Below are 144,179 nucleotides of genomic sequence, written 5' to 3'. Positions count from 1 at the left end.
GTTTTTGCTTGAGATATGAATTATACCCCAGTATAACAGGAAGTAACACTCGTGTACACTGTACATGTATGTACCGGTTAAAGTGTGCTAAGCCGCGATAACGACACGTGAACCCCATCAACTCATTATTTTTCTTTTATTTTGATGGTTTGCGTGGGTAGAGTTGCAGCTCTGCTCCATCGTTTCGAGATGTGAGAGAAGGATCTTTTTGTTGGAGGTTATCTGAACTCGGAACTTCTGGTTCTTTGTGGTCGCAGGTGTGTTCTGTATTTTTAGCCCTCCCGAAGCTTCAGGTCTTTAGCTGAGGCCTGTCAGATCAGATAAGAGGAAACAGGCTCATTGTCAGCCAGTATTTGATCCACATATGTGACTAATTAAGCGTATCGTTAAGTTCATCGCCGGGCTCCGCTTTTGACAAAGATAGAAAGTGAGCGAGGACAGGGTCGAGTATCAGGAGTTGTTTAATTCAAACCCGAGCGAAGCGCACGCTGTCATGTGATGGATGGTCACATTAAATATTAAACAGCTCGGATGATGAAACCACAGGCTACTGTAGAGCGGCTGCACATTACCTGATGAATGTTCTCCGTCCGCTGACATCAGGCATCAGTCACAGCTCAAGTCAGAGATGGTATCTCAAGTTTGATTTTGAGAAACGGAGGATGTGGCTTGCAAATTAAAAAAAAAATAAAATAAAAAAATCCCGGTCTTGTACGGGGGCGCTTTCAAAAAACTTAAAATGATCTGACAGATACCAAAGTTTTCAACTGGCCATTCCAGACATTGAGTTTTGTTTGAATGAACAGTGAATCAAGAGACCAAAATGACCAGAATAGTTGTATAGAGCCAACTCTCAAAACTTCCAAACATCACATTGATATCCACACGAGAAATCCTGAAACTAAACTATGAAGTTTAGTTGGTTTTTACTCCCACATCACACCAGTGAATTGGTTTGTACCTCGCTGGTCAAAGACCTGGCCGCTTATGCACAAGAATCTTATATTTCTTTTTCCTTTGTGTTTATACAGTTCTATATGTGGTGTTTTGTGTATATTAACTCTTCACTTTTATAGGATCAAGACAGTATCTGTGCTTGTAGAATTTCCCAGAACTCCTGGCTCTCGCTTCAACTTCCTGCAAAAGCTCTGATTGGTCGGCAGCGTCATGTGACACAGTGTGGCGGCGTCGGCGATGCGGTAAAGTGGTTATTTTCAGCGCGAAACATGGATTACAGCTCACTAGAGACGCTCAGCGTCGTTATGGATGTGGGAAAGACCCTGAAAGTCAAAGACACCGAGGTTCCGGACTGGATCATGAGGGTTCCGAGGGCTTTATTCACTCCGGACCGGACTCAGAACGTCGCAGCGGTCAGCTTCCGCCAACTTCCGCCAGCTTTTTACCGTAAGTAAATCGGGTCCATTGCAAAAATAAAGCTGTAGTGAATGGCTGCATCCGAATAGCCAAGTGGCAAACTACGTCCTACTGTTACGACCTACCGCGACAGCCTACTTCTACAACCTAAACATGGCGGCACCATTCGGACACCCTAGAAGATCGGTGGTGAAGCACGACCTCTGCTGGCAGAGCACAGATACCGCAAATAGGTAGACAGCGCCAACGAAAGCCCCACCTGCTGGCCTGACTGTCGCACTGCACGTCACACTGAGCGCACTCTTCATTCATTCTCTATTATGAAGCACATTAACGCACCTGTAAAGGTGTGTTCACACACGTCGCGTTTGGTGTGAACACACCTTTAGTCATCAACAACGACTATAAATGTTGGTGTTCATAAGAATGGGAGACTGTTGGTGGCGCAAACTTGGCTTGCGGGTCCACAGGTTTTTAGGGGACGAAGAAGAGGTCCGCGGTGCATTGTGGGCCATAGGTTGCTCCGTAGGATGCACCTGAACCAACCTAGAATGTGGGCGTGTTTAGGCTAGAATTTAGGTTGCAAGTAGGTCGCTACTCGTGCCAGTTGTGGTTTCGGACAGCTTACGACCTGCGCTGAGACCTACGATCAGACCTACTTGGCAGTTTGGACGCAGCGAATGACAAGGGGGTTAATGACGGGTGGTAACCCGTTACTGGATTCAGTAACTGTGTATAAGTTACATTTTATTAGGTACTCGTGTTACTCCATGGCTGCCAAAGTGAATTATATCACTGGAAGGCCTCCAACGCTGGTCCTGACAGGGAATTGTTGGGTTTTTAATTCTAACTTGTTTTTATTTTTATTATCATTATTATTATTTTTAATTTTATGCCACATGGAGTCCAACAAGTTTGCCATTTTAAACTGACATCCAGTGGCAAGTTTCAATCGGGCAAAGGAACGAACACCTGCCTCCTCTGTGTTTTAGTAAGCAGAGTCTTTGTTGCATTGTGGTTCCACCGCCCGAGTTTACACGTTACGATAAGTTTGATGTGGATTTATGTGCACGAAATGAAGTCTGTGTTTCTCGGAGACCAACCCTCTGCCTCCCGCCGTCATCAGCAGCAATTACTCACACTAATGAAATCACTTAGTGCTGCCACTCCCAAAGCCACAAGGCAGGAGCGGAATTAAGAGAAGGTGGAGGAGAGGAGGTTCAGTGACTGAGATGAAGAGAGAGTGAACTTGTCTGTGATTGAGAGGAGAGACGTGAGAAAGGGAAAGAAAAGAAATTGCTAGATAGAGGGATTAGTTTAAGAAGGTATGGAGGTAGACTAGAGATTAAGTGAGATAGACTGAGGGAGAGCCGCTTAATCAATGCAGTAGTCAATAGCGAGTCGGAGAAAAGGGATGAGTGAGAAAAATGGCATGGAGGATGAGGAGGAGGAAGAAAACGCCACCTGTTGTGTTGGAGCCCTGCTGTGAAAAATAGGGGGGGGGGGGATGGGGGGCGGTGGAGGGGGTACAAAAGGATTAAAGGCAAAGGATTAAAAAAGCCGGTTTGATTTGGGCTTATCATCTGGAACAGGTATGGATTCAAGATAATTTGCTTCCTCTTCCTCTTCCCTGGTAAGAGACCATTCAGTTTGTATTTGCAGAAGTTACTAATGGGAATGGAAAACGTGATCCCAGTAGAAGTTTAGTTATCAAGTCGGACAAGCAACTAAACCGGCGGGTGGATGATGATTCACCAAAGGCGACAACTGGTTATTGTACAGAAACGCCTCCACTTATGGAGTGAGCGAAGGCGGTCCATCCTGCTGGTCCTTCAGTCAGCCCGCGTGGCCCAGTGTTCCCTCGGCTTTGGGCTCGCGGACCATCCGGTCCATCGTCCCTGCCACTGAACGGATCTCCTCTTCAGTTCTGGTTGTAGCTTGACGCTTGTCAGAACTCTACGTCTTTTTCCCAGTTGCTCTTGTGAAGAGCCTCAGAAGGTCACCGGGCTTCACCCGCGCTCGTCTCGGCACCGCCGTCGCGCGGCCGCTAAGCATCCAGGCGCACGGTGTGGCAGCATCCGTATAAGTCCTCATCAGTTTCCTCTTAACTGTTGGCAACAAAATATTTGGTGAAGGTACATCCGGAATATGAACCGGTTTCCTCTGCAGTCATTACGATACTTTGTGGTCTGTCTGACAAAAACCAACTCAAGGGTGGCAATTTTACAAAGTAATTTAGGATTAGAGCAGGAACAGCTTCCGTATTTGGTGGAATTAATTTGGATCTTTTGAAGGCGAAACAAAAAAGTGTAATTTCAAGTCAATGGAAACAAATCAAGCCACTTTGTTTTCTGGTGCGTCTTCTTCTGCGTCATATTTTCCTCTTGGCACAAACGGCAGATGGAGAGCAACGAATCACGACAGGTCCAGTGGAGGGATGGAAAACAGCCTGTCATTTTTCCCAGCGAGCCCGCTCTCCGGTTCACGCTGCGAATCGATAAAGCTTTTTTTTTTTTTTTTTAATTCTGAATGCTACCTAGAGTTCATGTAATTACAGCATTCATAAAGCCAAAATGGAGATTTGCTGTGTCGAGAGGAGAAAGAATTTGTTGTGGCTACATTCAAATTTAATTCATGAGCTTGTGTATCGGACTTGGAACACGGAGCTTTCAGACACTTTCCACCTTTTGAAGTCATGAATACAAGAAGAAGAGGAGGCGGGCATTTGGTATCTTTTATTCGAGAACACGGTAAACAGCAGTGTGAATCCTCCGTGTGTGGACGGCAAACTTTGATAAGTACCTGACAGGATTTTGACATCAAGACAACAATGACCACGTTAAAACGGCTTAAAATTCAGCCCATGGCTCATAATAATAATAATAATAACAACAACAACAATGATAATAATAATATTTTTCATTTCATGGGTTTAACTGCTGGACACAAGCTGGGTGTCCGACCCCTCCAGAGACCTTCAGCGTCCTCGTCTTGTTTTTGAAGAAAAATCCCAAATATTACGGCGTTTGATTAAATGCTGTGCTGTTTATAGGTGTTTTACTTTAAAGCGTCAAAAAAAAAAAAAGTACTAAAAATTCACAACATACATGGAAGAAAGAACGTTTTACTTTTGCTTTGATTTCGTAATGGCTTTGATTGAAGTATTGGATCCAGATAACACCGAAGTGGCATCATCATCGTGACGCTGATTTGTAGGAGGCGGGAATGTTTCAGCGACCACACTCTGACCTCTCACGCTAGTTTTCAAGTAAGACTCTCAAGTCTATTAATGCTAAGGGTGTGTACCACCTGCACGAGCATCCTACATGCTAGTATGGAGGCTAACCAGGTGTGGTACTAACCGGGAACTAGGCTTAACTAATGCGAGGGATTAGGCTGCAGTTAGCGGACGGCGTCACTCTCCACCTCCGTACTCGGAGCAGCAGGAGCTTTCTCCAGCAGCCTGTCAGACGTCTCGGGTTTTGCACATCATTGTTGCTGTATGTCCTTTTCCTGTTTCGTTTTGGCGATAATGAGTCTGCACTGGTGTCTTATTTTGAAAATCGTCCCGCTCTACGATGGCTTACGCGTGGGAGCTTCCTGTCTGATCTGATCTGCCCTGTGAGAAATGGCACGCTGTCCTTCAAAAATAGACTCGGAGTGTGTGTGTGTGTGTGTGTGTGTGTGTGTGTGTGTGTGTGTGCGTGCGTGCGTGCGTGCGTGCGTGCGTGCGTGTGTGTGTTTGCACGCACTCTCTGGCTCACATCAACATCATCAACAATTGACATACAACGTTTCAGATGTTTCAGATTAATGTTGCATGTTGTAAAAAATGTTTTACAACAAAGAGCTCATAAAGGTCCGTACAACCATGATAACGTTGTTCCTCCAAGGTTATCAGTCCTTCGGGGGGTCATTCCAGCACCGCCCTAATCACAGCCCAAATCATTTCAGCCCCATCTGAGAAGCCATTAATTAATAATCAATAATCAATATAATCAATATCATCAATCCGTCACCAGACTCTGCGCTGAATCACATTTTTTTTCTGCAGCCGGATTTTCCTTTCCCCTCGTCTCTTGGAGGAGTGATCCTGAAACTGTGTTGTGGCGCGCAGAGGAAATCCAGAAATGTTTTGGAGAATGAAACAAGTCAGAAACTAAAACAAAACAAAGAAGAATACTTAAAAAGACGATACATAAATTCAATGTAAATTCATAAACTGAGTTGTAATTCCACTGCATGCTGCGTGGAAGTGTCACCGAGCGAGACGCGGAACCTCTTACAGCTCCTGTGGAGTCGCCTGGAGCCTCGCGCAGATGGCGGAGGCGATCTCGTCGAGCGCTTGGAGCATCGCTAATCTAGGCAAGCTCTGAAAATACCGTCCGGTAACAGCTGAAGCGAGTCGATTTCCGTAAATGATTCTGTAGTTGAAGCGGTCAGTGTAGTTCGTGCAGAGCAGCTGATGGTGTGTGTGAACCGGTGATGTAAACAGCGGGAGAACTCTGAGTAACCTCCTTTAGATCTCCTCCGAAAACCGCAGAGATCACAAGGTTGGCCCGCAGCGCAAATGTGAAGATCCAACTTTTCTCCCTTGACATCGTAGGTGATTTGGGGTGGAAAAGTTTGCTGACCGCCGCTGTGGCTTCAGTCCAGCAACCCTCCACAGAAATTTAGTTGGCTTTTATCTGCAATTTCAGTCACAGACAGTGAGTGAGCGTGGGAATGTAATGGAGCGGTCAATTCAGAACGTTTTCCTTCTGACTCAGAAGAGACACAGGAAGCTCCTGACAAACTCAAACTTATTCACTCCATCGCTTAAGAGGGCAGCCAATTGTATGACATTACTGATAGTTTTAATATATTTGCTAAACTTGCATTTCCTTTTCTTGTTTTGTTTTTTTTTTTTCCTGCAGTAAATGTCATCCTCAAACCTGGGAATGATTCAGCAGGGTTGATCTTTCATGACCCTGTCAAAGTCTGTGGGCTTTTGAGTTCAAATACCTGAGATAAGGTCTGTGGTTCTGGGCGTCACGGTGGTGCAGGGGTCAGCACTGTGGCCCCCCAGCAAGAAGGTTCCGGGTTGGAGCCCCGGCTGGAGCACGGGGTCTTTCTGGGTGAGTCTCCATGTTCTCCCTGTTCCTGCTGGGTTCTCTCTGGTACTCCAGCTTCCTCCACAGTCCAAAGACATCAAGAGGGACCAGGTTAATCCAGACTCTAAATTGACCGTAGGCGTGGCTGGGAGAGCCAATGGTTGTCTGTCTCTATGTGTTGGCCCTGCCATGGACTGGTGACCCGTCCAGGGTGAACCCCGCCTCTCACCTGAAGGCTGCTGGGATAGGCTCCACCCCCTGTCCCCCGCAACCCTTAACAGGATAAGCGGTAGAAGATGGATGGATGGAAGGAAGGTCTGTGGTTCATGCAGCCGTAGTTTCGCACTGCGGCGTTAAATACGTCTTTATAATAATCCAAAAGCCAAAAATGTAGCGATCCCTTTGGTTTTTAGATGAGGGGACTGATGGCAATACATGAACGGTAGAGTGGAACAAGCTACTTCCTTCCATTAAGATTAATATGGTAAGATCATAGGTTATAGAACAGCAGCTCATGGTGGAGGTCGGGTACAGGCCTCATAACCTATTAGAAATGTATCATCTGTAAGGTTCTCAGTTGCTGGCAGACAGTTTCTTCCTCAATCTCAAGAATACGAGTGAGAGGAAGAAAGAAAACCCTGTCCCCGTGACAACGGCTGCTCCTCTGCTTCAGTATCAGAGAAGTCCCCAGATAGACGAGGACACGGTCTTTATCTAAAAGTTTAATCCTCCTTTGGTCTGTTCCTGCCTTTACATCTTCTTTTAAAAGGTAAAATCGATGATGGTTTTCAGACATGATTTCTAGCTTTGGTCTCTCCTGAGGGGGAGAAAATAAAAAAAATAATCAAATAAAAGCTGTCAACCTCAGTCTGCAGTGACTCTCTGTTTCAAAACGGCAGCAAACATCGCATCTCACACGCACCTCGACCTCACTCAGGTGTGTGTCTGAGTCGAAAGCAGGAGTCTAAGGTTAGGCCGTGTCTACCAAGGTAGCATATGATGACCTAGGGTGAAACGCCTCCGATGGATAATGACATCATTATTTTTGGGTGGGAGAATTTGGGTTTAGCTGCTTCCTGATGAAGGCACGATCAGGCCAACCCCCACCCGTGTCACACTGCGGTCTTACGCGCATGACTTTAGGCTTGACTCAGCCTCTGGCACAGGGACGAATGTGAATAATGTGTATTTGGTTCGTTATTATGAAGGAACTCTCTGAATTTATGAATGTCGTTCCCTCCCATCATGGTTATCCAAAATAAAGGATTCTGGATCGGCTGCACGGCCTGATGGAGCACAACCAAATAGGTCAGTCACTTGCAGTGGTGCAGTCCCTGTGATACAGCCGGGGCTGCGCGCTGCAGCCACAGGAGCGCCAGGATTTAAGTACACCTACTTAAAACTGGGCAAGGACATGCATCAATATAGTTGTAGGACTAAATAGGGACTTGTAAAAATTGGAGACCAGAAGATTTTTGAGCTCAAAACGGAATTTAGAGCAGAAACAACAGTCACTGATTACTGATATGCGCAACAGATACTGTATATTGGATTGAAAATAAACCCTCGCTTTTTCTTAAACAACTTATTTAATGAAAAAGGATATATTACATTGTCATACATGACTATATATATCAAAGTATCTACTCACGACTGCAAAGTACAATACACCACTGGTCACTTGCCAGTGTGAAAGTTAAAGTTGAGGTTAGCGTAGCACACATGTTTAACTTTAGCTTAGCTGCAGCAGCTATACGTTAGCTCGCTAAGAGTGATGCAGCATGTCGCCTTGGTTCCATTGGTGTTTGCTCACATTTTTTAAAAAGATGTTTCCAGTTCTGGCTCTGGTGCAACGGCTGTAACTCACAAACATTCTCCTGCCACCACCTGCTTGCTAACTTTCAACAGAGCGAGATGCAATTGGGCGAATTTAACAGAACAACTAAATTGGGTGGGAGTGGGCGGGAGAACTAGACTTGACTTGCAGGATTAGACTTGACTTGCAGGATTAGACTTGTCAGCGTCCCCGGTGGGTCCATGTCTGACAGTGTCTGCATATTGAATATCAGGAAGCTGTTCAATTAAAATTGAATTTAAGCAACTCAAACAACAAGAGAAATGTCTTTAAAACATTTTAATCCTGGTGTATAATATAATTTAATAGCTGCTGAGCATTCAGAGTGTGTGTGTGTGTGTGTGTGTGTGTGTGTGTGTGTGTGTGTGTGTGTGTGTGTGCGCGTGTATACGTATGTGGTAATCACAGACTAGGAGGCTCTTACAAATCCAGTAGATTAGTTCTGTCTGCCTCAGCAGGAAAATTGTGAGAATTTGTTAAGTGGAAGACACACACACACACACACACACACACACATTTATATATGCCCACCTATAAATCACTTTGTTCACATTGAGGTATAAACATTAAATCATTCCTCATACCTCCATAAATCCATGTTTTCCTAAACTCACACACAACACAAACACACACTTGTTCCCACACACTCCTGCGCACTCAACAGATTTAACTCACACTCCAGCACAGCACACACTCCAGCAACCCTCATGTGTAGCAGCCATGTGGTCCCAGTAAAGCACACTTATTGACAATGTGGAAACTGTCTCATGCACGCACACACACATACACACACGTCTATTGGTTTTTAGATGTATAATGTTGCCTGTGTGTGTGTTTGTATGTGTGTGCATGTCATTGCATGAGTTCATGTGGCCACACTGCCCCCTAGTGTCCAAGTGAAGGAGGTGCAATTGGGAGCAGCAGCAGCCACCCCGAGGGGCCTCACACCTAATTATGCTGTCGAGTCAAATTAATGTAAAGTTTATATTACACGGTGGTGTCATAATCTTCAGACACTGGGGGCAATAAAGCCAACTAAAGGAGATGAAAGAAAACGTAGTCGAGAGCAAACAGCTGACATAAGAAGCTGCGAACATCAGCAGTCGTGCATCCGTGAGAGTTGTAGATGACCCAAAATAAGCTGGGCATCAATCAGTCAGCGTGAGAAATGGACTATATGTAAATATGTGAAAAGGTGACATTACAAAACAGTAAGAGGTGGAGTCAGGAGTTTGATTTCAGAGCCGATGAAGAGCCTGGATCAGGCCTCGGCAGGGAAGGACCAGACCAAATTAGATTTTCAGAAAGCATGAAATAAGAAGCTGGATCACAAGACCTGATGTCAGCTAAAGGGGCTCCATAGTTTTCTGTACATTGTATGCTGTAATCGTATTGTTATCGTTGATGCTTCCGTCTCTGTGGCGGTGCAGTGAATATCTGATGTAGCGCCAGCGCTTACCCGTATTTTCACACTTGCTCAACAAGTAGAATTTTGTTTTTACGAAAAGAAAGGAAACTTCATCGTTCCATAAATACACCAAAAACAATAAACATCAATAATTCAAGTCTGCCCGAAAGTGAAAGACATTCCGATCATTCTTTGTCTCACAACAAAGATAGTAATACTTTAGTTTTTCATCCTCTTAAACTTGAACATAGTGCTACAACTGTAAGTAGTTTTTATAGATTTTTTCCAGATGTTCTTTGCTGTCTGATGATGAATGGCATGATTAGCCAACCAAAGGTAGCGTGCAGGCCCAGGTGAGGTTTAATTCCAAGCTGCATGCAGGTGAGGTGTGTAATCATGCCCGGGGTTGAGCTTTTATTTTATTGTATTTTAAAAAAAAGGGAGGTAGAAGTAAGATTTTGTCAATTTTAGGAGTAACAGTTCTCCGTCTGACTTTCTTTAAATACATTTCCAGCTTAAATACATGTCAGGTGTACATCATAATCAGTAATAATAGCAAAACTTCCACCCCCGTCACAGAGTTTTCTGATCGCCATCTCTTCTCCGAGGCGTTATTGTTCACGTGTCTGCCACCTAAGAGCCTCTCCCGCCTCCTGGTGCCTCTGTCTGTTCTAATTTCGCTGCGTTAATCGCTGACTTTGCTTTCTCGCGGCTCCAAAGTTCAAGTCATTAACGTGGCGACTGTAATTCACATTCTGCCCGGCTGCGTCAGCTGTACACCAGTCAGCTTTATTCAAATGAGAGAGGAAAATGGCTGTATATTTCATGAATTAGATTTTCTGCCTGAAACAGAAGCTTTAATGACTCTCTGGGGTGAGACGTTGTCAAGGGAATAATTCATGAGGTGACTTTGTATTGCTTTGTCCTGACAAATAACGTCGTGGGAGGAAGTCGTGTAGATTACAGCTGTAATGTATGCATGAGGTGTCTGGGTAATAGAGAGCCATGACACATCCCAGGATTTACTTTCATTTTAGGTTCCGTACTTTCATGACACCTACATGTGAATATTCCAACTGCGGGAAAAATACAAGGCATGCGTCGGCACATGTCGTGTGTCGCCACAGAGAATTAAAATCGATTCAATTCATTGCCGTTGCTGTTGTTGAACAAAATTCAGAGTTTAAAAAAAGTACAGACAAGCAGAAATATTCGAACCTGTAAAGAACAGCACCAGTAAATGGATGTAAGCAGATGTGTGAAGACACATTACAAATGGCTGCTGCACACTCCTGAGACGTGTTTTCCACGCGCTCTGAATCTCGTTGCTCGTACGCTGGATATCCGCTTGAGAGTTTTGGTTCGGAATGTCTTTGGGATGAGGCAGACATCAGGATCTGTAAATGTGAACAGCCTCATGACTGGAGGCTGACCGGGGTCCAGTTCCATAAACACAAATTTTACCATGACACAGCAGAGAGAAATCATCCCAGTTTCCAACCCCGCTGCTATTCTCCTATGTGTTTCAGCTGAAATGAAAATCTGTGATTCATATCACGGTTCTGGGGTCACTGTTTTAGTTTTGGTTCTTTTTTGTTGTCGTTGTTGATTCGTAACCCTGCAAAAACACCAGATATCAGCACTTAAATCTTGATTACGCAACTTTTCCAGTATTTTGAAAATCTCAGTTTCAGTAATCAGATTGGCTCAGTCTGATATAACTTTTTTTGTCCCCTGTGAAAGCGAAGGATTACAGAAGGCATGTGTATTCGACCTCTGGTTGTGAATGAAATGGTTTGTGACAACATCATCACCGGGGACCAGAATGAGTTGAACGGTTCCCTTACTGAGGGAGAACATGCAGCAAATGTTGTTCAGGTGTTTGTGAGGTTTTTTGCATCCAGGTTTGTGTCTCTACAGCTCAGAAGACTGTCACTCGTAGCCAAAAGGATTGAGGTACTATTTATCTATCAGTTTGTACTACAAAGAATAGCATGTCGTATTGGTGTGTTACTGCATGCCTGTAATTTTTTTTTTTTTTTTTTTAAAGAGTCCTCAAGAGGAATGAAAAGATATGAAACTGGAACAAACAAATAGGATCATGGCTGCCCTGTCCAAAAAAAAAAAAAAAAATCGTCAGGAAACTGGGTCATACAGTTTTGATTAAGGCTCTTACTCACACACACTCTCACACACACACACACACACACACACACACACACCTCCATTATTGTTCAGTTGATTGCTCTCCTCCCATAATCTGGAGGTTCCGGGTGTTGTTTCAGCTGTGATCCAGCAGGGGGAGCAGTTCGCTGCAGTGTAGTCAAGGCTGATCAGGAGACAACTGGGAGGAAGACAGCGAGAGAAAGGGAGAGAAGAGGACAGTGAAAGGGAGAGGGGAGAGAGGAGGAGGAGGAAAGAGGTGAAGAAATGTTGGATAGCTCCTTCACACTCCATCAAGCTGAGTGAAACGATGTGGTGGTACACTTGAAGGTTACACTCACAGGAAGGACGAGAGGGATTCTCGTCGTCGTCCCCCTCATGACACCCGTCCTCAGTCGGTCTTAACATAGAAGTGTGGGTGCCTAGATGGAGCGTCGCGGCCCTTTGGCGGCTTCGCTTCACGATGTGAGATATTATACAACGTCACACTGGTGCAGCAAGGACACATTTGATGTCCTGCTCTTGTGCTCACTGATGCTCACCGTGAACCGGTTTTACATCCGAATGATTCCCGTTTCCTTCCTGTGTGTCTGATGTTTTTACTCCTGGTCTTTAAAGAGGCTCCTCTTATCACTGGTGGTGTAACTGCGTGTTAGAGAGCAGGAGTCAGTGCAGTGACAGTGTTCAGTGTTGTTCCTTTTTAATGTTCTCAGTTATCGATTCGCCTCCATCGCTCGGCGACAGATCTGAGTATCGTTCGTGTCGTTATCCTCCGACGCGTGACGGGGACTCCCCTGGCATTCACGCCTCCACATTTACAAAAGTGGTGTTAATAATGTGGAGATTACCTTGCAGAACAACATATAGAAGTCTCATGGAAGGTCTCTTAAAACCACAATGATGCTAACTTCTGTGTTGGCTCTCAAAATAAGTGACTGCTGCAGCACTTTATATGGGCAACCAGGAAGTGAACTACATTTATAGTTTGCGTGTTTATGTGTGCTACATGTCAAGCGCATAAATCAACACGCGGCTTCTCGGTGCTGATTTATGTGCTTGAGGTGTTTTAATGATACTAAATCAGACTTCCCCTGAGACGTCCGTGCTGCTGTTGCCAGTAAATAAACACAGACTCCTCTTCCTCTTCTCTGACACGCCTTCAATCTCTCTCTCTCTCACCTTTGCATATTACATCATCCATCACCTCCGCCTTCCCCCTGCTTGTCCATTTATTCATGTGCCACTCTCCCTCTCCCTCGCTGTCTTTTTCTTTTTTTATTATGAATCAAATTTCCACGGCTCTCCTCATCCGTGCGCTAAACAACGGTGTCAACCCAGTTTCTGGGTCCCTTAGACGGAGCTGCGTCGCAGGGCGGATGAATCACACCAGACTGTGGCCATAAAAGAAAAAAAAAAATCCTCCTGCGGAAGAAATACTGCTTTATGGGGCAAAATATGAAGATGAGGAAACACAGATGATTGTGTTGATGATAAGTCTCCTTAATTTCACGATTTCGAGCATTAACTTCCATAATCTCTCACTTAAAGAGCCTCTCAGGGCCGCGGTTAGAACATTTTTATGTTCAGGTGAATTAATGTTGGGGCTTGGCTCCTCTGTCTCTGATATAAGACGCCTATTAATCTGACGTACATGTGAGGATAACCCTTGGCTGATTTAAGCGTGAGCAGAATATTTGAATAAACACGGTTTTATTAATAGACCAGCTACCATTCATTGTCTGGTCCCCCTTATTAAAGCAGAATACTTCAGATTTCTTGGGCTAATAAACACAAAATGAACACGTGCATGTGTGAAGCTGCCTCTGTTGGACTTTAGCGTCTGGGATTCTGCAAGAACATTAGAATGCAGGATGCAATCCCAGAATTCCTCACTGCATAATCACTCCTTGTCTCCTGCGTTTCCTACACGCTCTTACAGCTTCACTCCATTCTGCCCCTTTTTTTCCCCACACGAACGCCAACCCTCGTGACACCTTTACTCTCTCGTCTTTCTTTCTTTTCATTGTCATCATTTGTTTTTCCCTCTCACCCCCCCCCCCCCCCCATGTGGGTGGGGGTGGGGGGGGTTAACAGTGATAGTGATCTCCATGGAAACAGCCCAGCAACAGGCTGGATTGCAGCAACCAATCAGAGCCGGCTGTGGCCCAGTCTGTCATCCAATGAGAGAGGCGGCCTTGCGGGTGGTGGGGGTTCCGTGGGGTTGTGGTCCCGTCAAGGTGATTGCTCATGGAGGCGTGATCAGGAACACTCACTTCCTGGTTGGAGTGAGAACATCAGAGTCTCAGAGGATGCTAGAGATGCCATTTAGATTTAGATTTAAACAAATGAACGTGAGTGTGAGGCGGAGGACCGAGGGAGTACGAACGCCACCTGTCAGTTACATATGGATGATGAACATTAGAGCTGCTGAGCTTGATGCCCGACTTGTTAAATCCTCTTCAATCTGGCTGGAACACTGATCAACTGCTGCGGAGGCTCTCCACTAAAGATTATAGTGTGTATATCAACCACTGACCCGTCTCTGGCTCCTGATTGACAGTCCCTACAGAGCTCAGCGCGTGTGCTGGTGTGGGAGTGCGGACGCCTTTCCGTCCCTGGCCTGAACCTCCCGAACCCTTCTTATGTCTCCTATTGTTTCAATTTAAAAACTGTGAAAATATGAATCTTCATTTCTATGGAAGCACATTGCATTCCCCCGAGGGGGGAAGAAAAAGAAATCCACCTTTATAAATTAACTGGATAAATGTGAAAAATGAGCATTTCTGCCCTGTTTCTCTGAACTAATGAGATAATTATGTCTCGTGGGCTTTAAAAAAAATCTGGCCCTGTAGTTCCTGAATTGACAAGATAATAGTCCCATTCATTTTGAAATACGGGGCTAATTTTTATTTTTTTTCCTTTCTCTCATGCAAACTTTTCTCATTAATCCAGAATAAGTTGTGTATTTTTTCCCCCTCCAGGTGGATAATCCGCTCCTCCCTACGTGTCGTTGGGGGTCTCATCTCGCGTCCACTCGCAACGAGAAATCGACTCCTTTCTGCTACACTGCTGTCTAGACTTCCCAAACGTTCTAAGACGAAACTGTTAGAGTGGAATGAGTCATTTCACAGGGGTTATTTGGCGCTCAGAACATTTAAGCACCATTTTAAAGAATCATGACGGAGGCGACAGCGGCGTCTGTGAGGTAATGTTCCACATTTCAGCTTTAAATAACATCAGTAGCCAGAAGGAAGCGCTCTTCAACACCCAGCTATTCAATACGACGCTGTTTTTTTTTTTTTCACAAATTCCTTGAACACGTGTCAATACGTGTTTGATTCCTCTGTCCAGTTTTACCAACATCACATTATGTTTACCAGGTGGCGTTCCGTCCTCTTTGGTTCCCCTGTTGGGTTTTGGAACAAGTGGATAATCTGCTTTGGAACAGGACTCCTCTAAATGTTATCTGAAGCAAAGTGATGCGTTAAGAGGCTCAGGTGGCGTTGATGCAGTTCCCTCAGACGTCCATTAAAGGAACGTCACACCCATTATCCCTCCTCCTCCTCCTAAAAGCCTTAAGTCCTCCCCGTTATGTAACACTGCAGTCAAAACCAGGCTCTCGAAGCGTCAGGCTGTCCCACTCACGGAGCGTTTTCTGCATCGGTTATGAGTCACCGTCTCACTGAATTATCAATGAATTAAAAAATGTATGAAGTTGAACGTATTAATGAACATTTATATGCTGAACACTCTCTCATGCGCAGAAGTACATTATGAAGAGACCCGTCCTGCGCGCCTGTGACTGTTTAACTCACTTGTGTGTGCAGACGTATTGGTGTTTGTCATTGTGTGTGTGCAAATTCTGTGCCAGTCAGCTCCCAATCATATGACCTGCCAAGTCAGGATACGGTTGCTAAGCAACGCATTTTCTCTCTCTCGCTCTCTCTCTTTCTCTCATTCTCTCTCCTCCCCCCTCCCCTCTCTCTTATGTCCTCCCTCCCACGCTTGCTCTTTTGGTCAATCGAAACGTGATTGCGTGGGTGGTGGGGGTGGGGATGGGGGGGTTCGGGGGAGAGAGAGAGAGAGAGAGAGAGAGCAAAGTTTATTTATAGAAGCAGTGGGAAAAGAGGGGAATTACGCCCGGAGTCTATATTTAAACCTTTGTCTCTCTCTTTCTCTCCCTCTCTCTCCCCCTCTCTTTTTCTTTACTCACTCGCTTTCTCTGCCAGATCCCCTCATAGATGCATGGCAGGGAAGAGTGAGATAAGACAACAGGGATGCACGAGGAGTGAGAGAGGGAGGCGCAAAACGATCCAGTCGTGATTTATCGTCCCATCAGGATGTTTCATTCATGTGAGTTCTAAACTGTTAGTGAAGAACATTCACAGGTCCACAAAGTGATGGAAAAACATTTAAGCAGGTAAAAACTTCTATGTGTCTTGCAGTTGCAGTGGGGTGGAGTTTCTCTGCCCGTAAACTACAACATCCCACTTTCCCCGTTAAAAGTTCTGTCAAAGCTGCATTCGCCTAAAATGAAATCACCCCGCAGACTCCGTGAGTCCCATGAGTCCTGAGAAGGGGAACCATTTTAGGCGAAGCTCCGCGGGAGCTTTTAAAATGGAGAGTCCATTGTACTGTAACTACAGCCATCTCCGTAATGAAAGGATGAGATGTGCAGGATGACAGGCTGGTTGCTGGCACTGAAGATGTTGGAGAAATGGAGCGGAGTGACAAATATGTAGGGAAACAAATGGAGAGAGAGAAAGATGCGGATACTTCTTCAACTGTCCGTGTCACAGTAAAACGCCATTGCAGCACCAAAAGTTAAGTGAGGAGTCCAGTTTGTGTTTTTGTAACCAGAGATGTGAGTTAGGCTAACTATTTAGCTTACTGATTAGCTTGCTAACCAGCTAGCTTACACAGTCGCAGCCCAGGAGAATGCCCGGGCTCCTTTTCAGAACAAGCAAACATTGCCACACAAAACAAGTCTATTATATAGTTGGAGTAAAATGCATTCGAGAGCAGTAACATGTCTGCCTTCAGTTCCTTCTCTTCTTTTAGTGCTAGCTAAGCTACACCAACCAGCATCCATGCTCATCCTCCCATCAACCACTTCCCTGGTTGTTGGTTTTGTTCTTCTTTTTTTCTTTACTTCAATCCTCCATCTGGATGCTGAGTTCATCATTTATTTGGAACATCCACCCCCCCACACACACACACTTTTTTTTTGGGGGGGGGGGGTGTGGTGTCTTAGGTTTCCCCTCCGTACTCCCAGCTGTGGTCTGTCACTTCACAATCGTGACTACAGGTGCACTAGCAAGGAATTGCAGTCACAGACACACAATGTAACAATGAAACAAGGTACTGTGACATGAAGAGTTACCAGGTGGCGATGAACAAAATATGTGAAAGTTGTGCATTGCCGGAATTGCGCATTTCTCGCTATGGAGTTTAAAACCCAAAAACAAAGGATGGAATAATTTATTAGCCATGAAATCATTTCAACATTAGTTTGTGGGACACAACATTTGGGAGAAAATACCAGGAGTGTTGATTAACACTGAAAACATCGAGAAGTGCAACACATTTGAAATGTAGTGTCAAGAAGGTTTGCCACGTTGTTTCAGCATTGTTAAGGGACTGAATGGTGCTTTTGGCTCTTTTAGTCATGACTCTAATGACTCGCATCCGAGTTCATTCAATCAGCTTTGTACTGGATCAGAGCACTCGTTCTCGTTTTGAAAATTACTTCAAGTCAAAATCAAAATGGGGCTCAAAGGGAGCAGAGCATTGCCAGATCGTAGACTCCCACGTCAGAAGACAATCTCCCCGGATTTGTTGCGAAAAGTGTGCTGACTCAATTAAACCCCGCACGGTCAGGTCTGTTCCAAACTTCACACATTTGATGAAGACATCTAGAAGCAGAGTTTGAGTCATGGAACTATGGAGTGCTTACAGGAAATCAGCCTGATGTCACAAACATCATCTGACTTACATCCACATTTTTCCAAGTAAATGTACATCAACATGTGCTGTCTAGTGCCACCTAGTGGACGTAGGAAGTCATATTTTCACCATAATGCAAAATCCAGTTTCACCTCCTTGTTGCTCTACGAAACACCATCATATGCTCACAGCTTTAATTGGGGCCCGAGCTTGAAAGGCACTGGAACTTCACCTTGGTGGTGGTTCGAGCTCTCAGTGCTCTTCTAGTTGTCAAGAGTCATTGTGTCTTTCCTCTGTGTCCCCAGAACGTGTGAAATGAAACAAATGCTCAGGTTTTATCAGATGTGTCCTTGTGTTGCTGCCCTCCATTAATCCGCAGGGGAGGTCCAGTAACCTCATCAGCGTGCTCGGTTGAGAGTTTCACAAACTGAGGCTAACTCAGAAAATTGAGGCTAACTCATTCCTCTGTGTGTAGCGGCTTTGCAGGAAGCGCAACTGTTTACTGTGTCGCACGTCTCTCTTAGGTCCATTAACAGGTACACACTGAACAACCAGGGGTGCAGCTGCAGGAACTTAATGCATATCAAACCCCCAAAGCTCCACTGGGGAGATGTTTTCAGCCCTGATTTATATGCTATGGGGTTCAAGTACACCTCCATATACCCTCTGCGATATTTAATGATAAATGTATTGCCCTCCCCTGCTTCAGTGAATGTAAAGTCATTAAAAAAAATTGTTGATGTGGCCATAAATATCATAAGTGCTTGAGGTTTCTGGCCACCACTTAAAACGCCGTCTTGTTGCCCTGTTAAACACACACATATACATCTCTATTCATTCCAAATGAGCACTGCAGGTGCTTTTATTTCGAGGAAAATCTTAGGACGCACAATATTGAGAACAAAACATGTAAAATTGGACACGATGTTATGATGTTTACCCTCAACATATGAATAAGCCCCTTAGACATTCACTGATAACTAGTATTTAATGTCTCCAGGTTCCTCCTGGCGCTGGCCGGGACCACGCGGCCCTGCAGGGGAAAATCGACCGATTTCATCTGAAGGCCGTCTTTTCAAACCTCCTCGCACCACTGAAGCTTTAACATGATGAATGACCGGTGATTTCCTCTACAAGGTCAGCCTGACACCTCCAAACATTTCTGTGTGTGTATGTGTGTGTGTCACTGCATCCCAGGGAAACAGAGATGGCATTTGTTTGCAGGACAAATGAAATGAAACATCAAGATCACGGGAGATAAGACGAGGGGAAGGGAGATGGATGTCTGAGGTGGGCTCATTGCTCAGAGGAGTAGCGAGATATTTGACAGCCTGTGATTCAGATAAAATACAGAAACGGCGAAGAAAAATGGCTTCGTTGTCATTACATTCGTAAACTGGAAACTTGCGAGATTTGCAAGATCACACAAGAACCCATCCTGAATTTGTGCACAGTGGTATGATCTTGGTGTGGCGACAGCAAGAAGCAGCTTTGTTTGATCATCATCGAGACATTTGCTTAATAATGTCTGCTTTATACTTGTTGTCGGGTCTGGAAGGAGCCTTCACCGTGGCCACGTTAATGAGCATTTAAGAAAGGAGAGGGAAGAAGTTTGCCAATTTATTGATTTGCGACGTGCATCTGTTTTTAGGAGTGAGAACGTCAGTCCTTGTGATGTATAACGTGACATATTCCTACCTGAGCAGCGCCGGGGAAGCAGAATGCACGTAACAAATGTGGATGTGAATAACGTTGGAGTGACGTCTGCGTGATGGTTACGCGCCGAGTTTCTGCTGCGGTTGTTGTCACTGTGGTCATCGCTGCGGGTCGACGTCTGGGGCTCCGCTGCTGAATTGCAGTCATAACGGCGATGGCTTTTACGAGCTGACGGCGAAGGGCCAGCTGAGCCTGAATGTTCCCAATACTATGTAGCCAAACAAGTGTCCGTCCTTTTTCCAAACGTTGTGTCTGTGGGCGACTTCTCTTCCTCTTTTTACGTGTTCAAATTGACATTTATTTCCTGCTGATTGGATTTGTAACTGTAACATCGTGTGTCAGTCATACACCACTTTTAACATAATGTTGCTAATGTGATTTCATACCACAATGGGTGCACACAACTCATCTCTTATTCATGATCCATGTTCATTGTGTCCCCTGTTCAAAAATTATCTTTCACCTCTAATCAGCACCGTGCTTTAACCAAGCAACCACGTGCCTCTCTGGAAATCCAGCATCATTGGAGGACTGAACATTAGTCACTGAACTCTGGCCGTGTTTTGGAATATTAAAATAATTCATCTGAAAGCCAAAAGGCAGAAATACGTGAACAATAGAAAAACGGTGTTCCCTCTCTCGTCCTTCCTCAACTCCATCCATCCCTCCAGCCTCTCCTCCCTCCCCCACGCCAGGAATTATGCAACACTCTGCAGTCTCGTTGGGAGAGAGGAAGGATGGGAGGACTGTGTGTAACTGTGTGTTGTAGATTGATGGAAAATGAGGAGAAATTTCACGATGTGTGAGAGGCGAAGCCCGACTTCTCCCCATTTATAAACATCTCCTCCTTTCCCTCCTATACCTCCTCCTCCTCTATTCCCATCCGTTCTCACACATCGTCCGCGTTCCTTCACTCCCCTTCTATCAAGGTCGTCGACAAGGACGGTCTAGCCACATTTCCTAGCCTGCAATTGGCTGTCACAGCTGAGTCAGCCCTTAAAGAGACAGCAGCGTGGTTTCCAGCAGCCATCTTTGCCATAGCAAAGCACCAGCTGGAGGAGGCGTGACTCTGTTCGACAACTCCTGCCTCACGCTCCAAGATTTTCCCGAAAATGCCTTTTTTCCTTCTGAAGTATTCATGGAGCGCAAGGCGCTGGCATGGTTGCTGCTGTGCTGCAGCCTCTGAGAGAGACAGCAAGGTCAAAGTTGCTTCCTGCCGTTCTGTAACTATTGATGACTTGTTTTGAAGCTTTGTGTATTTATAGACACAACCCTTCGCCCCACGCTGTCTGATATGAGTGAGACCATCATCTGATGTAAGGCTGAGTTTGAGGGCAGAATCAGCAGAAATCATACACCTGAAATTACACCCGGCATTCTTTCTGGACGTGTTGTTTTTGACATCTGAAGGAGGGGAATTAAAAGTATTCTATTTAAGCTCTTTACACAGATTCTCTAAAATAGGTGTGGTAACGATAGATTTACCAGAATCTGTTAGTTGTGGCAGTCTCTGAGTGTAGATCTATTCATCCTTTACTTGTAAAGTGCAGATTCACCACAACTTTGGACTCAAATCGGCGAGGCTTGAGGACCCACTCATCGTTGAAGCAAAAGTACCAGGTTCTGAAAGTTCTCCTTGGCAGAGGTACTGTACGTCAGTCGACATTTCAATGTCAGTGCTGTGAAAGTGAGCAGTCACAGGAAAACCAGTTAATTTTTGTGGATCTGGACTTTTTCAGTTTTCTAAAACGGGGGTCTCAAACTGGTCCAGTAAAGGGCCGTGTGGCTGCAGGTTTTCATTCCAACCCAGCAAAAGCAACACCTGATCCAACCACTGAGCTGTGTGGACACTGCTTGATTGATTTAAGTAGATTCAGGTGTTGCTTTTCCTCGGTTGGAATGAAAACCTGCAGCCACACGGCCCTTTACTGGACCAGTTTGACACTTGTGTTCTAAAACATAAAAGTCAGAATTGAAATCTGCTTTAGTACATGTTGGCGTTCATGGAGAAAGTCTTGGATCAGGGGTCCGACTGCAGTTCTGAATGTTGCTGGTGAACAGGGAACATGCACACGCACGTTTTACACGAGCAGACACATCCATGTTCTACTGTGAATTATTTATCCATCAGCACCTCTGAAAAGTGTTGGGTCTGGTTTTCCATCAGCCGATGAGGTTTGTGCCGAGATAGAGAGATGAGGGAGGAAGAGAGGGAGAGAGGGAATTGAAAACCAAACAAGACAGAAGGACAGTGAGGCATTTTTTTTTAAAGAAAATACCAGTTTAGGTCTTCACAATGAGCCAAGATTTGGTTAAGGAAAAAAACACCATCTCTAATTGTGACCTTACAACTGAGCGTTTCAGTTTGCCTGTTAATGTTTCTACAATGCACCGCAGTTGAGCCAAAACATTAAAACCCCCGTGTCGGCCCCTCTGTGGGGAGGCCGGCACCAAGGTGTTCGGTTCACCACTTTTTCACCCTGGGACCAGCGTTCATAGCATGTGAGGCTACAGAGGTTGATGACTGTTCTGATTGTTTGACCTCAACTGAAACAAACTACATAACTGACAAAGTAACATGATGGGGGGTTGGGGTAGGGTGGAGGTGGGGGGCTGCAGAGGAGAGAGATGAGAGGCTGAGAGAAGGAGGCCACTGAAGTAGAACACAGTCTTATTTAAAAGTCTCTTGGATAAGTTCTCATATAGTATCATGCTTCAGACACTGTCAGGCTCCCTCGGTTTACGCGTGAGACTCGTGAGAAAAGATTCAGGAGTCACAGTCGCTGTCCAGAGTGCTGAACCCGGAGCTGTGCGGGACGGATGAGACCTGCTGGCTCTTGTATGATGTGTAGGTTTAAATGCTTGGGCTGGGATGGTGGAACCTCTGGCAGACCAACACAAACTCAAACAGTCCCTCTCAGTTTTATTTCCCTTTTGATATCGCCGCAAAGGGTTATGACCCAAGTGCCAGGCGTGTGTGTGCGCATGTGTGTGTGTTTCCACCAGTATGGTGTGATCATTACACCTGAACCATGTAAACACCTATTATGTTTGTATGCGTTCGCTCAGTTGCATCTTAAATCTGTGTGTGTGTGTGTGTGTGTGTGTGTGTGTGTGTGTGTATCTACAGCAAATGTCTGTGCTCAGTGGTGTAACAATAATATTCTTCAGAGCATGCATGGCATCCTGCCCACCACCAGGTACTCAGGTACGTCATTTCAGTGACACTGGCATGGTAGTCGTACATGTCATTGATGCAGAAAATAAACATTTGCGTGGATGTGTTTGATCTCGTGTAAAATCCGACCTCCGTGGCAGAGGTCATGTTGTGGTGGTGTCTGCCTGTCAGCAGGATTACACAAAAACTGTTCAGCTGATTTTCAGACTTAGTTGAGGGGTGTAGAAGAGCCCAAAGGGGGATCCCAGTTAAATTTTGGATCAAAATTGTCATGGAAAAGTACACGGCCTTTTTTCTTTTCTTTTCTTTTTTTTTTAACACATTGATGTAGTCCTCCTCATGAGTCGAGCAGATTTATTTCGGGGTTTAGTCAGAAACACCTTAAGATCTCGGCGATGGGTCACTGTGAAGACTGTGGCTTTCATTAATGGGGTTACCATGGCGAAGCGGGCAGTTTTGCCACAGAACAGGGAAATGTAGTAACTGGACGCCCCATGGTCAGTCCTTGTCCAAACAACAGGTGTTGGATGAGAGTCCTGAACTGAAGACCTCTACGAGCTGAACTTCATTCGTAGTCATCCTGCGTGGTCTTCACTTGATGTACGGCCACATGATGTACAGTGAGTGTCTTCTCTAGTGCCACCTGGTGGATGCAGGAAGTGATGCTTGCTTTGTCTGCTCCTTCGTGCAACATTCAGTTAGATGAGGGTTCACCTCCCTCTCACATTATGGAGCAGCCGTTGTGCATTTGGGAGTCCGAGGGGCCAAAAGTTCCCCAAAAATGTGCCCTGGGAAACGCTTTCTGACTTTTACTGTGGGTAACTGGACACTGGTTGAAGCAGCATCATGCGCAGTCATCTTGTAATATGCACTGGTTTTGAAACGTTGTAAGATGTATGTGAATATTAATAACGTTTTACCCGTCAGTGCAAGCTTTCTTCAAAATCTTGAGCACTTTTTTAATGCTTTTCTGTGTAAATGCATTCTACAGCCAGTATGAATATACAAATGCACTCTCACTTGCCAGTTGGCGCCCACCTAAAACCGCTGCAGCATCATACGATGCCCCCCCCCCCCCCCCTCCCCGAGGATCATAACGTTCCGTTTTATTGAATCCGTTTGAGAGAGGTGGGAATTTATTGAATATTCATTTTGGAGGCTGTAATTTCTGGAACTGCACTGGGTTGCACTGAGAAGTTTTATTTATGGTAATCATGACTGACCAAAAAAAAAAAACGAATCCTGGTGTAACCCAGCATGTGTTTAACAGAGCCATAAAAGAGAGTTTAATAAACACTCAACTTGGTAACCTTCTTTCAGGGAGAATTTAGTCGTGAGCTGCTGGACTGCGCTGGTTTGATCTCTGTGTATCTGCCTCCAGTATGAGAGGTTTCTTCCTCTCTGGTTATGTGAGATGAAGGTTAAGGTAAGATTTTGGAGCGTCTTTGAAAATCTTCCTGCCCAACGATGACAGTTGAAATAAGAAAGATCACAAAAATTGAACGGAGAACTTAGGCGATAGGATTTATCCTTCACGCATCCGCAAATCTCTTAGTCAGAGGTGAAAAAGTTAAAGATAGAATGGTGTGTGTGTGTTTGTCTTTTGGTGTGAGTCTCTGTTTGGCAGCGGCTGTCTCCTGCTGTGTGATAGACTGGACCCTCTGCTGCAAAAAGCAGCAGCCCTCAGATGTTTTGTGTTAACAGATGAAACCGCAGCTCCCTTTTCTTCTGCCATCGCCGCAGTGACAAAGCATTTTCTACATTTTCACACCCGCTGGTCTGATTTGCTCTGTCGCACCATCATTGGCATCAAATTGATCAACTGGCTCTTGCTTTACTTTTCAACCGGGGCACTTTTTTCTTAATATATACATATATATCTCTTCACCCATTCATCCTGTTTCCAGTTTTCTCAGTTTTGTTCTGCGTCAGCTAGGTGATTAGGGAGCCACGGTAACCTGACAGTTGTTGCTATGGTGACCATGCCTCTGAAAATGTTTGCGCTCTGTTCTTCCCTCGCTCCCCCAGTATTCTGTCTCCGGCCTTAAAAGGCACACTTTGTTGTTCAGCCTTTATGAAAAAGATGTACTCAGGATCTCAGCTGCTCTTATCTGTTCAGCAGAGTCCTACTTAGACTCAGCTGGCCAGAACAACCCGGCTAATAGAGAGGAAGAGGAGAAACTACCAGAGGGGGGATGCTGAGTGCTACAGACTTACTTTCCTTTAGCTTTGAAGAGTAAAAAAAAAATATATATATACGCCATAAGTTTCCAACTGATAATCTTAAGTAGAAAAGACATCCAGGTCAGTTCATAGCCAAGTGTTCAACAAACTTCCAGTGTGCTCTCCCAGCTCGGGAGCTGGAACTTTCCCTCCAGCCAGTTGTTCATGAACGGTCAGTCCAGAAATGATGGTGTTGGTCTGATGAAAACTGGCCTTTTTACAAGACTCGTGTTCAATTGGAATGAAAAGTTGGACTAACTTATGTGGATTATTGCTCCCCAAAAACCCCCGGGATACATGGCTGGTGAAAATCCTGAGACAACACACAAGTCCTTGAATGTCAGCTGTCTGATGGAGCCCTGCTTCTTTTCTAGTTTGGACAACGTTAGTAGTCCACTTACATGGCCTCCAGCCGTGCATGTTGGCAGGGACTTTGATCGTGCTTGTGTCCAGGCATAACGTCTCACCAATACCGGAACCATTCAAATAACTTGGGTCCTTATCAATCATTTTGACCCCAAAAACAGGAAAGTAGGTCCCCACAATTGTCCTTCAACTTGTCCCACAGCTTCTCATGTCCGTCCATCATTCACCTTTGAAGGCAGATATTGACCCAGCTCTTTTCCAGCTCAGACCAGAATTTGCCAGAACAAAAGGTTTGATTGATGGTGCACGCTGGGACAATGACAATGCAGTGAGGAAACCAGGCCACACTTCAATTGCGATCGAGGGGAGTATTGATCCCCTCTGGACGCTGTGGTTGCCTCAAAGCAGACACACACCCTCACACTGCGACAGGTGAGCCTGCACATTTGTAAACATTAGCATAGGAACACTCACAGCCGGATTTGTTCACGTATAATGACCATTATATGCTTTCTCTTTATTGGTTTGCGCAGTTTTTTGTGTGTTTTTTTTTCATGGAATCACCAGTTAGGATGCATCCGTGTGTGGCTGTAGCAGCTGCACCACATTCATAGCATTCTGCTCCATCTGAAGGCTCTAAAAACAGCAGCGTAATTGTCTAATCTTCCACAGCAGGTGGTGCATACAGAAATAAAGCATGTGAAGCCCACAGCTTTGCTCTGACCCTCCCCGGAACATTGTTTCCATGTGATTTCTGTTTTCAGTGAATGTTGTGTACATTGGCCATGATTTTCATCCCCATTTTAGCGCATCTAAGCCATCTTTATTCCAGCGGGATGTCAAAAAGAAGGAGCTTAGGCCTGATTCCTTTCATGCCTCACTCTTTCTTGCCCTCTCCTTTTGTTATCATTTCCTCAGCTCCTCTTCTCCGCCTCTCCTCTACTGTCAGTTGTCGACAGCGTACACGTATTTTGTTCATTGGGGGCTCTGCTGCTTTCAGCTGTTTCACAATACCGCCATACTAATGCAGGAGAATAGTGTGTATGAGGCAGGTCCTCCACCCCCCCATGACATTGATGATGCAGATGTGCACTTTGCCCATGAAGCTGCATCAGAGAAGCTGCTGCCTACTAAACAGACACGCACCCAGTGGCTGCCAAATTGCACGTGAATGAGATTTAATAACCAAATTGCTTTTGCGATAAGAAGAATCCCCACACAGCACACCTGCAGAGGTATTCACCAGCTTCACATTTAAAAATGGAGGTCAGGTTTGCCAGTAAACAAAAAGTAGGCCTCTGAAGCCCCAGGTGCACTCCAAGTCTGCAGTTTCAGAAACTTTACAAACTGGTGCAGTGCCCCTGGGCGTCACAAAACCTCCCTGACAATATCAGAGGAATGCTGTGGTCTTGGGAGCACCTCTTCATAAACGACATCAATGAGAGAGTGACTGTTGGAGCGGTCATTGTCCCGCCATGTTGCTGCATCGCCGTACGTACGGCCTTTGTTGTTTACGCGATATCGGTGGAAATGTTTTAAGGAAATTACTTCAAATTTGACTCGCATGTCCGCTGGGACTCGAGGATGAACTGAAAAGATTTTGGTGTTCAACGGTCACCTCCCACCATCACGATATCTCAGGAATCTCCTCGGTCTTACAAACATCCACCGGGACTTAAGGATGACATAAAGAGGTCAAATTCCCCAGGACAGACATGTGGTTTTTCTATTTGTCAGTCGTGGCTGTCCCAGCGTCCGGGTTACTGTTGGGTCACTGCTAGCATCAGGGGCCTGTAACAAGACCCAGCTGCTCTAACACAGTGGACCACTGTGTAACCTGGGTGTTCAAACCTTCCACTGCTTTTGATCTTTTGGCTTATGACCACCTTTCTGTATCTAACGACCTCGGGGGGGTGGGGTCCCCAGACCCTATGTTGGAAACCCCTGCTTTAACTGACCACAAATCAAACTGATTTTTTTTAAAATTTCTGCCTTTTCGATTACACTAACACACTTATCCATTTCTTGTACAAACTGTATCTTCACTCTTCATGTGTCATAAAGATAGTATTTATCAACATTTGGCATAAGAAGGGGAAATGGTATTTGTCTCCAGTCTTTCTCTTTCCTGTGTTAGGTGAAGGCAGCACTGGTCTATCACGGGTCTTGTTTCATCCGCGGAGTCATAACCAGGGCAGCCTTTTAGTGACGCGGCAGCTGCGGAGTGAGACAGCATCCGAGGACGAACCCATCTCTCCGGGTCTACTTTCCACCGGCATCATTTGCGCCTCGCGGGGAGACGGTTGTTAAAGTGTGGCCAACAGAAGAGTGTCATTTTAACATTTTTTGCCGAAAAAAAAGCCATTTTCATCTCCATCTTGGTGCTGTTTTGCGGAGCTGTCCGATGAGACGTTGTCCCGTCGGTTATATTAGGTCTCTTCTCTTAAAATGATAATTTAGGCGATATTCATGTTAGCTAGTTATTACATTTTTTCTTCTTCGTTGGAGCAATTTACTGTCCACTGAACGAAGACATTTCTTCTTCTCTTCTTCTTCTTCTTCTTCTTCTTCTTCTGCGTCTTCTTCTTCTCATTATCAGACAAGAAACAGTTTCCTGCCCAGTTTCTCCGCCTTTACTGCCAAGCTATTCTGGTTGAGTCGAGCTGAAAAAAAACCCAGCGATTAATCTTCTGAGGAGACCCGACTGACTGCGCCGAAATGGGGGTAAGAGACAACATTTCTTGGCGTGAACTTGAAAGCAATATAAGCTAACACTGTCACAGTGTTGGCTAACTTAAAACGACGGAATTGGTGAGGGTAGTGTTAAAAGTGCACGGTTGGAGGCATAGTCATGATGTTGGGATGACATTGAACACGGAGAAATATGTAACGGAGCCAGCTATAACGCACGGTATGGGGGGGGGGCAAGACTCCATTTTAAATTTAAGTCAAAATGATGTACATAGATTTTCTTCATCACATGAGCTCGCATATCTCAATATTAATTATCATTACCCATTAAAATATGCACTAATTGTTGCAGCTAATAGAGGAGAGGCTTCAATTAGAACATGCGCCAGTTTTTTTTTTTTTTTTTCCTGACTCAAATTCTCCGCATCCAGCCGGTGCGACAGAACCGGCGCTGGGTGGTAACGTGTCCCACCTTACAACTCCTTGTTAAATGATAAAACTGATGCCCCGTGTGGGCATTACAACTGAATCCAGAGATATTGCCCTTTTCAGAGGAGTGCATTCTAGTGAGGGGACAACCCCAACCTCAGAATTAATCTCTTAACGGCACATTTGACACCTACCCCATTCATTTTTACTTTTTTTCTGGCCATTCACAAATGTAACTTTTTTTTTTCAACCACCTTTTTTCTTTTGCATTAGTAAGAGCTGCTGAAGCGAAGTAGAAGCAGCACGTCGATGTAAACCAGAAGTTATTAGCAGCAATCGGTGTCGTGAAATGTGTGCCGCTTCCTTTTTTCCCCCCAGCGGTTCCAAAATATGAGATTACACCCCGACGAACATCTGGCTGAAGGCGCAAGAGACGGTTTTAGGAAATTCACGGCTCTCTAAAAAGACCCGATTAGTCAGACTATGTAATGACACGCTAGAAGCTTTTATCATATTAAATCGTCTGTGAATAACGTGATGGCGAAATGCGCAATTACGCACAGAAATATGTAAACTGCGGTTGGGGGGGGGGGGGGGGACGCAGCCCAGACGGCAGAATATTCTATACCAGACTGCGGGTGGACTTCATTCTTAAATATATGGCCAAATAGAAATGTCAAGAATTCTTAGGAGAGCCCATGCTGGAAAGAAATCTTTTATTTATGTGATGAGGGTGCAAAGTAGAAACTCCCTGATGGGTGGGGGTTGGGAATTAAAAGCATGAAAGCTATTATTTTTATTTTTTATTAACTTCCACCGGCCATTTTGTTAACTTTTTTTACGGTTACATAATGTTTTGCTGTCATCAATGTTCGGCTTATTGTTTGAGGATGCAGAGACAGGCTGCATGGTCAGGGTACCAGGTAGGCACGGAGAAGTGCGTCAAAATGGTTCCTCAGCAGTTGTCATCCCCACCTCCTAAAAATGTTAGGTCCCAAAGGAAACATTTGAGTAGACACAGCCAACACCTTCCCCGTCTGATATTACCCCATGGGGTCTCACAAAACCTCACAGATCTGTCAGGTCACGAAGGACATTCTGTTCCAGTCATTAAAATTAGACTCCATGATGTCATTCCCAGTTCTCAAATAATGCTGCATTCATTATTAAGCACTTAACAGTGTGTCTGTGCTAATTTGGAATTTTATGATCCCCTGAAATATGCTGTGTTCGCACCTAAAATATTTGTAGTTTAAAGTTTTGCAGTGGCGCCTATAGCATCATGCTAACATCTGCTGGAACTAGCTGTATTTCTTCGGTGTCCATGGCGTCATGGTTCATCCCTGCTAATGAAGTGTGACTGCACCTCTGTTCCACATCTGGGAGAGCATTCAGGGCAAGTGGTGGAAATAGTACCGCTCTGTAACCGTTTATGATGCTGTCTGCTAGATTGCCAAAGGGGGAAACCGCACACAACTGCATCGAGGAGAGGAGGAAGTGGTGTATGTGGAGGGGGGAGACTCCTGTGTTCAGGCCCTAATTTGCCATCATCAGGAAGGGTAGAGTGAAAGGGGATTCTAAATGGGAGGTGGCAGGGGCAGAGGTGGGGGAGACCATCAGAGCGAGGATGAGTTGACAAGGCAACAGGAGCCAGTCGATTGTCAGTCTGGTGCTATTGGATTTGATGTTTGCGTTGGCCAGTAAAAGGACAGAAGGCAGTGATGAAATAACAGTCAGACACTGTTTTCTGGAGGAAGATATTGTGATTAAATTTATGTTGTAGAGAACAAATGAGATGCCTCTGTGGTGAGTCACCTTGAGAAGGATGAGCCATGGGAAGGGATGGATGAGTGGAAGAATGCAGGAATGTTTGGAAGATGCTTGTGTGTGTGATGGAGAGGAGGGAGCAGTGGTGCATTTGATGAGGAAAATGAAAGATTAACAGTTAGATGGAGAAATATTATTACATCCACTCCTATCCCATAATGCACTTGGTGCAGACCCCTCAAGGAGGAGAGGCAATTGCTATGGAAGATAGATTGTGTGTGAAAGAGGGAGACAGAGAGCGAGAGAAAGGAAGAGAATACGAACACGACTCCTATCATAAATGGTGTTCAATCCATACTTGATGAAATGATACTCAAGGTACCTGCTAGTCAGGTCGCTTCATGGAGGTCGCTTGTCACTTTCAGCCATTTCAGATTCATACCTGATAGTGATGCTGTGCCATTCACAGCCATGTAAATGATGCTTTTTGTTTCTCAATTTGAGAATCAAGAATAATGTAATAGAGTAGTATTGTTGTTACCATCCCCCTTGTTTCTGTGAGCAGATAGCATGAAGCATTTATCAACCCAGCTGCATGTCAATCGCTGTTTCTTAACTGTATTAATCTTAGATGATTAATCCAGATTAAACTTGGTAATGAGCCTCTCCAGCTGAATAACATGAGTCCATACACTGCTGAACTTTCTGCAGGGTTACTGGGAGAGATGCCATGGGTGTAAAACTGCAACACCTGCAACTCTGATATTGAATTCAGGGAACAGCAGTAACAACTGAATGATAAAATTAGTAATGTCTATTTATTGGCAATTTTTAAGAATTAGGAAAGATAAAATTACAACAAATATGGCAATACTAGCAACTAAAAAGACTTGTCACAGTGTCATAGTCTTAACAATTCAGACTCCTGAGAGCAGCACAGCTGTAAATTGTCATGACTCTGACAGTATAGTTCAGCAGTGCTGGTGTCTTGTGGTCATTTAGAATGGGACACTGTAATATCTGACATTCATGGGGAGTAGCCAGCTCTTACTGAACCACTATCTAGAGATTGAAGCTTTAAGCCTGCAGCAGCACATTTCAAACACACAGGTGCTATGAAATGCCAGATAGGTGTTTTAGTATATTTTGTATTAACATTGAAATGCATGCAGGCTTGAAGGACAGGCATGCATGGCAAGTGATTGCAGTGATAGGGCTGATTGATCATAATTTAAGTTTAGCATCAGAAACAGGAAATCTGCATAGAACTATTTAACAGTAGGTGCCCCAGCTCTTTTTATTAGCAATTTCAATAAGCGCAAACACTGAAAAGTAGAATAAATGTACTGCACCTACTATTTGTCTTAATGAACACATAATCTGTTCACATAAGAGCAGTGGGTGGAAAAGGGCATAATTGGCATTTTACTTAATTTCTGAAAATTGGATTGAAGTTTTGCGATACATTTGGATGGAAATGTGACTAATGACTGTATTTCAACAATACAACAACTTTACTTCATCATTACATATATGGGGACCGTTATGTACAGTTATGCAGTATGGTTCTTTAGTGATAGCCTCTGTTGCGTAATTGTTCCTGTCAATATTTCATCAGCACTGATCCTCTGTAGTTTCCATCAGTGAGTAAGAGGGAAACGGCGCTGATCCATATGACTGCAAATCACTGAACAGGGTTATCTGGTCCCACTACTCTTGTATGCTAGTCATTACAGCAGGCATTTCCTGGAAAGCAAAGTCAGGTCATCTCCTGTTTGCTGGGGTTGTGTAGGGTGATGCTGGTGTCAAAGGTAACTAGTAGTTTTCCATATATTCTGTAACACTACTGAAGAGTGATACAGGGATGATGTGAGTGTGACAGACCGCGCTCTGAAGAGTTGCCCTCCGTGAACATTACAACAGCATTACATAACACACCTTCACATTAGTTAAAAAGAAAAGGAAAATATAACCTCCCATTGTCCCTCACAGTTGCTTTCAATTATTTAAATGGCCCCAGTGGATTGGTTGTTGCTAGGAAACTTCACAACCCCATCCATCAATCCACTGGAAGTAAAGGCCGTCAATCTGATTCCCAACAACTGCCATTTTCTGCACTCTCAGACATGCTACGCTGGAAATGACACATTGCTAAATGGCGGTTAACGGGACCAAATCTGTGGTGGTGTGGCTTAGTAACATAGTCTGGTAAAGGCTTCTGCTGTGCAAATATTTTACTAAATCAAACTGATCTGTTATCCCCTAATATTTTTTGTCAATGGAGATTCACATAGTAAAAAGACGTCATCATCAGTGTTGCAGCAGACTGTCTGTTGATTAAACCTTAGTACAGATGAGTAGATCAGAAGAGAGGAGGGCAGAGAGACAGATGGGCAGCCTGAAGGAAGGAGAATGTACATAAAGTGGAGGAGGAGGAGAGGATGAATGGAGGGACAGATTATGAAGGGCCCCTTTCACTCTGTGTGTTTTCTAGGTCGGCCAGTTCAGTGATCTGTGTGATAATCCATTTCCGTGTGTGTGTGGATATAGTGATCCACTGTGGTACCACCAGAGCTACTAAAGCACAATGTAAACTACTGAAGCCCCGTGTTTCTGCTGCTGCTGTCTTGAGCGGGCAGCCCAGGATTTCCCTTCCCTCCCTTGCTTCTTTGTATAGTGTTTTGGGGGCGAGGGCCAACACATGGAGCAGAGACAAGTCAAAAAATACTTCTCAACAAGTGTTAATCTGGTCCAAAACAGACTGACATTGATCCCAAACACCTTCAAGTCAGAGGCCATAATATCTGCATTTTTAATTGTGGCAGCCATGGTGGGGATGCTAGAGGCTCTGCTGCTAATGACAGGGAACCCAGCTGGAAGCCTTTTGTTCTGAAAATGTTCTGAGAATCACAGATATCATTCTTCATAGATCAAAGCGAAGTAAAATCTGGTCAACTGGACGTAAGTCCAATCCTCTGACCAGAGAGGGAGAGAGAGAGAACCTACACAGACATCATTCTTCATAATTGTCTCCTCTTCAATTACAAAATATTTTGAAGTGGCTTCCCTACTTAAGTTGATACAGTCAGCGTATCACTAGCTGTAATATGAGACCTGTATAGACTTTTGTAACTGTTTATCTATACTTTGTGATTAATGTTGGATTTAGGAAATATTGAGATTATTTTTGAATTATTCATTCACAGTGGAACCCTAATCCAATTTGGCATATTTGACCTGTGTTTACAGCAGATTGAACAATGTCACAGACAAGTTGTGGTCTCCTGTGCTGGGATGCAGGCTGGACACAAAATACAAGCAGCTAGAACAAACTTTGAATGTTCTTCAAGTATAATCACATGTATGGAGTTTGTGTATTTGTCTAGTATCTCATCTGTCTGTATATAAGTGCATTCTTTGTTTAAAGTACTGTGCCCTCTTTGATTTAGGTTAAATTATTTAAATTTTGCCCTGCCTCTATTTCTTTAAATTAATAGTCAAAAAGTGACTTTGTCCCCTGTGCACCTGTCTGTGATTAGGCCTGAAGTAGTAGAACGCGCAAGTTGGCACAAATTGAAAGGTAAAGGTGTGCTCTCATCACTGTTAGCACTGCCTGCACAGCATACATCTTGTCATTGATTTGAATCAAATACACTCTTGTATACTGTTCTGTATACTTGGAGTTTTTTTCTTATATTTCATGTTTACACAAAAAGGCTACAGTCATGAAAATTTGTGGGGAAAAGATGGAAATGTATGTAAATTGTTAGTGAACCCTGTGACTCCCAACTGCAATGCATGTCACACGAAGGCCGTAGATTGAGTCAGCTGCAGGGGTTATTGATTTAATTCTTCATAAATTTAGTAACGGCTGCATCGTTTTGTAATTTGTATTTTCACAGTTTTCAATGAAAATAAAGTTTTACCAGAGTTACCGAAAGGAAAGCATAACGGCGACGAAAGAGGTTTGTGTTTTGTTGTAAAGGAAAAAAACGGGGCAAATTGTCATTGCCTGGGTTGGAATCAAAATTAACTTTTTTTCAATTCTTTCAAGTTAAAGCATAAATAAATATGGGAGAAACATTTGCATTTCCAACACTGTAAATGGCTCAATGAGCAGAATGAAAGAACAAGACTGGCAAGAGAAAAAGAGTGATGTAGAGAGATTATTATTGTTCACTGGGTTAATCTGTCAGTGTAGTAAACAGCAGTAATCTGACAGCCTACTGGACACGACTGCATGGGGAACCCCACCTCCTGACAGATGGCCAGACACACACACGTTTGGGCAAACACCGTTTTTTGGCAAAAACAGATGCTCCAAATTCTTCACTATAACTGATTTTATTCTAAGGTGTAAGATGAAATGACTGAAGTGAATGGTTAGTGTATTATTGTGATGTTTGAAGAAAAATTTGTCAGCAGTCCTCATGTTAGAGAAATGTTTTGATATCAGGTAAAGATGAGTCTAATGCTAAAAGACCACTTAACACATTACAATGAAAAAGAAAACACAAAGCCTGTAATGCACAAAAAAACACATGGATGCATAGATAAGAGCACGATTAGTGCAGCAGCTTCTTTTGTTGGCTGATAACGGTCATCACCCTGCCAGATTTGGATCCAGTGAGAGAAAAAAGAGGTAAATAGCATCAAACTGCCATCAAATCAGTGTGAAACCTCTGAGCCCAAACTAATCCACATACAGTAAAAGCTGTCCAAAATAAGTCTGCTCCCCCTTTGATCATGCGGGGTTAAACAGATTCTGGATCTCAATTACATGTTATACAGTACATTTTCTTACATTTGTATTTTTCCAGAATCAGAAAAAAAACAATGGAGTATTTTCCTGAGGTTTACTGTTTTTTTTTTCTTCTTTTTTTTCTTTGAGGGGAGGGCATCACTTTTATGATCATCACATTTTATTTATAACTGTAACTTTTATTGATAGTGTATCTGCCCAGTTACTTAATTGCTTTTATTTATGAAGCCCTTACCTAGTTTTATTTCCTTTCTTACTTACCAAGATCAGTTTTATAGAGCCAGGTGTATTTCCTCTCTGACAGCAAAGTTGGGTTGAAAGCTGTCATTCTGGGGTGACTCAACTCGTGCTGCTTTTCTGGAGGAAGGGGCTACAGCAGGTGAGCTACTGCCCTGGGCTGTGCTTGGACCAGCAGCAAGAGAGCTGCTGTGGCTGCTGCTGGCAGCAGAGCTAGTGTTAGCATCCTTGCCACTGCTCCTATATTGAGCTTGGGTGAGTGTAAAAAAACACAGATATTTCAACGTGCTTTTCAGGTGGTTGTATTTCTCTCTCTCTCGCTCAGTGTGTGTGTGTGTGAGTGTGTGTGTGTGTGCGCGCGTGTGCAATGCACTTACAGGCAGAGTCATAGCAAAAAACACCACAGGAGAATTTCAAATGTGCAGTGATGTAGAGAGTTAATGTATAAATGAAATCAATAACATGCCTTATTAGTTTTTTAATAAATAAAGTATAAACTTGTTCTTTAGGAAAAGTGACATCATAAGTTTTTGGTTGTTATATGGTGCTATGAATAAAATAGAAGAAAATAAAATTAACTTGACTTTAAGGGAGGAAGTAGGGTCCCAGTGGGGGAAGATCCCCAATATAACGGTAGGGGGAACACTAATATTTTGTCTTTCAGGATGATCAGCATATCAGATAAGTTCCCCACATTCATGTTGTATTTACAAGTGTGACCATGACCATTTAGTGTTAATGAAACTTGAGCAAGTTCACAGGTTGGCAGGAAGGAGGGTCCAAAATCACTGCTGCTCATGTCACTGGGGAATGAAAACTGTGCATAGTGTGTGCAATGTGTATTTTTTTTTCACTTTCTCACACACCTCCCCAAGAAATCATGAAAAGGTCAGAGGAGTAATGTTGCTGATCAGTGAGCGTTTCCACTGTTTGATGTTCCAGCCGACAGCAGAATCCCTCCTTCGCCTCACCACATTAACAGTCAAAGCAAAAGAATATTCTGTTGGTGATGCTGATACAAAAATGTCTGCTTCCTTGACTCTGTCAGGGTGTTGTGAGATGTCTTAACATGCCACATGGCATTGATATTTGGGCGCAGAGCTTTGGCAGTCTTGAGGTTTGGTAGTCTTCTCCATACTTCATGATCAATAATGGCCACTTAAACTGGTCAAAAAGACATGCATAACCTGACTATAAGTATAACTACAGTGATGAGATCTTACATGACCATGTGTTTGAATGTAGTCTTGTCTACATCGAGTCCAGTCATGTTCACATCCGTCATTTATTTCCTTGCTATGTCCCTGTTACCATGGGAGATGCCATGGTGAGGCAAGCAGCTGGCTGACATTTTGTGTCTTAAACAAGAATCCCCCCAGGATGTTCATCCTGAATGCAGTCTGAGAAGCATTGTGATTTGATAAAATGTACTTCCCCTCTGACAGCGTATGATTAACTGGCGGCTACACACAAACATACCCAATTAAGCTTTTTTACACTGCTTTAAGTCAGTATCGTTTTGATAGTTATTGTTCTCTTAACCAGCATTCATCCTTTAAACACACACAAAAAAGACTACATTAGAGTAAGTCTGTAACACTACAATGAAATGAATTTCATGGCGGTTAATGGTCACTTGTAGTAGTACATTTGGGACACATTGCTGCCTTTAAACTAATTTACAAAAAATCGAATTGACAAATTCTTGAATTGCGAATCAATAAATAGTTGGAAGTTTTTCCAACTGCCATTCATTAACTGAGTGTATCCAGTAAACACATACTGTCTGCATACATATTCACACACACAAATGCTGGACAGCAGCAGTGAGGTAATGTCCCATGATACATGTTACATTTACTGATTCTGTCCTGCTTCCTGAATTGTCCCCATTCTTTCTGTGTCTCTGCCCTCTGGCCATTCAGCATCCCCCCCCCCCCCCCCCTCGTCATTTTTCCTCCTTGTCTCAGACACAACAATGTCTGTAGTCTGATGGGTAGTAGCCTCAATCATGTGCTCTTGTCATAGAGCAGCAGCACAGTCAATTGCAGCTTAGTGGGGCTCTTGAGACATGCCTGTGCTCCAGTGATGCCAGATCTAATCAGGATGTACAGAGTTCCCCTTGTCACATCAGGACATTAAATCTGGTTTGGATTTAATCTTGATTTTGTGACTGGTTTGACAGCCAAACTTGACCTTACAGTTCTGTGTTAGATTGAAGTGAGATTTTCATAATTAAGCAGTTATTGCTCTCGGATAGTTGAGTTGTGTGGATGTGGATATGCAGTAAAGTTACTGGTCCTTTTGCTCAAGGTCGGGTTTTCCATATAATAAGTAAATACCAGAACACTAAGGCACAGTAACACCTTAATATTTTACCAAAATAGACACACGCTACAACTGATGTACCAGCGCTCTGCTTCAGTCCTCTGTCTGTGTTGGAGTTGAGAACACTAACAGATTCTGCGGAGACCCACCCTTGCTTTTCCTCCGACTGGCTCTGTGAGTGTGACAGTTTTTGTCTTAGTCACTCTCACTGCCTGTATTACCATAACAGTATTGCCTCTTATTAGCTATTGTTAATGGCTAATCAGAGGCAAACTAGAGGGGGACATTGTAAAATGCGATTCAATATCACTTGGCTGGAGTGATGCAAGTTGCTGTCAGACTAATAAAAGCGATGTGGTGATATTGACAAAGAGCAAGCCAAAATTTAAAATGAAGACCCATCAAAGAAAAGGAGGGGAAAAAGCACTCACCACAGACAATCTTCTGATGGAAAAGAGGTTTGGAGATAAGAGTTGTGCTAGACAAACTACATTATATCACAGAGAGTATGATGATGAGACAAAGACAAAAACAACTCAGTTCTTGTCTGAATAAAACAGTGAAATAGAACAGAGCATCATGACAGTACTAGCTGTGTTATCTGAGCAGACCAGCTCAAGGATGGAAAAACTGCCGGTGCCATTGTCTTTTATTTCAGTTCAATGTTGAATTGAATTCATTGATGGAACAATTTCCAAAATAACAAAAAACACTTCTTGTTTTGGATGGTTAAAAAAACCCATTTGTTTGTCTGCCAGTGTCCTTGGCTGATGAGTTGAAAGCAGTTTTCTGCTTTTGAATATGATCATCATTCCACTGTACACGATGTTTATGTAACATGTCTGATCAAACTCCGTTGTCTTGTTCTCATTCCAGTATGGACGGTCGGACAGCTACCGCGTGGCCACCACGCAGGACAAGGATGAGAAGGAGTCACCCAAGAAGAAGGGAGGCAAGGACCTGGATGACCTCAAGAAGGAAGTTCCTATTGTATGTACATGATTTCTTACTTCCTGATAACTCACTGCCAGTTGCTGCTGCTACAAAACTTGCACACATATATATATATATCCCCTACTTGGATTCCTGAGTTGGTGGCACCAGAAAGTCAAAATATACCAACTGTAAGGAAAAAGAGGACTTCCTTGAAAGTGTATCCTGGCCTTATTCCAGCATTCAAAGAGTCACAGTCTATGTGTAATCTAATCTGCCTGTCTGCAAAGGAGGCAATACAGAGAAGCACTGTATTTAGTTGCTGCTCGTGGGCAGTCAGGACGTGGTTTGAGGTCATACACAATAACAGTTTAATTGTGTTGTGGAAAGATTTGCTCCTGTATGAGGCACGATGCTAAACCCACATGATGTCCCTTTGATATAAGACTGTATCATAATAAAAGACTATATAATCATTGTTGAATCCAATATAATAATAGTTACTGATATTAAAGTTGTTTGGGTTTTTTTTATCTTTATTCTTTGTAGACCGAGCACAAAATGTCTGTTGAAGAGGTTTGCCGCAAATACAACACTGATATCGTTCAGGTAAGTTCTTCTCTTTTGAAAATAGTTCAACTTCATGAGGGCATTCCTATCCCCCTTTAACACCATCATTCAACATTTATTTAGTTTACATCTGTCTGTAAATCGTCTTAGTTTGTGTACGGTCTATTTTATATAAATATGTCAGATTGCGGCTGCACTGTGGTGCAGTGGTCAGCACTGTGGCCTCACAGCAAGAAGGTTCCGGGTTCGAGTCCCGGCTCCGGCGCGGGATCTTTCTGTGTGGAGTCTGCATGTTCTCCCCGTGCCTGCGTGGGTTCTCTCCGGGTACTCCGGCTTCCTCCCACAGTCCAAAGACATGCAATTTGGGGACGAGGCTGATTGATACTCTAAATTGACCGTAGGTATGAATGCGAGTGTGAATGGTTGTTCGTCTCTATGTGTTGGCCCTGTGATGGACTGGCGACCTGTCCAGGGTGAACCCCGCCTCTCGCCCGTTGATGCTGGGATAGGCTCCAGCCCCCCCGCGACCCTTACTAGTAAGGAATAAGCGGAAGATGACGATGGATGGATGTCAGATTGCTATCATTTCTCGACCCTCTGTTATCCTTCCTTCCGTGCTTCCTTTCCTACTTATTCACTCTCTCCAACTCCATCCTCTCCATGACTTCATCTTTCCTGTTTCCCTTTCTGCTCCTCCAGGGTTTGACCAATGCCAGGGCAGCAGAGTACCTGGCCAGAGACGGCCCCAATGCCCTGACTCCCCCACCAACCACCCCAGAGTGGGTCAAGTTCTGCCGCCAGCTGTTTGGGGGCTTCTCCATCCTGCTGTGGATTGGTGCCATTCTCTGCTTCCTGGCCTATGCCATTCAGGCTGCTACGGAAGATGAGCCTGCTGGGGATAATGTAAGTGGAATATAGCAGAGATATAGTGGTGCATGGCAGTATGAAGACATGTGAGATATCAAAGCCATCTTGTCTAGTTGGGTGAGTTGAAGTATTTGCTTTGCTTCTTTCAGCTCATCACTTCTTTAGATAATTTGCTGAGTCAGGAGGAAGCTCCTCTTGGTGGATGTTGTTGTGTCAAGGGATTAACGTGTCATTTGTTTGTTGGCATCATGGCAGCTGACCCATCTTTAGAGGGACAGAAACAATCCTGTCCTTATCCATTTCGGCCCGCTACAGGGACTATGTGACCCCTGGCATGGCTGAGTAAGAGATGAGCATTCATGGGTCAACACTGTTTAGTGCCGTGTCAGAGCATAGGGTATCGCTGGGCACTGAGGCTAAATGGTGATGACACACACAGCATGAGTGGACAAAATACTCAGCTCGTGCCACAGGGGAGGAACTTACAGTGACGAGTAAGCATGAAGGGTCAAGTCTGTGACCAAGAGTGTTTCACACTCCCAGAACATGAAGTGACGCTCCGAAAAGCAGTTACATCTGCTGGTATAGGACATAGTTAGGATTCTACTTGATGGGGGTAAAAACAAAAGGACAGGATTTAACTTTTGTAATTTTGCCACATAAAATCTGTGTCATGAGAAAGTAGATACTAGGAAAAATAGTCATCTACCCTATCATACTCATACTGATTCTGACAAATTAGATGGAAGGCCTCAGGTTTATGAGTCCACTTGAATTCACATGTTGCTGTCAGCTACTTGGTGAAATAAAAGGAGTGGAGTGGATTTGTGTTACTTCTCAACTTTACAGAGACCTCAATTCCTGAAATAGCTTCCTAACTTCATACGCTCTAAAAATGATGTCAAAATGTCTGATGATGAAATTAGTCTCTGTTTCTCCACTGGTCTATTTTTTCTTTCTCTTCTCTTATGTGATGCATTTTTAGATAGAGGTACAGGCACTTAATTAATGTCCAAATGAAATATTAAAGTCTATTTTTTTTGTTTCCTCCCTCTTTTATCTGCACTTGTAGTTGTACCTTGGTATCGTGCTGTCAGCTGTCGTCATCATCACTGGCTGCTTCTCCTACTTCCAGGAAGCTAAGAGCTCCAAAATCATGGAGTCCTTTAAAAACATGGTCCCTCAGGTACGAGACACTCAGTCCCTCACCCAGGATTTTGATGAGCTAATTTTTGTAAATGGCTGTCAAATCTGTCAGATTTGGAACTAACCTTGGTGATGATGTAGTTAAAGATAACCCACTGGCTTTTGAAAATATTCTGTGAGCTCGGGACGTCCCTGATTGCCTGTTAAGCTTTTGGTATTTCGGTTTCATGAGGCTTGGAAGTTTATTGAGAAACTATCTCTGCTTTCATGGGGCATTGTGACAGCTGTAGCCAATACGAGCTGCTAAGATGGAACCTGTTATGATACCGGAATGTTGCATTTCTGAATGAAAACCAATTGACAAGTTTTCCATCATGCTGAGGATTGAGGTAGGCCTGCCTGTTTTATTTAGAGTTATGAGTACTGCAACTGCAAATTAATTTTTGTTGGCCATTTGGCTGTTTTGATTATTAATTGGAGAAAGAGCAGGGGGAAGAGAGAGACAGAATTTATGTATTTAACAACAGTGACATCATGAAAAGCATGGTTTCATCTGTTTATTTAGCCACTTGCATGCAGGGGCACAGAGCATGCTGAAAGCTTGTGTCAGCACCATGGACAGTGGTCAGTAAACTGCAAGTAAACTTCTGGTATTGAGAGAATTTTAGGATTGGCAATAAACTCATTACATTTGGTAGACAAATGATGCAGGTGATTATCACAGTTCTCGTGTATCCAGTCTTTTGATGCTGTGACAGCATTCACACATTTACCTGTGACGCAGTATTCAGCTGCTGTCCTTTTTACATCTTTTTCCTCATCTCTCAGCTTGCTCTAAATAGCATCTTTTAAGAGGTTTTGTGCTATTTGTGGTTGTAAACTCTTAGAGACTTTAACTTTTTATTAGCTGTTTTTTTCAGACTTATATCGAGCAAAATTATTGATTGAACTGTTCACCCATTTACAGTCTCTATCTTTATGTTTTCTTCCCAGCAAGCCCTTGTAATCCGTGAAGGAGAGAAAATGCAGATCAATGCCGAGCAAGTAGTGGCAGGAGACCTGGTGGAGGTTAAGGGAGGAGACCGGATCCCAGCTGACCTCCGCATCATATCCTCCCATGGCTGCAAGGTGGACTGCTAGCAGTGATACTCAAGAACTGTATAGGCCATCTTAGATCTTACAGATATCTTGAAGGGAGCACCTCTTCAGTATTATGTGTCTCGCTGCTGCAAAAAGTTCTCAGTTACTGGGCAATGGTACATTGTAGATTAAATGGAAAACCATTCGTCTTTATTAGTCTAACTTTCATTTATTAAAGTCAGGTTGCAGCACAGTAGTCAGTGAAGGTGTAAAAGAAGTTGTCAAAGTGCGTGTTAACCTCCAGTTTCTATGCTTTGTCATTTAATATGAGCCAACAGCAAAATGTGAGACCAGGGGCACAATTCAGTTTGAGTCAAAACTCAGAAAATATCTGCTTCACCAGCTGGTTTCATGGTTAGCTGCACCTTAAAAGTCCACAAGCAAATACTCACTTCCTGTATTACCTCCTTGTTCTTTGGCGTAACCATACTAATCACATGGTTTATTCATCAATTTGTCCAGGTGGACAACTCGTCCCTGACTGGTGAATCAGAGCCACAGACCAGATCACCTGACTGTACCCATGACAACCCTCTGGAAACACGCAACATTGCCTTCTTCTCCACCAACTGTGTCGAGGGTATGGTCTACCTAAGCTGACATTCATTCTGCGTTCTGATTCGATTCACTCTCATACCCTTTCCATTCCACTTCCTCCAGTTCAGTTGGTGTGAAGCCTTTATGTGTCATCAGCGAGCGCATTGTGCCCTCATGTGGATACATAGTTACATTACATGGAAGCCTTTCAGTCCTGAAACATGTTTCTAGCCATCACCGTAGTCCAGTATTATAGCCATTATTAACCTGTCTTTACATTTTCCTATTCATCTCTCTTTATCAGTCTTTTCCTGAACGGTCGGAGAATTATATAACTTTAATAGCCTCACCTTGCTCTTTCCTCAGGAACAGCTCGTGGCATCGTCGTGTGTACCGGCGATCGCACAGTGATGGGACGCATTGCCACACTCACTTCAGGCCTGGAGACTGGCAAGGTAGCACATTAATTATCATTGCTTTGGAGCCTCTGAACCACTCTGACTGGAGATATTGTGAACCATATTGTTATAATTATGTATCCCATTATGGTTTTATAATGTAGGTGGCTTCCTAAAAACAGCTGAATTTGCACAGGCTCTTTTAGTTAATGTTTTATGTCATCACATGGTTGATAAATCTTTGTATTAATTCTTACAGACACCCATTGCAAAGGAGATTGAGCACTTCATCCACATTATCACGGGGGTTGCCGTCTTCCTAGGCGTGACCTTCTTCGTCCTGTCACTAATCCTGGGCTACTCCTGGCTTGAGGCCGTCATCTTCCTCATCGGTATCATTGTTGCAAACGTGCCTGAGGGACTGCTGGCCACTGTCACTGTGAGTAGGCGGAGAAAGAAGAAACACGGTGAAACCAAGACATGAGTTTTTTTACAAGCTGGTGAATCTGGAACTTTAGGTGTGCAATACAGGGAATAACATGAGACATAGGCAGGAACATCTGAAAACTGGGGGCTCCTGACATTCTGTATACTGACTTTTTACACTGATGATTCAGATCTCTGTGGCAGTTTTAGATGACAATATTTGTATAGGTTTAAAGTACTGTGGCAGGGTACAACCTGTGTTATAGTGGATGTGCGTCAACCAGAGTGCTGGTGGAATGTTATACACACTGCAGGTAACATTATCTAAACCCTTAGTGAGCATGGCAGTGTGTGAATTTAGAAAAGCTCTCTGATTACTGTTCAAGTACTCTATACATGCAGGAGCTTAAGCTTTCCACTGAGCTAAAAATGATCATTCTTGTAATCGCATCCTCAGGCCTTTGACTGTATACTGTGCTCTTAATGTTTGATACTCGGGTGGGTGTGGCTTTTCGACTGCGTCTCTATAAAGTTAGGTTGGAAATTAGAAAATAAATGCAAAGTATTTTCAAGGTTCCTTGACTGGTTAAGTGGTTGTTTTCATTCCCCTGCAGATTTGGACTTAATATTACTTTTAAATACATGTTTTAATATTGTCAAAGAAATCTCAGTAGTGACACCAAATTAGATTGGTTTTGTCTCAATGGTGTCAGCTTTTAATATGTCTTGTCTTCAAGTCTTTCAGTACTTCCACTAGAGGGCTCTGTTGTAATCAAACATCACCCAGCTCATCATCATGGACATTAAACACGATTGTTAAGGGTTTATTTGAGCCTGTACATAAGCCACGCTATGGTAGTAATCAGGAATAACCTGAATATTCTACTCAGTCCCGTACACTTGCCTGGGTAAACGTGTCTCATTTTGTGCTGTACAGTGTTTTGCTGATATTGTGTTGTTGCTTCTCTTCTCTCTGTGCTTGTGTCTTCTCTATTCTGTGTGATGGTGCTGTGTGTGTGTGTTTGCATCGTTATATCTCTGTGCTTTTTCTGTGTCAGTATCTGTTGTTGTAGTGAAGGTGTGTATCATGCGTGTTGACCTCTCTCCACCTTTCTTTCTTTCTCTTCCAAGGCAACCCATATGCATTTTTGTCTTTCTCTCTATCTTCCTCTTTGTATGTCTCTCTCTCTCTCTTTCTCTCTCTGTTTTGCAGGCCAGTCGTGGTGCTGTCTGCAATGACAACGGCTAGCTAATGTAATGATATTAGGCTAAAGACTAGTCAGCTGCATTAACTGAATTGGGCCTATTCTGCTTGGCCTGGCCTAGTTCTGTTCAGCCCATGGGTCTCGCCGTACTTGGCATGATGACATAATGCACCGCTGCTCTGCTTCACTGCTTCACTCTTTCTTGCTTCATGTTCTTTCTGCATCGCACCTTGGGCTGTTATTTCCAGTTTGTTTTTGGAAAGAGGTTTTTTTATTTTAGTGCATTTTGCTATGTATGAAGGGACATTTGTTTCGGTGAGTAGGATGGACATCTCCAGGTGGAAGGGTGGTTTGGTGGGAGAAAGGGTTTATTGTTTCAGGTACAGTCTGTTCTTTGCTCAGAGTTAGTTGAGAACCTGGAGGTGTTCATCTGGGCTTTCACTTTCCTTCAGATACTAAAACTTTTCTTTTTCTCTTTTTCTCTCCTTTTGTCATACTTTATCCTCATCTGTCCTTTGCCTCTTGCTACCATGTCCTCCGTCTGCCATTCTTGTTTTTCTCTCCCTGGCATCTCTCTCCTAGGTGTGTCTGACCCTGACCGCTAAGCGAATGGCTCGTAAGAACTGCTTGGTAAAGAACTTGGAGGCCGTGGAGACACTGGGGTCTACCTCCACTATCTGCTCTGATAAGACAGGCACCCTAACCCAGAATAGGATGACCGTGGCCCACATGTGGTTTGACAACCAAATCCATGAGGCTGACACCACAGAGGATCAGTCTGGTAAAACACTGTTGATCCAAGGCTTTAATCTGTTGTTGGATTTTTGAACATCTTTGTCTCCTGTTTTGATTAAAACAAAATGCTCTTCCAGTATGTGAGTCATAGTTTCAGTGGCGCTGGAATGAGTCCTAAAACTCTGGAGTAAATAGCATTGTTGAATGTGCGGTTCCCTCAAAGTCAATGGAATATTTTTGTGGATTTTAAGGTTATTTCCAACAAGTGGCAAACATCTTCCTGCCAAAGGCAGAAGAAGCAAAGAGCTAGTTGTTTCAATGTACAGTCGTGCATCCCATAGCATAGCATTAACTCTGACCCTCTAATGATTGCATATGTTTCAAAAATCCAAAAAGTGGTGATTGTCCTGCTGAACAAAACATGTGTCTACCAAACAGCCATGTTCAATAATTTAATGAAAAAATCCTCTTGTTTTTTGATCAAGGAACACTTGGCCCACTGTAGCATTTAGTACTGATCTGTATTCATTACTGGGCAGCAAATAAACATCAGACAAATGCATTTATGATGTGTCCTTAGATGGAACACATCGCATCACCAGCAAGGTTTCTGTAAATTTTATGCAAAACATACAGTCTTTGACCAGCAATCAAATCAAAGTAACATGTTTAGTTAAAAAAGCCAAGGCAGAAATGGCCTGCATCTAGGTTATTCAGGAACATAATATGGACAAACAGAAAGGTGTCCAGATGTAGCTCAGGTGGGACACCTGTAAATCAGTTTCCTGGTGTCCCCTCCAGGCTCCTCCTTCGACAAGAGCTCCACAACATGGGTGTCTTTGGCCCGCATCGCTGCACTGTGCAACCGTGCAGTGTTCAAGGCCGGTCAGGAGTCATTGCCCATCCTCAAGCGTGAGGTGGCTGGTGACGCCTCTGAGTCTGCCCTGCTGAAGTGTATCGAGCTGTCCTGCGGCGCGGTGAAGTCCATGAGAGACAAGAACAAGAAGGTGGCTGAGATCCCCTTCAACTCTACTAACAAGTACCAGGTATGTTTCTTGAAAAATAATGCACATCATCACAGACACACCACAGCAGTTTATAAGATCTTAAACTATGAATTTACTCTCAATATTTGTTCTCCTTGCAACAATATTGTAACAGACTCTATACATACACATGAAGTATAACCTCTGTACTCCCCCCCCCTTAGCTCTCAATCCATGAGGGTGAAGATGAGAATGACAATCGCTACCTGCTGGTGATGAAGGGAGCCCCAGAGAGGATCTTGGACCGTTGCTCCACAATCATGATGCAGGGCAAGGAGCAGCCTATGGATGATGAAATGAAGGAGGCCTTCCAGAATGCCTACTTGGAACTGGGAGGGCTGGGAGAGAGAGTACTGGGTAAAAATGATTTAACAAAATGCCAAGGGAATTGGCAACAAGCACTAGTCAAAGAAAACTGTACTTTATTTTTGTCATTCCCAGGGGTGGATCTAAACTCTTACAAGTAACACATATGAGTAAAAATTTGCTTTTTTAAGGATTGAGTACTTCTCATGTTCCTTTCAAAAAACTACTTCTACTTTATCAAGTATAAAGTACTTCTTACTCAGTTACAGTTGCCACCTATACCTCATTACAAATAGTCTATACTGCCATGATTTAGGATTGAGTACTTTTCATGTTCCTTTTTAAAACTGCTTTTACTCTTCACTCAAGTATAAAGTACTTCTTACTCAGTTACAGTTGCCACCTATACCTCATTACAAATAGTCTATACTGCCACGATTTAGGATTGAGTACTTTTCATGTTCCTTTTTAAAGTGAGTCCCAGTGGAGGTCACACCATCTCTACAGGCGCTGATATCAGCTTGCGAATTTTCTCTCCAGTTGAGGGAAATTACGAAATAGAGCTTAACTTCATTTTTATAGAGTTCTTTCCTGTCAGACAGCAGTGCTGTGGTAATTCTGGTATCTACATGCAGATGCTCACTTCAGATTGATTTGATTCACACACACTCAGACATGCATGAACTCATGTTGCTGTTGTCCACATTCTTGATTTCCTACAAATGTTTTTTTTTTTTAAATGAAAAGTAACTGGTACTTTAAATAATTCATAAACCAGTTGTTTTTTTTTGGTTTTTTTTGGTTTTTTACTTGAGTAGATTTCTCAAATGGTAATTTTCACTGAATAGATTTTCTGTATTCAGTACTGTCTTTCCTAAAACCTCCAGGTTTCTGCCACTTGTTCCTGCCAGAAGACAAGTACCCCAAAGGTTTCGCCTTTGACACAGATGACGTCAACTTCCAGACAGACAACCTTTGCTTCGTGGGTCTCATGTCCATGATTGACCCTCCCCGTGCTGCTGTGCCTGACGCTGTGGGCAAATGCCGCTCTGCTGGCATTAAGGTGGGCACCTTTCAAATCTGACATTCAAGAGGAACGTCACCACCATCTGATCGTGAGGGTTGCGTCACAAATATTTTTGGAAGAATTGCACAGAATGTTGTTAAAAGAATATTTTATTTTCCCCCGCTTTCATCTCTCTTCTTTTCCTGTCTCACACTCTTTCCACACCTTCATCCTCTTCTTCCTCTAATACTCCAGGTTATTATGGTGACTGGGGATCATCCAATCACAGCAAAGGCCATTGCTAAGGGTGTTGGCATCATCTCTGAGGGCAACGAGACAGTGGAGGACATTGCTGCCCGCCTTAATATTCCTGTTAGCCAGGTCAACCCTAGGTAAGACAGAAAACAAATAACAGCAATGTAGCTGCGTTAGTTTTCCTCAAGGTTCATTCAGCCGCAATGGTTTTGGCTGTAATTCTTTCAATTTAGAATAAAACAATACATTGTCTCTGTTATGTAGGGATGCAAAAGCTTGTGTGATCCATGGGACGGATCTGAAAGACCTCAGTCAGGAGCAGATGGATGATATTTTGAAGAATCACACAGAGATCGTCTTTGCCAGGACTTCTCCTCAGCAGAAGCTCATCATTGTAGAAGGCTGCCAGAGACAGGTACCTTTACTGTACACTTGTGTAGGTGCTCACAAGGAAACATTTGTGGGAATCACAATCACCCTGAACTGTATGGCCTCTGCTGTCAGGGTGCCATCGTAGCTGTGACTGGTGACGGCGTGAATGACTCTCCTGCCCTGAAGAAGGCTGACATCGGTGTTGCCATGGGAATCTCTGGCTCAGACGTGTCCAAACAAGCTGCCGACATGATCCTGCTGGATGACAACTTTGCCTCCATTGTCACTGGAGTAGAAGAAGGTGAGAAAAAAAAGAGGAAATGTCATCTTCTCTGCCTGTTGAGGTTTCATTCACAGTGTACTTGTGTCTCAGTCTACTCTCGTCTTTGCCCAAATGTGTCCTGACAGGCCGTCTGATCTTTGATAACCTGAAAAAGTCCATCGCCTACACTCTGACAAGCAACATCCCAGAAATCACCCCCTTCCTTTTCTTCATCTTGGTCAATATCCCACTGCCTCTGGGCACCATCACCATCCTCTGTATTGACCTGGGAACTGACATGGTAAGGATAACACAGACAGATCAAGGCAGTGACACCAAAGCCTCCTCCCAACTGACAAAAAAAACAAACAAAAACAAACACACTAACATCTGGCTTTTGTCTACAGAGGGAAAGGGTGTTGATAGGAATTCACTCTGAAGTCAAGTGACCCCACAGTTGTACACAAATATTTATCAACTCCATTCAGCAAAGATGTAAACTCAAAACCTGGATGAACTTGTAATTTGCCGCCACCCACATATGAGGAGCGGAGGGGGCTCTGTTTTCAACAAAATATACCATAGAAGCGATAAAAGCTTGTTTCCATTGTGAGCAACTTCAGTGAGTTTTTACCGTTGCAGCCACAATCTGTTTCAAGCAGCTGACGTCATATTGAGTTTGAACAAATCCACTTGAGCAGATATTTAAAAAAAAAAAACATCAATCACAATATAAAACATAAAAAATACTGAGAGATACTGAACCAAATTTGCAATGTAAAACATTCTCAAAATTTAAAGGGCCGATGTGGGGAGTCTCATGTCATTATTAAACACAAGCTTTGGTGGAAATAATGTGAGGGGAGGTCTCCCGGAGACACTCCTGCGAGAGTTGTTAGTTATTTTGCGTATGCGTTAGATTTACATCAGATAGATAGAAGCAGTTTGTGATCATTGGAATGTGTCAAGCTCAGAAATAAATTATTTATTTATGTCCAAAGTTAGTTGCAGACAGGGAGCAACAATCTGTGTCTCACTCCGTCAGGTTCCAGCTATCTCTCTTGCCTACGAGGCAGCAGAGAGTGACATAATGAAGCGCCAGCCCAGGAACCCACTGAGAGACAAACTGGTCAATGAGAGACTCATCAGCATCGCTTATGGACAGATTGGTAGGTTCCTGGTGTAGATGATACATGGTCAAGGTTCTATGTATGTAGTATTTTATCACAAATAAATCATTTAGACACCTAGGCCCACCTGCAGGTCAGTTGTAGACACCTGATGTTTGTGTCTGCAGGTATGATCCAAGCTCTCGGTGGGTTTTTTGCCTATTTTGTCATCATGGCTGAAAATGGATTTTTGCCGTCTGACCTTGTCGGTATTCGGCTCAACTGGGACGATCGCTCCAACAACGACCTAGAGGACAGCTACGGGCAGCAATGGGTGAGAGTGACAGGACAGAAACCACAGCACTCCAGATTTAATGATGTGTACCTGTTTAGGGAGGTGACATAGATGACACAGAAATCTGAACAGTTTCACTGTCTTTCTTTTTTCCCGGTACAGACCTATGAACAGCGGAAGATCGTGGAGTTCACCTGCCACACAGCCTTCTTCGTCAGTATCGTGGTGGTGCAGTGGGCAGATGTCATCATCTGCAAGACCAGACGGAACTCTGTGTTCCAGCAGGGAATGAAGTAAGCGAACGCATTGGATGAACATTCATGGATTGTTTGATACGCCAAATAAATAGCATGTTCAGGCCAAAGGGGGACTTCAGTACTCGTAAGACAGGAAAACATCCTGTAGGCTTCTCATTGGGCCTTGTTAAAACTTTGAAGGTGGCCCACCATGCTAATGGTAGCTTTAGCTGTCAGTACGAGCAGCCCTGCACTACAGATAACCTGAATCGTGTACAAACTATAGCCGTTGTAAATTAAGATAAGATATTCCTGTATTAGTCCCACGATGGGGATATTTACAATGTTGCGGTAGCAAAGTTGATACATTAACAATATAGATATAAGCAATAAAAGTAAAAAGTACTATAAACACTATACAAGAATAAGACACACAATAACACAGCATTTTGTTGTTGTAGTTCCTGTCAGCATCCACTAGATGTAGCTAAGGAGTCAGATTTTAACTTGTACGCCTAGACTGTTGTGATGCTCTTTTCTGCTGGCAATATCTGCAGTCCAGACACTGGTGTTGTCACACTCGTCGTCAGATTCATCTCGTCAAGAGTCAACATTGAGGCCATTTTGTGGTCCAAAGTAGACTGTAGATGGTATCTGATGCAATCCTCTGTTAGTGGTGCCAGCAGAGCCTGAGACTCCAGATGGCCCCCCTCTCAGTAACCCAGCACAATGATTCCTCCCCCACTGTAGTTTACTCCGTCTTTCCTCAGTGCCTTCATCCCTTTGCCTTGAATAAGTTTATAATTTACACATTTTTTCTTCTTGCAGGAATAAGATTTTGATCTTTGGCCTGTTTGAGGAAACAGCTCTGGCTGCGTTTCTGTCCTACTGCCCTGGAATGGACGTGGCACTACGGATGTACCCACTCAAGTAAGCTGCTCCAACACCTGAGCACATCTGACCGTCATCTCGTTAGTTTGTCCTGACGTCATCTTGTTGATGAAGTCTTCCGTCATGATTAGCAGTAGAGCAGCAAATATCTAAATCTTCTATTAGTCAGTAATTTCAAGTATAATTCTTAGTTTCACTGCTGTGCACCTCATTAACGCTTGTCCTCTCGTCTTGATCATTTTCCTCCTGCTCTCTTTCAGGCCCAGCTGGTGGTTCTGTGCATTCCCGTACAGTTTCCTCATCTTTGTTTACGATGAGATCCGAAAACTCATCCTTCGCCGAAACCCTGGAGGTACGATCACACACATACTCTCTTACCTGAGTACCTGTACTTTTCAAATTGTAGTAGTTGCATTCATCGGCCTACCAAACCACTAAAGACCTTGAGGCCCAGCATTAGACAGGATCACTACCCCCCTCTCCTCTGTGCTGCGTCACCTTACTGTCATTACATTATAGCACTACGCTGTCTGTGTTATTCCTGTCATTATTCCCAAAATGATACTTTAATCGCCGTAGCAGACAGTATTCATGTATTTTTTATATTGAGAGTAACTGAATAGTGTTTAGTGTTGCGCTGCGTTGCCGTGCGCCGCGCTGAGGTCACGTCTAATACTCTGACCCTACGTAACTAACAGATTGCTAGGTAACGCTCTCTTCTTCTTTTTCCTTCTTTTTCTCTTCATCTCTGCAGGCTGGGTGGAAAAAGAGACGTACTATTGAATTATCAAAGCATCATTTACTTCTCAACCTGTCCTCTCCCTGAACTCATTCCCTCTTCTCTATCTCCCTCTCTTTCTCTTCCCTCCTTCCTGCCTTCCCTCTTTTCAACTCACTCAACTGTACAAGAAAACTGTTTACTTCTCCTTTCCATTCTCCCATTCTCACCCCCCCCCCCCCAAAAAAAAGCAATCAGACAAGAGGACCAATGATGGAGGGGGAGAGGACAGGGACACTCCTCCCTGTCCACTCTGTCCCTCTGCTTCTTTTTTCTATCTCTACAGCACTCGTCTGCCAGTAATGTTGTCGTTCCGATGTTTGTAACTGCACTGTTAGACGCAGACGTAAATCTACACTAAAGACAAAAGCGTGACTGTTCCACTGCGATCTCTCAACACGGCAGCTCCTGTCAAGACTCCCAGCTGGCCATTTGAGCGGGTGGGTGACATCATTTTTGGGGGGTTTGTAATGTTTTCTTTGTCCAGAGAAAAGTCACCTGGCTCCAGCTCCGTTATCACTGCCATTTTGAGCCATCGGCCTGCTCACCGGTTCCTACTCTTCCTCCCTTGTTTGCTCTCTCTCTTTTCTATTTACTCACTGCCAATCTTCTACTGCCGTCCTCCCTCCTCTACTGCCCTATCAACCAAATCAATCTCACCGTAAAACTGAAGCTCACTCGCACCCTCGAAGGGGGTAAAGGTCACTTCCCTCCCATCCTCCTTCCCTTCCTCCCTCCTTCACACCAGCCTCCCCTGGTGTCTCTTCTGCTTGTGTTGTTTTTGTTTTCTAGACAACTGGGTGTTTTTTAAGATCTAAATTGTTTGCAAAGTTTTGTTTTGTTTTTTATTTTACATTTCGAGTGGGTCTGAGAGCTGCTTGTTTTCATTTGGACATGACAAAGCACACTGTCTCCCCTTCTTCTTTCTCTCTCTCTCTCTCTCTCTCTCTCTCTCTTTCTATCTTTCTATCTCCCACTCCCCACTCCCCCTCTACCTGCCCCCACCCCCCCACCACACCCTGCCCTGCCTGTCTATCTGTCCCTGTCTGTCTGTCTCTTTGTGAACGCTGTGACGACCCTCCGTCCTTGTAAACCTCCACCCACTCTCACTACCTGCCTCCTATTATACTGCCCCCCCCATCCCTGACCCACCCAACCTCACCCCTTAAAAAAAAAATACAATCTTTCTGTGTCCTCGGAAAAAGAGATTTCTCTCCAATTTCATTATTTTAATCTGTGGAAATATGGAATAAGGAAATGTACCTTAACTTGTGAAACAGCAGCAAAAACAAACAAACAAGAAAATGAAATAAAATAGAAGGATCTCTCTTTTTTCAGCTTGGTCTCTAGTTTGTTTTTGTGTGGAGTTTTGTCAGAAAATGGAAATAAATGCTGTGACCAACTCTTATTCGTGACTGAAGTGTCAAATGATCTGTTTGTCACCTGAAGATTCTGCTCGACTCATCCCGACGCATGTGGACATGTAGGATTAGTCGACATCAACACTGAGCTCTGCAGTTCCACGCGCGCGACAGCGATGAATGTTTTCATCATCGAATCGTCTGCAAAACGAATAGAGAAAAAAATGCTCATGAAGTATCAATAGTTGCCTTGGTCAAATGCATTTTCTCCTTTTGATGAGAGAAAATACTTAAATCTGTTTCTCTGTTGTTATGACAACGCTGCTCCCTGCAAACATTTTAGTCAACTAACAACAGAAGCCTGAGTGATGTAGCAAGTAAGAAATAAAAAAATGAAGGTCTGTGGACGTGGGTGTAGTTCTGTGGTTGTGTTAGAGCCTCCAGATCAGACGGACTCAAGACAACCTCGTCTCAGAGCAAAGACCACGGCGGGCCGGCCACGGTTGAGGCTATTTGAGGTCTGAAGCAGACGTCCGTCAAGTTCCACATCAGAAGGACGACACTGGGACCAATTTTCCATCATTTTGGACTAAATAGTCATGATGGACCAATGCAGCCTAAAGTAGACACTCTCTCTCTCACTCACACACACACACACACTGTGACGAGAGCTACAGTGTCCACATATGACAAATACTATTAAAAGGCCCACAGACACACCACTACTGCAGGTCACAGACACACTACTACTGCAGGTCACAGACACACTACTACTGCAGGTCACAGACACACTACTACTGCAGGTCACAGACACACTACTACTGCAGGTCACAGACACACTACTACTGCAGGTCACAGACACACTACTACTGCAGGTATATGGGACAAACACACTTCTAACCCAGGTAAATGGGACAAACACACACACTTCTAACCCAGGTAAACGGGACAAACACACACACTTCTAACCCAGGTAAACAGGTCAAACACACTCTTGTAATCCAAGGATATGGGACAAACACACACACTCCTACCCCAGGTAAACGGGACAAACACACTTCTAACCCAGGTAAATGGGACAAACACACACACTTCTAACCCAGGTAAATGGGACAAACACACACACTTCTAACCCAGGTAAATGGGACAAACACACACACTTCTAACCCAGGTAAATAGGTCAAACACACTCTTGTAATCCAAGGATATGGGACAAATACACACACTCCTACCCCAGGTAAGCGGGACAAACACACAGTTCTAAACCAAGTAAATGGGACAAACGCACTCTTGTAACCCAAGGATATGGGACAAACACACACCGTCTAATCCAGGTAAATGGAACAAATACACACACACACACTTGTAATCCAGGGATATGGGACATCTCCTTGGTGAGAATTATTTTTTGTTTATTTTCATGTGCGCGCCCACACACACACTATTTTTATGAGGTCATTACACTGCATTGTGGGCTGCAGGTTGTCGTTCCTCTCTCACTGTAACGCAACTGCCAGTTTGATGTCGAAGGCTTTTATTTGTTCCAGGGCATCGGCCCTCTTACATCGCCTTCATTCACTCCGTAGGCGATGACGTAACTGCATGGATGCTGCTTTGACAGATTAGGGGAGGCCAGGGTAGGTTGAGCCACCCCCTGTGTCTAGGTAACTATAAATGAGAGAAGTCATGTGACCACAAATGAAGGAAGTGCAGTTCCATCACTCAGAGAGCAAATCAAAGCAGAGAACACGATTCCTGTCAGTCCGAGTGGATTCGTCACATTTTTTTGAAGTTTTCAGTCCTGCATCAGAACGGATATTTTTTGTTCTATGTTCATTGACATGAACGGAAACCACAACTGTAAAATAATACTGCATTGAGGACACTGCGAGGTCAAATGAGCCATAAAAACAGCACAAACGTACAGAAATGCATTTCGACGTAACGTAGTTAAAACACAAATATAAGATTAAAATCTACCGCACGTTAGATTAGCGGGATTAACAAGAAAACATGAACAGGTGTGTGCTATTATCTGTACATTTAAGGCTTTGATAGTGCCCCACTTTTTTGTAGGTTTGTTCTCAAAGCATCGTGGTTTGATAGTTGAGCCACAAAAACCTGAGTTATGTACAGCAACAGTTCATCCAAACAAATACGCTTTGGTCTTGAAGTTAAATAATTAAATGTTAAAATTGGCTCATCTCACCCTGTTCTCCCTGATGTTAGTCTATAATACATCTTCACACAGTCTGTAGTTATTCCCATCAGTGTATAAAAGTGTGTGTGTGTGTGTGTGTGTGTGTGTGTGTGAGAGAGAGAGAGAGAGGTTTGGATACATGAATCTGATTCTGTGTTTGCTTTTCTTTGTGTTTGCTCTGGTCTCTGTACGACAGTACAGGTTGAGACTCGCAGGGCCGTGAGCGCTGGACGCCCTTGGGTGTGTGACGCTTCAACAACTGCATTGTGTTCACTTCATGTGGACACACACACACACACACACACACACACACACACAAAAACATATGTCAGAATAGAGGAAGAGACAGTGCTTTAAAGCGATGCAGCTCCACTTGACTCATTATGAAACACACACACATCCTATCCTCTTTAACAACACACTAAAACACCTTTCCTCTCACACACACACACACACACACACACACACACACTCCCCTCCTCTCAATCTTCACCCTCAGTCCCTTCCCACTACCTCCTTCTTCTAAATCACACACACACACACATGCAGACACACACCATCTCTCAATCTCCAAGCTGATTACACCGGCACGCTAAAACCCCCTTTTGCACACACACATACACACACTCTCTCTCCATCCCCTACCTTCCCTAAAACCCTTTTCGTTTCCTCTCTGACACACGTGCTCACACACACACAGACACACACCAGCTCTCTTTTTGTCAGCCCCCCCCCCACCCCCTCCTCCCAGTAATCTGGCTGGGCCGTGGCCTCCTCTCTCTCGCTCCACTGTTCTGTGTGATAGAATATCGATCGGTTTGCCTCGGCTCGGCGTGGAGCAGGAGGAGGGGGTGGCTGTAGGGCTATAGGGTGTGTGTGAGTGTGTGTGTGTGTGTGTGTGTGTGTGTGTATCGGGAGGGGGGGGTAGCGTTCAGTGGTCAGACATGCTCCAAGGTTGTTACCACAGCAACAGCAGGATGGGTCAGAGGGTTGCCATGGCGCCTAGGTCGTAGGGTCACGGGGAGGGTCCTGGAGGGCCCTCGTGTACGTGTGTGTGTGTGTTAATAGTGGGGGGGGGGGACAGATGTGTCCAGTCCAGCAGTATTGGGTGTGTTAATAATGAATGCTGTTGTAGTTCTCTCTCTCTCTCTCTCTCTCTCTCTCTCTCTCTCTCTCTCTCTCTCTCTGTGGCAACAACATAGGAAGCAGAAGAACATCTGCTACACGCTTTTACTGAGAAAAATCTGCTTTAATGACAACAACTGCTCTCAGATCAGCAAAGGGATTCGAAAACCCAGAGAAAAAGACAAGAACAAATACATGAGAACATAAACGTGAAGAAGAAAAGCAGGGAAAAAATGCAGAGCGACAACATCTTGTTTGATTTGATGCTTTATCATGGAGCGTCGGAACGTTTCCTCTGGAATTTAATTGATCAAAAATATAAAATCCACCATTGTTTTACATTGAACTATTCTGCTGTTAATTTCAATGAAATGTTTTCATATTTAAATTGCCTGCTGTCTTATAACCCCACATTTGTTTTGGTTTAATTTACAATTTTTATTTTGTGATTTTTTTTTTATTTTTTTATTTTTTTTTTGAGAAACCACACATCTCTGGATATACTTGTTCAAATTTGTATTTTGGTTATTTTCTTAAAAAAAAAAATTCTAGATTTCACCAAATAAGAAGAAATGACGGGGTATATATTATATATATATATAATATTATATTTTATTATTCTTTTATTTCATGTGGACGAATCCCTCTGAGGCCTGAGAATCTGCTCGTTGAGATCGTTTTACTGTTAATCATGAAAATACTGTTTTTATAAGAGGTGGACAAACAAAAACTATGGTTAAAATGAATATAAATATTCCATCTATGTCGTTACCAGGAACTGGAAGAAGAAAAAAAAAAGTCTCCCAGTCGTTGCTCACGGTTTTAATCAAACTCTCCCTCTGAGCTCCTCATTGTCTTCCTCACAAACGCGGCGGTGGCGGCGGCGGCGGCGGCCTCAGATCATAAAGCCACAACACCAGTGCAGCCGCTGTGTGAGGGATCGTTGCTGCCACCAAAATCACCTGAACAACCACGTGCGAGTCACATGACGCACATTAAAACCCGTTTAAAATCGTAACTTAATTGAATCTTTTCAGTCACGGAGAGCCGGAAGGAACTTCTCACGGTCGTCCTGCCAAAATAAAACCAAAAACCAAAACCTGCTCTCCTCTTGTTGGAGCTGCTGTTTGCGCGTTCATCGGTGTACATTTCTGCAGTGGGGAACTCGTGAGCACGATTTGATATCGCAGGTATTGAGCTGATCCCAGGTCAGTATTCAGCAGGAAAACATCAAGTAGAAAGTATTTCTGAAGTCACAATGGCGTCAGGATATTTATGTATGGAGAAGAGAGTTTGTTTTTTTTTTTTGTAATTTTGTAAAGGAAATGTTACAGGATATCTGTAACTCACACTTTAATGAAAAACCCATGGAGACACAGGCTCTGAAGTAGCGGCGGCCCTCCCTCCTCACCCTCCTCACCCTCCTCACCCTGACGTGGTTTCTGTCGCTTCTGTCACCCCCAGCAGTTGAAGCTTCAGTGTTTCCAGAAAAAGACCAGATCTTTGCCGCCTGTGGTTCAGAAAACAAATTCACATCCTGCTCGACTTATCTGCTCTAAAGCACCGAGATTTTACCGTCTTCTTCTTTTTTTCTTTTTTTTTTTTTCTTTTTTTTTTCTTTTAAGCCAGTGGACCAAATAGGATCTTAAAGTCACAAGGCTTCGGCGCAAAGCCAGTCTCTCCGAGCTGCAGACCCAAGCCCAGCCCCTTCCCTTCATCACCCTGCATTAGTGCTGCGGGGTTATCAGAGACTGCCTGGCCAGCAGCTGAGACCACATCGCCGCCTCCTCTGACGAGGGTGCGGCGGATGTAAATACGTACGAATCCTCGCCTAAAGAGCCCAGAACAGAACATCATGAGGGGCGGTTCCCAGGTAGAACGCCTGCAGGGTGACAAGAAGCAGACAAAATAGCAACAATCTCACAATCCCTTTAAAAGCATTTGAATTCTAATCCCAGGCCGTTGTCCTTCCCGCACCAAGTGCACCGTCTGGAAATGGATTAGGAGTTTCAAAGTTCTTCAAAAAGTTCCACAAGAGGGAGAACCAGGCGGGAAGTTCAAGTTCCTTCACCTCTGCAGGAACGTAAAAACCAGTGGATGTGGGGATTAAGTGTGTGTGTGTGTGTGTGTGTGTGTGTGTGTGTGTGTGTGTGTGTGTGTGTGTGTGTGTGTGTGTGTGTGTGTGTGTGAAGTGGGATGAACCCGAGAAGGCGTGACATGTTTGAGTCAGAGACTGGTGTTCATCCATTCCACTGATAAAAACGAATCATGCTGAGGTTCAAGAAAACATGGAAGATTCTTTGATTCCGGCTTCTTTGTTTAATGTCATGATAAACAGAACATTTGGGGGATTTGGTTCAGCCCCCCCCCCCCCCAAAAAGCTTTTTTAAAAATCTTAGCTTGCATTTCTGGCAACTGCACACAAGCTGTGATTTAAAAAAAGAGAATTTGCTGCAGGATCTGTTCACATCAAAATTAAGCTTTTGTGACTGTCCAGGAGATGAAGAACCGCCCTCCCAGTGTCCTGATCCTGCTCTTAATTCAGCAGGACGACAACCAGGCAAGACTCTTTTGAGTTGCAGTTCAGGCATGTGGCCGCTGGATGTCGCTCTCATCCCTCCAGCAACCTTCCTAGATTGACCAACCCCCCCAGCATGTGTTGATTGAAGCCTCAAAGAAAAGACCCAACAAATATATATATATGTATATATATGTATATATATACATATATATATATATGTATATATATATATATATATACATATATATATGTGTGTGTATATATATATAATAGACACATATATATGTATGTGTATATATATATATATATATATATGTATATATATATATATAGACACATATATATATATATATATATGTATTTTGAATAAAATTTAAATGACACCGTGGTTGTGATGATGGCGGGTAAACTCACCTGAGTCTGCAGGTGAAGTTGACTCGCAGCTGGAGGTCAGACCTCGAGGCCCCAGGTGAGGATCAGGAGCACACCAGACGCTCCGCGGCCTTGCCCAGAAATTCCCCGCCTCCGTCCTCCACGTTTGGATGTCTTTGCTTTGAAATGTTTATTGATTTCTTTGTTGATGTGACACTCTCATGATGGGCAGCTGCCGCGAGCCCAGGTTGCAACCGCGAGGTTCCTGCACTGTTGAGCGAAACGGCGAGAGGCCTCCCCCTTAAATGTCGGTACGCGTTTCACCCGAGGCGGGGTTTATTAATCTCACGACAGTGGGACGGAGACCCTCGGTGCGGTGAGCTGACCGGCCCCTGCAGATTTTCCAGATATTCTCCAACGCCATTAGAAGCCCTCTCAATCAGGACTCGTCCGCCTTGTGGCGGCGCCTCTTGTCAGAAACGTGGAGTCTGTTTACCGCTGCTGTGGAAAGATCTGGTACCTGTGACACATCAGCAGCTGTGTGTGGGTTTTTTTTCCTGCCAACAGGGGCGGAGACGGAGGGTGTCCTGAACCGGGGACCCCTGATACCTGGTTGGTCACCCCAGGTAAATTTTAATTTATTTAGATGAGCTCGTCGGGCCCCGGTGATGCCGCACCGGGAAGGTTCTGCTCGTCAGGACTCCTTCTAATTAAATTAGGCTTCAGAATGTAATGTTGTGTTGTGGGCATGAAACTCACAAGTATTTGCATTTTGTTTAATTTGTCCGACACTGACGAAAACTTCTGGCTGTAAACCTACCTGTAAATGTATGCGAGCTGGCCACCCCGACAAGTCCAGAAGACTACAACTCTAGCTCCGCCTCCGCTCGTTAGAGTCGCCGATGCCTGATGGGTGGTCAAGAGGCAGCTTGTCCACAGCGTAGCAGAGTTTGATGAGCGTCTCTCATGACGCACCCGCGAAGAAGAAAACGCGGCGTTGACAGCTGAGTCCCTTTTAGCTGAGCGAGCCGTTGTTACAGTTGAATGCAGCGTTTGTGTGTTTTCATGCTGTGACGAATGTGTCTTCGACGTGTATTTATACGTACATTTTATTTATCTTTTATATGTGTGGCGCAATCCTTCTCTAGTACAGCATCTCAGTATGTCACACGTGTAGTTTTCGAACACGTCAAGGGGTTCTCTCTCTCTCTCTCCCCCTCCCCTCCCCTCTTCTATTTAACAAAACCGTCGACTCGCCCCAAATTAATTCAAAACAGACCCCCAAAAAAGTGATGATGCGTATGAGAAGCAGCAGGACGTAAATCACAGTTCGTCACAATTCTAAAACAGACTTCACTTTCGGGGGGGAAAAGAAATACCCTTTTTTTTTTAAATGGCATAGTTGGAATAAAGGAGGCGAGTAGTTGGTTGCAGGAACAGTTTTCGAAGAATTTTACTGTGGCTGCCATTTAAAAAAAAATAAAATAAAAAAATTGGCTTTTGTGCTCGTTGTTCAGCTGCTTCCAAGTCTACAAATCAGAACGTGTGACTCTTGGGATGAAGGTTTAATAAGGAACCACTGGCGGGCTGCTGGAGGACTCAGGGATCAGATCTTTCTCTGTTCACACTGTTACGTGCAAGTGTTGACACCCGGTTTGTTGTGTCCAGACGCCGCGACGCAAGACGCCGGCGCGAGGCGGCTCGTCTCTGCAGAGAAACACGAAGTGACTCCTGTTTGAGACGCTCGTGTAGAAATCTGGCTTGAATCAGATGTGAAACCACTTCAGAACGTGTGTGAACCTGGGCTGTTCAGACTGTCTTTAAAAACCAATCCGGATCCACCCAAAAAAAAAAAAAAAAAGTCCAGTCACCTGGACAAGACCTGTGTGTGTGTTTATGCTCACTTAACCTGCTACTGCAGTCGTCCGGCTGATGTTTTACTGCCTGATGGTCTCAGTGTGTGTTTTGTTGTCCATCTTATTATAACTTTTATTAGACGGGAGAAACACAGTCTGCTGTGAGCTGAGCTTCATCACCTGCTGCACACACACACACACACACACACACACACACACACACATGCCCCTCTTTCTGGATGCAGTCTCAACTCCGTTACCATGGAAACAGCTAAGATGCCGAGTCCAGCCGAGGTAAAGGGTGTGTGTGTGTGTGTGTGTGTGTGAGAGAGAGAGAGAGAATGAGGGGTGAGAAGGTATAGAAACATCTTATAAAGGGCTCATATAGATGAAGTCTGTTTCTGAATACACACACACACACACACACAAACTTGGCACTTTATTAAATTATTTCTGTAAACAGAAGTCTTTCACTCCTCCTCTCAGATGAACTGGTGAAACACCCTTCCTCTTCTCGTCCTCCTCCTCGCTCTGACACCGTCACAACCCTTTCACTCAGGAGCACCTCGCAGGATATTGAGAGCCTATATTTCTGCCCCCCCCCCCCCCCAACACACACACACACACACAGGGAATTGAGCACCCTAAAGGCCTGGCTGTTTTAATGCTGCGGCAACACTGAACCCCGACACACACACACACACACACTCTCTCTCTCTCTCTCTCTTTTCTTCTCGCCTCTAAAAAGCCAGATGGGCCAGAGCTGCTTTTATTCTCCGGGCCGGGTGCACGTGCCGAGGACACGGGCCCTCACAGCGTTTAATTCACAAGCCTCCTTCTTTTAACCTCCCGTGACCAACATTGTCACCCCGTCCCTCCCTCCCTCTCTCCCTTCCTCCCTCCCTTCCTGGCCCCCAGTATTATCTCCTCCTCAGCTAGCCCCCCCCCCCCCATACACACACGCACTTTTCTTTTCCTTCTCTTCCATCCACGAAATCTGCGTTGATTTCGGAGCTCAGATTTTATTTTTTTAACAAACGTGTTTTTGCTTGTGTCAGCAGAGGAGCAGCCGGGCCCTTTGACGACACCCGGAGCCTCATCCCCTCCTTAGAAGAACCCATGCTGCGTTTCCAGTCCAGTCAGGACTCCAGCAGCCATTTAAAAAAAAAAAAAAGTAATTCTGCATTTATTTTATTTGTCATTGAAGCCGATGTGGCGTTTGTCCTGACACCTGACCAGGCACCTTCTCTACAACACCTTCTCTATTTAAACTATTCAGACTTTCAGTCAGAATAGAAAGAATGAAACTCATCCTTGAAATGTTCTCACGCAAAAAAAAAAAAAGTGTTTGTTTTTGTTCACGCTCAAGACGGCGGAGCAAAACCTGATGCTGTTAGTAACCCCCCCCCCCCGACATCTTTGTGTGTTGCTCCTCTTAACATGAACACAAGCCAGGATGATTGACAGTTACGAGAGCTTCCTGTCTGTGAGACAGAATCCAGGGCTTCAAAAAAACCCTCAGGACATGTAAGAAGAACAAATTTGTGCTTAAGAAGATTTCATGCCTGAGGTCCCGTTCTTCTGGTGTTTTGTTTGAGGTTCCCGTTGATTCACTGGGCAGATTTATCTGATTCTGCAAAAATCTGGTAAATGAGACAGCAACAGAGGAGATGACCTCTGTGACGCGACACCTTGACTCTGAGCACGTTGAAGCAGGAAGAAGAAGAAGAAGAAGAAGAAGAAGAAGATCCTTGTGATTTGGTCACTTCGGATCAGCAAGAGAGCAAATCTGTCACGTCCAGGTTCACGCGTGCGTGGAATGAAGTCAGCCTGAGGAAGAGTCCTTAAACTGATACAGATCCTCCTGTCCACCACAGGTCCCAGGTTCATTTAAGACACACACACACACACACACACACACACACAGAAAAGAAGAGTCGTGCAAATGTTGCAGACACACCAGAGGGGAACAGACTGTTCTTCGTCTGCGGATGAGGATGAGGGTGCTGAGGACGCCAGAAGTGGAAGGGCAGCATGAAGCATGGCTGGACTTCCTCCTCTTCCTCTTCTTTTTCCTCTTTTTTTTTTTTTTTTTTTTCCAAGGCCGTTGCTGAGAGAGGAGCTCCTCACTATCATGGCGACCGATGACCTCAACAAAGCCTGATTTTAATTGGCCGGACTGGAGTGCAAGTGTTTTAACTGCAGTCTCATCAGAAACAGCGGTTCTGTTTCATTACAGCCGCCGTTTGCTAATTAAACAGGCCTGACGTGGACACATCGACTGACTTCTGACCAACTTTAACCTGCTCTCCCTCACTTTTACGCGGGTCACGTGTGTGTGTGTGTGTGTGTGTGTGTGTGTGTGTGTGTGTGTGGTGGAGGGCGGGGTGTGTATTTAATGCTCTCTGAGTCCAGCTGCTGTTGAATGTGGACAGTATTTATTCGGGTTAACGCGGAAATAATGAGGTTGCAGGTCGGAGAGAAATCGATGGAAACACTGAGTTAATTATGAGAAATCAATTAAAGGGAGCGAGAGGAGCGGAGGCTTCCTCCTTCCTTCCGCTGGCCGCGAAATAAGAGGGCGGGTCTGTAGGTGTCCCAAAACTCACGCACATTCACACGCACGGGAGTCGCAACCTCACCCCCCCCCCCCCCAAAAAAAAAAAAACTGCAGGGGCATAAGTGAAAGAATGAAGGAATGAATGAATAATCCTCTCACAGTCGATTCACTTGGGTGCAGCACACACACAAACACACACACTGCTCCTTCATGGACCGGACCTCCTCCGACCCCCCGATCACCTACCGGTAATTTTAGGGATCATCGGTTCATGAACAACTCTCTCATTTGAACCTGGTTATTTATTATAATCATATATATATAAATATATATATATATATATATGTTTCGAGGAATTCACTTTATAAAGCTGCAACAAAGCATTGGTGTTTTTTTAAAGGATGAAAATTAAAATTTAGGGAAAAAAATAACACTATGAATAAGCTAAAGTCGTTCCATTGCTTTACAGCAGCGATATTTTTCAAAAGGTAAAATAAAGAATCAACAGGAACTGATCAGATTAAATCTGGTGCCGCCCAGCGCGCTTTTATTATGTATTTTCATGAATTATAATGTGGATGAGCTGCTTTTTTTTTCCCTGGGAAGTTCCGTTATAGCAAATTCTTCATCTAAATAATTAAATTCTTCTTTTTTTTTTTTTCGTTTGGGATGGAGACATTTAAGCAGCGTTTGTCGTCAAGAAGCAGAAAGAAGCTTCGCGTTTATTCGGTGAATTTAAATATTTTTGAGTATGCAAATAAACCACGATTAGTGGAAAAAAAACGTTATTTTTATTCTGATATTCAGGCTTAACAAAAGCCCCAAAACAAAATCCGATAAAGGATGTATTCATTCTGTACGATAATATTGATTTTATTGAGATTTTGATTTATTCATTGGATGTAAATGGCCTGTCGTCGAGCCACCAAGGAACGAAAAAGATTTTGATATTTATATAAAAAAAATTCAGATTTAAGACAAAAAAAATTGTTAAACCTAAATTTATTAAAACGATGTTTAAATAAATTATTCAAATGGGGGGGGGGGGTCACTGCATAGGTTGTTCAACACAGTCAAATGAGCTTTTTCTTCCATCTTATTTATTTCATCAAACGTTTGCATGAATATAGATATATTAAGGCCTAATTAAATAAGTGGGATTCAGCTCACTGCAGCTTATGTTAATGTCTGGTGGAAAATAAAGTCTATATTTCACAAACTGACCTTCTGGAAAAATAAAATTTCCTTATTGTGGCTGAAAATTGCAAAGGCTTTCAAGTGTCTATTTGTCATCTATCGATTTTCTGTCCAAATCCCGACGGTTTGGCTGTCATTTGATTAACCTCAATTTCATATCTGGAGGGCCAGTTTTATAGCTTTCCGGCTGAAATTACACCGCGCACCGTTGCAGTTTTATGTAACGCATCATCGAAATAAAATTGTAACCCGAAATGGAGGATTTTAAAATCCTTTAATCAATTTGAAAACTGTAGGCAAGTGAGGCCTCTGAATATTATTCCCTGAGAGGTGAAGAGAGTAAAGCAAAGTGGAAATATTTACGAGTTTTTATTAAAAGAATAAAAGCGGCCGTAGAGTCACTAACGCGCGGAGATAATCTGAAATAAAGACTCCAGTAAACCTCTATAACAAAACACTATTATTGTCACAGGAGCCATTATGTGATTACTCGGTTTTATTAGAGTCTATAGTCTTTCATCAATTTGTGGAGCGTCTGTCTGCGGTCCCCTGAGCCAGACCCCGACGACCTGACCCCCGGGTCAAAGGTCAGCCGGCCACTCTGCCATTACCACAACTCATCACTTCCCCTGTGCGGACCAGACGGACCCCGGCTCGTTTTTAATTAGACTAGCTGGGTAAGTAGCCCTCACACACACACACACTCTTATTTTCATCTTTAAAACTAGGTGGCGTGAAGTGTGTTGCTGTTACACACCTTAAAACACGCAATTTATCTATTAGATGTCATTCATCTTGTCTGGCTTCCGGGTTTGTTGCTAAGCGACAACAATATCCGCACAGTTAGCTTTGTCCCCTTAAATTAGCCATTAGCTGCTCAACCGTACTCGTCAGTTGAAGTGATTTAAAAAAAAAAACAACCTAAAGTGGAACTTTAAAACCAAGTGGAAGCAAACGTCAAAAAACACCGAGTATAACTAACTGTTCAGGAGACGAACTTTTATTTGTTTAGTCCGTGTTTGTTCATCAAGTTTGCTAGGCTAATTAGCTAACCAGTCAGCCACATATCACTGGAAATAACCGGTTTCACGCATCAGAAATCATCTAAAAACTTAAGATTTCCCGGGTTAGAAATTACAGATGCTGTCCAGTAGTGTAGCCTTAAAACTCTTGGTTTTATTTGAATAAAGGCAAAATTTGTGCTTTTGATGCAATTAGCAAGGTTTTCCAAGCTGGATATAATGTGTTAATGTCAGCAGCTAATGGCAGTTAGCATAATTGGTGTTCTTCGCGACTGCTAAACCTAATACTCTAAAGCTAAGCCTGTGGTATTCAGCAAGTGTTCTCGACTTTTAAGATACTAGAAATATTACAGCCATAAAACATTTTCTTGTGTCTTTACAAAGGATACGGAACTAATTTGGCCATTTAGTAAGGCTCTGTAGGTGGCTGCTAAATACAAATAATAAATACTAAAGCTAAGCAGTTTGGCTGAACTTGTTCTCAATATTGAAGGTGCTGCAAAGTCTTTAAGCTGTAAAACATTTTGTTCTATCTTTTCTAAGACCAGGCTTACATCTTTGATGCAATCAGCCATGTTGCTCAGGTGACTGCTGAGCCTAAATATTCTGTATTAAAGATAAGCATGCAGGCCTAATTTATTCTGGATAGGCAGCAATATTTAGGTTGTTTACATGTGATGCAAACAAAATGCATCTCACAAAAATGTATTCATCAAGGAAAGCTGATTTTGCGAACCATTAATTGTGAGATTTGTCATTAAATTGACAGGATAGTGAGTGTTTTGCTCAAACTGCACTGCACGCTGCTAAATCGAATCTCCTCCATTGTGCCGTGGAAAATAAGGATCAAGACTGTCCCATGACTGATAAGAGAGAAAAGCTCCTCATATAGACCTTCTCCTACCCCTCCTCACTGTCATTTCTCTGAAACTCAAATGAATTAATTCCAAATCAGCTGATAGCAGCTATGAGTATGTGTCTAATTTTCCCACTGTATCAAAATGTTGCAGTAAGCAGAAATGAAACAAGAATTCTAAGAGATAAATACAACACCTTCTGCTGCAGAAAATGGCTTCCAGCCAGAGTTATGAAGCCCAAAATGATAAGCCACAATCATTATATTGACAGTAAACAATTCACATGTGTTGACATCTGTGTAAACGTCACAATAGTGGAGATTTGAGCAGTGTTTGTCAATAAATAGTAGAAATTAAGCACTGGGAGGTCAGGAGAACAGTAACTCCCCCGGATTGATTTCCAATAATCTGGTCATTGCCTGTCTGATCTGCAGGATGGAGGCTACGGGGAATTGTCAGCCCATGTCCCGATAACTGTTGCCGTGGCGACGAGGGTGGAGATAATAGCAGTTAATGAGATATTAACCCCGAATAAGGAAGAAACTGGAAAGGATGAGCGTTAGCAGGAAGACTAAAGACAGGGTTCGTCGATAGATGACCTTGGCCTGATCAATATTGTTGTGTTTTTCGACGGCTGTAACAAGCAGCTTGACCCCCCCGTCCCTCTGAAACGGAGGGGGTAAATCCAATTTCTCAGCATAAACACACACATGAAAGCTCACATGAACCACACTGCCTTAGAAACACACAGACAGAAAACGGACACTGCTCACACGCTTATAAATAGACACAGCGGTTGTTGGATGGCCGGCTCATTGTCCAAATGGTTAGGATGCAAGTGAGCAATCCTGCCCTCTGGGTCAAAGGTCAGCTTCATCCCAGACGTCTGATCTCATCGAGCAAAGGTTGACCTCTCTGAGCCACGGCCGTGTGTGTGTGTGTGTGTGTGTGTGTGTGTGTGTGTGTGTGTGTGTGTGTGTGTGTGTGTGTGTCTGAGGGCAGTGTACACATAGCAAGAAGAGAAAAATTTTGGAGGACAATAAGGTGAGAAGCACAAGGCAAATGTTAACCATATAAAATATGGAGTACTTGACGGAAGGATGAGAAACGACCAGTGTGGAAACGTTTCATGATTTTTAAGAACCAGGTTTTTTTGGCCTACTTTGTGTACAACCTCAAAATTGTGATTTTCCTATTGAGATTGTTAATTTGTTTCACAAGAATCAGTGCAGAATGCAAACATTAGATGAAATATGGAATTGCTCTTATTAACATGATTCATGATTTATACGTGTGTGAGATGGGGGGGGTAATATTGCAGAAATATCTGAGTAAGTATGGAATTATTAACAATAACTATGGAGTGATTAACAGATTAGAATTTGAGGACTGTTGATTTGTAACTATTGCTTTGAATTTGTTGTCATGTCAGAGGGTTTTTAAGCCAGACTGTTTCTTTTCAAAATGACAGAATATTAAATGGGGCCAAAATTAAGCTGAGGTACGCAGCAGAAATGAAGAAAAAGACAGTTTGAAGGATATTTGCACTTGCAGGTTTTCCTTCTCCTCGGCGATCCTTCTCCTCCTCCATCCTATTTGCCATTATTTCATCCTTCTCTCTGACTTTCTCTTGTCTCTACTTCGGCTCTATTGTCCCTCCATCTCTCCATCTCTTTCTCTCTCTCCCTGGCTTTATGGCAAATTATCACATGACCTTGAATTATGACCCCCTATACACTCCTAATGCACACACACACACACACACACACACACACACACACACACACACACACTCAAGCCCATGGAACATACACATACACACACAGCTGGCTGCATTCAGGCGCACATTTACACATCATTGCGTGCTCCTGCAAGTTTATTGACATGTAAAATGATGTTTTAATGATAAAGAAAAATGCTATGTGAGGTTGTTGGTGATGCACTTAGGGTGGTATTGATACAGATGTTTAAAATAAGTGGCAGGCAGCCGATGCAGGTGTTTTACAGTCCTTTCACATCAACACAAACATCGGCCGCTGCCTTCTGTGAGTGCCATCGTACTGGTACATGGGCCGATGGCGGTCAACATCAAGACAGGGCTCGTATGTAAGTAGTGGTCGGTTTTACTGAAAAAAGCAAGCAGTGTTGAAAATTTGCGTTGTCAGTTTCATCCTTCGGTGTGTTGAATATCATTCACTAAATGTTGTGTGCAGGCTGTGACTCAGTTTCTTGAATTAACAATAAATTAGCAGTTAGATTAAACGCCAACCAATCACCACAACAAGTCTGCGTGATTGATTTAATATTTGCAAGTCTGGCAGGTTGAGTTTGGCTCATACATATATGAGAATTAACACCAGTCCTGCCGCGTGTCTTTCTCATCCCCTGGTACAGGTTGATTCCTTGTGTATTTTATAAATACTCAAACAGGAGATTATCTCAAACCTGGTGACCGTGAGGTTTAAAGTGATTGTTATTTAAAACAATAATATTAAAAATCTGTGACGAATCAAAGAACCTGCTCATGATATTTACCAGTTGCACCAAACATAAAACCACCATTTTTAGGAATATGCATGTATGGACTTGTTATCTCAGGTGCTGTCCAGAATCAGAGAAACTGCATCGCTCCACGGTGGAAAAAGGATCATAAGTCTGTCCAGCAGCATGCTGAGAGAGGACGGAGGGTAAATAAGGTGCTAACAAAAACAGTCAAACACGTGTGAAAAAAGAAGAAAGAAAGAGAGTAAATGAGCAGGTGAAACTGTCCAAAACACAATTTTGTCCATTTTTCGAGAACAGAGGCTGCGTCCAAAGCCACTTCTTATTTAGTGGGCAATAATTTATGGGAGTGTGAAAACTACTTTATTTAACCTTTATTTTACCAGGTGGTCACTTGAGATCAGGTGATCTCTTTTCCGAGCGAGACCTGGCCATGTTGTTTTGTGCTTTATAGAGACCTCAGAACTGCGACAACGGACAAAACAGTTGTGTGTGTTCAGCTATGAGATGATGATTCATAAATGTCTCAATTCACAGACTGCTGAGTGTCTTTTATACAGGCAGTAGAAAATGAGTGTTTTTGCTCTCAACCAGAGATAGAGAGTGATGTCTTAAGTGTTCTCTTAACGTGTCTTGTTTTTATGACTGTGGCCGAGTCAAAATGCTGCCAGTTTTGCTCTTCTTCAGATCGGCAGCTGATCAGTATGTGTGGAAATGAAGTGGAATTAAGTTAAAAGTGTCTTTTCATTCTAAATATTTTCCCCCCCTCAAAAAAATGGTTCTTGTGATTACAGAAATAATTGCAACCAGAAGCCAGATGTCATCAGCAAACGGCGCCCTGCCTCGTCTCAGAGTCCTGCTGCACCAATCTTGTTACCCCAGAGGTTCAGAGATGAAGGTGAGTGAGTGGGAGGGAGCGAGGGAAGGGGATGGAGGATGAAAGCAGGGTGGAAATACGCCTGGCCGAGCATTTGTGCGTCCATCCCTCCCCTTCACTCCCTCCTCTCCTCCCCAGAAACATTCTTTTCCTTCTTCCAGCTCTCCTTCACCCCCTAATCCCTCACTACTCCACTGCATATGTTTCCTAATCCGGACTTTGTGGGAGGCCCATGAACCCTTCCACCACTACCTCCTTCACCCGCCTCCTCCATCTCCTCTCTCTAGTTAGCTGCAATTTTGTGACCTGCCTCCATTCCTCTTGCTTTTAGCTTTGCTCTGTCACTTCCTCCTCCAGCTCTAATCGTGGACAGCAGAATGAGCACCATCACTTTCCCTCATTGCCTCATTTCCTGATTTTTTTAAAAAAAATTTAATTCTTTGCCTTTTATAGTGTTTACCTCTCTTCTTTTAGCCTAGAAAGCACTTGTCAAATCCTGATATAAATCATCTCTATTACCTAGATTGTAATATAGAAAAGAGGATGAATATTTCCCTTGACAATCTCCACCATCACTTGATGGATTAATTTTTATGAACGTGTTCATTTTGAAGGATTTAAACAATTGGGCCTCTTCTCTTGTGAAATTATAGTTTCTCTGCTGCCCATTCATCCTTTTTTCTCCTTCTCGCTAGCTGTCTTATTTTCTCTCAGGTGATTTTGTTCTCTCTCCTCCCTCATTTCAACTGCTCTTGTAACACACACACACACACACACACTCACACTCACTCACACACACAAGCTTTTTGTCCTGCTTCTTCCCTTGCTTCACCCCATTACTGAATAGTATTCCTGGAGCCTTTTGTGGAGCCTTGTATAGGCACATGCCAAGTCAAGTTATTTCAGAGCAGTTTCAATGGTATTACCCCCCAAAATAATCTCCATTTGCTCCAAAAAATAGGTACAAAGGGACAAAAGAATAGAGGAGAATAATGTAAAACGAACCAGCACCCTTGACACAGAGTAATCTTGTATGTAGTTCCACACTAGAGGAACATAAGAATATTAAAAGATCAGAATGTCTACATATTGGAAAGAAATCTGGATATGAATTGTGGACAAAAGAGTTAGTCTGAACCAGGATAGTGTCCCGGCTTAAACCTCTGAAGTAATCCTCTGTAGAGAGTAGAGATGAATCAAAATGTAAAGGTGCCTCAGCCTGAGGACAGATCATGTCTTCAAAGGTGCAGTGTGTAGAAAATGGAAGGATATTTTGGCAGAAGGAGCCCTTAATATCTACATTTGAAGCAGGTCCGCCATTTTGTGTCTACGATAGCCCAGATTGGACAAACCAGCACTTTAATGTTTTAAACTGCTGTTGTTCATTTCTTTTGTCAGATATGTTTAGATTTTTACTAATAGATATTTAAAGGGGAAAAAAAACACCCCAGCCTCTAACCAAGCTTGTAGCTTTCTGTTTTATCCCACCGTAAGTTTAGTTTTTTTCATACAACTCCAATGCAGTGTCCAGTACAACCCAAGCCTTCGTCATCTATTCGTACGCTCACTTCCAACACAAACACTTTTATTAGAGCAAAAAACTACCCAACTAAAACAGTTCAGCTTCTATTCTTTGTGTTTTTGAAGTATTGATCATATGCCTGGAAAGAGAAGTCTTGGATTAGACTGGATGATACATTTGACAGTTTGTAAACGGAGAAGCGTCACGTAACAAGTAGGGTTGCGTTTCCTGGATTCACCAAGACCGAAGGGGGATAAAAAAGAACTCTGTGGGACAGCACTGCATTTACTGATGAATGATTCATAAGTTGTGATATTTGTCATTTGTCATGTCGGGTTTTCATGAATGTTTCAATTTGCACATGAATGTGAATTATCACAGTAGAAAAGCAAATTCTGTGGGGAAAAAGAACACTAATTCAAGGTAGCTTTGACCTTTTTACAAAACAGAGTAAATGTGCAAAACGTGGATGGAAATATACTTTGACATGGCATATATATATATATATATATATATATATATATATATATATATATATATATATATATATGTGTGTGTGTGTGCATATGTATATATAATGTGTGTGTGTGTGTGTGTGTGTATGTATATAATCTCCACATGTGTGAGTGTGTGTCAGTGCCAAGTGTCATATCGATAGGTTAATAGCTGTGGTGTCAGATTCAGTAACTCTCTGATTAGTTGACAGTTCACTAATCCACACACCATCCTGAGTTATTGGGCCGGTCCATTGATTTCCAGCCTGGAAGCCAAGCCAGGAGGACCTCAGGGGTCGTAAGAGAGCCTGCCGCTATTGATTGGCCCCAGATCAACCCCATCACCACAACCCTATGATACACACACGCCAAACCTAACCACAGTCCCATTTTCAGTTTCAGATTCTCCAGCTCACCTCTTACCATTCGCGGCTGGAATGCCATTGGGTATACTTGTGTCATGTTGTGGAATCATTTCATCAGTCAGATTTTGTTGAGTGAAGGATTTGTATTGGCAGATGTTGTGAAGGCATCTAACAAAACTGCTTCTCTCAGTCTCTTCTACTGCCAATACGTCTATATTCTCTCATCTCTGTCAGTGATACCCCACCCAAAAATCTACTGAGTATCAAAAAAAACCACCCTCTCCTGCTATAGACTTGACAGCTGGTAAAACATTTGTAGTTTTCATTCTTCACACAGGAAGTAGCTGTGGGCAGTTTAAATTGTCAGTTACATGCTGATGGTGTCACATTTCACAGAAGAAAAGAGCTTGTCATTGCAGGAATCCACTGTAACTGACAAGAACTCAAGACAGCCACTGCTTTATGCCAGGAATAAAACTTTCACGTTTGCCTGCTGTCATAGAATTACTTTAAGCCCAAAATATGATAACAGACTTCCATCCGGTAACGGCCACCTTATCATGGTGGATTAGTTCTTCTGTTTTTTCCCTGATGAGTGTGATGTCAGGAGTGATGCTTCGTGACAAGCGAGGTGTATTGCATCAGATCATGTTAAGACACCCTAAAAATTATGAATACATAGAGATTGGAGCCTCTTTATCCAGAATAGCCCTTTCTTTCACAACTGAAAGTGCAGCTCACAGGTATGTGGTGGTGGTTCCTGCATCCATGGGCTTAGACAGTCTATATCTTCATACGGCCACACCACCCAAGCTGTAATCTTGGAACCCGGAGGCTATGTCTGACAACTTAGCCTCTTGGAGCAAGGGCCAGTATTTCAATGTTCCGATATCCAGTCAAAGACTTCCTTGTTCTGTCGGCGGCTCATCGTTTACAGTCTGTATAGTAACTTGGGACGTTTGCACGGAGTTGAAAGATGACGTATTTGAGCAGATTGTGTCAAAAGTAGCTAGTTTACACTCATTTAACAGTTAAAAAACTGCTGCAACTGCAGCTAGTGTGTTCTGTCTCATTTGCATTCTCCACTGACCGTTTACATGGATGCAACCAAGGCCCGCTCTCCTGACAGAAGCCAGAAGCTTCCCTGTCCCTTCATTTTCTCTCTTGCCTACAGATTCTGGATTTATATGCAGAATCTGTTTACAGAGGTTACCCAAGGTGTAGCGGTCTAGTGCATTCAGGTGGAAAGGGGAAGGCAGGGTTTGGTGGATTCAACAAAACTGGTACCAACTTAGTGGGTGTTGGAATAATAATGAAAGCCTGTAGCCAAAAGGTGTCTATTGTGGTAGAAACTCTTGCAAACTCAAACTGTTGGGGTGTATCGGTTCAGCCGGAGAGTGCATGGTTTTGTAACTTAGAATCTCTGCTTTTTGCCCAATTTTGATTTTCTCACACCTTAACCTCCAGCATTAACTGCTGCACCACAGTCGGAGTGAGTTGCAGTTTTGAATACCCGAGGTCTTCTTCTCAACTTAGGGTAAAGTAAAGTTTGAGATGCAAACTCCCACCTGTCCTGGCATCTGCCTCAGAGATTTCACCTGCCTTGGGGTCTCTTAGGGAGAGACAGTTTGTACTACCTTCCTTCGCATGTTCCCACACTGACCCCCGATGTGGCTTGAAAATCGATAAGTAGGATGATAATCAGTGAGTTAGTCCGTGCTCAAACCAACTTTATCCTCTTGGTTTGGTTTAAACTTTTAGGGATGACATGGTTACATATTTCTTTACCATTTCAGATGTTAATTTTCTTTAAAAGTTTTTGGTTGCCTTCAAAAACCCACAGTAGCGCCCAGGTAGAGCAAGAGTTTATCGTGTTGCTTACCAACACAGGGGCCGTTGGTTTGGTTCCCTGTACTACCTCGAGTTTGGTAGTGTAAACATAACTGGCCATGTCTGCTGTTGCAAAGCCAGATGAGGGTCACTGCATAAGGGGGGAGGGGAACTGGGGGGAACACCATGAACCTCTCATGTGCTACGTTGTCCCCTGATGGACGTTCTCACTGTCAGGTCAAGTGATACAGCTGAAGACTCCACGTGTGACGGAGGAAGCGTGTGGTTATCAGGGGACTTCCAGTATCCAATGCCGTCACAGCTCGGTGACATGAATTTGCCGAACCGTTTCATCTATTTGCTTGTTCACCTGTTACTGATAGGTCAGTCCCCCGTCCTGCCACCTGATACAGCGGGTCCCTCTGTTTTTGTCACAGACCATCCTGAGACACCTGGACTCTAAAGTGTGCTGACTAAGCTGCTACATGAGCTGATGGTTCAAACTTTAGCTCTACAGGTCATTTACATGGTAAACGCATCACGTTCTGCTGATCCATAAGACCATCCACATGACCCCGTTGTCTTCCTCTCTGCCTCCCCAACATCAATTGTAAGATTGTTTCATCCCTCTTTTTCCTCCCTCCCTGCGCTCCCTTCATCTCTCTTCAGCCTCTGTGTAAGCGTCGGGGTGGGCTGGGGGTGGTTAAACATTTTTCTTCCTTCTTAATTGTTTTTACTTGTGCCATTGGCATCCCGATTAGGCCCCATTGATTTCCCACTGCTAAGTGCATTGATTTCTACATTTCTCATTGATCCCTGCTTCTAAATCTACCCACACACACTCTGTGTCTATCTCCCTCTTTCTCTCCATGAACGCCACACCGACTGACTGTGTGTGTATGTGTGTGTGTGTGTGGGGGGGGGGTATGTTTGTGTGTGGAAGCAGTCAAGTGAGTGAAAGATGGAGAGGCAGGCAGGTAGAAATGGGCTGAAGATAGAGAAGATTGTAGCGTTTTGTCGATGATGTTTATGTAGTACAAGAAATTAGATTAGAACAGTTGTGTAAGTAAATCACAATTTTGAAGGCAGCGGGGGGGGGGGGGTTCAGGTGAAGACATTTAGTCAGGGAACCATTTGGGTTTTTGCAATCTGCAGTTGTGACGCAGCTGACAGATCGCATTCATTATCATCAACTAAGGCTTACCATGAGGGGCAGATACAGAAACGTGGTCGTCCAGGCTTGTGAAACGACACATTTTGCTCATAAATCTGTAGAAATGAGCTCACTTTGTTTAGTAATGATGAGAATGAAAACTTGAATCTGTCTGAGGTAAAGTGAGATGGAAGCACAGTGTTGTGTGTTGCTTTTCCACATTAAAAACAAATCAAATCAGTGCGTCTCCATTGTTTCAACCCCTCAAGTTTGGCTCTTTTGTTAAATAGCGTAGTTCAGTGTCAGTGAGTTGAGCTCACATCAAAATGTTAGTGCAGTCCTGAGTGTACAGATGAATGAAGTAGCAGTGGATTGTACCAGATGTTGTGTTCGGGAGCTTGTAAAAAAACATTTTTGCACAGTTTTGTTGTTGTTAGTAATCATTAGCTTGGAGCTAAATATTGGTTGCTGAATGACCACAACATGTGTGCAGGACATTGATAACACAGGGGTTTAATTCGAATTCTTAGCTTCATTAGTTTAATGTTAATTTTTGTGTTTACCCAGTTGGCCCCCAATTAAATTGAGAAAACACATTAAATACAAAGCAAATAATTTTAGTTATGTCAAACATACAAAATAGATATTATTGAGCTGACAGGATCTTTTGACTACAAGATTTTTAGTGAGCATAGCCTGTGAGAGAATACTTGGAAACACCTTACTATTGTGTTTTGTAGAATTTTTTGCACACGCTCACACACACACACACACACACACACACACACACACACACACACACACACACACACACTGCCTGATCGTATTCCACGGTGTCCAGGAGATCTGGGTCTGATCCTCTCTGTGTTTAAGGCTCTCACAGCCCCACATCTTCAACGGACACATATATGGACGCTCACATGTAGACACAAACGCACACTCCAGTCCGCGTGGACTGGAAAGCTCCATCCATGTCATTGGCTTTACCTCAAGACTTGATGCTGCATTTGTGCCAAGCTAAGCTGTTTAGGTCTCTGTGAGCTCAAGAACCAGCGGCTGTGTTGAGACATGCATCCATGCATGTTACAGAGTGTTTGCATGTATCTTGCATGAGTGTGTTGCTTTCTTGGATTTTATGTGTGTGCTTGAACTCTTAAGTGTAAATTTATCTGCACCGGCACATGAATGTGTGTACACATGTGTGGAGTACATGATTGTGTGTAAAGCCGATAGCAGAAATTACACCCCACCCCCCTTACTTCAGCGCTGTTGTGCGTTTTACATCTTAAATCCATTACTACCAATCCAGGATGCAGAACATGTGTGACATTGGTTAAATTCACGGGAGGAAAAATATCTTCAAAGTTGGAATAAAATTATGCGTGAAATAAAAGAAAATCTCCATCCTATGAAGATAAGAACGCAGGAAGACATCCAGCGGGAGTAAAAGTGTATTCACAAACCGATTTTCACACTAACTGATTTCCAGCACGCTTGAGGTGGAGGCGAGCTCATGAGCTGTAAGCAAGAGCATTGATCTGCTCCCATGATCGTATCAAGGTGGCGTATTGACAGCATCATGTTTTACTCTTTTCTGTGTTTGTCCTCCGTGGCCTTAAGAGGAATAATGGATATGTAGGAGAGCTATTGGCAGGGTCCGGACCAACCTATTGACATTCTGTCAGCATTGATTACTTAGTCAGGCTGCAAGAGGAAGGGGAGAGAGACGCCGACACAGAATGAGAGAGATGCTAGAAATAGATAAAATGTCAGAAGCTAACAATAATGTGCGTGTGTGCTTATGTTTATTTAGGTTTAGATGTATTTGTGTGTTCAGGAGACTTTGTCTTTATTAGGAAAACCACCAGACTAGAATGAACAAAAAATACTTGAAGGTGACACTTTGATTTGGGCTTTCCTTTGTCCGGAAAATCCATCTCTACTACAGGTGCTGTGAGGGAGATCCAGGTCATGCAGCAGGCTATTGTGATGCCTACCAACATGGGGGCCTGTGGTTTGGTTCCCGCTTGGTTGGGTGTTGAATAGTCTGGGGTTGGAAAGCCGGATGAGGGTGTGTGTTCTGACGGCTACTCTGGATCCCCCTCTGATTGATTGGGTTGCCTTCTAGGAGAGAGAGGAACTTGGGGAACTAGCATGATCCTCCCCATGCTACGCCTTCCTCATCAAACTCTTCAATGTCAGGTGGAATGATGCAGCTGACGACTCCACATGTGACGGAGGAAGCATGTGTTGCTCCCCAGAGAGGCAGGGGGTTAGTCCAACAACCGGACAGCTTGTTAGTGGGACTTGCCGATATACAGTTGGGGGGGGGGGGGGGCAGCTGGAAGTCCATTCATTTCCTAACCTCCAATGTGTTTGCAGAGCTCTACCTTGCTTTTATTTTTGGTCGGCTATTTGCCCCTTGATTTTGGATAGACTGTGGACAGTTTGGTAGCAAAAAGAAGCCAACAGGCTACAAGTGAGCTAAACAACTACCTAGTGTTCCATATACCAGGTTAAGATGCCAGGCAACAAACAAAATTATCTTCTACTTCCAGGCTAAGATATTGCACCTTCCAGGGGTGAAATGCATGTAGAAATGAGGTATGACAGGCGTTTAAATTTCCGATATAAATCTTCTCCCTGCTTCTTCTTTTGGAGAGGTGTCACAACTACAGACATGAGTCCACACCGACCCAGGACCACCACATCAGACCACCTGTGGGATCATCAGATGGCAGCCACAAGGACAGATGATGAAGCTCAGCGTTGATGGTTGTTGGTTCCCTCATCCTCTGCTGATAAATCAGGTTCAGGTTTTCAGCTCAGACAGCACGTATGGTGTCAGGTCAGTGCCTTGACAGTGAGGTGTGGATATGGACAGGAATATTATTCGGGCCGCCCGCATGGCAGTTTGAACGCACAGAGGTATCATGGGGAAATCCTTAGGCCCATTGTTGTACCATTCATCTAGCAGCAGCACCTCATGTTTCATCAGTGTGACGGAGCATGACCTCATGTTGTAAGAATCGGAACACAATTCCTCCAAGCTGAAAATGTCCTAGTTCTTCCTTGGCCTGCGTACTCACCATTGAGCGTGTTTGGGGCTTTTGACGGGCGTATAGAAGAGCATGTTTCAGCTCCCACCAATGTCCTACTTTATGCTGCCGTTGATCAGTTCGATGCCATGCAGTGTGGCGCATGAGGCAAATGGAGTTCACACAAGATACCAATGACTAATTGTCTCTTTAGGAGGAATCTGTGACTCTCAAAGACACAGAGTGCTGCAGTGATACCGCACTTTTATCATCCTACCCAGAAGTTAGCATCACCATTACTTTGCGCAACTAAAAGCCAAAGAGATTTGGATTTTTGATTGGGGGGGGGGGGGTAAACTTTGAAGACCGATAGCACATAGTCAGTGCAGTGAGATGGCCTTCGACATCAAAACAAGGAGCTTCGTTCCATATTTCCACGATTTCCACAGAACAACACATTAAACTATCTCGAGCTGGTGGGAACCACTAACTTTAACTGGGACATTCAACCATGCTAACTTATCGTGTACTTCCCTGTTTTAGTACTCATCGCTGCGCCAGTCTCTATCCCTAATAACATTAAATAAGAATCTATTTCAGTTGACAGATTTTTGTTTAAGAGCTTTGAAACTCATAAGCGGTGTGTTTATGTACTACTGCAGTGTAATTGCTCTTGTGTGTGTGTGTGTGTGTGTGTGTGTGTGTGTGTGTGTGTGTGTGTGAATATTTTATAGTGTTAAGTCCAATGTTACAGGGAGGTAATGATTCTCACTATCTAGTAGCGTGTGTGTAAGGCTACAGTGTAAGCCAGTATTGATTGCAACCCCTCCCCTCATTATTGATGAGGGAGAATTTAATTCAAACAGCTCGTTTGTCAACGTGACAGTGCCATTTAACATTGAGCTGTTTCACACCAACATACTGTAGACGGATGCAGAGCATTCGCATCTAAATCTGCTTGGACTGAAAAGGAAGCAGTCACTAACTCAAAAAAAAAACCCAAAACTTGAATTTTCATGTGTCTTAGGCAGAAAAAGTCAAGCCTGCTGTGACAGAAATGCTATTTGATATTACGATGATAGCCTTAGACTTGGTACACAGTCGAAAACTGAGATTTACGGCCCCATTTACAGGAGACAGTCTCCTCTGAAGAACATCGTGGTCGTTCATCTCATTCTAAACCTATTGCAAACATAACATCACATATATTCATAGTGAAGCCATTTATTTTCTGGACTGTGCTCAGAAACAGCAGTTGCGGTTTTGAAAGGTAACAGGGAGAATCCATTTTAGCTTCCTTTTATCCTCCTGCCCCTCATGTGTTTGTGATCAGAAGTCCACGATGGCCTGTAAGCCGACCGAGTCAGACAAAGCAGCCACAGCAGCAGGTTGCAGACGAGTTATAAAAGGATATTTCAGAAGGGAAAAAGGACATATTGCTATTGATGAGGCCCACCGTGCGCCATATTCTTCACCTCTCCTTCAAATCCACACACACACACACACACACACACACACACACACACACCTCCCTCCCCTCCTGCAATGAACGCACAAAACACACTATATTCTACAAGAAATAATTGCTTTTGTCTGGAAGGAGTTTGGATCGGGGCTCCTCTGCGCGCTCCCTTATCTGGAGAGGGGGGCTCGTGAGGGACAACCGGTCGCTTCTTTTATACGGCTTCTCCTCCTGCTGACTCGGACACGTGGATGTCATCTGTCAGTGGGGAGTGGGGAGCTGGGTTTATTTTATCGGGGGAGGCCTCCTTTTGGGATACGTCTGTACATTGATGTCATCAAACACTGCAGCGGGAATCTTTAAGAAAGGCCAGAGAACCTGGGACCCAGAACAGACCCTGGAGCATGCGGGTTTATGGGGCCAGGTATTATGTGTCTTCATGGAGATCAAAACCTAAATGCACCCTTGTAAAATAGATGGTGTGTCGACGTCATCCCTCTATGACAGAGTAAAGTAGAGACTACATATCTTTGTAGGCCAACATGAAAGTTAGCATTTGCCATTGACCAAATGCCAACTGCAATTAATGGGAGTTGCTACAGTGAGCATGAATGTCTCTCTCTTTTTTCGCTGCAGATCTACTCTTTCAGTCTCTCTCATTGCACCATGACGTGGTCTTCTGAGCATTCAAAATGACAGAATATCCATCGACGTGTTTGTGCTGCAGGGCTTGCAGATCCACGTCATCACGCCTCCTCCTCCTCCTGTTACATGCTCGGCGTGAGAATGTTTCAGGTTCTCCACAACCCGTGCTCACTTAGCCGAGAGGAAGAAACTGCCATTTTTAAAAGAATCGTAAAAATTCTCGAGAAACGCTGTAACATTTCATACTGGAGAAACGTGAAAGTATCTCCAGCTAGTGTCAACCACAGACCGTTCCAAAAATCCCGTTGACTTGGAGAAATGGGAGCTAGCCGGTTGGCAGTGCTAACTTACTTCCACATTTGAGGACTCATTCCTGCAGGACTTATTCGGTCCTTGCAGCAGGTGCAATTGAAACAGAAGTTGTTGTTGTTGTTGTTGTTTTTTTAAGTAACTTGCAGTTTGAGGTAGGCCTTTTATTGCTACTAGAGGGTTTAACATGATTAGTAGCCTATCAGTAGCAGTAAAACTATACTATTGATAGTAAAAGCAGCGGATCAGGACGCCCCTGGTGATGTTTTATCTCCAATATTTGACTTTTCCTTCCTCTCCCCTGCATAGACATTACAACCTGAGGCCTTTCCATATATGAGGACCATAATTGATCGATAACTTATTAACACCTCAGTCCCACCTCGAAGTGTATACAGGGAAGGAGCCAGAGGAGTGTGATCTGGTCGATTTTCTTTTATTGACTGCGATATTTAGCGTATGGATTTTTCTATTTAAGAAAATCCATGTTGGTGATAATCTGGAGTGTAAATGCACAGCAGGTTTGGGGAAAGGTGGGTCTGGCAGGGTGGGTGAAACATCTTCAGCAAAAACCTTAATTGGAAGGGAAAAAAAACACATTTAGATTCAGTTCAACTGACATTTTACGCACACATGGGCAGCCCCCCCCCCCCCCCCCCAAATAATTACTAATTTAACAGCCGTGGCTCCCAGGCTTTGATTATTCGCTTCTGCCTGCAAAAATAATATTGGTTGCAGGTGACCTTGCGTAGGATGGACCCACGTAAATCTATATGAGAGAGAGACAGACAGACAGAGAGAGAGAGATCCACCTGCTGAAATATACATCAAAGCCCCCCCCCCCCTCCCCCCCTTGAATTCATGTCCGCACATTGTGAAGAGGCGATCGATTTCTCGGAGGCCGGCGATGATGTGATTATTGGCTTCATTATAATGAAGTAATCAGAAGATCAATCGGATGGATCAGCGCTTGTCTTGTGCGGGATTATTGCGGTGGTCAGAGAGTGTGTTGAAGGTGTGTGAGATGCTCAACACTGAGGAATGAATCACATTTAAAAAAATAATTCAGCTTTTTATTTATTACATATATATATTTATATATTTGTTTCTCTCCTCGCGTGTGGGGTTAATAAATGTGAGCAAAAAACATGCAAACTGGAGGATGGGGAGAAAGTGTGTGTTTACGCGTGCGCGTATCTGTGTGTCGAGGTGAGGGGGGTAGAGAGGGAGAAAGGGGGTGAGGGGGGGGGGGGGCTGGGTATCTGTGTGTGTGTGTGTGTCTCTCTCTCCTGGCCGAAGCCGCACCAGATTGCTTCCAGACTGCGCGGTGTCGGACCGTAACCACCGGGGCTCCCAAAATAAACGCGCGCACCCTCCCACACACACACGCAGGATACACACCGAGGAAGACCGGAGGAGAGAGCGAGAGAGAGAGAGAGAGAGAGAGAGAGAGAGAGATACTCACCGGCGGATGGCGGAGCAGAGCCAAAGAAAACACACTACAGCATAAAGGGGGGGCGGGGGGTCCGCTTTCCCTTCCTCTTTTTTTAATGCCACAGGAAACCAGAGGACATTTGTACTTATTGATATGGATTTATTCATTTGTTTACCTATTGATTTTGCTTTAATTGGAGACCCGCGGTAGAGAGACAGAGAGGGAGATAGAGAGAGAGAGAGAGAGAGAGAGAGACCGTGAGTGGAGGAGAGGGAGGAGCGAATCTCAGACAGGAGGTGCCTGCGTGTGGAGCTTTACTTTATTATTTCATTATTTCACTCCAATAATGTTTTTGCCTTATTTTAATGTGTCGCTTTCTGTGCGCGCGTTCTTTAGCGGACCAGCCAGCTACTAACCAAATATTTACCAGAACCAAAAAGAAAAAAGAAGCAGCAACTCCGCTCTCACAAGGACAGTCCCCCCCCCCCTCACACACTCCCCCCTTAAAAAAAAAAAAGGCTGACGGTTCACGGAGCAGCTGTAAGACTTTGACTCCAGAGGAAAATCTGTTCGTTCCGAGATAAAACCAAAGCGGAGGAGGAGAAGAGAAGGGACGGTGCCACCGCGAGCTTTACGCACAGCTGTCTGGACACAATAAATGGAATCCAAGTGGGTTCCATCCGGCGGGGAGCAGCTGAGAGAGGAGCACCAGGAGCTGCACTAGTTTCACATGGAGGAGCGCAAGACGCCCGGTCACCTGCAACCTGTCTGAACCTGGACGGATCACCGTTACCAGCTCTTCCAAAAAGCCAACCCGGTCACCATAACGCGCCCCGCACACCCATGCGTGTGCTTGTGTGAGTGTGTGTGCGTGTGTGTGTATGTGCGCGCGTGTGTGTTTGCGTGTGTGTGTGTGTGAGTGTGTATTCCGGGACTCCGAGAGGACACAGTAGCATAGTAGGCTAAAAGGTGGACCGAAAAAAATTTAATCCACAGAGAGATGTGAATAATCCAGCGAGGCGCAGTCTCGAACCAGCGACAAGAAAAACACCGAGTCTCTCTCTTTTTTTTTTTCCAAACCATCTCACAAACCTGGAAAGCGTACGAAGAAAGGCCAAAGAAACACGGAAGGACGAGGATAAGGCAAGAAGGGAAGTGAGACTACAATAAAAACAAACAAACAAAAAGAAGAAAAAAAAAAACAACGACGTCCAGGTCGACAGAGGACCATGTTTGTCCCCCTGCCGGTCCCCTTCGTCTTTCAGAGAACAGCGTCCGACTTCAGCGCCTGGAGAGTCAAGTCCTCGCTGGCTCCGCGGTCCAGCCCCGGTAAGACTCCCCTCTCCTGGAGCTTCTCTCCCCCTCTACACCTCCACAAAAAAAAAAAGAAAGGATTTAACCCGCTCATTAGCTGCAGCTGAATCTGGTTCACAACCAGACCTGCTCTCATGGTCGTATTTTAGCTCTTTTATTTTAACCCTCTACAAACACACACACACTCTCCCCCACACACACACACAGACTTGCACAGGAGTTGAAATCATTTGCGTCTTCAGATCAACCTCCTTGATTTTTGATCTTAAATTGTACTTAACAGAACTCAGCATGAAACTTGCGAGGCGCAGCAGCAGATATTTTACAGCTCTCCAGGAAACTGTTTCATATCTTTCAATTTTTTTCCCCCCACAGTCTTGAAATCTTACGTCTTTAAATCAATTCTGATAGGTTATAAACCTTTACATCAAATTCTGAATCATGCATCAGGAGTTAGTTTAGTCTTTGCTTTGTTTAAAATTCCACAAACTGTGTAGAATTGTTGCATTAGTTTAAGAAAATTAGAGGACTAACTACATTAGCCTGGAGCTTTTTCTCCCTTCATTGGAATGCAGGCTTTTTTTTTCAGTGCATTTTTTTCCCCCTGAAAGAAATATATGTAATGATTTAATTATTACCTACCTGCTTATTAATCCTAAATGCGAAACATGCCCAAAAAAATGTGATGCCTGAATAAATTAGCATCCATCAGCGTCTCGGAGAGGCGCCGCTCTCCCTCCTCATCTTTCCCTTTTTCATTCATGGTAATCCATCCATCTCAGCCTCCAGCCCATCTGTGTCCTCTCCTCTCCCATCCTTCAGTCTCTTTCGGCCAGGTTAGGGGGGAATATTCATGGTCATCTATCGATCAGTGGGTATTGATCCCTGACACACCGGGAGAACTGGAGTTCAGTCACACTGGCTGATGGGGAAACTTTGGCTACACGTGTGATGCAAGAAGTGAAAGGAAACATCTTGAAATTTAATTCCTTCATCACTAGTAAATCTCTTGGCGTGTTCCACAAGGCACAGGTTTTCACCCTCTGTAATTGGCTCCTCGCTAAACTGACTATTGTCAGTTAATAATTAATGACCCAGTCATGCCTTTCTGCCAGGCTTTAATAGCCTTTAATTGCTAAACTATCCCGTCAGTGTCTTTACGGTTGTCCCTTGCTCCTGTTCTCACGGCATGCAGAGCAGATATTTATGCAGCCACGTCCTTGAATTTCCCACAAACATGCGGCTGATTTGAAGGAGAGTTTATGAATGGAAAATGTATTTAAATGTGTTGGATGTTACAGATCCATGAAGATAGAAGAGTCTAGTACTGTCACTGGCAAAAACTAGACTACAAATGCTCCTCGACGACCCCTTTTTTTTTAAAGATTGTTACTGAAACCTTTAGAGGTTTTACGACTGAAACAAGACACCAATTAACAATCAACTATAATGTGACTGAAACGAATGAATTTCACTCACAGGTCACAGGAACACTCAGTGTAATGGCACTTGAGTCCACTGAAAATAAACTCAAATATTTAGGATTTTCTTTGACTGAGCTGAGATGAAAATGCTCAGAATTGTAGTCAATTCAAAGCTGATTAAATAAAACCAGAGTGAGGGTTAATCAGTCCAATTCTAACGATGCACAGTTCTCACATCAAGTGCAGCTCAACGCCCTGTAGATTATCTTGGCATCAGATTAGGATTAAGAGGAGGAGGAAATAACATCGTCAGTTTTACAAAATCCTTATGAACAAGGAAGTGTCAAGAGCACTAATGGCAGAAGAGAGATGACGGATCATACATGACATCACACAAAATGTCCGTCTATCTGAATTCTGTTTATCTCCCTGTGTTTCTCCCTTAATGACGATCGCCCTCCGGAGGTCAAAGTTCACCAAATTTTTGTTTTAGGTTTTTCTTCACACCTGTGGGAATTTAAAACTTGTGATTGTTGGTCTGTTAGTGTGTGTGTGTGTGTGTGTGTGTGTGTGTGTGTGTGTGTGTGTTTACACATGTTAAAGGTGGAGGTGATAGTGGCTCCCCCATCCCCTCTGCCTCCATCCATCCAACCATCCAGGCGGAAATTTCAAATGGCAGATGGAGGGGGTGTAAGTGTGTACGCCAAACCGTGGCGAGCCGTGGCGAGGGGTAATTCAGGCTATCACCTTAAGTAGGTGTCAGGAGGAGAAAAACGGTGGAGGCTTTAATGAGAGGTGGTTTGACAGGCGACATATAACCGCTGACTTCTCTTTGGGGAGTGGGGGATGGGGTGGCGGTGGGGAGGGGGGGGGGGTGTCACTTTCTGTGTTAAGAAATTAAAGTAGAAGACATGATGAGGGAAGAAAGGAGAAAAGGTGGAGGCGAGGGTGAATGATTGAACGAATAACTGATGAATAATAAATGAACGAGACGGTTAGCAGATGAAGGAATGGGTGAAGTGAGTGAATAAAAGTACAGAAGGAAAAGAATGTGACTGAAATTAGCAAGGCAGCATGCGAGTGAGGCAGGAAGTGAATGATATTTTTTTTTAGAAAAATAAGTAAATAAATGAAAAAGAAAGCGTGTGTTGGGGGGGGTGAGAGAGAGAGGGAGGGTCTGTCACCCTGTGTATTTCCTCAGGGGAAAATGAAAGGGTCAAAGTGGCTGTACAGGCTCCTTTTTTTATTTAAACATGTTGGTGTGATAAGCAGCCAATACACATGAGAGAAATAAACCGCATTCGAGAGCAAAGGCCAACATCCATCCCTCCTCTGCCTCTCCTCCCTTTCATCCTTGATCTCCAGAGAGAAAGAAACTCAGAATCCTGTGTTTCTCATTCTCTCTCTCATTTCTGTGAAGTATTCACTTGACACGAAAGCCCTTTCAGTAAAATACAAACTCTCTTCGTCTGTCTCTCTCTCTCTCTCTCTCTCTCTCTCTCTCTATCTCTCTCTCTTCCTGTGTCTCGTTCCCTGTGGACGGAGCGGATGTTGAATTGGATTTGCCTGGTGTGGTTTGGCCGGGCCCCATAAGCCACTTTAGCTAAGTCTGTTACCCACATTTCTGTCTCCCTCTGATCTGCGCCTTTGACCAAGGTGTGCATCTGTATGATTGCCTGCATCTGTGTGTGTGTGTGTGTGTGTGTGTGTGTGTGTGTGTGTGTGTGTGTGTGTGTCTTGGGTGTGTTAGCGTTGGTGTGAGCAAAGATGGGATGCCAAAAGTCTAAGATGAGGTGAGTGAGGTTCAGTGGAGAAGGGAGAGAGAGAGAGGGAGAGGGGTCCTAAACAGCAGACGCTAGCAGACAGTGGCTCTATAGTGGATCTAAACTGAAGGCTTATGGGTTTTTGTCAGCTCGACTCTTTAACACTACAGTGTTGAGACCGCTGGCCTCAGCTCAGCTGGGCCTAAGATGCATCACCACAGTAAACACTTCTAAAACAGCTGCTGGATTGAACGTGTTAGATGATTTCCAGATGCAAACTGCCACCTGGCTGTCGAATGGGTCACTGTAAGGCTGGAAGTCTCTGATTCACCAGTGTGACTGCAGCTTTACAAACTTAAACGTCACACACGCGTCACATTTAAATATCCGGTTTTCTTGACAGAACGTGGCTGAAAATGGCGCAAAAATCTTGATTGAACACACTCAGTTTTCTCAACAGAAACACCAAACCAGACATCAGGCTTCTTTTGTCTGTGAGATCTCAGTACAGATGAGCGTGTGTACCGATAGAAGTCTGTGGCAGTGTGACTCCTAGGTGGAGCGGCTGTCTAGTAACCAAAGGGTCGCAGGTTTGGTCCTCACCACCCCCTTTGAGTTGCTATCGTTGGAAAACTTGCACAAAACTGTTGCTGTTAACACTCTGTTCACTTGTCATTTTATTCTTCATCTGTAGTGGCGTTTAGAAGTCCTGAATCGGCAAATTGGTGCCTGTGCACACTGCTGTCAGCGACTGGTTACCATGACATTTACCTGCACAGTCGAGGGCTCGTGTGATGATTTTGAGATAAAGGTGCCCGATCCTCCGCGATCTCCTGGAGTCGGCTTAAGTGCGGAAATGTTACACGCGCACAGACTGCACGTATCCAAAATAAATGTATTTAAAATTTAGCTGTTATTTTCGTTATATAATGCTGGATTTACTTTTGGAAACAATGAAGGAATTTTTCATGATTTTTTTTTTTAAAACATTCATCATCTGACAAACCTGCCTTAATATCTCTCTCTCTCTCTCTCTCTATATATATATGTATGTATATGTATATATATATATATGTGTGTGTGTGTGTGTGTGTGTATACATATATGTGTGTGTATGTATATATACATGTATATATATATATTTTATATAATATAATATAATATATTTTGACTGTCACTTGGTCATAAATTTAAGGATGTATGTGCAGGCTAAGTTGAGCGTGGTTGTTTTGTGGGTCTAATTTAACAGGTTCCTGTTGTATGTGAACGGTGACCAACAGGAAGGACTTGCAGAGATCACAGTCAACCCCAGTGTGTCTTCTTTGACCAGCAGGAAGTACAGAGGGAAAAGAAGTTCCTTTGATCTTGTTCCCTCTGACTCGCTTGCTAGTCGTTAATACACCTGCGTCAAACCTCCGCACGGACGGAACAGTGGCGAGTCCAGGCGGCGTATGATGTTTATTAGCTTGTTTTCTGCTTCAGATCTTTGTCACAGAAACTCTGAGATCTTTTGTGCAGCTCAGAGAAACGTCCAAACGGGCAGAGCGGAGAGGGACCTGTAGCTGCCGCTGCTCTGCACCACAACAAAGGAAATCTAAATGTTCTTTTATTTTATGTACAGTGCTGTAAAATCCTCCAGGGCCACCGTGGCCCATATAAATGCAGTGCTGTCAAAGTCTTAAATGGAGGCACGTATGTGTATTGAGGTTTATTTGTGTTGGTAAGAGGCCTCTCATCCCAACTGTAGTTATTCATCAGTGTTCCTTTTATTCTCCTCTCCTCTATCTTGTTTATTTTTTTAACACACTTGCAAAACTAGTAACTGAAGCGATGAAAAGCTGTGATGATGCAAAATGAGACAAAAAGAACAGAGCAAATAATCTATGCAGGGTGCATTAAAAATACAACAAAGGACCCAAACAAAAAGCCAACAAAAGGGAAAATCTTCTGATAGTGAAATTACCACGGCAACAGCATCGTAGAAGATAATGAAACAAGGAGGCAATATGGCCGTAGTCTATTCTGTTCTGTTGTTTAACTGCAGAAACTTTTGTTTCAGAGTTCAAAGCGCAGAACCCTCTGCCCACACACACACATGCACAGTAAAATACACACACTCAAAGTGCTCCGTGCTGCTCGATAACTACCTCCTCTCACACCCAGGATCTTCCCCTCGCAGTGCCCAGGAGGGGGTGTTGGTGTCTGGACCACACCAAACTGGTCCCAAGCAAAGGCCGCTTTTCCTGCATTAATTGGCTTTGTGTGTGTGTGTTTGTGTTTGTGTGTGTGTTTGTGTTTATATGTGTGTGTGTGTGTGTTCAAACATGGCAAGGATTTTGTGTTTATCTGTGAATTATATTAAGAAATGAGCATGTTTTTTGAAGTGTGTGCGTGTGTGCACACGCAAGTATTTCACCAATGTTTTTTGAATGTTTTTGGGGGGGGCGTGCGTGCGTGTGTGAGAGGGAGAGAGCATGCAGACAGTTTGACGATTCAATAATTGCACGTTGAGGTCAGTTATGGATCTTTCGGCCATGTGTGGTTTATCTGGAAACCACAAGCATCTCGCAGCTGCCCATTGTGTGATTGGTTTCAACCTTCCCCGGCTACTGATTAGCCAGCATTGACGACTCTCCGACAACCACCTGTGTGTGCGTGCATGTGTTTTAGTGAAATGTATGTGTGCATGAGAATTTACAGTTGAGGAAGGATTCCTGTGTATAAATGTGTTTGTGGTGACATAAATGATTGTTGTTGATGTGTAGGAATGCTGTGTGTACGGAAGGACACGTGTGTGTGTGTGTGTGTGTGTATCAGATTTTTAAAGGGGCAGCGTTGTCGGTAAGTCCCGGTGCTAACGTGATTGCGAATGACAAAGCGTCCAGGCGGGTTTGTTAGCTCCATAATGGGGAATCAATAGACACAACACAGATGTCAATACAACATGCTTTATTGCGTTAAGCCGCCTCACCCCCACCGTTGGCTCTGCACACACACACATATACACACACAAGGAGGTATCTGCGCTGTAATTGCTATGTGAAACACATGCGTGCACACATTAAACCATAGACACACTGTCATCACACACATGTAAGCACACACAGTTTAATTCAGCTTTAAAAACCAGTTTGCTTCCTTCACACTTTTCCGTACTGCTGCAACGCTGCCGCGTATCAAACCAGTTCCTGAAGCGTTCATAGGATTTCTTATACGTTAAAAAGTTAATACATGCACATTCGTGCAAATTCCTGTCAAAAGACGACACAGTTGATCACATTGAGTAAAGTGATGCTGTTTCCAGCTCATTTTCAAGCAAGCAATACACCAAAGTAGTTCATATTTAGTATTTTTAGTACTTTAGGAACAGAATTTTCCTTCACAGTAGAGCAGCACAGTTTAATTCTGTTGTTTTTGCTCCCCCAAGCAGGCATTTCCCCCTGTTTTTGGTCTGCATGTCCTTTAAGAGACCCTCCTTTGGGCAAGATTGTCACATTTCCTTTTGGGATAGATGAATTTGTAAGAGACGTGTTAGCAGTAGCTGCTAGCAAGCAGGGGATTTGGCTCCATGGTGGAGCGACTGTCTCTCACCTGAACAGCGAGAGTCAGAGGCCGAAGCATTCCAGATGTGCAATCCTCTGCAATGAGGATCAAAAAATTGGAAATTCCTTTTCTTCTCTGTGGAAAATGCAATATTACACTATGACTGTGACGATGCTGCGGATAAGATCTGGTTTGATCCAGGCACAAAAAGACACTTGGGGTTAGGATATGATCGTGGTTTTGAGTTTTAATAAAAATGAATGTCAAACAACAGCTGAGAACACCTTGACATCTCACTGAAACATCCGGTTTTGTTGCCAGCACAAGGTGAGAAATATCCAAGGCACCTCAATAAAAACACCTGAAAATGTCACAATCTTTCATTTAAACTAACTGGTTTTGTCACCTGAAACACGGCTGCAAATTTGTCTCACCTTTCTCCTCCAGCCTCCCAATCCCACGTTATGATATAAACTATACTGGAATACTTTTTTTTTTTTTTTTTTATCGAAGAAACCACAAATGTATCATGAGAACAGCATGAGAGTTGGAGTTACCGCTTGCATTCCACAGACTATTTCCTGGAAAAAGCCATATTCAACCATTTTTTCCACACTTTTTATACGATGAGTTCACCTCAGATTAATGTTTTGGATCAGTGACATCTCAGAGTTTCCTTGAAAATATCTTCTATTTCATTTATTGAAGTCAGTAATAAAAACTTAAGAGATAATCTTGTTTGCCAACCGAATAAAGAAGCTGATAGAACCGAAACCATGTATTTTTCATGAAAATATAAATCCGTAAAAAATAACTTCATGTTTTATAACCTCAGTCTTGCACGAACCTCTGCATGCAGCCGTGAGCACACACTTGCACACCTTTTGTCTTTCTTACACATAGATAATAAAAGCAATTTCACACCATGGATGCTACCTGCTGTGCTGATATGACATAAAAAAATCCCCCCTATAACCAAATATGGTCACCTGAACTCTGCTTCCCCTCTGCTGCTGTCCATATGTAGGTCCATCCAAGCAGTTCAAACTATCATTGTTACCGTGGAAACATTCATAGGCCATTAGACACACATATGGAAGGAGAGGTATCTAGGTAAGCACTGTCCTCCTCCACACAAACAACAAACACACTCCTGCACCCACCATTGGACAGTCTTGCACTCTTGATGGTCACAGAACCATTAAGGGCTAAATCGGGTGTACTCGGGTATATTTGACCGCCCAGTGTCTCTCGCTCTCTTTGGAGTCATAATTGACTATCATATGTAAGCGTGTGTTTGCTGCCATTTATTGGTAGATCGCTGGTATGTATGTGTGTGTGTGTGTGTAAACCTGATGACCAGTGTACTTACAGAGTATTTATACCCGGTTTGTGTGTCAAGATTTGTGCACCCCTGATGACTTGCATGTGTTTGTGTTTGTGTTTGTGTGTGTGGGTGCTCGTGTACAGGCCAATGTCCATTTTACACCCCCAATAAATAATGAATCGGAAGCACAGGAGGGGGCCCTTTTTGGTTTAACACCAATGCACATCCCTAATCGAATGCACTCAGCATGTGCTGCCCCTTTGTCCAACAAGGTGTCCATCGATAGTCTTTGTCCTCGGCACACATAAATGCCATAAAGAACCGTGTGCCCAATCACTCGTCTCATAGCTGGTCACACGCCTCGTATCCCTCTTCTGGATGCTTCCGTCGGTCTATTGCTCTGCCTTGGCATGCCGAGCCACCGGCTGTGTTAGACCGGAAGAAAGGAGGCTACAAAGAGAAGAGAATCAACTTCTGTTGAGAATTCATCACCTTTTAGTCAGACAGAATAGCTAGCTCTGTTAGGTTGCATGTCAGCGTATAACTTGTAGGTTTTAAAACACTCTCATCAGACCCAGAATGAATACACAGGTTTGATTATCAAACACATGAATGAGAAAAGAGAGGGATTCCGCCTTGAAAATACGATGGACAAGACTAATAAAAAAACTTACATGTTAGGGGACGCAGGATTAAAATGTAATTTTATTAGCTAATTCAAGGGATTGCCCAACTTTAAAATTACCATTTAAGCACCTGAAGAGCTCCAAAGCTAACAGAAAATGTCAAAAACCAGTGACAGACTGGAGACATAAGCACTTACGCTCTTTAATTTCCAGGTAAATTGCTTTTTCGACCCCATATACCCTCTGGATTAAGAATCAAGACTTTAACTCCTAAATTCCACAGTTATAGCTAAAAAAAAAGAAAAAAAAAAAGATAATCGTCTTATACACCTAATCCCAGATCACCAGCAGTATGTCATCTGTATGTCTTAGGCCCACGACCCGTCTTTATCTGCCGACTTCCACAGAAATCTGTTGGTCAGTTTTCTGCCGCCAGTGAGCCAAACCAACTCTCAGATACAGGGAATAGAGTTCAGGCTTGTAGCAGCACAATTTCTTCTGTGTTGAGCATTTTCTTAAAAGTGTAGCAACTTGTAAGCGGAACATTTTTGCTGTTGTTGTTGTTGTTGTTGTTTTGTTTTGTTTTTTTATAGAGAACTTAACATTTTTTAACAGTTTTTATGTGTGCTTGTGGGGAGGTGTCTGACTTACTGAATCGGACCTCACTGTTGGTCTCAGGAAGCTGATTCAGCTTTCTACCAGCTGGAAGACTTTTTGGGGGGGGGGGTTAAAAAAATCGACATGGCCGTGGACAAGCAGAGCTCCGTCTCTGTGCCTGTGTGTTTGCTCAAGTGCACTTCTTAGTGTTTGCATGTTTATGTGTGCCACTGTAATGTAATCTCACCGTTTGCAGCACCGCAGGGATGTTTTATGCTTGCAACATAGTTTGTATCGAATAAACCACATGCAGAGAGTCGTCACATGTCCTTTGTGTGGCCCTTTTGTGCGTGTGCGCGTGTGTGTGTGTGTGTGTGTGTGTGTGTTCCTAAGCAATATGAATCCCCACAGCCAACAATGCGTCTCTTCCCACTGCTGATACATTTAGCTAATAAAGTCGGACGACAAAAGTGGGGTTAGTTGGATTGGATTCTGCCTCTTTTGTCTCTCCTCTCCACTTGTCCGTCCCCTTGGCTGGTGGTCAGCGCTGTTTTGGGGGTAAGAGGGGAGATTTAGAATCACCAATTTAATTTAGCAGACAGGAGTTATGGTAATGAACGTGGGGGGGGGGGGAAGGGGTGTGTGAGGAGAGGGGAGGATGGATAGGGAGGAGGGGCAGGGGTCCCCATTTACCTCAGGAACACCACGTCCTTCCTCCCCTCGACCCCTCCTCTCCTGTCTTATTGAGGGAACAGCAGTGACTATGAAGGGTTTTTAGTAAAAAAACGTAATATCATGGTGGATGGGGGGGGCTGCATGTATGCACAGAGACCGAAGTAAAGTGACAACAACAATAGAGGATTGGGGGGGGGGGGCGTGGAGCAGGCTCTGGGTCCGGCCCTTTTTAATAAATCTGAGTGCTTTGGTTAGTGCTGCAGTCTGTTGTACTCAACTAACCTCCTTACACACACACACACACACACACACACACACACACTTTTGAATACATACATGCACTCAGTGACTCATTTTCGCCTACATATGCTGTCGCCAGACTAAGAGATCAAGAGGTTTTGGGAGGTGTTTTTGTCAGACTGTACAGCTGCTGCTTCTGCTTCTAATTGTAACATCCACCAGACCTGGACATCCACCAGTAACAACTACCTGAAAGAGTTATTTCTTGTTTTAATAAGGGATCTGGCCTTCTGTAGACCAATCAACTCATTCTCCAAGCCTTAAATGAAATAAGCATTTTGAAATCTGTACATGCTCCAAAAAAAAAAAAAAAAGCCTACAAAATCATTTCCTTTGTCGTGATCTTTAAAAACCAGTGGGTGCACACATTCATGACATTAAGTCTGGTGCTGGACCAAAAGAAGCGTTTATAGAACCGCATTTACAGTAGTGACCACTGGTGTCTGTAATAAAACCTCTGAAAAGCAGGCGACAGAGTGCAGACTTCTTTGTTCAGTGCAGTGATTCTGCCTTCAAAATAAAAGCAGTGATATGGTTATCTCGCTGTTAGCCCCTTTTACACTCCCTCTTTGGCATGGGACTATTACGCTGCCATTGCACCTCGCTGTCAGAATAAAAGTACACAAACATGGAAGATAAGAACAGCAGAAGCTAACTCTGTGAGCATAAAGATCTTGTAGTTTAATTTGTACAAGGATGTTGTGAATTAGTGTGTAATCAGAGCGGTCTTTGAGAGCCTTATTCTGAAATTTCTGTCTCGTACCACAATCGTGCATGTAGTTCGTTGCCAAGCTATCGCTGCATTGTTTCTTTGCACTCTGCTTTAAATTCAGACGATTTACTTGCCCCTTTTCTGACTTGACTAAAATTCTTTTACCCTTTCACATATTACTTGGAATACTGTCGTCACTGTCCCGTCTTCTCTGCTGGCACATCACTGTATCTATGTCTATGTCACCCTAGTGTTGATAGCAGTTTTGCGAAGCTAACACAGTATTGATTTACAGCTTTGAGTAATTGAAGTCACATACAAAATCCCCCCCCCCCCCCCCGACTCGTGTAACATGTCGACCAGCGAGAGCCTATGCTGTTCACATTCACAGTTTTGATGTGAATTCAGATTGTCTTTTGGACTTCTGATCCTGTTGCCTCGGCTGTCAACACACTGCAGAAATGTGGCAGAGCTGCAGTTTCATCGGGCTTTAAAAACAGATTGAGTAAAGTCGTGTGCGAGCGCATGATTGAGCTGTATATGCTGCATCTAATACACACAACGGATCTAGTTTGGATGCTTTTTGAGTGCCATGTGAGCTAAAGCAGTCAATCCACCATAACACAGCTGCAGGCTGTGTTCCTTGCATCTCTGGGTCCATTTTGTTGTGTGAAGGTGTAATTTTCTTATTCATCATAGATAACTGGCGAAATACAGATGACATGATGTCGCAGTGAAGCACCTCTAACTGCTATACTGGAGGTGTAATAGCCTAAAATCTTTCACCTGTCTAGAGCATCAAGAGTAAATACCAGGTTTTGGTCAAAGGCACTCAGATGGAAAGAGCAAGTGCTTCTTGGTGGAACTTCCATTTTGCACCAGTGTTTAACAATGGTACAGTGAAGCCCTCAGCAGTGTTGCAGTGTAGTAGACTTTTAATTTTCATTAAAAAGGTGCGGGTCTGTGAGTGCAAGCTCTTGAGGTTTCCGTTAACATGTAAAGCTGATGATTCAAACCCAGCAATTGTGGTCATGACCATCTGGGTGAGTTGGAAAAACCTGCAGCCGGAACAATTCAGGCCCTGAATGAAACATGTAGGCTACTCTCGGGGCAAAGGTTTGAGCACCATGCAGTGTACGTGACTGCTGCCTCATCTCAGAGTGTTCAGCTACAGGGTTTTTGAGTACTCAAGCATCTTTGACATCAGTGGACCCATGGCAGCGGTGGAAGAGAAGAAACGTACTTGCTCTGCGGACAAATAATCATTAATCATAACCATCAGTTTAGGTCACACTCAGTGCAGGTGATTGTGATGTTAAAGGGTATTTTCCACTTTGAAATTTTTCTTCATCATACAACTCTTTTTTTTTTTTTTAATGGCTTGTAACGTTGGTATTCTGGCTAAGCTAACGGTCAAGTTTTGCTGCTCCTTGGGATTTTCCCAAGTAAGAGTTTTCCCTAATTACCAGCTGCATGAATAGGAAATTAAGGGTACACACTGGGCCTGATCCTGTGTTATCACTGAGTTACACAGTAACACAACACACACGCTGTACTGAAGGGGAAAGGTTTGCACCTGCGCAGCATTGATGTCAATAACAGCTAGCTTAGGCTGACACTACTCACTGCCCTATGAGGTCTTCATTTCTCCATAGAGTCGATGGCGTTCTCCAAAACCGTCGATCCTCTTCTTGGTTTGAGGCAGCCGGTTATTTTAGTCAGAGCATTGAACCACTGGAATTTATCCTGTTTGTCCACTGAGCTGCCAGTATACATCCGGTCCATGTTCAGGTCCGTGCTCATTGATCGGTACCACGCTGTAGCCCACCTGCTCCCACCGTGCCAGGGTTAGGAAAGGGGAGCGATTGCACCAGTCGAACCAACTGGGCTTTGGGGCACGAATGTGCCTGCAGTAGCAGTTTGGCTAACGTGGGAACATTATTCTTCCTCGTCTTGTACTTAAAGAACTCCTGAAATTAACATCTCCTGAACATCTCAGCTCATTGATTTTTAACAGCCTATGAGTGAGGAATATTACCTCAAGTTCACCAGCATATTTTCAAGCATTGGTGAGTACACAGTTTGGCATTGGTTTATTCTTCTGTCATAGCATGTATTCTGATACCCCTTAACCTGAACAGGACAGAAACACATAAGCTTGTTGGTTAGCAAGGTTACCTAGCAACCAAAAGGTTGCTGGTACTGGTACTGAAAGCTTCTGAACAGGAGAACATAAGCTACATGATGTAGGGTTTTGTATTTTTTTGTTTTCTGTTTTTGTTTAGAAATTTGTTGAGGAGCAGAACCAGCAGGGAGGTGGATGCTCTCTGCGCTATGTAAAAATGAGGGGTGGGGGGGGGAATTGGCTCTTTCAGGTTTCACTGCGTCATAAAATAAGGCACATTTATTAAGAGCTTCACATTCAAAGCTGCAGTCAACTGCTGCTTTTTCAGCCGCTCTGCATGATTTAAAGCACATTAGTCAGACTGAAGTTGCTACACCCCCCCCCCCCCAAGACACACAGAGGACGGACATATTCACAAGCGGTTTTGAACATATAATCATCTTCACACTCCGCAGCTCCAATCTCTCCCACATACAGTACACACACATTTACTACATCAGATAAAGGAGGAAAAAACTCCTTTTTCTTTAGCCTTTTTTCTCTCCTCCCAGCTCTCCTCCTTATCACTGCCCCCCTCCGCTCTCCCTTTTTTATCCTCTTTTATTATCCTCTGCTTTTTTTTCCTCCTGCAGAGGAGTGCTCAGTCCAGAAATGAAATTAATCTGTTGTACTACACCCCTCCTTTCTCCTCCTCCTTTTCTTCCTCCCTCCTTTCTTTCCTCCTCCTCCCGCATCTCAATCTCATTCTCTCTTTGCTCTGTAGGGAGGATTGGACTCGTCACTTTAACCTCTTCATATTGGATATGAATCTGTTAGCCTGGCTGCCCCTCTCTCCCTAACACTCCTCACCTCAATCCTCTCTTTCTCCCTCTCTTTCTCTCTCTCCGTCACACACACACACACACACACACACACACACACACACATTGAGAGGAGTATATACAAAAAAATACACACTTAAGCATGTACTGGCACCACACATTCCGCACAGATATCTAAACAAATCTTTTGACAAATCCCAATCCTGGCACTCACACACACACATACACACATGCATGCTGACACCGCTGACAAACTGTCCTCCAGCTGGTTTCTCCCGCTACTTCAATCAAAACCATTGATATGAATCTGGGCTGTTTTCTTCCATTCTGCCAGCGGCACCAGGCTGTTTTTTAGCTGCTACACATCTTTCATCAAGGTCTGTGAATGGAAAATAGCTGTTTACACCTCTATGCCCCTTTTATTCCTGCCACTTCTACATACAGACAGGCGATATTGCTGGATTTTAGTTTTGGCCTTGACTGAACCACCCCGTCTTATTAGTGGGGATATGGAATGAATGAGAAAGGCTTCATACTTCATATGAAAAAGGGCGGCAGGGACATACAGGGAAGGGAGGGACACAGAAATGGGGGGGGGGGGGGTGAGGGAGAGAAATGTGGTGAGTGAGCGAGGTTCTCCTTAATGGTTCCCCCTAGGGGTTTTAGCGGCCATGTGAGCTGGTGCAGCCACATGCAGTCATAGCAGTGAAATGGGACAGGTGAAGATCCTCTTCCTCCTCCCCCTTCCTCTCTAAAGAGTGGTATGAATATGGTAAATCCACTGTCCGCTTGGCGGCATGATTCTCTCCCAGAAAATGGCCCTGTGTCTGCATCCCTCGGGGGTATAAGCTAAGGAGATTCTGCATTTAGGCCCAGCACTCACTCTCTTTCTGCTCTCTGGGGGTTTAAAAGGGCCCCGGCCTAACCCAATCCTCCTATCTATCTCCCCGACACAGCAGCAGCACCAGTGGTGATAGCACACAACACAGCAGTACGGCTTAAATATCGTGGTTGGAGCTACACAGCTATCGCTATCTGGATACGTGACTTTTTACACTCTCTCTCACACACACACACACACACACACATGCAGAGCCTCTATCCATGTCAGTGTCTCGCTGACTGAGTGAGGTACATTTAGCTAGTGTTCGCCCGAGGCATTGAGGGATCACCGATGACCATCGTCATGTTCGCTAACACACACACACACACACACACACACACACACACACACAGGGTTGTTTTCTGCTACCGGCTCTGCAGCTCCAGTCTTGTCAGGGTCAGAGAACATGGTAGGATGGCAGCTCACTCAGACAGTCTGTCAGTCATCCATTACTGGGGAAGACAAAGGATTCAGTTCATTTGCACCAAGTTGAACTCAGTTGTCGAATTCCAGAATACAGATCAAATCACATGCCACCGTGTTTTTGATCCGCTTCTGCTGATAATCTGCCTGCTCTGGCTATTATGACTGGTGCTTTCTCTCAGTATTCAACCCATTTAGAATAGCAAATCCCTAGTAAAACCAACTACATCGTTGTAAATAATCAAATAATAAAACAGTGAACGTTCTTGAAAACCTCTATTTCTCTGTAACGGACAAAAACATGAAATAAACTTAGTCTGTTGGCTTCCTTGTCACATGACTCACATTTGCCCTTTTATTTTATTGAAATTTTTTTTTTTTTTAAAGATCAATAAAGAACACCTAGAATGATGCGTGTGTTGCATCAATTGTTAAAGGCAGAGCGCGTCTTGCGTCAGGGCTGATTGGGTAACGGCCCGGATGAAATGACGTTTAAGCTGTGTGTTAATCACAGTAACCCTAATAGAGGAGGCGACAGAGATGATACTGGATTGTTGCATTTCCTCATTCTGCTCAGAGGGTGATGGATCTTTTCTCAGATCAGGCTGCGTAGTGACAGAAATCTGGGATCTTTCTCAGGATCAACATGAGCCATACAAGGAAATCATGTGATCTCAGGAGGTCTCTGATTAGCTGGTCACTCCCAGCAGGAACTGTAAGAAATAGGACGTATTCAACGTGTCATTTTTCTACACATCAAGTTTTTAATAAGGAATTTTGGCTTGCGTGATTTCATATCCAGCATGTGAATTTAAACGAAAGGTGAAACAACAGTCTGAATGTACGCTTTTCAAAATTCTAAGTAGCATGAAAATGATTTTGTCAGTGAGCACAAAGTGACCCGTGTTCATCGCAGCAGCGCGCACAAATGATAGCATTTGAATATGATGAAATATTGATGCAAATGTCGTCTGTGTGTTCATTCATGTGAGTTGAGGTTTGGTGTGTGTGTGTGTGTGTGTGTGTTTTCAGATGAAATGGGCTTAGCGTGTGTTTGTGTGTGTGTCCGAGCGAGTGCTTTTGTACTTCAGCAGTGGCACAAGTGAGCCTAAGTGTGTTTGCCCAGTGCATCTGCCTGTGTGTGCTCTTCCATATGTGTGTTTATGTGTGTTCCCAGCCCCCCACCCTCCCTCCTTCCTCTGGAGGGGGGGGGGGGTTAGCAGGGGTCCGAGCGCCCAGCTCCCCGTGTCATCCTGAGCCCCCCTCCTCATCTCCTTTGTCTGCTCGTCAGTTAGGGAGCGGTCTGTGCGGGACCCTAGGATGCTGGGGGGTTGACCTTTACCCTTAACCCCCTCACCCCAACCCTCCCCTCTCAGTTGACCCAGTGATTCATATGCAAGCGACCCGTCACCAGCCTATTCTTCTCTTTCATCCGTCCACGCCTGGCCAGGCTGTTGTGTCACGTCTCAAGTTCAAGTCCTGGGACAGGCCAGGCCATCAGGGGCCAGGCCACAACAGGCCAGGCAGGCGGGCAGCAGGGACTGGGGGAGGGAGAGGAGGAGGGAGGGAGGGGAACCAGTGTTTGGCTGCTCGTTTTTACAGGAGGTCAGTGAGACCAGTGTTGTGGGGATGGGGATGGGTCAGACGCTGGGGTCACTCTGACAAACACGTCTGTTGTTGGGTGTTTTAATCTGCTATTAAGCATTGAAATCCTATCAGAGAACCTTGTAACCCTGGGTGATTAAAGGGGATATTTGATTGTATTTAATTTGGTTTATAACTGAGATGAAGACTCTCAATGGTTAAAGTAAAGAGGAGGGAAATGTCCCCTAAATATCAGATGTCATTTCCACGTCAGACATTTTGACTTGTCAGAGTAGGAGAAGCACAGGTTGTATTAGCGTCATTAGTGTTAGGCTGCATTTAATTTAGCTGTGGGCTCTGGTCAGTTACATTAACGCTAGTGTTTCTACCCGTTCTTGCCTTGAAAAGGTTCAGTTTCTGTCCCGTTTCAAAAAACCTCAACACGTTCACAGCTTCTATTTATTTAACACTGCGGTATTGATTGAGTATTGGCAGTTTGGATTTGACAATCATTACGATCTTGAATCGCTCCGTTTGTGTCAGCCATTGTAGCCTTCAGGGAGTGGCCTGACATGGGGGGTTGGTGACTGTGGGGTCTCGGGGTCAGGGAAGGTGGGTGGGGCCGGGGTTAGCCGGCCAGACGGACGCACAGACGGTGGACTTGACATTGAAGGGATGAGTGGATTAACAGGATTGGGTGGCTCCTTGTGTTTAAGTGTATTGTTAGTGAGGAAAGCATGAAAGTGATGCTTTTAGCTCTGTGCGTTTTGTAGAAATATTATTTTTGCTCTAAGGATGCTAGAAGTGTCTAGATTTTATATTCAGGAATGAAGTTTGGTGCGGCCTGAAACGTTAAATTTTTGTTTTTATTCGGTATAAAATATCCCCACTAACTAAGTGTATATGAGACACAAACATTGATACACACTGTCCTTCAATTTGTATACTAGGTGAAAGCAATAAATTTGCCATCTAGTAACAATAGAGATGCCTTTGTTAAACTGAAAAATACCTCAGTTGTCCCAATGTAGGCCACATAAGAAAACACCCACTCAGTGTGAACAAAAAAGAAAGAAAAGAAAAGAAATCTCAGCCCCGTACACACATTCCACGCACATTATCCTCAGAAGGCATATAAATATCTCAATGTTTTTCTCGTATCTTAATGAAAACACATAAAGTAACATTCCTCTACAGTAGAGCCTCACAAAGTCCAAGGATACGTTAAGTGGGAAAACAATTTTTTTCAGGCATCTGACATTTAACCCTCTGCTTGTGTTTGTGGCATTCTGGCAGATAATGGGCTGGAGTTTGTTTTGAAAGCATCCCAATTGACAGTTGATTGAGGTGGCCTGAAGGTTAGTCAACAAATGGAGAATGACTTTTGCCCTCGAAGAGCCAAATCTAGCCAGCTGCTAATGGTTGTACTTAGATGTACAGTCGCTGCACGGACTCGCCCACTGTTTAGTTCCAGATGAGCTTCTACTGGACTCGAAGGCAGAAAAATGATTCGAAACAAACAAAGGAATGAAGCGTAACTTGGAATTTATTGTGTGAGGAAACAATATTTAGACCACTATGACACACAGTGGGTTTATCTGCTCAGCTGCAATCCAGCTGTAGTTAAAGCTCTATTAGGCCATTGAACTGGACACGTATACCAAAAAAAAAAATCAAGCGAGAATCGATTCATTTACACAAGTATGATAGCAACAGGTAGTGGCATGGACGTGTGTAGCTTGTTGTGATCAGACCTCTGCTACACATTTTGTGGTCAGATACCAAACCCATTTGGCAATTTGGTCCTGTTGAATGGCGGCTGCCACAGAAGAATCAGCATCTCTTTAAGCTGATCACACAGTTGCTCTCCGAGTCTTCTCAGAAAAGGGTTGTCATCACCGGAGCACCCGCCAGGATGACACCTCCTCTGACGGTCAGCTCTTTGAATTCCAGGTTACACGTGCAGAAGCCCAGTTGGGGGCCGTTTGAAGAGTTTTCATGCCTGGGTGAATCCATCCACAACCACATTCACCTGATGTGTTAGTCCAACTCTGAAAAGCACAACTTCAGTTGCGCTAACATGTTTCTGTGTATTTTAGATGTCCAGTTTTAGTCAATCTAACACAACGAAGCAACTTTTTTCCCCACAACATTTTGTACATGTACAGAAAGTTGACCAATTAAAGCCAGACAAATTCAAACTATTTGTCTGACCCATTAGAATCTATCAGAGCTGGCCTACAATATTAAGCTCTACTCAGTATTGGGGTACAGTGATGTTGGACTCGACATGGTCTTAGATTTGGGATGTCGCTGTATCGTGACATCGCTGTCGCCGTCTTCGGGTTCCAAAGGCTGCAGTACAGTAAAGTAACTGTAGTTTTAAAAACCCATGAGACTGTTGTAGCTGTTTGAGCTTTTCCTATCCACGTTACTGATGGTTATCAAACTTTCATGTGTTAATTTTTTGTGAAAGAGGCAATGCTCATCCCTACATCAGTGCCACAATCCTGATATTGATGTTTTATATCAAAAATGTTGTGATATTTGATAGTGTCCTTATCACCCAGCCCTGTTTTCTCTGGGTTTGTTTGAAATATTTGTGGTAATGTGCGTGCTTGACTCACCTGAACTATGACATCCTGCAAATGTTGACTTTTGTACGGTGCCATTGAGATATTTATAAGAACTGCACTCAGGAGTCTAGATGATTTTACAGATTTGGTAGTGTTGTTATCCTCCAAGACTGCAAAAGTGTGTATGTATCTGACCGCCGGTGTGATGCACATTACAGTTATTTTAAAGGCAGCAGCTGTGTATTGGTATGAGATAAACATGCAGTCAGCAGATGGTTTAGACTAACTGATGGTGCACAGGATTCATTTTTGTGTATTTTGAAAAATTGCACCGCTGCCCAGGGGAGTCCATGGAGCCATGAATTAGTCTCTTTTTACTTGCTGCAGCCAAAATCTTCCTGTTGCTCCACTAAGTGAGTTATAATCCAGGAAAACCCTGATATCACAATTTTAGAATTTTGTCTTTACGTATTAAATAATCAACAGCAAAAACAGATTTCTTGTTCAATAAAAATGGCGTGTTGTCAGCCCTGACAGGAGCGTGCAATCTGCCACCGTCTTCTTTCATATTCCAACCTGTTAAAGCTGTCATTTCTCCTCTCCTCACTGCTTTGTTTTGACCCTCTCATTAATAAAAATTACATACAATATTTACTGCACTTCATGTATAAAATATCCACATTTCGTTCAGCATTAGACTGCTTCAAATGTAGCAGTCACCGGAGGTTACGCTCAAGCTTAATAACCCTCTAAAAACAAGAATAAAATCCGATACATCTCTCCTTGAAAGGTAAGAAAGCATGAAAAAGCTCACTGGCATGAATTTGCGTCAGATATAAAAAAACCAAAGTGGTTCAAAAAAATAACGATCAGATACTGCCTGTTGGCTTTTTAATGAGCGAACCTTTTAATAAGACATAAGAGAGGGGTTTTTTTTAATCAACAGATATTGGCATTTTTCCCAAATCCCATCATGCACTCTTCCTCCCTCGCACTCAGATTAGTTAACAAGCTGTATGAGCTTTGACCTGACACACACACACACACACACACGTATCACAGCATCCTCCACACTTGCCTCCCCACTTTTTTTTCCTCTTCTCCTATCCTTCCCCCAGGAAAAAAAAAATGAGCGAAAGAAAGAGAGGACAGGGGGATTGTGATGGGTAGTGAAAGGACAGGGAGAGCGAGCGAGAGAGAGTGATAGAACAGATAAGGAGAGACAGAGAATTGGTCAAAGAATAAAAGTGAAAGAGGAAGGGATGGACAGAGAGATACATCAGAGGAAGAGAGATGGCTCTGAGAATAAAAGGAGAGGAGGTAAAGAGTACTGAGAGAGTGTGGGGGGGCAGAGGGAAAGAGGGTGGGCGACAGACAGACAAACAGACAGCGAGGCATTAAAATTCATGGCCTTTTTTATTTTCTGTGCTGAAAATCAATACTGTCTACTATGGATGAGGTGAGATGTGGACAACAGCAGTTGCCGGCCAAGCAGGAGGAGGTGGAGAGGGGGGGCGAGGGGAGGTGGCGGTAGCGGTGGGGTTGGGGGGGGGGGGGGGGGGGCGTCAATATCACCAGTGACAGAGCCACTGCAGGCCAAGGTGGAGTTGGAGAGGGGAGAGGTCCACGGGGGGATGGGTGGCGTGTGTTATGGAAGGGGGGGTAAGGTTCATTAAGTCTGACCAGCAGAGCTTTTGGCCAACATTGAGGCAGCAGGCTTTTGTCCGAGTGTCCACACACACACATACATACACACACACACACACACACACACACACACACACACACAGATGGATGGACTGATGGATATTACCCATCTTTTCCATTGTAATTTACAACCCCCTCAGAAGCTCCATCATTTAGGCGATGAAGTGTTTGACTAATGTCTGGCAGATGTTCTAACGCTACACCATTGTTGCCGTGCTGGGGGTCAGTTGGCTTCTAATTCAGGAAATGGAGATTCTCCTGCTCTGAAAAACTATAAATCTTCATCCATAGAAAGACTCATCCTTTCTAGGCTCTGTGGTTATTACATTAGTTTCATCTTACACTTTAAATGCATGCGGCGGGGCCATCGAGCCCAATGTGGAGGACCTGCATTTAATCAAGTCACGGAAATACAGGCAGCTTGGCTGGACTTGAACTTGAGGAAATTAAGTGATGACTTTCAGGTTAATTATATCTGTTGTTGTGTCCTCAGATTTTTGTGTTGAAAAAGCACATTAAATATCACTTCAACAGTTGTGAGATGGTCGTAAAACCTGAAAATATGTCAGCAATGAACATCGAGTTCCCTCGTCAGTGGGATTTTTGATTTTTTTTTTCTATTAAATGTGTGAAAGAAACTCAATGGTTTACACCAGCTTGATATATTTTGACTTTTTTTTCCTCTACGGTATAAAACACATCAGTGAATTACTGCGCTCAAGCTTTCAAAGTGTCTGCAGACTACCACAAACATCATCACCACCAAAGCAGAAGAATGCAAAGCCGGTTGTGGTGAAGTTGAAGTCGTCCAAGCACGTACACTGAAACATCGATGGAAACTGCACCAAGCTGACCTCACAAAACCCTGAAATGCATTTTAAAGTAGAAAATGATATGTGGAGTTATTTAGAAACAACCTTTTGCAAGAAACTAAGTGGCAACTGCAACTTTTAGCTGTTGCTGCCATGTGCAAAAAAACTCTTGGTCCAAGCAGGGATGCACGATAATACCAGCGCATCATCAGTATCGGCAGATGTTGGTATTGTTTTTTTTAGATGAATCGATATCAGTGGCTGGTATTAATATTGACCTGACAAATCGAGATGCGTTTCTTCATATTGTTCATGAGAGAGCAATAATAAGCGATGGGTTTTTCCAGAGGCCTTGGAAAAACAACATGCAACTCTTTAAAATTCATCTCGTAGGTTTTTCCAGACAAATAAAATGATAATATCATATAAACTTTTTTTGAACCGATCATATCAGCATCTACAAATATCAGCTGAGAAATATCAGACCAAAAAAAATACCTAGTCGTGTATCCCTGCATGTCGACATAGATAATAGCCTCCCAGTAGCTGCTCTGTTTTTGACTCGATATATTGATTCAAGAATAAGAAATCAATGCATGATGATTTAAAGAAAAAGAATGGCAGTGCTCGAGTGAATCAGCGCTACTTTGTTCAGCTGACGGATGGATGTTTTTGATTTTTCAAGTTTTTGTAAATTGAAGTACATGTGGGAAGCCTTGTACTGCTTGCGTGGATTGTTTAGTTGAACTCACGTGCCCTGAATTGCTATGCTGGCGACTGAGTGCAACATTAACGTGATCCATTGTCACAACACAATTATGGAGGCATATATATAATGATAGTGGCCGTCTAGTGATGGCAAGGTTACTGGTTCTGTCTGCAGCTCCTTGAGAAGGACACTTAACCCCTCCCCACGAGTGGGTTGGCAACTTGTATATGGAGGTGTGCAACTAATGTCTGAATGAGCGAGTAAGCTGTACAGGTGGAAAAAATCTACTGTATACAACCAAACGATTCAATGGCCAAATGAGCTTAAGATACCACCATAATGTTAACGCAGTGTTTTGTCTCAGGGGTTCATTGCCTCTGAACTGATCTTTTTCATTACAAGAAGGATGTTTGTTGAGAATAATCAGCTTTTTGTAAACCTCCTGAAAATACTCCAATGCAAGAGTGAAGTGCTGCGTTCAGCTGAAGTGATGTAGTTAGTGCTGCTCCTTAGTTTACCCTCAAAGACATTTCTCTTCATCACAACTTCTCTGCAATCACCATTGACGAAACTGAAATTGAAAATCCACTCATGAGCAGGGTTGTGGTTTGTTGCTGTTTTAAGAGACGACGCGACACGCAGGCATTCCTCCGGGGCTCCCGCCAGCACCGATCAGAACATTATCCTCTGAATATCACTGATAATTTGGTGTAACCAGCAGCTTTGTGTCTTCTGACGCAGGCTGATGATTAATGTGTGAACCAGGGATTTTATGACACAGCATTTTAATTCTTTTACTTTTTTTTTGCCAGTAACTGTCACATGGTATTATCCATATTATCGTGATTTTTTCTTATTCCTACTGCTAGTTGTTCCTCAGAACTTTCAGCCGGTGTCTATAAAGTTTTTGGCACAAAAAAACAAAACAAAAACCGCAACATAAAACTAACAGAGAGGAAGACGGAAAGACACACATCCAACACTTTGAGGTGGAATAGAAGCCGATATGGTGACCTGCGGCATCACTCAACAAATGTCGCTGTATAAAACCAAAATGGAAGTTGAGAGAACGTCTATAGGCGCTGATTTAATGTTTCATGTTAATTTTGTGGACGGTGTGTCGATGTCGGGTTTTTTTGGATGTCCTGCTGGTTGTCAGCCATCAAATGGCTGCTGGTACCGAACCATCCCACAGGCTGTTGTCTCTTCCCCTCTACACACAGTGTTTCAGCACTAGTGGTTACTATGGGGATAAGGAGAAAGAGAGTCAGAGTGAGTTTGGTAGAGAGAGGCAGGCCATGGTTTTGAGGTGTAAAGCGTCATAAATAATGGAGGCTGCACCTCACATTGAAATGCAAAGGCTTCAGCTTGGGCCTTAGCAGAGGTAATGCTGGCTTTTTGAAATTTATTTTTCATAAGCACGATCCCCCTCAGTCCCCCATTGCTCCTTATTACCAAGCTGCAACCCCCATCCCATATAGAAAACATACTTTAACATACGTTTGCATTCCAAATTTCTCTCACAGCAGACTGTTTTTTATTGAATCAAGTCACTCACATAGGAAGCACTATCACATAGAGGCTACTGAGGCATCCTCATCATATATCAACATATTTCATACCCCCCCCCCGGGGGGGGGGGCATGAAAATATGATGCGGTTATAACGTCTAACGTCTGCCTGTCATTGATGACATGAGACTGGTATTGAACAGTCTGAGCTGTTGATGAACTTAATACCATTTTCTGTTTTTTCTTGAGAGAAACATTTCTACAGTTTTCATCATGCATTAGCTGAGAGGGGGAGAGTGAGTGAGAGAACAAATATTCTGTGTGTGTGTGTGTGTGTGTGTGTGTGTGTGTGTGCGCGTGAGAGAGAATGTGTGTGTTGGCCAGTTTGCCGGCCACAGTAACATGCCAACGTCAGCTGAAAAAAAAATTCAGACATTCAGCCAGAATGTGGATGAGGCGCCTAACTATATATGACTGACCGAGGCCACTCAAATGTAGGGGTGTGTGAGTGTGTGTGTGTGTGTGTGTGTTGAGAGAGAGAGAAGCGAGGCAGAAAAAAAGCCACCACAGGGGTTTTTACTGCACTGTGAGTTTCTTACACCAACATGTGGTCATCAGTTGAAGTATTGTGACCATTGAAGGATGTAGAACTACGATGGTCTAGGATCAGTGCTCACCTCATCATGATTAGACATCACCCTCTCAGACATCCATGCATTTCATACCTTTAACAAAGCAGCTTTAAAGTGTTGAATGGTTGCCATCCATGTGTCAATCTCTCCTAATGTGAATTACCAGTTGTGGTTTTGCTGTGAGAACTTGATGAGTTGGAGAGCTTGAAAATGTGTCCAACATGTCCACTTAAGCTACTTAACTCCAAGTGCACTCAGAGAGAACAGACCTCCACCAAGGCCTTCTAGATTTTTTTTTTTTTCAAAATCCACATTGAATCCAGCACATTAATATCATTAATGACACACCTGATTTGTTTTGAAAAGGCCGATGTGATATTTAAAGGGACAATGAAAAATGAGAATGTCAAAAAAAACAAAAAAAAACAACAACTGCTCGGCAAAGATTTTCCAGGTCCTGCACTAAAATCTGGGATCCAGCGAGTTTCATACAAGTCAGCACCTTTGCTTTACCTTAGCTAACAAAAAGAAGCCATCGTGGCGTCGAGTTCAGACCTCTGTCAAGGCTGATAGCTTTTCTGCTAATACACACAAATCAGGCCCTCACCATACAAATGCGTACTCAACATAATTTATGTTAAATTGTAAATTAGAGTTTTAATTTTGCTGTGTACCATCTGGATATGCTAATGATACGTATCTCACTCTATAGCTAGCATAGCTTTGTGGTGTGTGTCTTGTACAGCATGTTCTGTGCTTTTTACCGGAGTCTATATTGCACTGTTTTCCTCTTTGTATCAGTATATATGATGCTATTGTATATAGTTTCGAATTGTGGTGTTGCGCGCGTGTGTGTGTTTGTGCGCACGCGTGTGTTTTCGTATAGCTTTGTATGATGACATTGTGCTGTCTCTGTTTCTCGTGACCAGCCAGAGGACTACATGTGGGAATGAGCTCTAAACTGTAAACTAGTAGGATGCATCGAATGTTAACGTTCATGTTTTGAACTGTACACGTTCAAATAAAGTGAAATAGATTAAAAAAACAAATGTATAAATATTGATAATTCAATGTGTAAAGTGAGTCAGGATGAAACTTGAAAATTTCCATTCCAATTCATTAGAATGATATTAGCAAAGCTGGAGCCTATCCCAGCTGACATTGGCTGAGAGGCGGGGTTCACCCTGGACGGGGCGCCAGTCCGTCGCAGGGCCATCACGAGCAATTAGGGGTTCAGTGTCTTGCTCAAGGATACTTGGACATGGTCACCGGTGGAAGTGAGGATTGAACCAGCAACACCTGGCATTATGTCTCCTAGTATTATGATGTGTCGCTCATTTGACTGCAGGGTTGTTTTCGTGCTTGAGTGTTTGTCAGGCTGTGACAGCTGCAGGTGGAGCAGTGTGGAACATTACTCCATCAACAGTTTCTCATAGTTTCCCAGCAGGTAAGAGATGATTTCGTAGATAAGTTCTGGCTGTAGCCTGCACGTCTTATCAGTCTTCCACAGAGAGGAACATATTAGAGGCCGGTGCGATGGGCCTCACCAGTTAGATCACCACGAACATGTCCTGGAGACCCTGTCCAATCTAGTCCACCTGTCTCCGTCTCGTCTCTCCACGCCGTCTGTTTTAAGAAGCATTCAGGCGAGCGTAGGACTGTTCTGTGTCATTAACATAGCAATCAGCGCGCGCGCACACACACACACACACACACACATACATACACACACTAGTATTGAGGCTGTCTGGCGTCAGGCCAGAGCATCAATAAAGCCTGTGCAAGTTGGAGAGTCATTTAAGGGCCATTTGGACCCAGACCTACAATCCTCCATACTGCTCTCGACAGCACCTCGGTGACCATCAGACTGACCCCGTGGAAGGACCGATGGAGGGAGGGGAAGTGACAGAGAGGAAGGAACTAAATAGAGAGAAGGAAAAGCTGAAGAGGGAGAACAAATTGAGAATTAGTGAATGAGGAAAAAGCAGCAATCTGCAGTCTGAAGGTGAAGTGCTTTGCTGCTGAACGTAATATTTGTGTATCTTTTTCTATGCAGACGTGTATGTTATGAGAGACGTGTTTATGTAAATGTGTTAAAGGTCCTTTTTGTTGACATCACTCAACAATTCTTTTTATGACCAATTATGTATTCATCTTGAACAGACACCTTTTGAGATAGAGTGCATGGTATTTATGATTCATAGTTGGCAAATGTGACATGTACACCCGTGAACTCACTCTCTCTGTCACACATTAAAAAAAACACTCTTACACACACATACACACACACACACACACACACACACACACAGGTCTCAAGTCACTGATGAGATGCACTCATTCCAATTAAATTTCAATTTTGACATCTGATTTTCTTTGTCTTCATGACATAAAGCTCCTACGTAACTGACAGCATAAACAAACATTCCTTTCATGAAAAAAGCTACGAGTTCTTGTAGGCTCTGGGTTCCGAGGTAACCCTCTTGTGTGTTTCCCACCCTAGACGGTTCCAAACTAAAGCAGTATCTGACTCATTTTTCACGCCTGAAAAAGAGTATTCCTGTGTTAAGTTGTAACATTTTATTGTTAAATTATTAGAAACAAACTCATGGATGATGATGAGGATTTCTTTTGTCTGTCAACAATATTTTTCACCTCTATTGTTGGGTGTAGTTTTACTCAGGACCTGCCCACTTCCTGTCACCAGCAGTTATTTTGCCGACTACTCCACAAATTTAGTTGACATCCTATGGTTTCTGCTCCTCAAGTGGCTTCCAGCCTCCTCCTGTGCTTACTTACCTCTAGTGATGGTTTTTAGTTCCCAAGGAGATTCAGAGGATGACATTTATTTTTATTTAACCTTTATTTTACAATGAGGGCCCGGCAAGTCCAAAAGGCACTCGACAAAAGGAACGACAGGGAACAAAAGACAAAACCACTAATCAAATAGAAAATATAACCTTCTTGTTCCATTTAGCAGACACCTACCAAAGTCTGGAGATTTCTGAACGCCATATAGTTGCTTGGACAGTGACGGGGGCGGCCACTAAGAAACCCCTGACTTGTGTATTTTGTTGCTGACCTCCTCCTCCCTGGTGAAATAAACAAACGTTGCGATGCGGAGAGGGATTCTCAAATCATTAAAGAAACTCGAGTTGTGATTTTTGATGGAGTATTCTTCGGCGACTGCAGCCGGGCCGCCTAACATTGTCCGTGTTGCTGGTAGGACAGCATTTACTGATACACAACCGGTGCCCTGAAGACTTCGGATTGGCTGAGCGTTTAGAGACCGACCCGTGAGTCTACTGCTCATCCATCTCTTTCCTCCTGCCCTTTTATATTTACAGTAGATCTGTCTAGGTATCGATCTCCCTACTCTCTCTTCCTCTAGTACATTACATGCTAAGTCATCAAATAACAACCTGTCGTTTTCATTAACACGCTTACATCATTGGTAAAACTCACCGACCCCCATCAGCAGGATTTCTCGCCGGTCATCAGCTTCTTCTTCCTCTGGCTTTAATTCATTTTCACTTTTTATTCACTCATAACGCTCCGTCTCTCTCTACTCACTTTTTCATCTGTTGAGTCTCTCTTGGAGCCCTCACCGTCTCATCTGTCTCCAACTATCCCTCTTTCCTCTGCCCTACATCCCTCTCTCCCTCCCTCTCTCCCTCTCTATTGATCCAGCCATAGTTTTCTGTCTCCCCTGTACTGGCTGGCTGGCTTTAATCAATATAGATAATTGTCTGCTTTCTCCTCATGCCAAACACGCTGTTTTTTTTTTCTCAATGAACCCAGGTCTTTCCCCTACGCAATCCTCCTGCCCCTCCCTCTTACCCTCCGTGTGGGAATCCCTCCATTAATGACAGGAGATAACCTGCTTTCCTTACCGATTTTTTTTCCCTCCCCCTCCTCCGATCCCTGTCTCCCCCTTCCTCCCCTTTCACATTCCCTTGTTCATCGATTACCGTGAGATATTGCCCCGCGTGCCCCCGTCAACAGATGTAAACACGGAGGGCCACGTGGCTCGCCTGTGAGTGCAAACAGTCGCTCATCTACAAATATTCAGATCTGCAAGTGTACACTACGGTGGACCAACACGCAGTCTGGTGGGAGCCGGCGCAGAGATGCTGATTTGTCTTTATAAGCATTCGCAGCTCTTTGGTTGGATTATTTCCCACATGCAGCAGGACTTGTATGTGGCAGCTCTCACAAGCTGAAATAAACCCTCTGAATTCTTGATAACACGCAGTGCTCAAGAGAAATTTAGAGCAGGTGGATGTTTAAAACAATTTTAATTTCAAGGTAATTCTGGATAATCCTAGGCATGATTAAAAATACCTGTCCGTGTAATCCAATCCTTCACATTAATAACATTCAGTAACAGACTTTTATTGTGAAGAAACTGCAGTGTATTCATGACGAGTTAAGATACAGACCGTTGGTTAAAACGCATCTGCAGGACCAGTCGCTGTTGTACCAAAACCCACCGGCACGCTGTCAGATGAAGCCCTTGCAAGAAACCGCCCGCACACCTGTACCTTGTCAGGCAGGTAATCTGCGTCGACTGTGGTTGATGGATTACTCATCCGATGTTTGTTTGACAGCGTAGCTGCAGAAGGAGTTTTAGTCATGAACCACTAGCAGTAGTCAGCCAAACTGAACTCTTAAGGAACGAGATGTTAGTGTATCATATGCTTGGATTTATAATGTCAGCTATAAAACTTGGATCCAAATGAAGCCTAAAACCAATATACTAAGTACCAGATACCTATAAAATAATGGCATATCTGCAGGGAGAAAGCTGCACATAGAAATCATCTCGTGCCTGAATATAAGACCACATCAACGCAGCCATTCCAGGTTGTCAGCGCTCTTTGCAGTCCACGCGTGCTCAATTATAACCCGACATGTTTAAGAATATTCTTTAATTTAGAATGTGCTTTTCAACATAATCTGCTGTTTCGTCTAACTCCTGCACAGGAACTGTCCTGCCATCTTCTTTGTATCATGAATAAATCTTCCCTCTCAAGTTTCTTTGAGCTTCTGGTGGAATAAGCAAAGCGACAACAAAGCGAGAAGTCCTAATAACTTTATTGTCAGACGAAACCTCAAACATTCAACTACCTACTGAAATATTCAGGTATTTATATCTAATTTATTTAAACTAAATTGCTGCTGCTTTTACCTTTTTTATTTACCTGTGTGTTTTGCTCTTGTTTGTCTTTTTTGTCTTGGAGAAATAAAGCCGCTCACCCGGTTTGGAGGCTTAGCTGAGGTGCTGAGGGAAGGTGTCTGACTGAAAGCTTGCATGGAATAGATCCTTTTGCACAGATTTGTGTGTGCGCGGATGCTTTTTTCTGTTATTTTGTCTTATTTATCTGCAAGGAGAGATGCGATGGGAAATGTACTTGTACCTGTGTGTAATGACAATAAAGCCCCATCTATTAAAGCAGCAATTTGAATTAGAAGACAAAGGCTTCCAGAAAATCCAAATCTTCCTCTGAGCTTTACTCTTTGAAAGCTAACAAGCCCTGTCTTTGAGAAGCAAGTGGAACAATTGCACAGTTAGACATCATTAATGAAAGAAAATAAAGACACTCTCTTGATAAGGATTTAATTTTTTTATTTTTTTAAGTTTTTTTTAGGACATTCTGCTCAGTGACACAAGTCAGCATGTGGAACCTGAAAAGAGGAGCCGCATGAATGTCTCTTTCCTCGCTCTCTCCCCTCCACTCTCCTGTCCATGTGGACATTATTACGCCAGACCTACACATGAAGGCAAACATCTAAAACATACACAATGTAGCTGCTCCCTAACAGTATGTGGTCTTGGCATCCACACAATTAGATGCTATAGGGGGTATGGCAAGGCCACGCTATAATTACATGGCTCTATATGAAGCTGAGTGGGGTGGGGACTGGGAAGCAAAGGCTAGCCAGCTCTATACTGTGCTGCATTGTGACCTGAGCTGCTGCATTGAAAAGCTGGCTCACAATCAATAGAGTTTCATATGTTTGAATAGAGAGGTGAGAACATTGAGATGCACGTATACTGTAGAAACAGGGGGTCGAGCTATGCATGGCCACGCCGTTAAGATATTGAGATATTGTTTATGCACAAAGGGTTACTGAAGGGGGAAGAGATGAAGATACATGGGATGTTAAAGCAGAAAGAAAATAAAGCATAGCCAAGGCCAGATAGCAAAAAGACACGTTTAAGAAACCAGATGTGAATGTTCTGCCGAGTGTTTGGGGTTGTTGGTAGAGGGCTGATATTTGGCATTTGTTAATCATCAGCGTGGCTTCGTGTCCCAGCTGATGAGGCTGATTAACAAGCAGGCACGTCCGTGGGCAGGCCAGTTCCTCACCGTTCCACAGGCAGACTCGCTCGCTAGAATCATGGAGTTCAAGTGCTCGTTGAGACCAAAAACAAAGAGGTGCTGCCGCTGCCACATGGCTCAGGTTGACGCCTCAGAAACACGTTCATGCAACCTGCCTTTAAAAGTTGTTGTTTTGTTTTGTTTTTACTTTTTGAAAGCTAATACTTAAATGTCTGTAGATTCATTATGTTAAGAAGGTGTTTCCAATAAGTGCTCTGCAGTTCAAGCGCAACAATTCTGTGTCTCATTTGTTTGAGTTAAATTATTTCATTTAATCAGATGCAAAAACGAAAAAGATTATACATTTTGATTAAATCCGATTTGCTTGGAATAAGACAAACCAAAGCTATGAATTTGTAATATTAAAACATGCAAGGAAGGCATGTGCACCTTTGTCTCTTTACAGATTTAAACTTTTAAATGTCTCATACCATAATACACACACACACACACACACACACACACACACACATCATCCAGCCCATGTGCATGAGAAGGCAATTCATGGAAATTAATTTTTTTTAAAATCCAAGAAAAAAAGGGCAAAATGATGAAAACCAAAATCAGTAGCATATGAACATCAGCTGCTTTGATCTCTGAACATCAGCGTCTGACGTGGTTATCAGTCGACCTGTAATTGTGAGGGATTTGTTTGGAACCTGCGTTCAGTCAGCTTATTATCAGAGTGTTTCCTCGAGAATTAAAAGTAACCACATATTTAGCCCGGTCGTCCCCAAATGTCATTAATGGTGATCAGCATACAGGAGGCGAGGAAGCCACTGCACACCTTATCGCACCTCACCTTCACTATCTCTTCTGTAACTTTACTCGCCTCGAAAGCGCAGCATTTCGGCCATTTTGAGCTTGTTGTGTACAACGTGTGTGTGTGTGTGTGCGTGCGTGCACGCATGCGTGTGTGCATGTGCATGTGTGTACTTGTGCACCTTGTGTTTGTGTGTGGAAGAGTGCCGGTGCAGAGAGAATGGACCCTTATCCAATTTGTACTGGTCAGTAGTGTGAAATGGCGGTAGGTCAGTCAGCCAGGCAAGTGTGTTTTTGTGTGTGTGTGTGTGTGTGTGTGTGTGTGTGTGTGCGTGCGTGCGTGCGTGCGTGCTTTCATCTGCTGTGAATCAAGACACCAACAGAGAATAAAAGACATGATTATAGTAGCAATAATAATGACACATTGTGTAAAGCAGAATATTAAAGGGAAAGGTATAATAGCATCATGCTGGCATGCCTGTTGTGTATGAGCGTCTAAATGCACGTACACACACACCCACAAAAAGATAGACTTTTCCATTAAATTGGTCATTATTGCTTGGTCTACCCCCTATGGATCTGATCCATACAATCACACACACACACTGGCCTATTCTTTCTATGGCGGTTATCTCTGCTCTGGAAGCCCATAATTATGTGTGACCGTTTTTTATTTTCCTCTGCATTGTCACAATAATCAGTAACTGCACTGATCACACACATATGTGGGGGAAAAAAAAAAACTGACACTTCCATCTACTGTACCTTGAGCTTTCATATTTTTTTTTCAACGGTCTTACTAATGCTCTGGTCAAATTTAAAAATCACCTCTCAGAATAAAAGTAGAACAAAGTGTGGCTAAGTAAGATATTTTCTAAAGTGGCCTGATGCTGAAGATAAACTCTCCTGATGAAACCTGCGGTCGACGCGGCGGGCAGCAGGTGATGCTGGCATCGGTAAAAGCGAACGCGCAGTGCAAATGCAAACACGTACGATAAATAATATTCACTCGATGACTCACAGTGGCTTTGCAGCACCACACTTATTGTCTACATCTGTAATTGTGTGTGTGTTTCTGTGTCCATGTGTCATTTGGTGAGTGAACATAAGTGGGTCTGGGGCGGTCTGTTGATGGAAGGAGTGTAAAAATAGAGAGATAACAGCCACTCCGGAGCGAAAGAGTTGGAGGAGGAGGGGAGGGTTAGAGCAGGGTGGCCTTGAGGACCCATTCTTCCCCTGTAGCCGTCCACCCCCCCCCCCCCCCCCCACTCCATGGCTGGCTCGCTGATTCGTTCAGCCCACCTCAACAAAATGGAGTTTGTTAAGTGGAAGGCAGCGGCGGTCGCCAGTACAGTTGGGAGGCCTGAATCGCCTGGGAGAGGAAAATATTTATGAGAATTGTTGGAATTTTTTTCTTTTCTCATTTTGATCATCATGATGTTGTTCTACTTGTCTAGTTTTATAATCCATGAAAATATTTACCTTGAGCCTTCAATACAGTTTCAGCTGATTCTTAATTCAGAATTTCTTTTAACGACAGTTCATGTTAGTTTAGTCTTGTCGGGTTTATATTTTTAGGCTTGACAAACATGGGGTCAGTTAACTTTTTTTATTCTTATTTTTGGACGATGTGAACTTTTACCGTGCAGGAAAATCAAGTTGCAAACCCTTGATTTCATCAAACTTTGAGTCTCATTTCATTTCTCCTCCATCAAGTGTCAGATAATAAATACTAAGTGTCCTTAAGCATAGTCAATGTCATCAAAACAGGTAAATAATCATTAGAAATTCTTTGTTGGAAGGCTAAAGATTTGAACTTATCTTGATAACACTGCACATTAAAAGCAGATTGATCATGGTTAGTTCATGTAACTGCATTTCTCAAGCTTTATAAACCTTTGACCCTCACTGTAAAGTAGAATCCCTTAAAATACCCTTAAACCTCCATCTTTGCTGCAACCTGTGAGATGAACATGAAGGCCATTGAGGGATGTCAACTAGTCAATTAGTTAACTGTAACTAAGCGTTTACTAGCAGTTAATACATGTACTCTTATTGTGAAGTGATCCAATATTTCAAAAGCAGTGTCATTTCAGTCACTTGCTCCAGCTTCACCCTGGTTTCTCTGCCAGCTCTGAAGGTGTGAGCACCACCCTCACCAGTCAGTGGTCCACTGCTCCTCTGCCCCTTGGAATGCTGGGATGTTGCCTTGTGAGCAAGAACAGCAGGTGGTGGTGGGGGGGTGGGCACTCACCCCCCCACCTCCTCCTCCTCTCATCCCTGGCTCCATATCATCCCTCCGTCCCGAGGCGTAATTTTAGAACCTCCATCTTATCCTTAAATTCGGAATCTGCCCGGAGCATCCTGATCCCTGCCTGCTGGAACTGAGGACGGTCACGCTCCCAGATTAGGGATTTCTGATGCGACTGTCAGGACAGCAGCTCAGCCCGCAGCCTGGAATTGTGTTGTAGCAGTGTGTGAGTGTGTCCTGTTTGGAGTGCTGCTTGTGTGTGTGTGTGTGTGTGTGTGTGTGTGTGTGTGTGTGTGTGTGTGTGTGTGTGTGTGTGTGTGTGTGTTTAGGTGTAAACTCTTTTGTGAGACGGGGTCCGTTCCTTCCTGTGCGAGGTTTCCTGGGTTCGTTGATGTTGCACGCAGGTAAATAAAAACTGCGCGAGCTCGTGATTTTTTTAAAAGTGCAAGGAAAAGAAGTGGATTGAAAGGAAGCAAAGGGCGAGATCGGGTGGGGAGGGGGCGAAGCTGGGGGGCTGTTGGCAGGACTTGGCGGCCTCTGTAAAAGGGCCTCCAGTATGCGTGGGTCTGGCTACCCCCTCTGCGGGGCCCCGATCGATACAAACTCAGAGCAATAAAGCTTTCCCCCTGTCATCTCCGCAGAATACAAAGCAGAGCGAGGAAGAGGGGGGTGAGGAGGGAGCAAGGAATGGGGTGGTGGGGAGGGAGCTGTTCCGCTAGCCACACCAATTTCCTAACACCCCCCACCCACCCTTTTCACCTCCCTCTTCTTCTTTTCTCTCCCCCATTTCCAACCCTAACCACAAACCACCACACCGTCCACCTTCCTTTACCTCCCAGTAGCCCCTCTTCTTCTACTTCTTCTTCTTCTACGACTCCTTCTTCTTCTTCTTTCCTCTCCTGTTGGCCTCAGCCGATATGAAAAGACTGGCGCGCCGCCTCTATTTTATAATTAATGCTGTTTGAATAAATACACTTAATAATTCATCATTGTTATTTAAGGAGAGATTGATGGAACGAGTGCGAGAGAAGTCAAGATCAGATGTGGAAAAGGTGGACAGAGAGGGAAGCGATGCAGTGCTGTATGATGATAGAGAGAGAGGGGTTTTAATAGAGGGGGGTAGGTGCTGGGAAGGGAGACTGGGGATGGGGTGAAGGCTGTAGACGAAGGGGGGAAGGGAGTAGAGGTATTACACTGAGCAAGAGATGGATGTGTCGATGGAGAGGAGTTCAGCGGGGAGGAGGAGATGGAGGTGGGGGGATATTTAACGGGACAGGAAAGGAGAGGACAGGAAGGGGTAAAGAGGTCAAATAAGCGCTCTGTTTAATTGGGAGCCAATTTAAGTCGGGTTCAATCGATAAACCTGTAAACCTAACCATCTAACAGCACGCACCATACATCACCGGGCCTCCCCGAGGTGCCTCAAAACACCTCACTCATTCATTTATTTGCACCTGCTGTAATCAAAGCTGGCGTCTTCTCGTCCTGATGGAAGAAGAGATAACAAGAGGAGTCTGAATTAAGTGTTAATTCAGCGCTATAACAATGATGGGTTGTTTTTTTAATCATAAATAAATAAATAAAGACGGGAGTGGGATTTCCACCCTCAGACCAAATAGTCCGAAATATCCCTTTCGTCACATGACAACCTCATAACTCCAAATAGAAGGATAATATGATCTTCGATGAGGGCGCTGTCCTTGGACTTATGACATCCTTTTAGCCCCCCCCCCCCAATAGAGGCTGCAGGATTTTGACTCCAAATTTTCTGTACTGCAAATAAGAAGGAAACCCAGTTGATCTAGTAAGCTTTGAGGCTGGTTTTCCAGCTATTTTTATTGGAAGGGTGTGTGTGTGTGTGTGTGTGTGTGTGTGTGTGTGTGTGTGTGTGTGTGTGTGTGGCTACACTACCAAGTTTTAGAAAAAAATTAAGGCACATAGTCCACACACACCAGATGTTTTCGAGATGATAAATGTTTCAGAAGAGAATAAACTGTATTCTTCCAGTACGTCCAGGTTAGTTTGGCCACCGTGTGGCTGCTTCACCTCTGATAAACCAAAAACAGCCTGTTCTTTCTTACATTTCTATAATTTGCCTGTACTGGAAAAAAACAAACAAACAACACATTAAAGCACTGGATGTGAAAAGGTAACATTTATACTGTTCCCTCATAATTGATGTCAAGCAAAGAAGAGACAACCGAAACTGGGCAGGTCGAGATATTTTTTTTGTTTAATGACCAATATCTGAAAATTGTTTTGCCAGTATTATTATGTAATTATTTGAGTCTTGAAGAATGCTCGTCACCGTGACCCAGTGAGCCGCGCTGAGGCTTGTTCTCGTGTGCATCCATCAGTCCAACATCTGAAGTAAATGTGTGATGTTTTTCCTCCCCAAAAATAAACCCCAAATCAAGTACGTTGTGTCAACTCTACTATTAATTGTTGCTGTTCTAGAAATATTAAATATGTAATATTTGGGATTTAAAAAAAACATGTTTATCACCTCACCGTGTTTGTTTCGTGTCGATCTGACCTTTTTTGGGGAGGTGGTGGGGTGGGCCATCTTTCTGTCCACCCTGTCTGATCTTTTTGTCATTGACTCTGTGCCACACACTCTACCCCCCCTCTCCCTCCTCATCCAATCACACACACACACACACACACACACACACACACACACACTCACAGACCATCAAGCCGAGGCTGTGTGTCTTTGTTAGTCCAATTGTCACACTCTCTTCCTGCCTGCTATTTCCTGTGAGGACGTTCTGTCTCACTGCAGTCGACTCTCCTCCATAAATTTTCCTTCTATTTTTTGTTTTTTACCACATTTATTCTTTGTTGTTTCACCTAAATTTTTGAGCAGCTATTTCTTTCTCTCTCTCTCTCTCTCTCTCCTTCTCTCTCTCCATCATCTATTCACTCACTCTTTCAGTCTGCAGCTGCCTTTTTTTTCTCCTCCTAATTCTCTTTTCTGGCACATCTCGTTATTTTTCTGTCATTATCTGCAGATTCCAAATTTTTTGTTGCCTGTATGTCATTATTTCGTCTCATTTGTTGTTGCTTCCTCCTCTTATTTGTCTTTCCGACTGTCCCGGCAACATCCTCACCTTTCTCACCTTCTAAACACTGTTTTTTGTTGTTGTTGTTGTTGGTTTTGTTTTTTTTGTCTCTTTACTTCCATTGTTGTCTCTCTCCCCGTCTCCTACCAAAATTCACCAAATTTTCAGCATATTCCTCTGGTCTCCCGGCATCCTCCTTACCATTTCATCCCTCCGTCTTCACGCCCCCAACGCAGGGATTCTGGAAAAGGAAGTAACACACTGAGGCCATTTCCTCCTTCTCCTTGTCCTCCCTTCGTTTGTTTCCATCCTTCCATCCCTGCTTTGAGCTCCTCGGGGAGGGCAGTAATAATGGTGGAGAGAAGGAGAGAGGGAGGGCGGTGCGATTATTGTCTTGTCGGGAGTCAGAGGAATCGATCGGCACAGAAATATGTGGTGCGAGAAAGAGGTACTGTATCGGATATAATAAACACTCTAGAGACATATTGGGAAAGCGCTTGTGCTCGTGCACGTTCACATGCGCCTTCGGACACACATGCATTTACACATACACGCACACACACACAAATACACTCATACGCATTCTACATGTGTGCGCTGTATTTTTTTTTTTTTCAGTTGTGTATAAACTCAACAACAAACAGTCACCTACACAAATCATCAGCAAATCAGCTTCTACACACAGTGTTAGTCACCCACTCCCGGGAACGCTGCTCTGATCCGTAAAACAAGTCGTACTTCCGAGCGAGAGTCTTGTCCAACGTGCTAGAAAAGCTACTCGAATTTAAATACTCTTAGAAGAAAATCGCAAGTCTTCCGAGCTTTGCAACCTGTAAAAACTGTATGAGCCGTTGCCTCAAATATAATTTCATTCTGTTTTTCCTCTCTTTCTTGTCAACAATGACACGGAGAAAAGAAGAGGAATGGTTTTACACTGGTTGTTAAAGTGTAAACATGAGCGGAGACATTAGCATGCAGCACTTTGTTTGCCTCACACCAAAGCCCCGGCTACAGACGTGGAAACATGTTTATTCTTAATGATTAACACCCTCACAGGTACACACAAACATGTGAACAGCAGACATGCTAACACACACACACACACACACACTCAGTAATCTTTCATTGCTGTTGCCTGGCAACGAGTCTGTGTGTCCTGTGCTAGCAGAGCGCTGTCCAGTGGTGCCATGACCGCTGCAGCTGACCAGCAAGAGAGACAGAGGGATAGAAGCAGGAGTGTGGCAGGAATGGAGGGATGAGGGGAAAGCACGGGAGAGATGGGGATAGTTTTAGTCAGGAAACAAGCATTTATCTGTGATAGAAATGAGGACTCGTAGTTGACGTCTTGAGTTTGATGCTGCAAAGTAAAAAGATGACCGTATGTAAAGAAGTCTAATAGGAGGAAGATGTTAAAAGTCTCTTTTGGGAGATGAGAAATTCTGACAGAGTAAAACAAGATGGAAGGGAAGACTGTGTGTAAAGTTTAGTTTGGTAGTTTATTACATACAAACATATGAAGGAGAAAAGGCCTGGTCATTGCGCTGGAGAGGTTGGACTACTTGAAGATACAAAACAAAACTGCATAAACACTAAAGTTTCAAGACTAGCAGTGATAAAGTTATCAACATACGTAGAACTAGAAAATACAGAGGGCAGTCATGGAGGATGCAGAGCTGTGGAATATTACCATCGTATCATGAAAACCAGTTCATGAACTTTCTCCCCAACTACTAAACTTCTGTTCCAGGTCACCGATCCGGAACAGGATCCATACCATTGCTGGGAGCTTTGTACTTAAACTAAAATACAGATACGCCTCAGAACATTTACTTGAATGCTCGCATCAAACGTTTGAGGCACAATGTCATAATTCTGTATCAGAAGAGATCTGATCTGGTCTCTGCTAAGCTAGCCTGCTAAGATTTTAATTTTAGGGCATTCAAGTGTGCCAGAAGCCAACTCAGAGAAGGAGAGATAAAGCAGGGAAGATGTGGAGGGGGAGCAAGCTGAGAGGAAGTGGATGTTAGCTATTAGTTTTGACTGAGAGTGGGAAGTGGTGGTGGTGGAGAGGGGATGGAGAATGGGTAGAGGGGTTTGGATGTGGGGGGGGGGGGTAGCGGGAGGTTCCATTGAAATGGTCCTATAAGCGGTGAGGGAGAAGAAGAAGCAGGAGAAGAAATCAAGGAGTGGAGCAGGAGTAGAGAGGTGGAAGGTGAGGGACAACGTGAAGGAGGAGCGATGCTAGTTGAAAGAAGAACTGAACACAAACTAGCATACTGGAGCTAACTGGAGCTATCCAGCTAGCTGAGGTGCACTTTGCAAACCTGTAGGAGTACTGTCAGTTCCTCCATTTTTCGCAGTGTTTTGACAGTATTGTGTCCCCCAATCCTCTAGAAATACTTATTCTATATGGGAATGTGGCCCAGGGATGCACCCCAGTACCCACTGCAAGTCTTGCTGGGCCTGAGTTGAGTCAGGTCACGCTTCTGCTGTAGTGACGCTTAGCTAGCAGCAGCTAACCAAGCTCCTCCGTTGATCGAGAAATCTCCAGGAATCAGGAGATGATGGCTCTTAAAAAACCCTGTCCCTGACATAGTGTACATAACATAGATACCTAAAAAGTTGTGAACCCTGGTAAATATAATAAATAAAATCACAAGAGATACAGCAAAAAATGTTAGAGCTGCAACAAGTACTCAAGTACTCATCCAAAAGATAATTATTATTGTCATAATGAATTAATGTTTCAGTCTTAAACATTTGATGGTTCCAGACCGTTAGATATCAGGATCTGTTGCTTTTTCTTTGCTAAGATGTTGAATTTCAGCCAATGGCAAAAGATATTTGGTTACGCGTGAACAGCAATACAGTTTTTTTATTCATCATTATAACTCATTTCTAAAAATTCATATATAAATCAAATGTTTTTTTACTTCTTAAATAATAGACATCAATTGAAGCTAAAAAAAAAAAATAACAGGACTTCTTACTCATCATTTTTTCTTCTTATTGGATGATTTTTTTTATTTAACATCTATTTTATTTGAACTGTAACTTTATTTTATTGAAACTGCAGAATCCTTTCTTTTTTTTCTCCGTCAAAAGAATGCCAACTCTCTTTTTACACACTGGCATATTTCAGCTTTTTAAAAACAAAGTTTGTCTGCAAAACCAGTGATGTCATCAAATAAAATCTGAATCATTTAACCCAGCAGCCGTTTCCTGGCTGACGTCGTGTGTGTGCGTGCGTGTGTGTGTGTGTTTGTGTGTTACCGCGAGGCGCGAGATGGCCAAGACCATGTGCGTGACCTCTTGACATCCACACGCCAAACACTGCCAGCAACCCCCCCCCCCTCAAACACACACACACACAAACACACACGCGCACACACATAAACCCACGCGCCGTCTGTCACTGGCCCCTGACAGGCGTAACCAAGGCGGGGTGGGTGGGCGAAAAAAAAGCAGGAGGAGGTGAGTTTAGGACCCCTCCAGCCATCCTATCCCCCCTTCTTCCCCCTCTCTCTTACACTCATTCCCCCTTTTCTAATTCCCTGACGGTGACCCTGCACCCCCCTCTTTTCACCGACACACACACACACACACACACACACACACAAACGCAGGCCAGCCATGTCAACCCCAGAAGACAGATACATCATCTGCCCAGTGGCCTCCTACTCTTTCTTGCTCTCGCGCTCTCTCTCTCTCTCTCTCTCTCTCTCTCTCTCTCTCTCTCTCTCCCCCTCCCTCCTCTCCCCTGCTATTAGCGTTGATAGGATGGGTGAGGAAGGGGAGCTCTGCCGTGCATCCCAACAGCTGCCCCGGGGCAGTCGGACGGCCGCCGTGGAGGAGATGGCGGTGGTCAGTGTCATTTGGAGTGAAATTTTTCACTAAAATTGCTTTTGTCCCTAAAATTAAAAAGAAAAACGAAGCCAATCCCAGTGAGGGAGGAGGTTCAGAGATTTATAAGAGCAGAACGGTTCGGTCTAAATCCTGATCAGAGTGCAAGCGGACGTGTGTGTCACGGTTTAGGGGTGTGGGGTGTGTTAGTATACGTGAGATGGAGGGGATGGTTACATGGGGGGGGTGGACATTAAAAGGGCTCATGGCTAGAGGGGTTAGGGGCAGTTGGGACATTACGGGGAGGGAGAGATGGTGGGCTGGGATGATAAAGTGATTTTATGGGGTCCTTCTCTTCATGTGCCGAGAGCCCGGAGTAACAACATGTATGTGTTTGAAGTGTATCACATCTAAAAGCATGTTTCAGTGAAATGGATCCAGCATGTTTGTGTTTTTTACAGTAGTGATAGTCTGGAGTGGGTGGGTGGGTGGGTGGGGGTGGTAATAGCAGAACTGGGTGTAGTAACCATCGTAGAATTAGCTCTATTAGTACTAGTAAAGGAAGCTGTAATAGCAGAATTAGAAGGTGATGGTAAAATGTGTGCGTTGGATCAGCGTCAGTGTTGGTACTGCAGTTGTAAGCATGGTAGTAATTTACTACATATTGTCGGACCTGGCTGATTATATGTTTTGTTTTGTGTGTGTTTGTTTTTCTCACAATAATCCCTGGAATGTTGTTCATAAATACTTGTAACAAAGATGTGCAACAGACGCAAGAATAAACTTTCTCATCCTGAAGGATTGACACCGGTCCTCTGAATATTACGGACGCGGACACTGGGGTTTTCAGGCTGATGCAGTGCCCAATATAAGGGATCAAAAATGGCCAAAATCCACTCATCAGCTCATCTTGTAGCAATCAGCACTCAAATATCAAAAACCCCTGTCAAAGGTGTGTAAAAGAATCAGGATATTTTACAGTTTTAAGATTTAGGAGCCATTAGTAAACTGATTTTTTTGGGGGGGGAATAATGTTCATAAATGTTCCTAAAACACCAGCATCTGATTGGGTCAGAGAAGGTTTGTTGAAGAATATTAAAGTATGTTTTTAAGATGTATCGGTGTTCAGAACACCATCTTTAGGCATATTTCAGCCTAGATCACATGTAAATCAAGACCCTTCATTTATTCTCTTGATCAGATATGATTCACACACGCAGTATTTACATCTTTGTAAGTATTTTTCTCGTTAATGCACATTTTCTTGTCAGATCTCAACTCCTCTCTCCACAGCAGCACGTACACTGACAGTGCTGCCGCTCAGCTTTTCCAGGAGGGTGCTGCCACCCTCTGGCTACTTCATACAACTGCAGCTCAAAGCAAACGGGCTTGGGAGAATCTTGTATATCAGTAAGATTAATCTGTGCTTGAGCAGAGTGAAGTATATAATACAGTTCTGTTGATTTGCTGCATGATGGAATGAAAATAGACAGTAAAATAAACAATCCCAGCTTCTTGTAAACTCTCACTGACATGAGCACTGCTGTCACTCTAGTCTAACGTTGGTGCATTAACATAGAAATTAAAATGAGAATTTAGTCAAATCCAAGTAGAAGTGGGATAGAAATCTGTCGTCCATTTAACAGTTTTTAGTTTCTCATCTTTCTTTTTTCCATTCTTTCCGCTTTTCCTTCTGCACTTCCCACCCATTCGCCGTTAAGTCCTGTGTATCTGCTGAAAATACCCTGACATCTGTTTCTCCTTTCTTCCCAATTCCTCTCATCACAACACACACACACATTCCAAATCCAGCCTATATGTGTGTTGTTCTCAAGTATTCATTCTTTCATGTCTCTCGAGCTAAGAAAGCACAGGCTTTTCCGTGTGTGTGTGTGTGTGTGTGTGTGTGTGTGTGTGTGTGTGTGGACAGTGAGACAGCAGGAAAGAAGCCATAGTTACACCTATAATAGGGAGGAAGAGGGCCGAGGATGTTCACCGTGGTGTTTATCAGGTGCACTTTGATTTTTATCTCAGTTCCGGCCTCCTGTCAGACACATGAACCAGATCATGTGAGACAAAACCGCAGAGGATTTTTGCTGCATCTGTATCTGTGTCGCGTTTCATGCTGGCCGGCTGTCACTAAAGTCTGTAGCTGAAGAGGGAAAATGAGTAATACCAGCAGAAGCCAGACAGACGGTAAAGAGAGTTCAGGGAAGGCGGGGGCATGTTTCTGTCTTCCAAGATGGTGGCTGGGGTGCTGAGCAATGTCTGGTGCACAGGTAAGCAGTTCCTCTAGCGGCGTCCTTCCCGGACCAATTACCTCTGCCGTCCCAGAAGTCGCCACAGACAGAATGAGGTAGTCAGGATTAGATCTGCCAGGAAAAGCTTAATCCCATTTTCACATCTTGGGTCAATAAAGTTTACATCTAAAGAGCTAAATCAGTGTGTGTGCGTGTGTCTGTGTGTGCGTGCGCGCAGGCGAGCACTTGGTGGAGGCAGTTTTCTCTCTGACAGCTTGTTTGTGCATATCGTATTTAATGAAAAGAGGATGAAATTATCTGTAAGTCTTGTGTCATTTAAAAAAACAGTACCGTAGCCTCAAAAACAACTTTTCAGGAAAGAAGAAGAAGAAGATCTTTGGTTTTAGCTTTGACAGTCATGTGTTTTTTGATGTTTTACACACACACACACACACACACACACACACACACACACACACACACACACACACTCACTCCCTTTCAAAGGGTTTCATCAGCAGTCTCTGACTGTTGCAATATTATTACATCCATGCATACATGGTTTTAAAGATGCAGCAGCGCAGCATGAATGTTCTTACACATGAATTTGTTGTTACACAAGATACAAATTTTTTTCCAACCCTGAATTCTGTCTGGCAGACAGGAAGCAAAGCCTGATGGGTATTTTTTAACCCCTTGCTCCCGACATCTACTGTGTACCTCTTGCAACATTCAACTCTTTGCCAGCCTCAGTGATGGAGTCTTAAAAGTGGAACACAATCACATGTCATCAGGCCTTACTTCCTGTCTGAGAGACTAAATTTAGGGCTAAAAATGTCCTCTAGTGCAAATGAACATTCTTTCCAATAAACAAGAGTAAATGTTATTTCCCTGTTGTGAACCTCAGCACACTTGACCTGCAAACTAGTGAGGCTGACTGAGTTCAGTGGCTGTGACAGAGAGGGAGGGCCTGAACCTCATCGTCAGTATGTTTATCCGTATTTGTTCATTTTAAATGGTGAAAGAAACAAGCAGCAGGCCGGCAAAGGTGCTGATTAGCTTGTGATCAATGTGCTGACAGATGATTGACGTTATATTTGTTAGTTTCTTTTTAAGAGCAGTCGTTTATGAGCTAATTAATATCCTTGTAGTCCAAGTCCTGCTCTGACAGGTGCTCCTTGGGAGGCAGGTGAGTTTACAAAAACGAAAACAGTTGTTACAGTTACAGAATTGCAGTGGTCGTCTGCATTCTCCCACCCTCACCTCTGCATGCAGCAAGACTTAACAAACCTACATTTTTTTGTAAAAATTCTTGTAGTGTTTCCATATAAAATGGAATTGATATTGTAATAATTCAGTCCATTCAAAGACAGTGCTACATGTTAGATTTGCATTCAAGTTCTGGTTGTAAAAGTGTTATGTGTTGAATTTTACCATACATGTTAACCTGTGTTATTTTAACTACATTGAATTTTGTGTGTTGATGATAAAGCAAAAAAAATACAATTACCATCTTAGGTTTTCGTACCTTTATAACATTTTGCTATTAGTATCATACTTTAAAAAGATCTATTAATCAGCCAGTCAGCGTTAGTAGTTGGTGTCGCAGCTGAGCGACTAACGCAATTTTACTTTCATTTACAAGAAAGCTGAAGATTGTCCTGCTCTACGTTTCATTAAAATGCTCTGGTGCTGCGAGAGTGAGACTACTTGGTCAAGACAAATAAAACCAAATTAGTTTCAGGGAGTCAGATGACAACAGCGTGATGTTCCCAAAGGCAGAGGGTAACCATGTTGAATAAACCGTGTGTGTGTGTGTGTGTGCGCGCGCGTGTGTGTGTGTGTGTGTGTGTGTGTGTGTGTGTGTGTGCGTGTGTTTCATCAGTAACATACAGTCCTACGCTCTAATGTTTTGAGGCTCCTTGGACAGTGGTAGTGGGGGGATTTCAACCCCTCGCGCTCCGCCTCGCCTCCATGGACTTCTGTGGTTGTGGTTGATGTACCGTCATGTATTTTCTGATGTGTGTTTGTGTGTGTGTTTCCCTCGCAGATATCAGGATGTCTAAAGCAGGGGAGGAGGAGAAGCCGGGGGCGGGCTATCCAGGAGACAGCTCAGGTACGCCATACCAGTCACAACTTCATTTAGTTTACACATCTTCATCTGACCATGACATCACTCCTCTTTCCTGGTTAATGTTGCTTGTATATTTATATAAATGTGGCTTGTGCGTGCGCACACACACACACCCACACACACCCCTAACCTCCTGTTTGTGTTTCAGACTCTGACAGAAACAGCCCTGACGACCAGGTTGGTTTTTACACTCATCACTCAGTGTTACACAAATTATGCTGAAATTATATTTGATATTTGTCCATTGTTTTATGTTTCATGCAGACATTCGGTTATCTTGAATGAGGCACGTTTTTAAACCACACTGTTACAAAGACCCATAAGAGGGCTGCAGGATTAAAAAAATATGTATCGCAAACTGGCAGGAAAGATTTGAGCCTTCCCACAATGTGAAATTAGCAGTAGGTTACATTGCAATTCCAAGCCCTGGTACATACAGAGAGATGTGTGCATGAACACACACACACACACACACACACACACACACACATCCAAATGACACAAGGACAAAATGAAGACAAACAAAAATAAAAAGATTAAAGAAAAACAAATAAGTTTTGGGTTCAATCACCTTAGAGAGCAACATATTAATGATGATAAAAACAGAAGAGCCATCCGTCATTGTGAACTTTACACAAAGTTATTTATAATCCAGAATCTACCAATAAAGTTATTGTTGTGGGGAAAACATCTCTGTACAAATTGGAAATGAGCAGCTAATGTCTTGAAAGCTTCCTAGCTTGTAACGATGGACAGTAATAATAGTAGTACTCATTAGTCCCAATCGCTCATCAGACGCTAACACTGACGTTATCAACCTGTGCTGCAGGTCCAGCCGATGAAAACCAGCCCCTTCAGCCTCTCCCCACCACTGGCTGGCAAGGTGAGTTGTCTGTGTGTGTGTGTGTGTGTGTGTGTGTGGGGGGGGGGGGGGGGGGTCACAGCTCATAACTTCTCATAAATGTCGTCTGTCAGGCTAAACACCTCAGAAAACATGACCCCTTTTGCCAAGATAATGAAAATTCCAACTTCCAACCTGCCTGAGTGTGAACATGTGTCAAGGTGGGTGTGGTACAAGCGTGGGTGTAAGTTCTCACGTGAACACAACATGCATCGGCTTTGTTGTGGGTGTGGCCTAGAATGGCATTCAACATGCAAATCAGGTGTGCACGCCCACTCTTCCTGAAAGCCCAGTCAGACAGAGGAAAGGATGAAGTGACAGTGAGTGAGCGACACAAAGATGCAGCAGAGCGCAGCGGTGATTGATGGGTAATGACAGACCTGAGGTCAGCGGTCAGCAGCTTTGCAATGTTTCTGACACCATGAAAATCAGGAGGATTGACTCTGGCCAGGTGCCTGGCGGACACTCGGACCTGTAAATCAGGGGTAAGCAGCAGGACACGGACGCTCACAAAATTGAATGTTTATTTTTTGTTTTGTTTTGTTTTGTTTTGTTTGTGTTTTTTCAACTGGAGAATCTGTAGTTCTTCCCGAGCCTTCTAAGACACAGAACTACACCTCGACAACGTGCACGTTTCAAGACCTTTTGTATGCAACATAAAGGCTGAATTATCTAATGTGTTCACGTGTGCCAAGTGACTAATAAATCTGTTGTCACACTGAACAGTGAGCAGCTGGTTGAGTTTTCCTCCACTCTGTCAGACAATTAGTTGTGCGTCACGAGGGGCGGGGCGGCCACTCCCTCTCACCTTTGCCTTTCTTCTTCTTCTTCAAAGGAATTCCATCATCCACCCATTAAACCAGACTTTGCTCAGTCCGGTGCCAACCCTCCTCAAATGTCTGTGCAGGCCAGTCCTCTTGATGACGGCACAACAGTGACCACTCAGAGTTTAAAACTCAGTCTGAAAATCAGCCGTGCACGCTGCGACTTTGTGACTTGCACCAAAATGTCACCCCGTGAGAGCCATAACCTTCGTGTGCTTTGAGGTTGCAGTGATTTTGAAGTCTTATCAGTTTGTTTTCCTCTAAATCTGATGATCTCCTCTCAGATTGTTGCTCAATTTACGCCAGAGGTTCTCATCTTCTGAATTTTTGGGAATGTTCTGATTTCTGCCCTCATGTAACCTGGAGCATGAGAACAGGGCAGCCAAAAGCTGCGTTTTAGTAATGTTAATAATAAGAAGAGTAAGTGACTTGATAAAAATTCCTTCAAATGACATACTGTACATCAATGTTTTATGCTTTTCCTCTCTGGAGTAAAAATGCTCATTAAATATGAAGAATTCCCCAGTTATTGATTATTTTTGGCCTAATAACACTGGCTTTTTTTTTTTTTAGGTCAGATGAAAGATGGAAGTACCTTCCATTTAATTTTCACCTAAACATTTTACGTGTAAATGTTTTAGGATCTTTATGTGCCGTTTTGCATTTTAAAAACACAACATGACTTTTGTCCTCCGTGAAGTTTCAGATTTCCGCCAAGAGACAAACACTGGGCTCCCCTGCTTGGGAACATCAGTTTGTCTGGAATCAATCTTTTTCAAAATAAATTACAGTAAATTATAGTTCTGTCTGTTGTCTTCCCCCTTCTGCCTCCGTCCCAGCGCCGTGCTGCAGCTGTAATTTAGATCTTTGTTTACCTTTATTGTCTGGCTAAGACATGCAGCATTTTGGAGAGGACCGCATGGTCGGAAACTATGAAGGCAGAGTCACTTTTATCTCTCTAAGTCTGGGGTCAGTGAGAAGACATTTCCTTGCAGGAGTCTGATTTTTTTCCAAGTATAGTGGAGGCTTCCACCTGGGATGAGAACCCGCTGAGTCACTTGGAACCTTTATATGTTTGTCTTTGATACTCTGTGAATGTTTCTTGATGTTTTGTTTTTTTCCTCGTCAGGTGAAGACTGAGGAGAGTTCTGAGATGACCCATAGCACCGTTCCTCCTGTTCCGCCTGCACCCCCGTCTCAGCAGCAGCAGACCCAACACCACCACACACAGCTGATGCTGGCCGGCAGTCAGCTGGCTGGGGTGAGAAAACACGCACGCACGCACACACACACACACATTTATATATCAATGACTAAAATTTGCAGTGGCTCCATAAACAAGCTCTATCCTGCAGTAAACACAGTGATGTCATTTACAACTATAGAAGTTTTACCTTCCATTCGTTTAGCCTCATTATTCTCAGTTATAGTCTGTGAATTAAACAACAACAGTACCAAACAGGCTTTGTTGTGAACATGCCTTGGTAGAGTAAACCTCCCACTAATGTCAGGCAATAACGTAGAGGGAGATATTGAGTGAAAGTACACGGCTGTCCTGGAGGAGAGAGTACTTGCAAAATCAGTTGTAGAATATTCCAGCGTGCAGTATTTGCAGTTGAGTGAAATACCTAAGCAGAAGGTTCTTTAAGTGGGTGGCTTTTCTTGCTTGTCTTGCTCTGGCATGCTTTAACTGTCCGCTAGCAGATTCACCTGCTCCTCTCTTCCTGGAACGCTTCACTGACACGACTCTTTATTGTCTTTCCCCACTTTCTTCATGCCTCCATTTTCCCTCTTGCTTCAATCCCCTCTTTTATGCATGTTTTCATCTTTTTGTGATTTCCCGTCACTGTCCTGGTTTCTCCTCCCTGCCATTGTCCTCCTCCTCTTCCTCCTGCTCTCCCCCAGCTTGCCGCTCTCCTCCCAGCCCAGCAGCAGCTGCTCCTCCAACAGGCTCAGGCTCAGCTGTTGGCGGCTGCTGTCCAACAGTCCAACGCCGCCCATGCAGCTCACGCTGCCCACGCTGCCGCGCAGCAACAGGCCAACCAGCAGCAGCAGAACCAATCACAATCTCAGCAGCAGCATCCAAACAAGCAGGAGCAAACGGTCCAAGCCCCGCCTCCACCACCACAGCTGGCTCTGTCACAGCCAATCCAGCTCACTGCCCAGGTGAGGCATGATAATCATTTTTCACCTATTTGCAAAATTTTTCTTAACTTGATCATTTTTTTTCTTTTACTTGCACCATTGACACTGTTCTTTCCTAAATATATCAATGGTTTTTTTTTGTGTGACATCTTTTGTTGCTGCTCTGTATTTTTGGCCCTCATTTATCTAACGAATGTACGACAGGACGTTAGCGTTCGATCCTTTCCCATGCACGCCTCTGCAATTATCAGTAGGGACGTAAGCGGCGGCTTTGATCAAATCTCACATCAGGTCTGAGGTTGTTATGAGCACTGTCTATGCTCAGTTGATAAATGAGGGTCATCGTGTGTTTGTGTTGCAGGACATCCAGCAGCTGCTGCAGCTCCAGCAGCTGGTGTTGATGCCGGGACATCCTCTCCAGTCTCCTGCCCAGTTCCTCCTGTCACAGCCCACACAGGCACAGCAGCAACAGCAAGGTGAGCTCAACGTTGGAGACTCGTGATCCTCTGAAACACTGCCTTTAGTTTGCTTGCTGCAGCATTTTTTGGTTCCTTGTTAAATCGCTTTGTTGGTTGATTCATCTTTCTTTTTTTTCTTTTCTTTTTTAGCTTTGCTCTCAACACCAAATCTGATCCAGCTACCTCAGCAAAGCCCAGGAGGTCTACTGACAACCCCGCCTCGTCTGGGACTCCAAGCACAGGTAGGATATCAGCGGATGTCAGAGAGAAAGAGAAAGAAGGAAAGACAGAGTGACCACTCTTGATGAGAACTTGCAAGAGGAGTGGAACTTTTACATCCATGTCAGAGTCTGACCACCAGGGATAGCAGTGCTGGTCCATCAGCCTGTTGGCCGACAGCTAGCGTTGTTCAACAGATGGTTCCACAACTTCATCAGATTCATAAGAGGAACCATCTAATCAGCCTTCAGAATTGTGTTTTGGCCCTTTTGGAGAACCAGGTGTGGTTTAGCCATGAGGGCAATGAGAAGGAACTGCTGTCACACCAACAACAGCAGCTCCTTAAAGGCTCGCCTAGACGGAGGATGTAGGAACACTTTGCTCTTCTTTCAAAGAAACTGTGCTACGCAAATCTTTCCCTCAAGACTTCTCTTATTGGAAAAGCTGTTTTTGCTCAACTGGTTCATTGATCTGATTGGTTGAAGTTAGCAGTGACAGATGGCTCATTTGGGACAGATTGATTACTAAATTGGTCCTCAGTAGACTGTTAGATTGGTCGATACCCTTGTGAATTACATAGATGCTAAATCTTCCAACATCAGAGTGTGCATCTATCTGCTAGAACCACCTGCAGAAAGCGCACTTGATTGTCCTTCGAGCTCCTGTTCACGCAGCAAAAGAGCGAAAGTCACCTCATGTTTAAAGCCGACCTCTGCTGTCACAATCTGTTTGCCTATTTGCTGCAGATAAATTCATTCTCTGCTTCTTTTCATAGTAGATTGAGTTTCCTGAATTCAATGAAGACCTTGAATCTTGGTAATATATTCACACCCGAGTGAAACAGCTCTCCTCCTCCTCGCAGCCTTTATCTCTTGTAACCTGATGCATGAATGTATCGTCACACGACCGAGAGGCCTTATAGATTTTCCATTTGTCTGTGATTGAGTCGTGTCACGGCGGGTTTCCTCCACTTGTTCTTATGCATAGAGACGGCAAATGTAGATGAGCAGGGTAGCAGCAGGTGTCATACATGATGCTCGCTCAATTAGTGAACACGCCACGAAGCTGGCAGGTCCTGCTTTGACGTACAGTACGCATCTTTTTATTTAACCCAGTGGCAGGCAGAGGTTAAACATGAACCCCAGTGATTAAGTACAGTGTTTTTTTCTCTTGTTTACATCAGAAATAGACACATTTTTTTACATGAGGTCTAGTGAATCTTTTCAGATCTTCATGGTACTGAATAATAAGATCCTAGCTGATTACCTGATATGTATTCGTGGTCCCTGGGCTGGAAAAAACATCCCAACTTCTCTAAATTCCTGTAAAGCGAAGACAGTTTTCTCAGATGCATTGGCTGCTGGATAATTTAATTTACTAAAGGGTTAATTCTATATATTGGGCTTCATATGCTTGAGCTCTACGCATTAAACAGTTACATTATGATGAAGTAAACGTGTTTGTCTGTTGTCTCTACCTGATGTCGCAGAGGGAAAAGAGCAGTGATGTCGTCGGCGGTGGAGGTGGCAGCAGTAGCAGCTCCATAGGTGCCACGGGTGGCAGCGGCATCGTGACGTCTGTTGGAGCTACCTCAGCATCCAGCAGTACCATGCCTTCCTCTCTGAACTCTGCTTTGACTCCTGGAGGTCACGGGGGTCACATGGGGGAAGAACCCAGCGACCTGGAGGAGCTGGAACAGTTCGCTCGCACCTTCAAACAACGGCGCATCAAGCTGGGGTTCACCCAGGTGAAAGACAGAAGCCTATTAGCTTAAAAGCACTGCTGTATGGGTTGTGTCCCTTATCCTGTTTGTGTGTGTCTATCAGGGAGACGTCGGTGTGGCGATGGGCAAACTCTATGGCAATGACTTTAGCCAGACCACCATCTCACGCTTTGAAGCCCTCAACCTGAGCTTTAAAAACATGTGCAAGCTGAAACCGCTGCTGGAGAAGTGGCTGAGTGACGCAGGTGAAACACAGCAGCGCGACTGAGCACAACATCATTCAACAAGAAGAAAACACAAATAATCCATAACAAGGCACCTGGGTCTTGAACTCAAAACCTTTTGACTCCAAAAGCATGTCGCAATGTTTAGTATTTGTATCTATATCTACATTTGTCTAGTGACAGGTGAGGAACCCATCATAGTTTCACTATCACTCAGGCATCTCTGAGGCTGCATGTAAAGGCAGATTTGACCAAAAAATCAGTTATCAAGAGAAAACTCCCGGAGTGTGCGTCCTGCATCTCGACAGCAGAGATGTCTGGAGTTTATTTTTACAAAGATTGATGGCAAAGAACCATGCCAGCTTTGTGGAAAATACACAAGACAGACAAGAAAATGTATCCCCTTCTCTCAAAGACCAGAGAACTGCTTGTTAGCTTAGCAAAAGGAATGGTAATGAATGGGAAGTGCTAGCATACTTACACAAACAAACTGGTGCTCTGTTTTCAAAACTTTTGATAGAAAAGTTGTCAACATCAACCATGATGTTAAAGTTTTGGTATTTTTATGAACATTGAAGTTTTTTGTTTTTGTTTTTTTTTATTTTGCGCTAAATATAACAAATCAAATATCTGGTGGTGGAGCAAGTTAAGTGTTGATTTTAGCCATTTTAATTGAAATGAACTTTTACAGTTTAGGGGGGGAGAAAGTGAACAATGGAAGCATCTGAAACATTTTTTATCAGGATTGGACCAGCGGGCTAAAGTTTGTTTATTTTTATGCACATCAGTGCTTGGCAAAAAATATGCATGTGTGTAGAGGACAGATGCAGTACTCCAAGAAAAGCGCTGAGAGGGAAATCCTCGCCATTATTTTCCAAACAAATAATTTCTTCACTCTTCTGTCATCTGTTGACCTCTGCGTTCTTATTTCTCTTTCTCTCCTGCTTTTCCTCATCTCCCTAAAAGAAACCATGGCGGTAGACAGCATGCTGCCCAGCCCGTCCTCTATCTCCTCCCCCTTGCTGGGCATTGAAGGTCTACCTGGCCGACGCAGGAAGAAACGCACCAGCATTGAGACCAACGTCCGTGTCATCCTCGAGCGCAACTTCAGCACGGTGACAACAACTTTGTCCTCTGACAAACATAATCACGCTTAGAGAAGGTTTAAGGCACAAACATTGTAGCAGACTGCCTCACAGCAGGCAGGTTCTGGGTGTGAGTTCATTCCCCTGCAAGGATACATGAACCTGTGTGTGCTTTGTCATGAACTCTTTCCTTTGAATCAAAACTACCAAACACAGAGACGCAAGGAGAGCAGCAAACACAGTGAAAGTTCAAGCCGAAACACAACTGAGACACAAACCTACATCCAACAACAAAAATGTCCCTTACAGGCAAGTCTAGAACAGTTCAAGCAAGAGTTCAAGAATCATCAAAAATAAAAGAGTCCAGCACTCAACAACAAAAAAAACTTTTGTCAGAGTTCAATATTAAACAAAAAGAAGAAGAAAAGAAACTTTTCAGTAAATTTCAATGTCCTGCTCAGAGTGAACCAGCATGAATGCAAATTCAGATTCAATTCTGCTTCGTTCTGTCTATTATTCTGAATCATATTGCAATTACAATATTAATTGAAATAATCACAATTAGATATTTTCCCAAATCTTTCAGCCCTAAATGACACTTTTTTTCAGCTCAAGCTGGGCGCTCAAGTGCCAATGTGTCAAAAGTCAACATTCCAATCCTCTGACCAATTCTTGCTTAATTTGGCTAAAACTTTCTCGTTAATGGTTCAGCATATTCAACATTCCTTCCTGTAGAACATAGGGAGTAAGAAGTACAGACATTTATTTCAAAAAGTGGGTGAAGAGGAAGGGAATAATCATAAAAGGACTAAGTGTGTGTGTGTGTGAGGTGTATTGCCCAGCTCACTTTCCCAGCAGCCTTCATCCTCATGTGTGTTTTGCTCTCAGAACCAGAAGCCTACCTCGGAGGAGATCCTACTGATGGCAGAGCAGCTCAACATGGAGAAGGAGGTTATTCGCGTGTGGTTCTGCAACCGCCGGCAGAAAGAGAAACGCATCAACCCTTCCAGCAGCACCACCCCTCCCCTGCCCAGTCAGACCTCGCCTGTTGTGACGCACAAAGCCACCTGCTACAGCCCGCACATGGTACGGTCCAACATCTCTCTTTGTTGATATATTTCTGAGGTTGATATTTAGTCCAGAGGTGGATGGACATTTATCCTCTGTCTCTCCCTCTGTCTCTCCCTCTGTCTCTCCCTCTGTCTCTCCCTCTGTCTCTCCCTCTGTCTCTCTCTCTCTCTCCCCTAGATATCGAGTCATGGTGTGTCCCAGGTCACCACCAGCCTCAGCACAACAGGTGAGCTGTGGTCTCCATTTATCTTGAGATGCGTGTCACAGGAAGATAAAACGTTAGAAGGAAGAAGTTGATTTTTTCGGACCTGTCTGAGCAATTTCCTGATGTGATCAAGCACTTTCAAAAATAGAAGACTGAAGCGATAGAGGACTGAAATAGAAAAGAGAAAACACAAGTCTAGTTTTCAGCAGCATCACTGGAGCAGCAGGCCTATCTGGAGTTGTGTACCTCCCGTCGGCGTGATTGATAGAGCTGGGCTAAAGTGTGAGCTATCCTCGCTTCACATGTATGACAGATGACTTGACAGGTAACAAACAGACGGAAATTTATCGGCGTGTTGAGCCAAGGCTAATATCTACTGACATTAAAGAAGCTGAGGGCGCTAATGAAGAACTGTGTCAGCCTCGTATTTATTCAGCAGTCACTCATCTTTACGGTGACATGGATACACAGCGTCTTCATCGCTCCTCTTCTCTTCCTCTCAGCCGCCAATTTGTCACCGTCAGCATCCTGCCCCCTGACTCCTGTCAGCACGGCTGTGGTCGGCTCCACCTCTTCTTCTGTGACTCCGCCCCCTCATAGCACAGCCAGCCCCGCCCCTCCCAGTCTTGGGGCTCACGGACTCAACACTGGGTGAGTGTGTTGATGGCGGTGATCGTGGACATTAGAGGAGAGATTGAAGCCTTCAAGTCTACATCACATGACCTGCCAACTCTTTCTCCTTGTGTGTGTGTTTGTGTGTGTGTGTGTGTGTGTGTGTGTGTGCGCGCACGCAGGAACACAATGATGGGAGTAAGCACAGGGATGAACCCAGCTCTCATTGGCAGCAACCCCCTGGCGACCATGCAAGGTGTGTGTTTGTGCATGTGTGTGTTGATGTGTGTATGCGGTGTAGTGTAGTTTCTGCCTCCCAGCTCAGTGAGCCTTCGTGAGCTTCCTTCCCATTTCACCCCTGAAATGAATTTCTCCGCAATGCCTCGGACCACAGTAGCCAGTGCCCAGCCTGGCACACACTGCTCCTCCTCCTCCTCCTCCTCCCTCTCCTCAGCACAAACAAAATGTCTCAGTATGGTGAAAGATTCAATTTCATTCTCATACAATAGCCTTCTATTATCAGGAAGTGACAAGAGCCCCTCATGGCAAAGCTTAGGAGACCAGGTCAGCGCTCGGTAAACAGTTGAACAAGCACAATCCCTCCATTCTAATATCGAGGCCTGCTGGCTAAATAACCCGTTTCCACTCAAAAGTCCCTCTTTGAGAGATTTGCTGCCAAATCAATCAAGCATCACAAATAAGGTTTGTCAAGCTCTGCTTTGAATCCATCCTATGGTGCCTCCCCTCACCCCGCCGATCTAGACCTTCCCCCTTTTCCTGCGCTCTGTCACTCCGAGCCCACTCCTCGAGGCCGTGTGTCCACGAGAGGGAAACTGCTGCTGCTGGCTTTTGTAGAGTTAAACGTCGAGGTGAGAAAGAGGAGGTTGAAATGAAAGGCATTCAGGTTTGAGTCCCTTTGGGGGCACAAACACACACACACACACACACACACACACACTCCAAATGTTTACACTGGTGGTGTGGTCATGGATTAAACTGTTCAGCTCTAAACTCCCAGTTCAAAGTGACTTTTCTCACGTGTGCAGCAGAATCTTTCAGGGTGCCATGTCTCGTTGGAATAGAGTGAGTTTTACCGTCACTGCTGAAACCGTGACGTGAAATAGTCGGAGTTCACATCCTCAAGTGGTCGTTGGATGAACAGTCTGTCCAAGTCGTGGTCTGTCTGTCTGTCAGGATTGTGCAAAAACTAAGAGAGAAAACGAAGAATTTGTGTGTTCACATGAGCAAAACCGCTACCAGTGTTTCTTCCTAGATGTCTCGTCAACTCTGTGCGTCCCTGCGTCTCCATCATCATCGTCACCATCATCATCTTCATCAGCAGTTTGGGGATTTCTCTCCTGTAACTCATGTCAACATGTTAATGACTTTGCTGTCCTCTTTTCTTTTTCTCCTCCTCCTCCTCCTCTCTACCTGATTGTCATTCACCACTATTTTTGTCTCTGGAATTTTCCTTTTGTCTTCTTTCCTTTCTCCACCTTCACTCCGTTTGTTTTTTTCTCTCCATCACTTTATTTCTATCCCTCTGTTATCTTTCTCTACTTCCTGCTCCCACTTTCTACTCCTCTTTCTCGCCCCTCAACTCACTCTTGTTTCCTTCCTTCTTCCTGTCCTTCCTCTGTCTTCCCTTCGTCTTCCTCTCTTCTATCCTGACCAGCCCTCGCAGCCAACAGTGGTCAACTGTCAATCTCCAGCCTGGAGGGGGGAGCGGGTCACATGCTTCTAGGGGGACCTGGGGGTCCTGCTGTCCCTCCCTCTCTACGGCCATCGCTCTTCCTCAACCGCCCAACCCTCCTCCCCATGGTGACAGGCTCCATGGTGACAGCATCCACACCTGCCATGGGATTGGTCAGCAGCAGCGGTGGAGGGTGTGGCCCGAGACCCTCCTTCTGCCAGTCTCCACCCCCCGGCACCAGCAACCTCACGAGCCCGACCTCATGCCCTGGGGAGTCTCCTTGTTCAAGTCCCGCCTCTTTCTGTTCCTTCAGCGAAGCCTCGCCGCCGCCCCTGGGAGGGGCCATGGCAGAGTGACCGCTGATTGACAGCCAAAGTATGGTGTCAGAGGAGGATGTGGAGGAGGAAGGAGGAAGCTTTAAGAATTTCTATTTACAACCTCGCCTTTCAACCAAAGCCATCTCTCTGTCTGATCCGTCTCTCGTTTTGTCTCTCTCTCGCTCTCTCTCTCTCTCTGTGTCCCCGCTGAAGTCCTCCAAAGCCAAAAATATACACAAATGGACGAGGGGAGGAAGCAAAGAGAGAGGGAGGATGGAGAGGATAGAGAGAACTGCAGAATGGAGGGAGGAAATCTGAAACCAAATAATGATCTACAGCTGGAGAGGTGGCACTGAGCTGGGCATCAGAAAACTTCCGTCAGGCTTTTTATTGGCTGGAGAGTGAAAACAAACTGGGAGAGGGCAGGGATGAGAAGAAGTGTGTGAAAGACGGGCGGCAAATTAAAAAAAAAAAAGAAAAAAAGACTTGTTTAACAAGCCCAGAAGGTCACATGGTTGCTACCAAATTTTCAACAGATGCTCGAAGAGAAACACAACAAAGACGAAAACCAAAATCTCCAAATACCAAAAACTGAAAACCAAAAAAAAAAAGACAAAAAAAAAAAAAACAACAAACGGAGAGAAAAGCTTTAGTTCAAAAAGACTTTTGCATCCTGATCCGACCAGGATCAGTTCAGTGCTCCATCCACTTCACACCAGACATCCTCCATTTCACTCAGGATTTGACTTTTAGTTGAAGATTTACTGAACATCTCTTTTTCTATTCTTCATGGCACTTACATGATATTAATGTTGAACATCTGAGCCCACATGCAGGATATCTACCTACCTCTCTCTTACAGCTTTAAAGTCATCGGTCTCCTCCTGTTTCTCGTCCGTCATCCTGGATCAGCAGACGGGTGGGGTTTAAAGACACAAGTGTGAAGTGCAACATCCCACCCGTCTGACACCTCAATAGGATAGAATCAAACATACATGTCAAATAAATCCCATTTGGCTTGAATCTTCTTTCATATGAAGGAACTTCGAGGGTCATGGTCCATCGCCTCCAGAGCCAGAGAGGAGTTAGAGATGCGCTGGTCCACATTTGTTCAGTTTCAGTCGGATCCTGATGCGCGTCCGCAGAAACCGATGCTCGTTCTGAAACCAGAGCCTTTTTTTTTTAGCTTTTTTTTTTTAGAACTATCGTTGCTGTATTTGTTGTCAGAATCATGTTTACACCACGAAGCCATAAACCTCACAGCAGTCCTCCTCGTCCTCTCTGATTGATGATGAGTCCTTCTTCTAGACGTCTACACATGTTTTGGCGGAGGTTACGATGACACGTTCAAGGTCAAATCACTGCACCGGTCAGGAAAGCAGTTCCGGCCATGGGTCTGACTCAAACATTACAATATCTATTAATGTTATGCAGCTCTCTAGTTATATCAATGCAGGCAGAGACTGTTATAGGGAAGCGTATTTGACGACTTTTGATGGAGGTATGCTAACACTTACCATCCACCGCCATTAACTGTGCTAAGTCATGTCAGTTTTATTTGTGTGGCGCCAAATCACAACAAAAGTTCTCTCATGAAACTTTCCAAGTAGAGCAGGTCCAGCACCTCACTCCTTCAATGAATCTACACCCAACAATTCTCCGTCAGTAAGCACATCCTGCAACAAACCTTCCTTTACCAGGCAGGAACGCGAACTAGCGGTTAGCTTGTCTCTGTGGGTCTCGGCACAGGAGAGAAGGGTCTCTATCTTCTTGTCTGGCTCTGAGTCGGCTGGTTAATGAGCGCGTTTCCCCAAAAAGTTGCCGTGTTTTTCTGGACTCGTCGTATTGGCACGATTTGTTTTAGCTTTTGGTGGTGATGAGTTGTTTGCTTTATTTTTGCTGCCAAAGTCGATCAGGATTTTCGTCACCATCACCATCCTCTCTAGTGTCATCATCAGTGTTACCTGTAATGTTTGCTCAAACCAAAGTACACCCACTCAACACTGTTCATACACAGAGAGTAGACACCACTGGTACATGTGGACTGAGGTTTTCCAGTATTACTTGCCTCGTTTTATTTATTAGCACCCATATCATCATCATCATCATCATCACCATGTCATCTTCCAGACTGCTCATCTACCACCACAGTCACTCTTGGATACCAAAGCATCGCCTCTGGCAGGGTTGTCTCCGGATTCACCCAGGAGACGAGTGTCCAGACAAAACCTCAGCCGTGTCAAAGGGAAAAACACATAGACTCAACAAGCAGAAGTCCAAATAAAAAAAAGAACAAAAGAAAAAAGAGGCGAAGCGCTGGCTTTCCCCTTTACTGCCCCCAAACCCCTGCCCTCCGTCCATTCCTCCCATCTGCCCCTCTCCTTTGTCTCTTAAGATCACATCAAAGGGCCAAAAGAAAAGAGAAGAAGAGGAGGAGAGGTGATCAAGAGCGGAGGTACGAAAAGCTGCAGGGGAAAAAGAAGAAGAAGAAGAGGAGGAGGAGGAGGAGGAAGAGGAGGTACGCTCGAAGCGGCGGACCAAAAAACCAAAAAGTAACCCAAAACCAAAAGCTACTACTACTGCTGTTAGTTATGTATGAGTGACTGATCCGTAAACCAAATACAAACCAAGAGGGGGGACGAGGGGAGACGTCTCGTCTGTCCGTCCGTCTTTAACTGTGATGCTGTTCTTGTACTGACAGACAGAAACTGCCCCCCCCTCCCCCTCCCCTCCGCCGGCGACCTCGGCGTGTTCTCACTTTCTTTTCCTGGATGGATAAAATAGGGAATAACCTCAACAAACTGACTTTGAGAATATATATATTTTTTGTTTTTGCTTTCCATAGTGTGTTAATGCTGTATGGATTTGTCTCATTGCTTTCTAATTGATATGCGGCGGGAGGGAGGGGAAAGGGGCGGGGCCGGGTGGTGGTGGTGGTGGTGGTGGGTGTGGCGACGTGTTGCGACGTGTTGCGACGTGTTGCGTAGTTTCATATCCTCTTGTCTCTTCGGTTGTGCTCGGTTTCTTTGACTTTTGTTCCTGAGGTGGAGAAAACTATGAACATGTAGCTTCAAAGAAAAAAAAAAACAGAAGTTTTGGGGGTTTTTTGTTTTTGTTTTTATTATCCAGAATGTTAAGAAAAAGCCAAAACTGAAAACCAAAAGCAAAACATTTTTAAACATACAACCGTACCAAATAGAACAAG

The 144,179-nt window shown here is 43.9% G+C and overlaps 2 protein-coding genes and 1 long non-coding RNA gene across 4 annotated transcripts; all 3 read left to right on the top strand.

Annotated features, from left to right (window-relative positions):
• Nucleotides 1-1,195: 1,195 nt before the first annotated feature.
• Nucleotides 1,196-18,970, top strand: LOC147240421 (uncharacterized). The gene is made up of 3 exons (XR_015111368.1): nucleotides 1,196-1,404; nucleotides 16,123-16,246; nucleotides 18,840-18,970. It is a non-coding gene; the product is annotated as an uncharacterized LOC147240421 (long non-coding RNA).
• An 8,612-nt stretch (nucleotides 18,971-27,582) lies between these two features.
• On the top strand, nucleotides 27,583-53,378 carry atp1a3a (ATPase Na+/K+ transporting subunit alpha 3a). The gene is made up of 24 exons (XM_086192421.1): nucleotides 27,583-27,755; nucleotides 27,922-28,046; nucleotides 38,413-38,526; nucleotides 39,019-39,078; nucleotides 39,739-39,942; nucleotides 40,979-41,092; nucleotides 42,046-42,180; nucleotides 42,655-42,772; nucleotides 43,096-43,184; nucleotides 43,387-43,566; nucleotides 45,341-45,539; nucleotides 46,295-46,539; nucleotides 46,704-46,896; nucleotides 47,733-47,908; nucleotides 48,107-48,243; nucleotides 48,371-48,521; nucleotides 48,611-48,779; nucleotides 48,887-49,041; nucleotides 49,786-49,909; nucleotides 50,038-50,183; nucleotides 50,307-50,437; nucleotides 51,209-51,310; nucleotides 51,532-51,623; nucleotides 52,026-53,378. The coding sequence occupies exons 2-24, from the start codon at nucleotides 28,041-28,043 to the stop codon at nucleotides 52,052-52,054; spliced, it is 3,069 nt and encodes a 1,022-aa protein (XP_086048547.1). The 5' UTR covers nucleotides 27,583-27,755; nucleotides 27,922-28,040; the 3' UTR covers nucleotides 52,055-53,378.
• Nucleotides 53,379-65,790: 12,412 nt separating this feature from the next.
• pou2f2a (POU class 2 homeobox 2a) lies at nucleotides 65,791-143,886 on the top strand. 2 transcript variants are annotated; one of them, XM_086193263.1, is made up of 17 exons: nucleotides 65,791-65,918; nucleotides 70,417-70,520; nucleotides 129,414-129,479; nucleotides 129,646-129,674; nucleotides 130,327-130,380; nucleotides 132,352-132,483; nucleotides 133,128-133,388; nucleotides 133,729-133,843; nucleotides 133,976-134,067; nucleotides 135,534-135,791; nucleotides 135,871-136,012; nucleotides 136,958-137,106; nucleotides 137,965-138,162; nucleotides 138,325-138,373; nucleotides 138,856-139,003; nucleotides 139,147-139,220; nucleotides 140,640-143,886. In XM_086193263.1, exons 3-17 carry the CDS (start codon nucleotides 129,422-129,424, stop codon nucleotides 141,011-141,013), a joined length of 2,133 nt encoding a protein of 710 aa, XP_086049389.1. In that variant the 5' UTR covers nucleotides 65,791-65,918; nucleotides 70,417-70,520; nucleotides 129,414-129,421; the 3' UTR covers nucleotides 141,014-143,886. The 2 variants fall into 2 exon arrangements, with proteins under 2 accessions (XP_086049389.1, XP_086049388.1); XM_086193262.1 differs by lacking the exons at nucleotides 65,791-65,918; nucleotides 70,417-70,520 and adding an exon at nucleotides 83,248-84,081.
• The last annotated feature ends 293 nt before the right edge of the window (nucleotides 143,887-144,179 follow it).

The sequence above is a fragment of the Aulostomus chinensis genome, chromosome 22 (genome assembly GCF_037954235.1).
Source record: "Aulostomus chinensis isolate RoL2024-O1b breed Wild chromosome 22, RoL_Achi_v1.0, whole genome shotgun sequence".
In the NCBI taxonomy this organism is placed as follows: domain Eukaryota; kingdom Metazoa; phylum Chordata; class Actinopteri; order Syngnathiformes; family Aulostomidae; genus Aulostomus; species Aulostomus chinensis.
This window is presented reverse-complemented; position numbering and strand designations above follow the sequence as displayed.

Excerpts from the sequence above, each read along its gene's own strand:
- atp1a3a (XM_086192421.1), top strand. Across the intron at positions 46,897-47,732 it reads GCTGGGAGAGAGAGTACTGG|GTTTCTGCCACTTGTTCCTG; the intron begins GTAAAAATGATT and ends TAAAACCTCCAG. Across the intron at positions 47,909-48,106 it reads GCCGCTCTGCTGGCATTAAG|GTTATTATGGTGACTGGGGA; the intron begins GTGGGCACCTTT and ends CTAATACTCCAG.
- pou2f2a (XM_086193262.1), top strand. The coding sequence starts at position 83,982 with ATGTTTGTCCCCCTGCCGGTCCCCTTCGTCTTTCAGAGAACAGCGTCC. Across the intron at positions 84,082-129,413 it reads GGCTCCGCGGTCCAGCCCCG|ATATCAGGATGTCTAAAGCA; the intron begins GTAAGACTCCCC and ends TTTCCCTCGCAG. Across the intron at positions 138,163-138,324 it reads CCTGCTACAGCCCGCACATG|ATATCGAGTCATGGTGTGTC; the intron begins GTACGGTCCAAC and ends TCTCTCCCCTAG.